The 117,833-nt window shown below is 36.8% G+C and overlaps 2 protein-coding genes across 11 annotated transcripts; one reads left to right on the top strand and one right to left on the bottom strand.

Moving 5' to 3' along the window:
* Positions 1–27,440: 27,440 nt before the first annotated feature.
* On the bottom strand, positions 27,441–89,514 carry LOC131162145 (vacuolar protein 8). Of its 10 annotated transcripts, none has more exons than XR_009138697.1 (6): positions 89,345–89,457; positions 71,516–72,981; positions 51,826–51,956; positions 45,508–45,643; positions 45,327–45,381; positions 27,441–27,956 (listed from the first exon to the last, which is right to left on the bottom strand). XR_009138697.1 is itself a non-coding variant. In XM_058118365.1 (3 exons), the coding sequence occupies exon 2, from the start codon at positions 72,916–72,918 to the stop codon at positions 71,533–71,535; it is 1,386 nt and encodes a 461-aa protein (XP_057974348.1). In that variant the 5' UTR covers positions 72,919–72,981; positions 89,345–89,457; the 3' UTR covers positions 45,317–45,643; positions 71,516–71,532. The 10 variants fall into 10 exon arrangements, 1 of the variants encoding a protein (XP_057974348.1); XR_009138690.1 differs by having other exon boundaries at positions 89,249–89,374; XR_009138695.1 differs by lacking the exon at positions 51,826–51,956 and having other exon boundaries at positions 89,345–89,514.
* On the top strand, positions 76,927–77,575 carry LOC131149898 (uncharacterized mitochondrial protein AtMg00860-like). The gene is made up of 3 exons (XM_058100692.1): positions 76,927–77,031; positions 77,152–77,205; positions 77,363–77,575. Exons 1-3 carry the CDS (start codon positions 76,927–76,929, stop codon positions 77,573–77,575), a joined length of 372 nt encoding a protein of 123 aa, XP_057956675.1.
* Positions 89,515–117,833: the final 28,319 nt, after the last annotated feature.

The raw sequence follows: 117,833 nt of genomic DNA, 5'->3' as shown, positions 1-117,833 counted from the left end.
ATAAAAAAATAAGAAAAACCCTTCAGCTTCAAAGTTCAAACTTCAAACATTCTCTTTTCTTTTATATTGGAATGCAGAGTGAGAGAGAGAAAGATAGAGGTGTACAGATAAGACACAGATTGCGGGGGAGTAGGAGAATAATTTTAGGAGTTGATGATTCTGCTCGCTCGCTCACTCATGGAGTGGAGAAAAAGGGAACCCACTAATAGGCACAATCCTCGTCCCTCTCTCTCTGTCTCTTTCCCTGTCTCTCTCTCTCTGCCTCTGCACTTTCTGTTTTGTCCTGAAGCTTTTGGAAGGAAATGGCATGGAGAAAGAGGTGTGGTGAAAAAAGACTGTAGAGATTGGATACCTGCATGGCTGGTTGTTGTTGGATGCTTCCCAACTTTGAACTTGGATGGACTGGTGTTAAGATCAAAAGAGGGGGGGGCGCATGCCCATAGGATCCTATACGTAGCCAAAGCTTTTTTCTTGGATGGTTCGCATAATGAAGCCCCAATTTCCCATTACCTAAAACCACCCCCATCGGAGCTGGCTCTACAGCCTACCATGGTGACAAGTCTCTTTTTCATTTGGTAGCCCTTTGGTTCATTTCTTTTGGTTGCTGCTCTTTATTGTTTTCCTGTATGGGAGAAAAGAAAAGAAAATAGACGAAAAGGAAATAAAAGAAAATTTTACCATCAGCTGTTCCAACAGGAATCAGTGTGTACCAAGAGTTGAACAGGAATTTGATGGTAAGAAGTACTTGTTCATGCTGTTTGAGCTCCCATCGCAGGCAACTGCACAGACGAACAAGTTAAAAGAGGCAGGGTAATAATTGAAAGGGAGAAAAGGGGGCATGGCCTTTTGTCCACGGATTCATGTGAAGATTTTGTTCTCTGACTATAGTTCCCGACGTTTTTAGCTTTGGCAAATGTGCTATAGGTGCTTGTCTGGATATTACCCTAGGTAAGGAGTTGTTGTACAAGGGCATGATACTTTGCTTTAAAGTCACTATTTCAACATGCAACAGCATAAAAATAAACACTCTCCCAGTAAAATTCGAGAAAAGTCATTCTTCATCTATTCTTTACTATGAATTAATAAAAATATCTACATTGTTATCAATTTTATAATGATTACACTTCTTATAACATAGAATATAGATCTTCAAATGCTTTTATTATCATTACTTTATTCTTAAAAATAGACATTACAAAAATCAGAGATAAATTTGTTTCACAAGTTAAGGTTTCATAGAATTGGCTGAATCAATTAGACTGGAATGGATAAACTAATTATTTAATCTGGTATTTAGTTTGTCATTTATAAGAAATAGGATAAGGAAATAAGTGGAATGCTTTTTTAATGCCTTTTGAGTTCCTTAGCTTGATTTGGCCGATAGGGGCGGGAAGGACTAGCCCGTTGCAGTGGGATGGTGACTAGGAAGCTCCTATCCTGTTCTACACTTGCATTGCACCAAATATATGTTGAGCAAAGCCTAGTCAAATCTAGATCATGAATCCATATGCCTCTAGTTTATTATTTGTTTCATGAAATGTTTATTCTTAAGAATAATGATTATAGCATAGGAATTTACAATTTATAAAGGATAAAGTATGTTTATAAACAAATAGTGATACAAAAAATTATATTAATTCACAAAAAAATAATGATCATTGTCAAAATTTTCACCATGAGAGTGTCTTAGCTTATTCCATATTTGATTAAATAACACAGTAAACTTTAAAAGTATCATTTGCTTTACCTAATAGTTTCTGAGGTATGAAATTTTTATGACCCGTCTATTCTTAAGAATAGTTAGGTATTCTACGAAGTAAACAAACCTTAATTCTTACTGAAAATAAAATAAAAATAAAAACTAATGTGCTTGGTTTTGTCTATTTTATCATGTAAAAATGTGCTAATACTTGATAGGAGATAAGAATACATGTGTGTCTTGTCAGTTATTTAAGTTTACAGGATTGAACTAGAGTAGCTGTAGTAATTATTTTATCTCATATTTGAATTATCATTTAATTACAGAGGACTTACTAATCATTTGAAAGATCAAAATAACTTAATAGAAAAGAATTATAGAACAAAAAATAAAAAAAATAAACGGAGGGCAATCTAATCTTTTTAATACCTAGCCACCATTGACCTGTGAGATGGAAATGGCTAGCCTTAAATCCTCTTATCTTAGCTAATCCTGCCTCACATCTTTGTTGCACCGAAAAAAAAGTGCACCAAGGATTTCTATCAAAGTGAAGTATATATATATATATAAGATGTTGGATAATTATTATTGTGCTTAATTAAGAGTAGGTGTGTAGGTGGGTGTAAGGGTGTGGAATGCATGGAGATGGGTGGTCCAGACAGAAGCCGCTGATGATGATGGTGACGGTGATGATGATGATGATGATGAATATATGATTATACTTTATAGCATAATACTTGCACCTCAGTCCTCACAAAACTAACTTAGGACGCAAATGCTTATCGGAGAATGATTATATAGGAGCTAGCAATAATAGAAGTAGAAGAATGTGAAGATGATGATGCAGGGGGGGAATGCACAAATAATTTTAAATTGAAAATCTGAGGAGGTGGTGGTCCAACCTGCAATGATGATGATGATGATAAAAGCAAAGGCAAAGCAATGGGAAGGAAGGCGTGGGTGATTGATCTGGACTCTGAGCTAGCCCGCTGGGGACCTGTCAAATCCCTTTGTGCCTTTTCTTTTAGAATACCCGCAGAGCTTCAATGGGTTCATGATGGAATTGAAGGAATGGGAGCCAGACCCATGATTGCGTACAACGCGACGCACCATCTCACGCACGCACAGAGAGAGAGAGAGAGAGAGAGAGCGCTGAGGTGGGGATGGGGATGGCGATGGCGATGGCGATGGCGATGGTTTCCTTCTTTTATCTTCTCGGTTAACAGGTAGCTAATGGCATTAAGCAGTTCAGCTGAGGGAAAAGGCTCAGAACCCCCACGTTAGGTTTATGACAATTTTCTGTAGCTAAGGAGTATTCACAGATACGTACGCACATATAGATATACATATGATATGAAGAGGGAGGTGAGTCAAAATCAAATGGGAGTGTGTAGATGGCCCTACAAGATTTTGGACGGGTACTCAGACCCCATCAATTTCACACGCGGCCCTTCAGCTTCCCTTACTTCCCCAATCCACCTTCTACTGTATATATATGATAAATTATATTGATAAAAAAGGATATGTACAGAAACTAGCATATCTATGAGAAAAGAGATCAAAGTTCGCAATCAAAGAAATATAAAAAACATTTACGATCAACTTAACCATACCCAGGGACACAAAGGCCAAAATGAAGTTAAATTAGCAAGACAAAACTCGGGCGACCGAACAAAAGTGTTCAGGCGACCGAAACAGTACTGCCAATCGACCAAGACAAAAACCAAGATCTCCAAAACCGCAGCCAGGGCTAAATTAAACACCAACCCAATGAAAAAGGTGAGGAAACCTATCATAAATAATTCTATATGTATGGGACTGAATTATTTTGACTACTATCTTCCTTCAAACAACTTTTTTGTTCCTGAAGTACCAAATATAGTAGACTGTAACAACCAAGCATATTCTTCGAGCCACAACCTGAACACCCTTTCCCTTGGCCTCCTTATGGAGTCATTTAACAGTAGCCTTGATTGTTGTCATACACCTTTTTAGGCCCAACCAAGACCTCAAGATGTTCCACACTGAAGCTGAAAAACAGCACTTGAAAAATACATGATCCAGGGTCTCCTTTTCAGAGCAGCAAAGAACACACTTCTAGTCCCCCCCATCCTCAATAAATCTATCACAACTTACCTTTAGCACTTAGTCAGAGCATAAAGGACTACTTAAGGGCGCACATGCTCTTCCACACCACTGAGTGCTAGGGGGCCTTTTTGTAACGACCTGTCTATTTTTGCTATTTTTTTTTTCCACATAACAACATTCATAATAACCCTAATAACTTGCTAAACTCTCATAGTCATGATCAATCTGGACCCATGGGCACTAGGGATATACCTATCATACATCTTTGATACCTAAGTAGCAGAAAATATAAATTACATACATGTCATACCACATCAAACACAATACCAAAGTTCTACTAAATCAACCTCCACTGTAGCGGGGCTTTATCCGCCCTTCTACCTGGATTTCCTGAAATATTGTAATGTTTGGGTGAGACATCTCTCAGTAAAGGAGATAAACTAATATCAGTGTGTGACAACATGAGTATTTTCGTGTTATACATATAAACAGTACATAATTCATATCTGGTAAAAACAGTTTGTATCATATCTGAATAAAACATGATTTTTCATAACAAAGTTTAACATACTAAATTTCTGTACAAGAAAATCATCTTATATAACTATATCATACTGAAATATTACCTAGGATAGATAGCTAATTGTTGTCATGTTTTGCCCCCCCCCCCCACATGACAGGGTTGTGCGGCCCGTAGGTGGGACCTAGCAATAATTGGTCGACCATACTAAGTCAAACATAGACGTGTAAGTATGATGGGCTTGTTCCACTTGTGCCAAACTAGCAGGAGAACTACAACACTCCCATGAAGTCACATCGACTGTCATCTCCCACACTTTATTTGAGATGGGTGGTAACACTAACATAAACATAATCATGAACATATAGCTATAGTATCGTGCTTCGTGAAACTAAACTAAGTCATCCTGGTTCTGATAATATATAATACATTTCATGATATTGAAACATAGCAGTTTCATATTTCAGAGTAAAACATGATATGATAATATTTTCTTGAATCTTGACATAATATGCATAATTACGGCATTTGCATCGTCATATCATAACATATAAATCATGGCATTGGCGCTGGCTTCTCATAACATACTTAAACATGAAATTCTTGCATTGTTTAACATAATATTCTTAAAACCATAGTTCCTGTACTGTTTTTATGGTTTTCCTGAAAACTGTTATAACATGCTTATCTTAGAAAAATCAGAATATTTTAGTATAACATAATTTTCATGGAAATATTATACTCATGTCACACAAATGTAAGTAGCCTTTTAAAATCATAATTTGTTCTGAAATCATATTTTCTTATAAAATATGTTAAAATCATTTTTCTGTTCAACTACAGTATTCTCAAACATAGTTTTATAACATAAGTATTTTTATGAAAATAAATGTTGTATGACAATAAACAATTTCTTGAAAAATGCTAACTTAATTTAACCCCTTACCCGCCTTCCTGAGAAGCCCACAAAATTAACCAAACTTACTCCTGTGTGTTCCCCAACTCAACACCCTGAAATTTATATTTTTCCCACAAAACTCCAATATTATCTCACCTAATACATTTTCTTCAGCCCAGAAATATCAAATACCTTATAAAACTTAAAATAATTAACTTACCCAAATTTTGGGATGGTGTCCAAGTTGGCCTAACCAACAATCTACTCCAGCAAACTTGTAGAGAATCTTCCCAGGAGTAGCGTGGCGACTTTCAATTGTCGAACTGGCAAAGAATGAAGCCGGAAATCTAAAGAGAAGGTAGAAGAGATGAATTTGAGAGAGAGAGAGAGAGAGAGAGAGAGAGAGTTCTAAATATGATTCTCTTGCAGAAAATGTGATTTTTGGCCTTATATAGAGTGTTGTCCACGTGTCCTCGTCGATGAGCCATGACGCCTCGTTGATGAGACCAAAAAGGGGTTCATTGACGAACACTTAATCCTCGTCAAAGAAATTCAGGCCCTGAGAATAACCCTCTCGATAAGTTCTCGTTGATGAGACATATGTTTATGTCAACGAGCCCAAGAAGGCTACTCGTCAACGAACACTCTACACTCGTCGACAAGACACTACTGAGTCCCCCTTGGAATTTTCCTTTTTTTTTCATTTCTTTTATTATTTAATTTTTATAATTCTTCGGGTCTCTACACTTTTGGCCTTCATTCCTCCAAAAGTGGTATGCCTTTCAGCAGACCACTTGATCCCCTAGCAGCCATTGATTCATTTGAGTAACAACATCATCTTGATCTTTACAACAGTTAAGAAGCATGTTTTTTTTGTCTCAATGATGTTCTTAAAAAGAGGGGAGTCCTTATGTTTTTAGTCATTGTTTGCAATATGTTACCCAATTCACTAACAATTTAATGGATTATTAAGTCTAAATACTATGTAGTAGATTTAGGTTGAAGAATATAAAAGGCATGGAGAAGATATTTGCGCGCTCATTCCACAAAAAGCATTAATACTCTTAAACTTGAATTATCATAAAAATTGACTAAAATAATCATGGTTTTTCCTATATATATATAAGATTCAAATTACCCTCTTCTTTTAGTATGGAGTCATTTTAAAATCCTTAAGGAGGATGGAATCAGAGTCGATTTGAATTTTGTATAGATTTGGATAAAATATAATATAAAAGGTTGGTCGTTACTCTTGAGGAGGCTTACGCCTCATAGAAACTATTTGCCTGAGACTGTCTGTTGGCCCGTAGGTCCTAACATTAGCGGTGATACTACTCATTATATCAAATGATCCATCATGCGCAGACTTGATATATATTGATAAACACCAATATCATCCAAAATGTTGTGCCGTTAAATCTTCTAAAATGAGGGGCAAAGTCAAGATTTCATCTAAAGAAGGACAAAAACATACTACTATTTTAACTTGTCAAGTGCCCAAAGGTTTGGTTCATTTCATAATATTAAAATCAAACTAAGACCCTAAAAAATTGAAAGAAAAAAGCAAAGAGCCCATATAATTTATGTTATGAAAAAAAAATACAATATTTAATAGAATCTTTGCTATACTTATCAAGCATTTCTCTTTAATCATGGACAAGTAAGTGATTAGAGGAAATATTATCCACCATTTCTCTTTCGCACTATGTTCTCTTTGTCTAAGAGAAAATTTAAATAAAATCATGTAAGATATAAATAAATTGCCTCAAATAAAATTATGATTATATTTATTTAAGTAATATGAAAGGTTTTAAATTATGATTATATTTATTTACATGATATGAAAGGTTTTTAGATATAATAATGTTATAATAATATTGGTTTCCCAAATATGAAGAGTCTATTTACAATAATGACTTCTAATGACTTCTCGGAATTTGAGAAGTCATAGTTATGATAAGTTATGAATGTTAATTAATCACTTGATGGAAGTGATTAGTATATAAAGGTGGTTGGGGCTGGTCCTATCTCATCGTAGGAAGCTTGTGCTACTTTTCCATCAAATTAAGAAAAACACAAGGAAACGTAAGGTTGTGAAATAGAAACACAACCCAAAGATATTCACTTGGAAGCATGGATCAAGGTATGAGTTTCTTGTTTGTTTAATAAAATTATGAGTTTCAAAGATCCAATGATTAAATCATGTTTATATTAAACTTACATGTGGTATCAGAGCTTAGGTTATAGAAACTCATAATTTTTTATTAAAGGTTCATGTTTCGTTAAATTTTAGTTTGTGAATCAAGGCATTGGTTAATAAAATTTCACGATACAACACATCTCCAAATTTATTTTATGTGCACGGTGTTTAATTATGTACTGCCATGATACTTCTTAAAAAAAAAAAAATTATGGTGGCGCAAAATGTCTGATGTGATAGTAAATATATATAATGTTAATGCATGCTAATATGAGTCTATATAAGTATTTTGACAACATGTTTACTCACAATATTTTAACATTTTGATGTTAGAAAATATTTTGATTTTAATCACCAAAGTGATTAAATCATTAAGTAAAGTACTAATATGTTTGATGCTAGAATGATATTAAATTATTATAAGATATCAAGAATTGTCCAAAGGTTGATTAATTGTTCTTATAATATAAGGATAATGTTTTGGTATTATTATTATTATTATTTAAAGATAATAGATACTTATAATGAGTGCATATAATGTTACCAAAGTAATGTTAAAATTAAAATTTTAATTAGTATCATTTCAGAGCTCTTTGCATTAGTGTTTTTCCCAAAGGAAAATATTAATATATTTATGTTTGTGATCTTATAAATGTTTCATTCAAAGCATTAAGTATGGTTAATTTTTGAAGTACCTGTGGTTGGATCGTTACACTTGCATGCTTCATTTGTTCCAATGTTTAATGGGTTGAATTTTGCTGATTGGAGTGAACAAGTTCAATTTCACCTCAGTGCATTGGATCTTGATTTGAAACTCTTAAATGTCAATCTACTGCTATTATTGATTCTAGCAGTGCCGAAGAAATAACCTATTACAATAATTGGGAAAGATCAAACATGTTAAGTTTGATGTTTATGCGAATGAGTGTCGCAAATAACATCAAGACAACTATTCATAAAACTGAAAGTGCTAAAGAGTTTTTAATGTTTGTGGGAGAGCGTTCCCAAACAGCAGATAAGTCTTTTGCTGAAACATTAATGGGTATGTTAACCACCATGAAGTTTGATGGTTCACGAACTATGCATGAGCATGTTGTTGAAATGACAAATATTACAGCAAAACTTAAGACTTTGGAAATGGATGTGAATGAAAATTTTCTTGTTCAGTTCATTTTAAACTCATTACCAATCGAGTATGGACCGTTTCAAATGAATTATAATACCATGAAAGATAAATGGAATGTACATGAGTTGCACAGTATGCTAGTTCAAGAGGAAATACGACTGAACGATAAAGGAATTCACTTTATTCATTATGTGAACAATCAAGAAGTTGAAAAGAAACCAAAGAAGCATGGAAAAGGGAAATGAGCTTTAAAGGATAATGAATCCTCTTCTCATATCCAGAAGAAGGTATCAAGTAAGGACAAATGTCGTTTCTGTGGAAAACCTGGACATTACCAGAAGTACTGCTTGAAACGGAAAGCTTGGTTCGAAAGGAAGGGTAAGCCTAGTGCTTATGTATGTTTCAAATCAAATTTAGCTGAAGTTCCTTATAATACTTGGTGGATTGATTCTAGATGTACAACTTATGTTTTTAATATGATGTAGGGATTTCTTACAATCTGGAATATAAACCCAAATGAGAAGTTTATTTTCATGGGGAACAAAATAAAAGAGTCAGTTGAAGCTGTCGGGACTTATTGTTTAATCCTAGACACTGGTTATTGTTTGGATTTATATGACACTTTTTATGTTCCTAGTATTTCTAGGAATTTAGTTTCATTCTCTAAATTGGATGTTTCTGGGTACACTTGTAATTTTAATGAAGGTTTTTTCAGTTTATTGAGGGATACCTGTACGGTTGGTTGTGTTATACTTTGTGATGGATTATATAAGTTAAAACTTGATAATCATTATGTTGAAACACTTTTAACCTTGCATCATAGTATTGGCACTAAACGAAGTTTAGTGAATGAACAATTTGCTTACTTGTGGCATAAACGGTTAGGTCATATTTCCAAAGAAAGACTGGAAAGATTAGTAAAGAGTGAAATACTTCCAGATTTGGATTTCATTGACTTTAACATTTGTGTAGATTGTATTAAAGGAAAGCAGACAAGACACACAAAGAAAGGAGCCACAAGGAGCACTCAGCTTCTAGAAATTATACACATTGATATATGTGGACCCTTTGATGTAAATACCTTCAGTAATAATAGATATTTCATCACCTTTATCGATGATTTTTCACGTTACGGATATGTCCACTTGCTACATGATAAATCTCAAGCGGTAAACGCTTTGAAGATTTATGTAAATGAAGTTGAAAGGCAATTAGACAGAAAGGTGAAGATTGTTAGATTTGATAAAGGAGGTGAATATTATGGAAGGTATAACGAAATTGGACAACTACCTGGTCCATTTGCTAAATTCCTTGAAAAACGTGGTATTTGTGCTCAACACACAATGCCACGTACACCAGAACAGAATGGTGTATCAAAAAGGCGTAATAGGACTTTGATGGATATGGTGAGGAGCATGATAAGTAGAAAGTCTTTACCCAATTCATTGTGGATGTATACTTTAAAAATTGCCATGTATGTATTAAAGACACCATTTGAGCTTTGGACTGGTAGGAAACCAAGTTTGCGACACCTGCATGTTTGGGGTTGTCAGGCAAAAATTAAAGTTTATAATTCATGAGAAAAGAAGCTGGATGCAAGAACAATCAGTGGTAATTTCATTGGTTATCTAGAAAAATCGAAAGGGTATATATTTTATTGTCTTAATCATGTCACAAGAATAGTTGAAACTAGAAATGCTAGGTTCATTGAGAATGATGAAACTAGTGGGAGTATGGTTCCATTAAATGTGGAAATTAAGGAAATTACAACTCTCTCTATTCGAAGTAAGGCTATTATATAAAAAAAGGCTATTATATAAAAACCACAAGAGGTTGCGTTAAGGCGATCTCAAAGAGAACAGAGATCTGCTATCTCGAATGATTATGTGGTTTATCTTCAAGAGTCAGATTTTGACGAATTGAAGATGATCTAATTTTGTTTTCATAGGCCATTAGTTGTGATAATTCTGATAAATGGGTGGATGCCATGAAAGAAGAGTTAAAGTCTATGGAACAAAATGAAGTCTGGGATCTTGTAGAATTGCCAGAAGGTTGCAAGAGAATTGGATGTAAATGGGTTTTTAAAACCAAACGAGACTCTCGCCAGACTTGTTGCTAAAGATTTTACTCAGAAAGATGGTATTGATTATAAAGAGACATTTTCACCGGTCTCTAAGAAAGATTCTTTCATAATCATTATGGCTTTAGTAGCTCATTACGATTTAGAGTTATATCAAATGGATGTAAAAACTGCCTTTCTAAATGGGAATTTAGATGAAGATGTTTATATGGATCAACCATTGGGTTTTACAGTTGAAGGGAAAGAAAATTTGGTGTGTAAACTTAAGAAGTCAATATAAGGACTTAAACAAACTTCCTGACAATGATATCTTAAGTTTAATAATACCATTGGTTCCTTTGGATTTAAAGATAACACTGTTGATCGGTATATATATCTGAAGATTAGTGGGAGTAAGTTTATATTCATGATTCTGTATGTTGATGACATTTTGCTTGCAACTAATGGTCTTGGTCTGTTACATGAGACTAAAAAATTTCTCTCTAAAAACTTTAAAATGAAAGATATGGGAGAGGCAAAGTATGTGATCGGAATAGAAATATTTTGAGATCGGTCCCAAGGACTAGTTGGTTTGTCTCAGAAAAGTTATATAAATAAAGTTTTAGAGAGATATAACATAGACAAATGCTCAGTATCACCCGTTCCAATTCAGAAAGGAGAAGTTCAGTCTTATGCAATGTTCTAAAAATGATTTGGAACAGAGGCAAATAAAGGATATACCTTATGCATCTGTTGTTGGGAGCTTGATGTATGCTCAAATGTGCACAAGGCCTGACATTAGCTTTGCAGTTGGAATGCTTGGAAGATATCAAAGTAATCCAGGAATGATTCACTGGAAGGCTGCAAAGAAAGTTCTAAGGTACTTGCAAGGAACGAAAGATTACAAGCTTATGTATCGAAGGTCTAATCATCTTGAGGTGGTTGGATATTCAAATTTTGATTTTGTTGGATGTGTAGATACAAGAAAGTCCACAGTTGGCTATGTATACTTACTAGCCAGAGGAGCAATTTCATGGAAGAGTGCGAAGCAATCAATAATTACTGCATCTACAATGAAAGCTGAATTTGTAGCTTGCTTTGAGGCTACAGTTCAGGCTAATTGGTTGCGGAATTTTATTTTAGGACTTGAAATAGTCGACAATATCGTCAAGCCACTGAAAATTTATTGTGATAATTCCGCAACTGTCTTCTTGTCTAAGAATGATAAGTATTCCAAGGGTGCTAAGCATATTGAATTGAAATACTTTACTGTTAAAGAATACGTATAGAAACAAAAAGTGTCAATTGAACATATTAGCACCGATTGTATAATAGCGGATCCTTTGAGGAAAGGATCGCTGCCCAAAACTTTTATTGGTCATGTCTCGCCCCGAACCCGAAAATGGGACCTGAGGGTGAAAATGTAATCTAACCTGTCCCTGTATCCAATAAAACGTCCAAAGATACAGTACAAAAGATGAGGTTCTGATCCCGTGGGGTTCCCAGGCACCCTAAATACATCCAAACACAACAGAATATACATAGCGGAAAAGGTCATTCTATATATATACAGTACCATACCAGAGTTTATACAAGAGCAGAAAAAGGCTCTATAAAAAATGTACAAATGGGTGCCTAAATACATCTCAAAATGGCAACCCACCAAAAACAGTCCTAACACTTACCCAAGCTCCAACTGCAGTACACCGACCACTACACTCCCTACACTAGGACGTTAGTTCCGGTTACTTGAAGGACCTATAAAAATGTGCGTACAGTAGGGGTGAGACACCTCTCAGTAAGGAAGAACACAAGTTATATCGGTGTGTAGCATTTGAGTGTTATCATGATGCAATATACACGCAGTTAAATGCAGTCCAGTAATAATTTTACACAGTGCATACACGCACACATACACATGATCAGCAATCCCGGTGTTGTCACACCCTTCGGCCCGAAGCCGGCTCGAGACATATGGCGTTGGCCCATAGCCAACCCGCGAACATGACGCCACCGACACATGGTTAGTCCCCGACTCCCATGGTATCGTACCAGCGCTAACTTGTAGATCCACACCCTTCGGCCTGATCTATCGGAATAGGCTCACGCCCTCGGATATAGAGTCGAACACTCTTGTCTACGTGGCAGGCGATAAACACACGCTGTAACGTCCCTCAATTTCTTAACATAAAATATCACATAATAAATAAAATGGTCAACCCGAACCCGTGAGTAGTGGAGACACTTGTCAAACACAACGGAAAACCTAGCAGCAGTAAACATAAAATCTCAAATATCCAATCATAAAACATAATACTATAGCTTTCTATAACATCAAAATACTGTTATGATATACAACCTCCAAAAGTCAAAATAACACTAGGATTAAATAACAAAAACTTCCGATCCTAGTTCAATGCTTACCCTTCTAGTAGGGAAGCTCCAATCACTCAAGGGCGGCTCTAGCCCGCCGATCTCACTGAATTTCCTGAAAATCATTTAATGTTTGAGGGTCAGACACTTCTCAGTAAGGGAAAATAAACTAAATACAGCTGTGTGATAACATGAATATTTAATACATTTATACGTATACAGTACATTTCATAATTCTATAAACATCATCATATCGTACTAGGTAAACATATATTTTCACATCTGTTAATAAATTATAACATACATAAAATCATCTGTTATAACTGTAGTACTGAAAACAAACCCAGGATGACTAGCTAGCTGGTGTCATGTATTACCCCCCATGACGGGTTATGCAGCCCGAAGGCTGGACCCGACAATGGTTGGCCGACCACTGCCGAATCAAATATGTCTGTAAGTACGATGAGCCCGCCACACCCTGGTCCGGACTGCCAGGTGGACGTCCACACTCTACTGAAAGCCACATCGACTATCCATCTCTCATCCCCTCGTGGGATGGTTAGCACTAATTTAATGTAAATATTTGATCTACACATATAGCTACGGTACCGAGCCCTAAACTGAACTAAACTAACATCCTGGTGGTGATAACATATAATACATGATCATATATATATAACATCATTACGGCCTCGTGCAGAAAACATAAATATATGGCCTCGCGCCAATAACATAAATACGGCCTCGTGCTGATAACATAAATACATGGCCTCGCGTCAATAACATAAATATATATGGCCTCACGCCAATAATATAAATACGGCCTCATGCCGAAATTGTTTCAGGTATATATATTCTGAAAATACATAATTTATCATATAATCGTCAAAACCATCACAACATAACTCATATTTTCATAATACCTGAAATCATGCTTTGTTTGTAAAATCTTTCACATCATAATACATTTCACACAAAATAATATTCACGCCACACATATGTTGTTAAAAGTCATACTTCATATTCTAAAATCATGAATTACTTACATCTCATACATACATATACATTTTAATCATCATAGCAGTATTTTCTCAATCGTACATTTTATTCGTAATATACAATATAACATATGCTTTTCTGAAAATAAATTTACTCATAATCAATAATAATTTGTATGGAAAATTACTGCTTTAGTTTATTCCCTTACCTGACTATTGAGAAATTCCTTAGGACCCAAAATTTCACGCCCTTGGTGCTCGAAATTCAACTCCTGAAATTTACATTTTCTCCAGATTAATTAATTTATTTCTCCAAAATAATACTCATCTAGCCTTCCCTAGGTTCCATATACCTCAAATTAATATTTAAACTATTATTTAACATCCCCACTTAATTTTCTAAATTTTGTCTACGGGTTCCAAAATTACACTCGTGGCGCTCACCCGAGTCCTAAATTTCAGAAATCGTACTTCAGTCCCAAATGCTTAATATTTTAGTATTTCTAAATTAATACTAATTAATTAAAAATAAGCCCCTTAATAATCGTCACACCTCAAATTTAGGGTTTTGGCCCGACACCCCCATAAGAATTCCGTCCTACTAGACTTGTAGAGAATCATCCCTAGATTCTCATGGTAGTGTCCGTTCATCAATTAGACTTATATTTTGCAAGAAATTAAAGAAAAAGGAAAAAATGGCTTACCCTAGGGAATACGCTTACGCCGCTCCTACCACCGATCCGTTTCGGTAGAAATGACAGCAGCGGCGAATGGAGTCTAGTGATATTTTCGGATTTTCGATCGGGCGAAAATCCGTCACGAAATGGAGGAGAGAGAGAGAGAGAGAGAGAGAGAACGTGAGGAGAGAGAAAGAGATTACAGAGAGTTGCAGGAAAGTAAAAATAAAAAAAAGAAAAGAAAGAAAGAAGAAGAAGAAGATAGGAAATTTTGGGGGGGGGGGGGCCTTCCTGCCAAATGAATTCTTAAAGCTTCTAGATTCAGGAATGATAATAATAATAATAATAATATATTTAATTAATATAATAATAATATATTTTATTAATAAAAATAAAAATAAATTTTAATTAATTTTTTTTCTTTTTCTTTTAAATCTGATTAATTAATTAGTTAATTAAAAATAAAAATTAATTATTTAATTATTTATTTTATTTTTTTATTTTTTTGGAAATCAATCCACTAATTTTTTTATATCTCTGTTTTTTAGGTTTTTACACACGTCCTCGGATATAGAGTCAGACACTCTCAATACCTAGAACAATTCGAAACCCCGTTCCTACTAGCATTTCAATAGTCACACACACATGCATGCTCATATAATCAAATAAACCACACCCATTTGGTAATCTAAATCATGGTTTTTCAAACAAATATAGTTTAAACAAGTCAAGGTACGGTCATCCCAATAATCCAGTATAAATCAACATATACGCTCGATTTTCAACAAAACCAAGGATGCAACTCGTCGCCCCCTTTTTCCCAAAATTGTAATAATGAAAAACCCATAGTTTTTCCCGTTAGATCCTCCCAAATGAGTAGCCAAAACACACACAGGACCGTGAACCATAGTTCCACTGAATCTGATTTCAAAAATAATCGATATAAACACAGTTCCCCTTACCTTTTCCCCGAATAACAAATCCCGATTTCCAAGGCCCCTAAACAGCGAATCGAGTTTCAAAACCTACAAATCACAGTACAGAATGTACTCACAAGACAGTTTCCTACAAAACTACCGAATCAGAATTGAAAATCAAGTCTTATCTCGATTTTTCGCCAAAACCCGAAAATCTCCGAATCAAGATTCCAATCCGTAGAATTTGTAGAGAATCCTTTCACGATCCTCGTGGTAACTTTTCAGATTCACGATTCTAGCGACAAACTGCGAAAACATCTAGAGAGAGGAAGTGTAGGGAGAGTTCTAGAGAGAGAGAGAGAGAGATAGGATTTGAGTTTTCTTAGTTGAGAAGTAAAGAGAATTCTATTTATAGCCCCTTTGACTCAGGCAAACTCGTCGACGAGATGGTGTACTCGTCGGCGAGGCTCTATAGTCCTCTCATCAATGAGACGGTGGATTCATTGATGAATCCTAATATCACCGATTCCCGAAACTCCTCGGCTTCCCCTCGTTGACGAGCCTCTGAACTTCGTTGACGAAAGATGCATGATCTTTGTCGACGAACTCTGGCTTCGTCGACGAAGCCTGTTCAAATACCAATTTTACCCCTCTCTTATTTATTTAAACTCACTTATCACGGTTCGGGTTCTTACAGGTCATGTTGAAAAAATGGGCATTATTGAATCTTAATGTATGTTGTCCAATTAATATTTGAGCTCGATAATGAAAATGTTTCTGTTATTTCTGTTTTACATTTTGTATACATAATTATTATGAAATAATGATAACAGGGTTAAAATTGGACCTAATGTATGTCTCTCAACTAAAAATCATTATATGTAGTGAAACTTGTATTGTAGTGCATGTAAGGAACTATGTTAATAAAAATGATATGGAACCGTCATGACTCCTACAAGTTTTCTACATATTAATGATGACTAATGTATGTGCATTATGATCAACTATGTTAAGTAATTTCACTTAATCCAAGTGGAAGAATGTACGACATAAATAAATTGCCTCAAATAAAATTATGATTATATTTATTTAAATAAATATGAAAGGTTTTAAATTATGATTATATTTATTTACATGATATGAAAGGTTTTTAGATATAATAATATTTGGTTTTCCAAATATGAAAAGTCTATTTATAATAATGACTTCTCGGAATTTGAGGAGTCATAGTTATGATAAGTTATGAATGTTAATTAATCACTTGATGGAAGTGATTAGTATATAAAGGTCGTTGGGGCTGGTCCTATCTTATCCTAGGAAGCTTGTGCTACTTTTCCATCAAATTAAGAAAAGCACAAGGAAACGTAAGGACTTGGAAGCATGGATCAAGTATGAGTTTCTTGTTTGTTTAATAAAATCATTAGTTTCAAAAATCCAATGATTAGATTATGTTTATATTAAACTTACAAATCAATCATCAAAGAAAACCAATTTCTTATACTAGCATGAATCAACTTCCCAATAAAACAATTCAAATTTCAAATTCTTGAAAAATTAATGAAAATACATTTATAAAATAATTTAAATATATTAAAAAGAGAAGCGCTCAATACAACTAACCAAAAATTTCAAATTATAATTGTACTTCCTAAGAATCGAGAAGGAGAGAACCTTGCAAAGAAAAAAAGCAAGACTGATATTATGAGATGACGCATGATGTTGGAAAAAATTAACATTGGTCAACTCCAAAGAACTAGCTAGAGTCGAAAAATGATATTTTTTTGGAACATAAATTTCAACTGCCGAATTTAAATTTGTGTGAATTTGAAAGATTTGTTTAAATCAACACAAATTCAAATTTTATACCCAAATTTGATGCTTCCAAATACAAAGTTCTTTAATTTAATATAATTTGCTCAATCAAAAATTGGAAATCGAATTACCAGTCACTCCTTGTTACAAGTAGAAACTACTATATATATATATTTGGTTCCATCAGTAATTTTCTCAGTTTAGGTTATGAAATGAGATAGGCTGGAAGTAGGTTTCAGAAGAGCATTCATTGCAAGCGAGCAATTGGGATGATTCACAATTCACATGCATATAGAATTTTTCCCTGTTCCGACGTCATTCCGTAGCGTCCAACCCCAACATCCTGATGTCAAATCCAAAACACCCACATGACCATCACAATTTGGGGCCTCAGAAATGGCGCAGGCACATCGCCAAAACCCCTAAAACGTTTTTGGAAAATGTTTTCTGAAAACGTTTCCAATAATACCAATGTCTTTCATTTCATTAGACCCACCCTACTAGACCAAAGAATGAATTGCTTGATTCTGCTCTCTAGGGTATATATATATTTCCTCTTCCTCTTCCTCTTTAGTTTCACCTTATGTTCATAGGCAAAAATAATTTTATTTTCAAAGTTTTTATATTTTTACAAAATATCATCTTACATTTTGGTTTTCTGATATTTATATTGGAGAGTTAGAAAATAGTAAAAAGACTTTTTTTTTTCTTTTTCTTTTTAATGAGCAAGTGCTTCAATTAACTTGTTTAAATGGATGATCGATGCAGCCTTAGTAGCATAGATAATATCAAATTATTAATACCAAATTTTTGTAAGAATGCTTTGCAAAAATTTACTTGAGTTTTGGTATAAAAGAAAATAATTTAGCTCTAAAATAGTATTGTTGTAATGGTCCAATAGTCTCCATAAGCAATCTATACTGTAGAGTGGAAAGCATCCTACACCCACGACGAAAATGCGCAGCACCATCAAGATATAAAGGAGCCTTTTAACCTCCATGCACCCTCTCATTACCATATCGAACAATTAAACATACATCGTCCAAAATTGTTCTCCTTTGATTTCTAGGCTTCCATGGCCACAAGATAGGTAGAATTTGTCAAGCTCAAAAAACTGCCTTTATGACATTAAAATGAGAGGCAAGAGCTAAATTAAGCCTTAAAAGAGTTCCTTGAGGACCATTCCACATAAATGAGAGGCAAGAGTGACAAGTGGTTGTTTATCGGGTGCATTGATAGCTCAAGGATTACTATTGAGCTCGTAACAATTCTTGTATAAACATGCTAATAATTTTTTTTTTTTTTAAAGACAAGAAAAAAAAATCCACCTTCTTTTATATCAAATAGTCAAATCTACTTGAAAGGGGCAAGCCTTTGGAAGGTTTCAGCAAATCATGACGACTCCCCTCTGTTTAAGAAAGTACAAAAAACCAAATACAGCAAAGGTGTGGAGATCAATTATCAGCACAAAATTTGATAAACCAGTGGGTGGTCGATGATCATGTTTGCTCCTCTTAAATCTATGGATTTTGGAGAAATAAAGGAAGTGAAGTTCCTTGGCACAAAGTGGTGTGGAAGTGTGGAAGCACCCCAAAACATGCCTTCATCTTGTGGATGGGAATTAAAGGAAAGCAGTTAACAAATGATAGACTACATGAAAAGGGAATCAACCTGGAATGTGGCTTTCGTAATGCAGGTGATGAAACTAATGAGCTCCTTTTCTTTAAATGTAGGTTCTCTAAAGAAGTGTGGGATCTGGTTCGAGCCTAGTTGGGCATAACTAGGATTATGACTACTCTGAAAGCAGCATTGAAATGCCTCCATAAGGAAGCTAAAGGCACCGGAATTCAGGCAATTGGTAGGAAGGTCTATTTGGCTATCACTGTGTACTTCATTTGCCGAAATAAAAGGAAATTTGAAGGGAAGGGTATCTCTCCTATGGAGCTCCTGAAAGTGATTCAAAGTCACCACAGAAGGAAAGAACAACAGGTCTCCATTTAATCATTGGAGAAGTAATGATGTTACTAAGTTAGGGAGGCCTTTTGGTCCTGCCTTTTGATTGTATTGCTTTACAATTGTGATGGGGGCTTGGCTTCCCCTTTGCTTCGGTATGCCCAAGAATTTTGTACATATGCATTTGATCAATATATTTCCCTTTTACTAATCCAAAAAAAAAAAAAAAAACACAAGCCCTAACAACCACCATGCAGGAATTAGATGAGGAAAATGTTGCAATACTGAAAATGCTTCAAAGCACGTTATAATGTCGTTTTCCTTAAAACGTTATTTGCTCCCACCAGATTGGTATGTATTGGGTTAGCAAATACGTTCCATGATGCAATGAAACCCAGAATATGATCTGATATCAGTTTGCGTTATACACAAACGAAAACTGATCAAAAACACTCTTAAAGTAATTTGAACAAACTTTCTAGAATTCTCTCTACATAAAATAGAATCCATATTTGAAAAAGATATAATTTGTGGAGGGATTTGAAAGAGAGAAAAGAAGAGAATGATAAATTTTCTTGTGCTTTTTGTGGAGTTAGCTTTGTCTTTATATAGACAAAATCATGCATTTTCATAAAGGTTGCATCCATTCCAAAAAGTTGCATCCTTTTCCGAAAGGTTGCATCCGTTCTGAAAGGTTGCATCTGTTTTGAAAGGTTGCACCTCTTAACTAATTTTAAGAGATTATTTCACCTTGTCATTTATTAATGACCTTTCCTTTTCCACTTTTTCCAATGTGGGATAAACCCACATAACTTTAAATATTTTAAAAAATTCATCAAAGTTAGACTTTGAAAACTCACTCATAAAATCGTATATTTTAGAAAATTTTCAACATTCCCCCACCATTTTCAAAATATAGATGAAAAATAATTTATTCAGATAAAAGATAATTTATGCATAAATGAAGGTGTCTTTAGGACTTGAACTTTCACTTAGTGAATACATATCAAAGTTAATCAGGATTACATAGTAGATGAACTTTGAACTAGCAATCCTCTTTTGATTAGTCAGATACATATCACACACAAATTATCAGATCTTTGGGTGTTACCAAAAGCCAACGCGTGGATTGGCCTTGCGTCTATATCCCGGTAAAACCATTTCTCATAGGAAGCGGCACAACTTTCGACATTCATATAGGTAGGTTTATCAAAGGTACCCCTGTGCTCACAGATGCTATTATAAACCTATTAAGAGCTTAAACTCAACCTTATCACATTACAGGTACAAAGCACTATTTTCCTTGGGATGGATTATGTGATACATATATACATTTTAGTGCTTTCAGTCACTACATATGATGTACTTCGCTCATTGAACTCAAGAGCTTAAAAATTTCAAGTCTTGAGTCGAGTTTCCATCATTGGTGACTATGGGTTATGGATTTAAGTCCCATCCTCTTTGATGTTTTCCAGACCATGTCTCTTGCAAATCCTTTTGTTAATGGGTCAGCCAAATTTTGGTTTGATCTCATAAAATTTATAGTAATTACCTTATCAGTAATTAACTGTCTCACATAACTATGTCTTAGGCCAATATGTCTGGATTTACCATTATATATATTCCTATATGCTTGTGACAAAGTTGCCTCACTATCACAATGTAAAGATATAGGTGGCATAGGCTTTGGCCAAATTGGAATTTCTAATAACAAATTCCTAAGTTATTCTGCATCTTTGCTACAAGAAGCTAAGCCACAAATTCTAATGCCATAGTGGAATCTGTTATAAGGCTTTGCTTCTTTGACCCCCAAGAGATAGCTCCTCCACCAAGGGTGAATATCCACCCACTGGTTGATGTATGATCATTACGATCAGTTACCCAACTGGCATTTGAGAATCCTTCTAAAATAGTAGGATATCCTTCATAATGTATGTCATAATCCATAGTATTTTTCAAATACTTTAATACTCTATATATAGCATGTCAATGTATATCACTAGGATTACTAGTATATCTACTAAGTTTACTTACAGCAAATGCTATATCAGGTCTAGTAGAAGTCATAGCATGCATCAAGCATCCAATAACTCTAGCATATTCTAACTGATTTAATGCTCTACCAGTGTTAGGATATAATTTCAAATTTGCATCAAAAGGTGTGCTAACAGGTTTGCAATCATAATGATTAAATTTCTTCATCCAATTCTCCATTCAAGAATGCAATTTTTACATCCATTTCATGGATTTCGAATTTGTAGATGAAAGCTAAGGCAAGCAAGACTCTTATAGCAACTGGAGCATAAGTATCAAAGTAGTCTATGCCTTCCTTTTGTGTAAAGCCTTTAGCTACTAACCTTACTTTGAATTTGTCAGTTGTTCCGTGTACCTTCATTTTCTTTTTAAGATCCATTTACAATATTGGTTTTGAACCAAGAGGTAAATCAGCCAATTTCTAGGTTTTATTACCCATTATAGAATCCATTTCATCATTTATAGCTTCTTTCCAAAATGCAGAATCTTGGGACTTCATTGCCTCTTCATAAGTGGTGAAATTATAGTTTGTCTAGAGTGTGATTCTCTAGTACCTCCTACTAGGTAGATTATGAAGTTTGGTCCAAAAGACTTTGTTGTTCTCCTCCTCTTACTCCTCCTAGGTTCACTAGGTTCAGAAGGTTCACCACTAGTACAAAGTGGTTTCAAAGTCTCCACTAATTTATTTTGATCACTAACCTTTTGTATGGAAGTGAACTTATTTTCATATAACTCTACATATCTGGATTCTATCACTGAATTAACTCCTATAGAATCATTTGGTTCAATTACCAAGAATCTATAAGCTTTTCTATGTTTAGCATAGCCAAGGAATACACATTCTATTCCTCGCTCACCTAATTTCCTTATCTTAGGTTCAAGAAGCCTTACAATTGCTCTACAACCCCAAATCTTAAGATATTTTAAATTAGGCTTTCTTTTCTTCCATAACTCATATGGAGAAGTTTTAGTCCTCTTAAAAGGAACTCTGTTTAATATATGACATGTAGTTAGCAAGGCTTCACCCCAATAACCACTACTTAGTCCTGAATTTGACATCATGACATTGACCATTTCAATTAATGTTTGGTTTTTCCTTTCTGTCACTCCATTTTGTTATGGAGTATATGCTGCAGAAATTTCATGTATCACACTTACTAATTCACAATGGGCGAGAAAGTGATATTCACCTCCTCTATCCAATCTAAGACACTTTATCTTAGTGTCACATTGGTTTTCTACTTGTGCCTTATAAATCTTAAACTTGTCAATTACTTTATCTTTAGTATGCATAAGATAAACATAATAGAATCTAGAAAAATCATCTATAAATGTTACAAAATATTTTTTGCCTCTTATAGTAGGTGTACCATGCAAATCACATACATCACTATGCACTAATTGAAGTGCAAATCACATACATCACTATGCACTAATTGAAGTAAAGAAGAAGTTCTAACAGTTTTGTTAGGAGAAGGTTTTCTGGTTATTTTTGGTTTTAATACATACATTGCACTTATCATCCATGTCATTCACATATCTAGGAATTAATTTCATATTAGTCATATCATGCAATTCTGTCAAACTCAAACACTAACTTAAAGCCAAACTTATTAAGTAGGCTTCCAGAAGCTAGATTCTTCCTAATTTCTGGTACATGGTATACATTGAGTCAAACTTTTTCCAGAAGTAAATTCTAAAGTGACATCTCCTTTGCCTTTGACTATAGCAATGGATGAATTTCCCATGTAGAGAATATTGCCATCTTCCACCAATTCATACTTTGAGAATGAAATCTTGTCTTTGCCAACATGTCTTGCTGCACTTGAGTCAATCCACCATGCATAGTCATCTTCAACAGCATTGATTTCAGAAATCATTGCCACAAACTTGTTATTGTTTGTTCCATCTTGCTTTTTCTTGAGAAGACGACATTCACTTTTGTACTGTCCAGGTTTTCCACAATGGAAGCATGAACCTTTCTTTTTCTTATTTTGATTCCTGATAGAATTGTACTTCTTTTTCTGATTTCCTTTCTTGGGATGTTGGGGTTGTTTAGAATTGCCTCCTTCTTCCATCATATGCACCTTGAAAGTATGCTCTTCTGCACCTTTTTGGTTCTGCCTAAACACTTCCTCAACTTGAAAATGTTGGCCCAATTGTTCAAGAGACATATTATCCTTCCTGTGCTTCAAAGATTTTCTAACATCTTTCCATGATGGAGGTAACTTATCAATAATAAATGAAACACAAATGCATTCATCCATTTTCATATTATGCTGATTAAATTGGTTAAGGATGTGCATAATTTCATGAAACTATTCTATTATAGACCTATAATCAATCATAGTATAATTGAAAATTTTACCATTCAGAAATTTCTTACTAGTCACATCATTTGTGAGATAATTAGCTTCAAGTGCATCCCACAACTCCTTTGCAGTAGTCATATTCTGATAGAGATCAAACAGATTGTCTGACATTGAATTGCTAATGTGGCCTTTGCAAATATAATCATCTTGCTCCCATCTAAGCCTTGCACGTCCCTCATCCAAGGTTTCATTCTCATTCACAGCAAGTTTGAGGGTGGTAAGAACATACACTACTTTGAGATCCGCAAGAAGGAAGTGCATTTTTTTCTACCAGCGCCTAAAATTGCTTCCATCAAATCGTTCAAGTTTGACAAAGCCAGCAACAAATTCCCTTAAGGTTAAAGAACCAGGCAAAATAATGTTTTAAGATTGTAGGAATTAGATGATGAAAATATTGCATACTGAAAATGCTTCAAGGCACGTTACAATATCGTACCTTAAAACATTATTTGCCCCCACCAGATTGGTGTATATTAGGTCAGCAAATACATTTTCAGGATACAATGAAGCCCAGAATATGATCTGATATTAGTTTGCGTTATACACAAACAAAAATTGATGACAAACACTTTTAAAGTAATCTGAACAAACTTTCTGAAATTCCATCTTTGTAGAAAATATAATCCAGATTTGAAAAAGATATAATTTGTGGATTTGTGGAGGGATTTGAGAGAGAGAGAGAGAGAGAGAGAGAGAGAGAGAGAGAGAGAGAGAGAGAGAGAAGTAGAGAATGATGAATTTTCTTGTGTTTTTCATGGAGTTAACTCTGTCTTTATATAGAAAAAATCATGTCTTTTCCAAAAGGTTGCATCTATGTCCAAAAGGTTGCATCCATTCCAAAAAGTTGTATCCTTTTCCGAAAGGTTGCATCTGTTCCAAAAGGTTGCATCCGTTCCAAAAGGTTGCATTTGTTCCAAAAGGTTGCATCCGCTTCGAAAGGTTGCATCTCTTAACTAATTTTAAGAGATTATTTCACATTGTCATTTATTAATGACATTTCCTTTTCCACTTTTTCCAATGTGGGATAAAGCCACATAACTTTAAATGTTTTAGAAAAATCATCAAAGGAAGACTTTGAAAACCCACCCATAAAATCGTATATTTTAGAAAATATTTCAACACACCATGTCCTTGTGAACACTGTCAACCATAAATGAGGTTGGGTAATTCTATGTATATGAGATCACATTAAAACAATGCAAAATGCCTTCGACTAGGGTAGACGTTGGGCCTCCCTCACCAACTCAAAGCCATTAACCATTCAAGGCCATAGGTGAGAAATCCTAAGCTCAGAATTCTTATCTAATCAAAGCATCTCTTGTTAGCTCTAAGCCCTTAGGTTATCAAGGTCTCAAGCACTAAGCCATTAGCTTGAAGCCTTTAGGTTGTTAAGGCCTTTGTCACCAGCAGTGAGCCCTTAACTTATCAAAGCCTCAAGAATAAATACCTAAGCTCAAAGCCCTTAAGCCATTAAATGCTATATTGCCAACTTCAAGTGCTAGGGTCATCAAGGGCTTAGTTATGAACCCTCATCTTTGGGCCCTTTAAGTTGTTGAGTTATTAGGCATAAGCCTTTGGCTCAAATCCCTCGTGTCATCAAGCCCTCAGCCGCTAGCTTTATGCTCTCAAGTATCAAGGCCTTATGCATAAAGCCTTTAACATTAAGCCCTCAAATCTTTTTGTCGTCAACTTTGAGCATTCACATTGTCATGACCTCAAGTTGAAGTTCTTAGCCTTGATCCCGAGATTGTTAATGCTTTTATGTGATGCGCAAGGCCCTCTACTCAAAGCTCTTTAAGTCATTCAAATCTCTATTACCAACTTTGAGCCCTTAGGTTGTCAAGGCTCCTTAAGTCATCAAGGCCTTATCTATGAAGCCCTTAACTTGGAGACCTTAGGTCTTCCAAACCTCCACCACTACCTTCTAGCTCTCAAGTTGTTAGGGTCACTTTGCCATCTCTGAACCCTCTCATTGAAGCCCTTATCTCAAGGACCTCGAGTCGCCTATTCTTTTGACACCAACTTTAAGCCCTCAAGGCCTTATGGTCAAACCTCTAAGCTCAAAGGCATCAAGTCCTCCAAGCCTGCTTTGCTAGCTCTATTCTCTAATGTCATTAATGTTTTCAATGTAAGGTCCTCAACTTGGATTCCTTAAAGTAATCTAGATATCCACCACTAACTCTAAATTGTTATGTTGGCAAGACCTATGACATCAAATCATCCAAATCTTCCTTGCTATATTTGGGCCCTCAAGTCATCAAGGCCTTGCATGAGGAGTCTTCATCTTGGAGGCGGCCTTTGCTTGAAGCCACTAGATGAGCTTGGCATTTGAAGCTTGACTACCTAAATGAACTTAACCTCTTAAAACAAGCAAGCGTATTTATTTGTTAAAATTGACATGCTCTATTAAGAGGTCGTGCCCAAAGACCCCCAAATAAAAAGACATAAAGCTTGATTGAGCCTAAAGAAACGGGGAAAAAGGCCCCTAATCTAGCCAAGGCCCATTAAGATAATAAGAAATTTATGCAAAACTCAACAAATAAAGGATGCAAAGCCCAATTAAGCCTACAATCATGATAAATCTTGGGGGTGGCCATCTTGGAAGGATAAAAGGCATAAAGTGTGGTCAATCCTAAATGTATATTTTTAAAAAAATATTCCTCAAAATAGCACAAAGGCCAGTCAAGCCTAGAGACATAAAATCGGTTCAAAAGGGCTGTAGGGCTAGAACCCAACCACGCCTAGAGACATAAGTTAAAGGTAATTTGCTTGAGGAATAAGCCCACAGTATAAAGACATAAAAGGCAGGAAAAAATAATAAATGAGTAAAAATCTACCAGGGCAAAAATTCACCTTGATCTCGAAAGTGGAGGATAATTGATGCGGGACAATTCATTTAGCCTCTGCGTGCTCCCTCATATAACATAATAATCTGAAATTTGTGTATTCCTTTTTAAAGACCTTAGTGGCCCTAAGGTAGATAGACTCTCTACAAACACCCATTCAAATGAGAGTCAACTTTAACCTTGGAAAAATTAGAACAAACCGCTACAAGCATCCTTTAATGTTGGAAAGATTATTATCACAATCCAGTATAAGCATCCAAACACTTTTCTCTTTTGAGATTATATTTGTAGCGGTGATTACCAACAAACTACTGATCCAAGGATTACCAATAAGCTCGAATCAACTTTTGTGCCAGCGAATTTGCTGGACCAAATTTAAAGGAGTGATTATAAACTTGATTTAGCATATGATTATGTTGGTGGTATTTAAAACCAAAATAATTTTAATGATCAATTCAAGAATAATATTTCATATATGTTTGCCACTTAATCCATATATTTTTGTATCACCAAACCTTTCTCATCAAAGGAAATATATATATTGTTTTTTATTGTAGAAAAAATATATATTAAGAAAGAATGTAATAAGTGGATGATACATCTCATCCTCCTTTTACATAGTGTTATCATGATTTAATTAAAATCAAGAACAATGAATATAACATCCATCCATTCCATTATGTATCTGTGGCTTAATCAAACCTCCCAATGAATCTAAAAATAAAATGCCCATTAACACCACAATTTGACATTTAAAAAACTTACAAAGGGAAAATGCAAAAGCATTTAGGGTTTCTATAATATTATTTGGCCAAAGCATGAAATTAGTTCCCGTTTAGAGAAGTCTTGAATTTGAAGTTGTATCGAATTTGGATAAGTTGATACATAAAATTGTATTGAAATTTGTCCAAATCCATCCAAATCCAAATTTAGGATCCAAAATCCATACTTCCAAACACTGATCTCATGTTTAGAGAGATCTTAGATTTGGATTTGTATTGGATTTATATAAGATGTAATATAAAATTGTACTAAAATTTTTCCAAATCCACCCAAATCTAAATCTAATGTCGAAATCCATACTCCCAAATGCAGTATTAGTTATGCAGGCTTGCTAACCATACGCATGGTATCATTTTTTTAATCAGATTACAAAATGATTTGAAGTCGTCACTAATAAGGCAAAATTGTCTGATGAAATGCTTTTATCTTTATAGAACATTTATTCTGGCAGCCCTTCCAAAATGAATGTGTCTTCTGCGAACCTGCACCTGGCTAATATAAAATCTAGTCTAATATGTTCTCCCTCTCTTGCAAGACACGAAATGTTGCATATTGAACAAGTTTTAGTGGCAGTTTGTTCACAAATATTCACGTCATTAGACTGCACACAAACAACAAATTGCAACAATTGTTAGTGAAGCATGCTAAAAGCCTCTTTGAACGTCAGAAGATATAAGAACATCAGTATCAAAATTCAAATTCATCATTGAAGAATTATTATTATTATTATTATTATTATTATTATTATCATTATTAAATGACAGATAAAATTATCCAGCTAGCATACTTGTCAAACTTTTCATAGGACAATGTTTGGTATGCTGGAATGGAATGGATTGAGAGTGGGATAGAATGTGAAAATATGTGTCAAATTTGTAAAATTTCGAGGACTAATTCCATTCTATTTCATTCCATTCTTGCATATCAAACAAATTATTAACAATCAGGGCATATCACAGTTGAAAGAATCATTTCAATTTAGTAAAAAAAAAAAAAAACAATGTCAGCAAGTGAGAATTTGTTTTTGGCTTTAATTTAGCATATGCAACCCGATAAACACACCAAGAAAAATATAAAGGCAGTAGCTAAATTGGTTAATTTTAAAAGAAATAAGAGAAAGGAGACAATTCAAAGATGAATACACTAGAGAAAAGAGTCATCCATTAGAATTTTAAACTCTAAAAATTACACCCTGAGTTGATAAATAGACATCAATAAAATAGTCCCAAGAAGTAAACGACATGGGAAAATAAAATTTTACCGAATAATATTTTTTAAAAAAACATTATATATGTTCCAGATTTAAAAAAAAAAAAAATGGGGAGCGAATCAAATCCACCAATTCACAGTAATTTGAAGTTGTCTAAGCCAGGTCAGAGTCCGTTTAGATTGACTGATCTTAATCACACATCACTTGAATTTTGAATTTTCTGTTCGCATCTTTTAAGCTGGTCCATAAATAGATTTAAATCATACTTCAGTATATTAAATTCTAATTTGGAAAAAATGAACATGGAATCTCGCTTAATCAATATCCAAAAGTTCAGCATTAATATCAAATTGTTATGAAGTACCACCTATCATATAATTTGGTCAGATATGAGTGTTATAGTAAAAAAAATATGCACAAGTAAACTATTTTTTTTGGATCCAAGTAACTAAGCACCTTAAAAGGATTCAGTCTTTTAGGCTTACTGTGACTAAATATATAATTGATTTATGTTTGTAGATTATTATAACAACACATTTGAATCTTTTCAAGCTGGTGAGTAGAAAACTCTGCCAGATTAGTTGACAAAATTTATCAACAGAGCTAACAGCGGGCCTTTTTATTAAACAATCTCAACAAATTGACAAATATGCCAATCGATAGCATGTTCTAATCAATAAAATAGCAATATGGCGCCATTGTGAGATTCCACTGAGGTTACACAATGCTACTGCTCATGCCATTGTTGGCTGGCAACAACATTATGGATGCCAACAAACTTAACAATGCCAACGCACAACCCACTGAAGTTTCTAAAGCATCACAGCCTATGTCAAACAATTCAAATCGGATTATCAATTATTCAACAGCATGATTCCTTTAAACCTACATGTTTGCACGCATAGAAAAGGCTTTCACTGGATATAACACAAGGTCAGTCCCTTTGAGACGTTATATGTTTGGACATTATTATTAGAGGACCTTATAGAAATTTCAAGAATGCCTGAAGTTGAACAACTATTTCCAATTTGAAATCTTGGAATCCTCAATCTCATCAAAGTATTATATAAATTCATCGCATTTCCCAATATGCTCAGTGTGAACAAACAGAAATTAAAGTAATACTATTAGAAGAAATAAAAATCTAAGAAAATGGAACAATAAAGACAAGGAATTTATCAATCCATCGAGTAATAAACTTTAAAAGATGAGAATCTAAGATCTTAAGATTTTCATTATTTTGGGGCATTAGAAAACCAAATCTTCAACCAAGCCTAATCCAACCATCTGACCAAGATAGCAAAGCTTCAATCAAAGTTTCATTTCCATTCTTTACCCTATGTTATCTCAACAACAAATTTTTTTTTTACAAGAATAAGAATAATCACAGGTTCGAGGTGCGGAAACAGCCTCTTGCGAAAATGCAAGTTAAGGTTGCATGCTATAGACCCATTGTGGTCCGCCCCTTCCCCAGACCTCACATATGCGGAAGCTTTGTGCACTAGGTTGCCCCCTTTTACAATCAATAAGCATGAACTTTCAACACCTAGAAAGTAAAAATATAAAATTTAAAGAAAGAAGAATATCTATCTTAAATGCACTACAAAATAAAAATTGCCTAATCATTTTCCTATAAATCAAAATCATAAACCTAAACCTAACAAAAAACTTCAACTAAGATTAGAAACAACAAAAATATGATAAAGAAGAATTCGATGACAATAATTCCATCTTTTTTCTATTTTTTAGATGTTGAACTTATTCTTCTTAGTCAACCTAGTTTAGAAAATGGTATCTAGATACTTTCCTCGTGTTTTATTTTCACAAGAAACAAACCTGAATGGGTAGATGGGGAAATTAATAAGATATTTAGCCAGGTAGAGTGAAGGATTGTGTTACTCTTTCTTCACAAAGGACAACAGGTGGTATTTTGATGGTGTGGGACCCTAAGGTGGTAACTAGAGTTGATTTGTCTTAGGGGCTCATTTTTCCCTTTATTGTGTTGGTTGAAGTTAGGAGGAGGGGGCAGTGGCGGCTTACCTCGTTCTAGAGTCCTAGTTGGTCTCAGTTTTGGGAGTTTGTTGTGTATGGATTTAGTTATCCCAGGTGGATGACTGGGGGAGACATCAATGTCAAAAGGTTTCTGACTGTGAAAAAAGGGGGCAGGAGATTTTCTTCGAGTACAGAGTTCTTATAGACTCATTATACAAATGTCGGCTATGAGATATTCATTTGCAGAACGCTTTGTTCACTTGGTCAATTGGGGAGAAAACGGGTGGTTCCAAGTCAGTCAGATTTCTGTGTAGTGAGGAGTAGAAAGATGAGTTTCCTAATCTTAGTCAGGAAATTCTAAATTTCCCTACTTGGTTGGAGTCTAGAAAGGTTAAGTGTAGCTATATTCCTTTTCTCTCTTTTTTTTTGATCCGTAAATTATAATTATATTGATCAAAAAGGATATGTACAGAAAGACTCTGGGCATACCCCAAGCGAGGAGGCCAAAGCTCCAATTCAAATAAAACAAGTAACGAAAGTTACACAAAACCTGGGCATACCCAGGGGCACCAAGGCCAATTCAAGCAAAAAGCATCAATACAAGGAAAAACCAGCCATAGCAAATACAAGGAAACCTTGTAAATTCCAAAAAGAGCAATCTGCCACAATTACTAAAGCTCATTCCTGAAACCCCATTGCAGCAAATTGAAACAGTCCAAATTTCAGCAGCTGCATGCAGCAGCTGAACATTCAGCAAACTCAAAATCTGAAAACAAGCATTATTGCATCAACTACAAGTAGCAGCTGCAAAAACCAAGAATCCTGTGCCACAGCAAACTGAAGACCCAGAATTCAGAATTCAACAAAAAACCAACAAAACACAGCAAAACATGGACCAAGCAGCACACTGTTTTTGTACATGTCACCGGTGCCCTTTGGATTTTTTCTTACACTCCCCAGGGTTAGAAACGTCTCCTTCATTCTTGCCTGCCTCTGTAACAGCATGGCCACAACCTGCAGTGCTCACTTCCTCTGCAGGAACAATTGCACCAAGCTGAGTAATCGTCCTAGAGCTTGACTTAGAGGAAATCAAGGGAGCTTTACCATTATTCTTAGTAGAAGCTGGCTGGCAACCCTTCTCTGCAACCGAAGTCTGTTGATTTTGGACACGACTGCAAGAAGACCCATTCAAGGTTGCATCTGCTTCATTGCCCAGGTACCCAGTCTTGCTAACTGGATCCTTTTAAGTGTCCACACTCACTACTACTCTCCCAGATTGATTATCTTCCTTGCAGAGCTGAGAGATAACCAGATCATTGTCCTTTTTCTCAACAGCTTACAGAAAGTACAAAACTTAGGGACATTCTCATATGCAACTTACCGAGTGATCATTTGGTTATTAGGAAGCCTTACCTCAATATTATCCATTAACTCCTTAGCAACATCAATCTCTACCAACACCCTAGCGTAGGAAAGCATTTCTCTGTTGGTGGTGAGCTTATCTAGAAATACTGGCCTACCCAAAACAGAACAAATCTTCCCTAAAGCATTCAATGTCCATAGCTCAATTGGGAGATTCAGCAGCTGAATCCAAACTGGTAAAGTGTCCAGTTGTTCATCATTAAACTGGAACATATCCGGTAGTCTTTTAAGAAGCAAAGGCCGGCCATATGCTAAATACAGCCCCCCATGCAGCACCCGCAACATGTCATCCTTCTTACTAAACTTGAAGATAATCCAACCACTTTTATGGTTGCACACCTCAACCTTAGCAAACCAAGCCTCAACAAGAGCATTTAGAGCTGCTTTTCCAGGGAATTTACCCGCAAAGTAGCCAACTAAGCAGTGCTTCCAATTCCCCTCTGGATCATCGATGTCCTCTTCTTCAACTTGAGCAACCTTACCATTAGGAACAAAGCACAGAACCGCACCACAGCTCTGTTGGTGCCTATTCTTGGCAAAGAGATCCACCCACGAAACCTTCTTATTACCTTTCATGAACAACTTTTTCTCCCCTTCTTCTGGGCATTTTGACAAACGCCTGGTATACTAGCATTTTTGGTGTCCTTTGCTACATTCAAACAAGCCCCTGCAGTGCCCTTTGAAGCGGTTGAGGCATAACCCTTTGTAGCATTTTGCCAAACACCTGAAGTGCACCAGTACCAGCTTCCTTTGCAGCACCGTCAGGTGCATGTCCTTCGGATTCACAATCAGCATCAACAGTATCTTTTGTTCCAAGAGTTTCTGAAGCATCGGAATCATCTTCCCCTTCGTACTCCCCATCAGTTCCATCTTCCCCAGAATCATTCGAATCTGGTTCACCATCTTCTTCATCATCAGATCCTTCCTACGATGACTCACATCCAACCTTCTGCATTTGAACCTGGGGTTCAAAGTTAAGTTGGGATTTTCCAGAACAACCTGCACATTCAGAGTTGTCTCCTGTAGAATGTGCAGCAGAAGACTCACATTCACCTTTCTCCTTCCCCGCAGCATTATGTAATTCCAGATCCGATATAATTTGGGGTTTTCGTTGAACATGTAGAAGCCTCGCCACCTGCTCGTGAATCTGTGGCAAACTCTTCTTCACCCAAACACGTCGATTGCCCCCTTGATTTACAATGAACTCCAGTCCATCTTCACATTCATCCTCAGATTCTCACAATGGTGAGAATCGATTTGCAGCGGCACTGAGTCTCGCGACCTCCGTTCAAATTTGCTGCCTGTTCTTCCTTGCCCATTGACCTCGAAATCCTCCATTTTTTTCAATGAAATCCAGGGCCTCTTCACGTTCTCTAGCTAATTGAAATGGTGAGGTAGAGTGTAGTTGATGCCCTTGTAGGCAGAATTACGCCCTATGGCCGAACAAATCAAGCATTCAATGTGAGGTTCAATCCATGGACGGGCTTCCCTCCTAGAGAGGGAAGAGAGCTTCTCTCTCTAACCCTTCCATTGCTATATTCATTTTTTCAATTTGAGGACACATGGATCTTCATTCTTTTCGTCCTTAGGGAGGCTTGATGTGGTTGTGTTCTAGTATGTTGAAAGGAATTTAGAATGAAGAAGCTTAATGGTGTATAAGAGGTCTTAAAGAAGTGGAATTTGGAGGTATTTGGGGATTTTAAAATGAAAACGTGAGTTCTGTAAGTCTGTTAAGTGTTTTGGATGGGAAAGAGGAAGATGATGGGCTTTTAGTAGAAGAGGGAGCTAAGTAAGTTTATTTGTAAAAAGAGTTTGGTGTCACTGTCAAAAATGATGAAAAAGAAAAAAGAAACTAGAAACAAAAACTAAAAACTAAAAATCAGCAACCAAGTTAATATTTCCAAAACTAAAATAAATTACAAACCTGATTGAACAAATGCTCATTTTTCTATTTGAGTCAAAAGGCAATTAAAAAAATATGAGTAAAATAATGAAAATAAAAGTGAATAGAAATTAAAATATTTATATTCCAATTAAAAACATAAATGATTTATAATTATTTCATTTAATTATCATATTTAAAAATTCAATTTTTAGTCCTCCAAGAACAATCTTATTGTACATGACAATTGAAAAATAGTAAAAATATTTTTTGAAAACATGTTTTTTAGAAAAAAGATATCAATTTTTAGTCCTCTATGAACAATTCTATTATACATGACAATTGAAAAATAGTAAAAATATTATTTGAATGACTTATGAAATTTCATTTTCAAATTTTTAGGATTTATGGATTTTTTTATTTTAATTTTGTCTTGACTTCATGGTCATTTTAATTCAATTTTTGTTAAAGCTTAATATACATTTTTGTCCCACGACTTAACACCTTAAGATTTTAGGTATAGTGGTAATTTAACATGGTATCAAAGGTGATTATCAAGAACTCTTAGGTTATAGTCTTGTCATTAGCATTTATTGTGTGATTTAAAATATATATATATATATTGTATTCACTATTCCCTAAAATGGGTGCTATTTATCATGTGTTTATCTCTCCACGTGCTATCGAGCTGCATGTGCAGGAAGTATTAAATCTTGATATACATTGTTGGCCCACAACCTAATAGCTTAAACTTTTATATAAAGTGGTAATCTAAGAATTTTAACCAAAAAATTATGCATAAAATGAATGATATAATCCAGACAGTAAATTCTAGACACTAGCATGAAAATAGGTCGCCAAAACAATTGAAAACCATCAAATTTTGATTTTCAACTTGTCGATGGTCATTTTCACTGAATGACCAAAACGGAGATTGATTGAAAAGTTCTTTTGCATTTCTACTAAACTTGACTTGTTATTTTCTACATTATTTTTGTCATCTTTTACTATTTGGAGTGATCTGAGACGATCTAAAGTGGTAAAGTGGGGTCTCATAGTGATTTTTGACCCCATAATGTAAATCGAGACAAAATCTATGTCATTTTTAGCCTTTCTCATCTCTTTTTGCAATTTTGATTGCACTAATGATTCGGGATAGTCCGTGTCGCGACATCCCGGACGGAACGAGGCAAATGAAAAATTTAATGTTTAATTTTCGGGAAAAATGGTATAATGGAGTCACCACTAACATTTTAGTGTGGTTAAAACACTTGACTACTACCGAATTAAGAATAGAATCGGTCTGCGTTACCAAGGCAGGAATCGGGAGTTCGGTTACGCGAGGGGAAGATATGAGCACCCCCTACACGCCCGTTCTTACGAACGGTACCTAATTAATTATAAAATTATCCCAAAGTAAATTCGAAAAGCCTTTTATGTTACTCCTTTTGTGAATTTATAAAGTGCAAATGTATATGAATGAATCACACAAATATTTACAAAATATACATACATACATACATACATATATATATATATATATATATATATATATATTCCCTCAAAACTAGGGTACACGAAGCTTATAAAGCTCGTACCCTTTTGTTGCAATCATTGGGATCGGAAAGTCAAGAAGATATGCTACAAAATACACTCCCAAAATTTTGAAATTTGTAGGATTTTTCTAAGTATGAAAATATTATTTTGAGAGGTTTCAGAATTCATTTAGGGTAGAAAAGAATGTTAAAAATGATTTTCAATTCTCAAAATATTTTTCTTGATTTTTGTGATTTTTTATTACTAGCCCGAATTTTCAAATAAATAACATAATAAAAAAATAAATAAGAAAATACTAGATAACCGGTTCAAACTGGTCCAGTGGGTCAAATAATTTGTAGAGGAATAAACTGGGTTTAGGTTCAGGGTTAAACCTAACTTTGGATTTGAGTTCCCGTATTCACAACTTCATACCCAGTCTATCACATTTTAGAATGTAACCCAGAAAGGGAGAGTCTATTAATTTTACCTCTCTTCTTCCTCTCCTCCGGTTTTCTTCTCCTGTTGATGAGTCTACAGGGGTCAGTCCATAGCGTCTTACCGAGGGTGGTCCTTGAACTATGAAATGAGGCACTACGGAGTGCTTTCTTCAGATGGGATGACCCAACACCAGTAGGAGACGGGATCAGTAGACCACTTGATCTCCCGAGAGAATGGAACGTAGCCTCACCACTCACTCACAAAGAAAGAGACAAGCTTCACAATCTCAACAATAGAAGACTTCAATATATTCCAAATTTTTTCTCCCCACTTTGTGCTTACAATGAGAAGGCAATTTATAGACTTAACTTGGGGCAAGCATGGGAAACAAGACATAGGGGAATAATTATGAGGGGAACAAAGCATGGGGTGAATGATAATGAAGGGGACAATGCATGGAGTGAACAATTATGAGGGGAATATAGCATGTGGTGAATGATAATGAGGGGAACAATGCATGGGGTGAACAATCATGAGGGGAACAAAGCACGGGGTGAATGATAATGAAGGGGACAATGCATGTGGTGAACAATTATGAGGGGAATATAGCATGAGGTGAATGATAATGAGGGGAACAATGGATGGGGTAAGCAATTATGAGGGGAACAAAGCATGCTTGCATTTTACAAATTAAATAAATAATAATAATAATAATAAAAACAAATATACGTCAAGTATGACCCAATCCGTGTGGAGCCATGAAGATTTGTGGGGCCCATAAGCCGCGTGGGGCCTACAAGCCGCATGAGGGTTGTAGGAATCCGAACAAGCATCAAAGAGGATAACGTGCACCGGATGTAGGAATCCGAGCTAGTGTACCAGGAGATGACGTGCATCGGATATGGGAATCAGAGCTAGCGTCAAAGGGGGTAACATACACCAGACGTAGGAATCCGAGCTAGCATACCAAAGAGGGTAACGTGCACCGGATGTAGGAATCCAAGCTAGCGTACCAGGAGATGACGTGCATCGAATGTGGGAATCCGAGCTAGCGTCAAACGGACTCAATTTTGAAATAAACCAGGACTCAATCAGATCCTTCTACTCCTGGTTTACAAAGTCGTCTTTCTTATCACACGGAGTCTCCTCGGAAAGGTCTGATTAGAATTGGGGCGTCTACAGTCCGAAATTGTAAGAATAGGTTTGATAGTGATTTTGATTTTGGACACGCAAATCAAAGCAAAACCCCTATCATTCTTGATTTTTTTCCCTCTCTTTTTAGCAATTTTGATTACACCAAGTGACTTGAAGCAATCTGAAATGGTAAGAAGAGATTTAACCATAATTTTTTACTTCAAACACAAAAATCAAGGCAAAAGCTTTGTCATTCTAAGCTTTTCTACTCTCCACCTGCCAATTCTGATTACACCGGCCGATTCAAAGTAATCTAAAATGGTAAATATAAGTCTAACGATGATTTTAACTTCAAACACAAAAAATTGGGGCAAAATCTATCATTTTGAGCTTTTTTTATCTTTTTCTACCAATTTTGACCATACCAATTCATCTGGAGCAATCCAAAATAGTAAGAAAGTGTTTAACAGTAATTTAACTCTTCTACATGAAAATCAAGGTGGAAGCTCCATCATTTATGACTTCATGGCTCTCTTTTTGTTAAATTTGACAGCCTCGAGTAATTCAGGGCAATCCAAAATGATGAGTAAAACTATAATTTTGACTTCTTGCACGAAAATCAAGACAAAATTCTAAACACTTTTGAAATTTTTTACTTTTTTTGGTGGACCTCATTTACCTTTTTCTTTATTTTAATAAAAAAAAATATTTTTTCAAATTTATTAATATAATATATTATTATATTATAATATTTAAAAATTAAAAATTAAAATAATTTCAAAAAAATGGAAAATCAAAAAATCCAAGTTTGCGCATGACTGCACGTGCTAGCGTGTGGCTCCTAAAACAGAGTCGTTTCAATTTTCAAAAAAAATTAATTAATTAATTAATTAAAATTTGAGATGTCATTTTAGAATCACACTCCTCCCACCTTTTTCTCATGCTCCAACCGACGGGGTAGCGTCAGACCTGCCATTTTCTATCGCACCCACCCTTTTTTATCTCCTCTCTTTCTCCCCTTACACCCCCCAAATTCACTAGAAAGTCACCTCCCTACCATCTCCGGTGGCCACACCGACCGTTCCTTTTTATTTATTTATTTTCCTTTATTCCAGTATCTTGGCTATTTGAAGCCAAGATCAGAATGGTGAAGGGAGCTCTCTCTCTCTCTCTCTTTCTTTCCTTCCTTTGCTCTCCATTTCTCTACATTTTACTATGTGCCAGTATGTGCAAGTGTGTGCTCTAGTGTGTGTGTTTGTGCATGTGTGTGATTTTCATCCATGGCAGTATGCATGTGTCTGCATCCATGCATGGGGTATGATGTGTTTGTATTCATGTGTACACATGTGTAAGTTGATGCATGTGTAAATGGATGCATGCATGCATGGTCTGTGTGTGAATACATGTGCATATGTATAAGGATGCATGAGTGCATGTAAATGGATGTGTGATTGATGCATATGCATGTGTGAGTGCGTTTGCATGGATGGATATGTATGTATAAGCATGTGCGCATGAATGCACGCATGCATTCAGAAATGGATAGGTGAATGGGCATGTGTACATATGCATGTATGCATGATGGGTATGAAGATATGGATGATGCGTGAATGCATGCACATGATGCATGAATAGGTATATGTATGAATGTGTATGCATAGATGTGAATGGACATGCATGTAGGATGTTGGGTGGTCGTGGAGGTGTGCTTTATGGGGAATTTGGTTGTAACAGAGTGCTTGAATATTTCTAGCAAGAGATTATCTCTAGATTTACTCTAGGACAGGGTGCCGCATTTGGCATCCCTTTGGGCTTTCAGTGCAAGTTGTTTCGAGGGCTGTTGCTTTGAGGATGTCAACCACAGTTGGGAGGCATTATTGAGCTGATTGTTTTCCTTATTTTCTTCTCTCTTTCTGTTTTGAGCACTTCTTGTCCTTTTCTTTGTAATTTTTTCTCCACAATGTTCTAATGAAGCTTTTTTTTTTTTTCCTCCATAAGAAACAGAAAGGGAAAGTAAAAACCATAGTATTGCTGTTGTTTTAAGTAGAAACTCAGACACTAACAAAATCCCAGAAGTTGCTCTTTGTTTGTGTGAATATCACAATTATCATATACGCAAAGAAAGCTAGGGAGCCCAAGGTGCAATTATTTTTCACATCTAACTCCTAGAAAGATTTTACTGTGGTTAAACATAGTAGTCCTATAGCTTTCACAAACATTCTTGATCAAACTTCTGTGAAATGGTGATAGCTTTAAAACACTTTTTTTTTTTTTAAAAAAAGAGGGCGGCACCTCCTATCTTTATTAGAAAATTCTTCATTTATGGCGGAGGAATACCGTGATTCTAACCTTGAGACTTGGGGAAAACTCAAACCCCAAGAATCTAAAACTGATTTAACCAACTTATTCAAAACCAATAAACCAATGATCAACAACCGAACAAATAAATAAGAACTAAACAACTATAAGTGGAAAACAAACAAAACTCCGAAAGATCTCGAGGAATCAACCAACCACTCCAACCATCACAAACACCAGCACAAAGCATCACGAGCACAAGTAAGGAAATTCCAACAAATCCAATCGAATCATTCCCCTGACTTGCTGTGGAAGCTCATCCTGGCAACTATATGATCGAGATATACCAAATTCACCTTACTTAGCAAAGAAATCCGCACTTTGATTCGCCTCCCTGTAAACATGTTCCACTTTGTAATGTATGTCTCTCAAAGCTAACACAAGCTCTTCCCACAATTCCCATAAGTTCCAAGCCGAACACTTCCCAGAATTAATCCACTAAACCAACAAAGCAGAATCACAGGCACTCTCCACTTGATCAAATCTAAGATCTTCACACAGATTAATCCCTATAATAATCACTTTCAATTCAGCCATATTATTGGTTCCATAACCCAGTAATGAGGAAAATACTGCTTTAAATAATCCTCTTTCATCTCTTATCATGCCTCCACCACCACAATTACCTGGGTTACCTCTACAGCTTCCATCCACATTCAACTTAACCCAACCTATCCCAGGTTTACACCATCTGACTACACGAGGAAGACGAACCCTCTCATTTTTTACTTGAATATCCAAAGCACAAAGGACTACAATATCCGTGCAAGAAGCAGGTGCACATTTAGTTAACTTGTCCGAAATGAATCTCAGTCAATATTTAATATCAAGTCACACAGTTCTCATCGAATCATGCATTGATTCCATCCTGGCACTACATCGACGAGTTCAAAGTCTCCAAATGATGAGACTAGGTATGAGACCTACCAAAATGCCTAACTGTGAGGCCTGTCTTGCACAACTAAACCAGAAATTAACTCTGGCTTTCCATGTATTCGTTGTCATACAACTAACACCCAACGCCACTGCTGCTTGTTTCCAAACCTCCTGAGCAAAAGATCCCATACAAAACACATGGTCTAGAGATTCAATCTTGGCATTTGAACAACAATCACACCGAGAGGTCATCTGAACACCTACTTCTTGAATACGAGTATCAACCGGAAGACAAGCGAACCAAGACTTCCACGTACAAATTGACACCCATTTTGGCAACATAGGATGCTAGATCCACTTTGAAACTAACCATTCCTGTTTACGCTCCCTTATAATTTCCTAAGCACTTGTCATGGTAAATTTCCCATCTGTTGAAGGTTCCCAAATTACTGTATTTGGACTCTCCTTGCAAGAAATAGCAGAGTTCATTACTTCCTCAGTCTGTTCTTCACCCAACAGATCCACTAATAAATCAACATTCCACCCATCTCTATCCCAACAATCTCATGTTCGTAGCTTATGGTTTCTGATTTCCTGAACCTTAGCACAAAGGGGATCGACGGCTAACCATCGATCCAACCAAAAAGAGGCTGACCCTTCTTTAATTTGAACACGAACATGCTCTAATACTTCAGGTATCACACAAGCAATCGATCTCCAAAATCTAGTTCCTTTATCTGGCTTTATTTCTCTCAAGTGGTGTCTATTATTCAAATACTTGGCTTTAAAGAATTGAGTCCACAGATTATCCATAGTTACAATCTCCACACAAACTTCATATGCAATGATTTTTTTTACTTCCTCAAAATCCCTAATACCCAAACCACCCTCACAAACAAGCTTACATATATTAGGCTAGGAACACCATTTCCTTTTTCTTTATCATTTACTCCACTCCAAAAAAAAATCGATAACATAGAATTTAACTTTGTGAAAACAATATTAGGAATGTCAATTACCACCAATTGATGAACCGTCATTGATGATAATACATGCTTAATTAAAACAAAGTGACTCCCTTGAGATAAAAGCTTAAATTTCCAACCCGCTATCTTTTTCCTCAATTTAGCAACTAGAGGCTCTAAACTACGGGTCGTAAGACAACCTGATACTAAAGGAACACCCAAGTATGTAGCAGGGAACCCTCCTTCCGCAAAGCTAGTCATCCTTAACAAGGATCGCTTCCGAGCATTAGCAATTCTCTTTGACAAAAAAATAATTGACTTGTCTTTATTTATCATTTGGCCAGACCAATCCTCATATTTCTTAAGAGTCTTGATAAGGTTCGAATGGAACTTCTCTTGCCATTGGTAAAAATAAGAATGTCATCTGCATAGAGTAGGTGAGATACCAAAGGTGCCCCACAAGGATGAAAGCAAGTCCCTATCTTATTTTCCATAAAATTTTTCTTTAGAAGCCGAGAAAGAACTTCCTGTAAAATAATAAACAGATAAAGAGATAGAGGGTCTCCTTGGCGAAGCCCTCGAGAAGGTTTAAAGAAACCTTTGTAAGTGTCATTCATCATAATGGGCAGGGGCAGCATCAAGGATCCACAGCCATGGGAGAGATTAGAAGAAATTGAGAGGAAGGGGAAGGAAGGAGAGAGGAGATACAAAGGGGAACTCACGTTCACTTTCTCAAATTCAAATTCAACAATAACTGCCAACATGGTTTTCACACACTATTTGTAAGAAAGCCTATTCACATGAAATTACTATCAGATTACGACTTTGTCTAGAAGCTTAAGCTGTTAGGTTGTGGGCCAATAATGTATATCAAGCTTTAACACATCCTTGCATGTGCAACCCAACAGAAAATGAAGAGATAAGCCCTTTACAAGGAATACAATTTTTTTTTTTTAAACACCACACGATAAATGCAAGCAACAAGGCTAGAACCCAAGACCTTCTAGTAACCAGCTATACTACCATGTTAGATTATCACTTTGCCTAAAAGATGCCATCAACTTATGTTTCATGTTCTTAATGGAGAGGGAATAAGAATTCTCATATCCATCATGTGTTAACTCCCTACCAAATAACCATGGACAGCCCAAAAGGACATGACAATTTTTTAGAGGAAGGATATCACATTGCTTTGCCTTCACAATGAAACCAATCTTGAAGGTAAGTAAACAACAATCATGGACCTTAAATTGGTTTTATTCACCCAAGCAATATTGTGTGGTTTGGGATGAGGCTCAACTTCCAAATTTAACTTCTTCAAAGCTTCTTCAAAAACTACATTTGTGCAATTACCAAGATCAATAACCAGAGTAGAAAGCTGCTTTAGGCATATCACCTGAGTTTGGAAGATGTTAGTCCGCCTCTAATCTTCTTTTTCTTCAACCTTGTAGGAAGATAGAATATGTCAAAGCACTAAACAGATTTTCACATTGCCATCATCTTCCAAGTCACTTGGGATTTCTGTGTCATCTTCAACTACTTGAATGCCATCATCATCATCATCATCTTATTTATACGCAACAGCCATGACTTGGTTAGGACATTGTGCAACTCACTAACAAAACCTTGACATTTAAAGCATTTAAGTGATGGTTGGCTCTTAAAAATTGTTCCAGAATGCACAAGAGTCTTCCAAAGGGGGTTAGTCTGAACTCCTTTACCCAATTGCTCAACTATCTTCTCTCATACAATTCCACAAGTATTCTTCTCAAATCAAAGGGCTGATGCAGCTCTAGGAGGATTATGCTTCATATCCTCCTCAATCTGAGTGGCAAACTGTCATGCATCCCCAACTATAATGAGATGACATGCAGCAAGTTTGGGGGCAATAGCTGGCTTCAACCCTTTTCTGTACAAAGCTATCATCAAATCCTCTTCCATTCTATGATGGCACGAGTAGCCAAATTATAGAATCTACTAGTGTTCTCCCATAACTTTCTTTTCTTCTTGCCTCAAATCAAAGAGTTGGAGATGAACATGCTGCTGATAATTGGGAGGCACAAATTGCACATATCTTGATTCATCTCATCCCGCATTGCAATATCAACAATCTCCTTCTTCTAAAGATCTCTCGTTGTTTAATCCACCAAATTCGAGCAGTTCCCATCAATTTTGATTCAGCCAATTAAAACTTTCTAGCCTCATTCATGTCATACCATCAGAAAAAGTAATCCAAAGAATACACCCAATCATCAAATTCATCAAGAGAAATATCACCATTAAAATTTGAGACTTCTGGTTTAATTCCATCATTCAAATGATTATTTCGGCCTTCACAAAACTCAAATGTATGAGGGACGGCAGCTATTCGACCATCTTGTTCGGTAGGAAATTCCATAGGCCTTTTACCTAAGGCTGCAACTTCGGTTTCTAGCCTACTCAAAGCATTGGTGATAGTCTCCAAGGTATTTTTCATGTTTTGCACCCTACCGGATGACAATTCATCCTTTGTGAGCAATTCAACATTGGCCACCATGAAGCAATTATGTATCACCGAAGACCCTTAAACAAATTGCTCAATCTATTCTTGTAAACCACATGTTAAACAAATTCACAGAGGAAGCTCACTAACACATCTATACAAACTGATTTTTTTTATTGCTGGCAGTGACAAACCCGTGCTCCAAAGTGCTGATGGTTCACAAATTCTTCACTTTCTAGCCTTTCATATCAAAATATCACACTTGTTGGCAATGCATCATGTCCACAATCAATATATCATGCAAAAAATAAAAATCTCAGGAGAAAACACCAAATTCTCGTGGCTGGAACCAATTTCTTGCGATTCTGGAAGCAGGAGAAAAGTCTGGCAGAATCTCACGCGTGTGCGCCGCCGGCAAGGGTTCTCTTCTCTGATTATGATTTTTCAGGCAAAGATAGATCAGGGGGTGGGGAATACAATGGTGGAGGCAGTGGATCAAACTAACTCCAGCAAGGCTGGACTTTGAAGGGGTCGGCGGCTGGGTAACCTAGAGGTGACATGTGAGGCCACACGCATGGTTGGATGGTGATGAAAATTTTGAATCAGGGTTTCAAGGGGTTTTGATTTCAATGGGATGAATGGTGCTGCACAATGATGTCTGGAAAGTGGTGTTCAAATAAATGGGAACACAACTGGAATTCCAGAAAAAGTTCAGAAATGTTATCTGGTCTCCTTTTTTTTTTTTTTTTACAAATTCAAGGCATAGAAAAATCAGAGGGAGAAAATAAGGAAGAAGAAGAGGGATTGATATTGAGCTCTGATACCAAATGATGCAGGGGCAGTATCAAGGATCTGCAGCCATGGGAGAGATTAGAAGAAATTGAGGAAAGGAAGGAAGGGGAAGGGAGGAGAGACGGCATACAAGTGGGAACTCAAGTTCACTTCTCAAATTCAAATTCAACAATAACTGCCTATGACATGGCTTTCACACACTATTTAGAAGAAAGCCTTTTCACATGAAATTAGATATAAACCCCTAAAACTACATTATGTTACAAACATACCCTTAGAATACACAAATACTACAAACAAGCACATAATCCTAATACTAGCAAACCAAACAAACATTAACTAAGCACATTTGGGTTTAGGACTCAACAAACCATTGACCCTATTCTAAGACACAGGCCTCCAAATTGGGTCAAATTGATCCATCCAGTTACCCACTTCTCATCCTGCATCACCTGTTTTGGTCACAATAGCGATTAGTAGCTAAAATACTTGTTCAGCCAGCAATTTGGAAGTATTTTCATTGCATAAAGTAGCTAAAATTAGGGAAGCCAGTTTTGATTTCCAAATCATAAATCCATATACCCATGAAAATTGATTGGTCTCATAATATTAGAAGCAAAAGATTTTTGTGAAATTGATTACACAACACCTTTTGCAACAAATCGCACAAAAGGAAATCAGCAATTAAGCAATCTATTGACAAACAAAATAAGCATTCCCAGCCCAGTTCATATGAAATCACAACAAAAATTAACTAAAATATATTTTTTTTAAATCCAAGGAAACAACTAACAATGGATGCAAGACTCATATAAATTACAATCAATACAAAAACTGAGCAGCAGATTAATGGCAGAAATAAGAGAGATGTCTAGGAATACCTGCAGATTTTTTTTGTTAATTTTTTTCATTCTTCTTTCCTGCAAGTCCTACCTCCTTCGGTCCACACCAATGAAACCCAAATTTACAGCAATTCAAAGAAAAAAAAAAGGGGGAAAAATAGAAGAATTAAAGATAGGAAGAATTAAGGGACAACCAAACAAAGCAGAGAGAGAGGATTACCATGTTTGCTCTTTGTTTCTCGACTTGGAACCAGAGTCAATTGCCATGGGAAAACCAAACCAGTATCCCTGTGGCTGCTTACAAAGCTAAAGCCCCAAAATTTAATGCCAACACCACCACATTTGCTGCACCAAACCTGCAAAAGCACCCCATAAACCTTACATTGTAGTCATGGTTCAGCTACACCAAAGGGAGATTAGAAGAAAGTTTAAAGACAGAAAGATTAAAGAAAGAGGAGGGAGTGATTATTTCCTGCGAGAAATCACATACCACTGAATTAATCTTTACCAAAATCCTAACCTTAGGTACTTAGCTCATTGTCCCTGGATCATTAGGGCAGACCCACATAAATTGGAATGGCAAATAAATCAAAGTTTGCCTCCACTGGAGAAAAGAATTACCACCCACTCCCTCCCCACCCGTGCTCCCCTACCCCCAAAAAAAAAAAATGATCACAATTTAGAAAATGAAGGGATTTATGTAAATTTCTATAAAATAAATTTCAACCTTTGACCTTATTCCAAGAGAGTCAAGGTTTATCTCCTCTTTCCAATATCAAGTTCTTCCAAACCCTTCCATAGTGTACTTTCATTTATTTATTGTTGCTAAAAGAAATAAGAAACAACCAGAGGGATAAAGAATCCATCAACAATAAAGGAAAAACTGAGATGAAAGCACAATCAAAATGAAAGCAGGTCCCCGTAAAATACCCCACTTGAAAAGCCCATAGAGATGCCATAGACTGTATATCGTCACAAAGCAAAGAAATATTCAGCCCCTTTTGGGTAAAAATCTACACAATCTGTTCAGACAGATCCCCTACAAAACAGCAAACAACTCACAATTCCTGAATCCTTACTCCCAAAACCTCTAAAAGAGATTCCCAACAGATCTTCCAGAGTCATAAGGCAAACCCATTTCTCCCCGCCTCCCCTAACCAACGCTCCACCAACAATCCCGTACAACCCCGCGCCCGCAGCAGAATATATGAGATGCAGTCTCAGAATTGTTAAAAAAAAGCATAAACACATCTAGAGACAATGCCTTTGGTTAGGAGTTGGTGAGAGGAGGGAAAATCTTGTGAGTTGGGAGGTTGTATCCAGGGTCTAAGGAGGGAGCTTGGGTCCTCATAAGTTGGTGCCTAAGAATACTGCTCTGGTGGATAAGTGATTATGGCATTTCCATTTGGAAACTGATTTTCTATGGCATAGGGTTATTGAAAGTAAATTTGATCTGCAGGGAAATGGGTAGGATGCTAATTTTGTAGCTAGATTTACTCATGAAAACCCATGGAAATTCATTTTGTAGGCATTTTCCAATTTTTTTTCCCTTGAATCAAGTATAAAGTGAGAGATGGTTGTATAGGTTTTGGAAGGATATCTGAATAAAAGAATTGTGCTTTTTGGCTGCCTCCTATTTTTTTTCTGTCTTTGTATCCTCATGCACTTGTTTCGTTTCTTGTTATACATGATATGGGGTTTCATGGGATTTAAAATTTTGTAGAAATCTGAATGATAGGGAGACTGAGGAGCTTTCTTCTCTCCTAGGTTTTGCTAGATTCTTTTAGATATTCTCATGTTGGGGATATTAGAGTCTGGTCTTTGGATAATGGTAGTAGTGTTATTTCATGAAAATCATTTTTGTCTCCTACCTAAAAATCAGTCCCCGATTTCTTTTCCTATTGTTAATCATCTGTGGAGAGCTAAAATTACTTCGAAAGGTTAATGTTTTTTGTGTGGATTGCCATTCTTCAAAAAGTTAACACCAGCAATTTGTTGCAGATTCATAGACCATACATGGCCCTTTCAACTGATGTGTTATGCATTATGCTAATAGAGAAGATAATGCGTATTTATTCACCAGTGCTCTGTTGCACGGTTATTGTGGAGTAAGCCTTTTTGTTTCTTGGCATTGGGAAAGAGGCGAAGGTTTTGAGGCAGTGTGCTGTCCTTGCAGCTATTTGGGTAATCTGATTGGGGAGTGTTGAAGCTTGACATACCTTGTTGGTCTATCGTGTGTTTACCTCTCCATGTGCTGTCAGGCTGCATGTGCAGGAGAGTGTTAAAGCTTGATATACATTTTTGGCCCATAACCTAACAGCTTACACTTTTTGGTAAAGCAGTAATTTAACAGAAAATAATAATTTAATTTTTCGTGATCATGCTTCATCTATAAATCATATATGGGGCAGGTTTATTTTTCTGGCATGATTGTGGGGATTCACTACTAGGTGTTTTGGCAGTATTTGTTAGCACCGGAGGAGTCCAAAGGTATGTTTGATACACATGGGTGAGCATCAACTTGACCCAAAAGTTTAAGCCTATTGGGTCTTGGGCCCAACCATGTATATAAGCTCCCATCATCCACTCAAAATTTCCAATGTGGAACAAACTCACAAATGGAATTCTCAACAATCTCCCCCTCACTTGTGAATTCCAACTGCTCCCCCTTGAACGGAAATTGTCTCCCTTTTGGGAGTAAGCCCAATTCCCCAACAGTTGTTCAAGTGGGTCTTACCACTGGCGCCTTACGTGCCTCAAATTGCATTCCACGTGCCTCCGAACATCCTACCTCCCTCATCTTGACCCTATTCAAATCCATCTCTAGGCTAGATGATCCTTATTGGCCTCGGCCACACACTTGGTCCTCCAATTGTTAGCACGTCAGGAGAATTAGCTTCACGTGTCAACTTTTCACGATGTCGCACACCCAGAGTTACAAATTGTCGGCTCTGATACCACTTGTTAGCACCGGAGGAGTCCAAAGGTATGCTTCATACACATGAATGAGCACCAACTTGACCCAAAAGTTTAAGCCTATTGGATCTTGGGCCCAACCTGTTAGGACCGGAGGAGCCTATGGGTGGGCTTGATACACATGGGTGAATACCAATTTGACCCAAAAGCTTAAGCCTATTGGGTCTTGGGCCTAACCATGTATATAAACACTCATCATCCAATCTAATTTTCCAATGTGGGATAAGCTCACAAGTGGAATTCTCAACAATCTCCTCCTCACTTATGAGTTCCAACCGTTCCCCCTTGAACGGAAATCATCTCCCTTATGGGAGTAAGTCCAATTCCCTAACAGTTGCTCAAGTGGGCCTTACCACTAGCACCTTACGTGCCTCAGATGCATTCCACGTGCCTCCGAACCAATCCTACTTCTCACGTCTTGATCCTATTTGGATCCATCCCAAGCCTAGATGATCCTTATTGGCCTCGATCACACACTTGGTCCTCCAACTGTTAGCACGTCGGGAGAATGAGTTTCACGTCTCGACTTTTACGATGTCGCTGACACAGAGTTACGAATCGTAGGCTCTGATACCACTTGTTAGGACCGGAGGAGCCTATGGGTAAGCTTAATACACATGGGTGAACACCAACTTGACCCAAAAGCTTAAACTTATTGGGTCTTGGGCCCAACCATGTATATAAGCACCCATCATCCACTCTAATTTTTCAATATGGGACAAGCTCACAAGTGGAATTCTCAACAAAACCATATGTATAAGTTCCCATCATCCACTCAAATTTTCCAATGTAGGACAAACTCACAAGTGGAATTCTCAACGGTATCGACTTCTCAGACATTCATTGTAATTGGCCAGCCCTTTTAAATACTTTTTTTTTTTCTTTTTGTAGTAGTGTTCGTTTCTGTATTTGCTTTTGTCTTTGTTTTGTTTAATCTTAGATGGAAAAATGGAACTTTGCCCTTCCAAATCGGACAATGGAGCAAAAAAGGTAAACTATATATAATCAAATGATCAGAGAAAGATCTGCAAAAGAAGAAACCTAAAGAATCCAAACTCCAAACCCAAACATCCCTCCTCTTAGAAGGATGACAATCCTCCAACAGATAAGCAAAGAAGAGAGCTCCTCTACCTCCCTCACGAAGATATTTTTCGAAAATGAAAATCCCAAGTATCAATATTACCACTAGAGATAAAAAAGGCAAAAACTATAGCATTAGGCAAAGGGATCCAATTTCCCCGTTCATATTTGTTTCTGTGGTGGATGTCTTGGGCAGACTGCTAGCAAGGGTTGTTGATAAGCAGGTGGTGAGGGGAGATAAGGCAAGTAGGAAGTGGTCTCATTTGCAGTTCGATGATGATGCCATTATTTATCTTGAGGTAGGATAGCAAGTGCGATTCATAAATAGAGAGTGGAATGGGAGAGAATTAGAAGGGATAAATAGAAAGAAGAAATAAGAAGAGAGAAGGAAAGAAGATGCTGCAGGACAGCACTAAGAATAGAAGAAGAAAGTAGAGGCAAAATAGAGAGTTAAAAGGGGGGGGGGGGAAGAGAGAGAGAGCAGAACAGAGATAGAGGAAAAAAAAGGAAGAAAGAGAGGAAAGGGAAGGCTACACGAGAAGAGAGAGAGAGAGAGGGAAAAAGATAATACAATCTGATTCAATTGATAACTGCCAAAATAACTTAAGAGCACAGTATTTATACCCATTACAAACAAAAACACATATTTACATAAAAATCCTAATAAAACAAGAAATTACACAATACAAATAAAAGTCTAATACAAACACAACTTCCTAAATCTGCATGTAACTTAAGTAGTTAAGTGTGCCAAATGGGCGGCTCAAAAGATGTAAATGGTCCTCCATAACTCATTTGTTAGCATCACCACCATTCTTCATATTTTTGAGAAAGTCTCCAAGCTTAAAATTAATTTTGAAAAGAGTGGTGTTGGGCTGGTTAATCTCAGCTTTGAGAGGATTTTGGAGAAGACATACCTTGCTAGATGTGGTATTTTAGAGGGGCCTTTGACTTGATTAAGGGGGTCTTCGGGGGAAACCACACTTTAGCTTTTTGGGATCCAGTGGTGACCAAGGCTGTGGAGCTAGATAGTCGAAAAGGAGGCATTGTTCTCTTTAAACAATAGAATGACTCTCATTCGGGCCAGCCTTCTCTATTCCTTTTTATTTTTTTATCTCATTGTAGGATTCCTGGAGGGGTAGCTAAAATGCTTGAAAAGGTAATGAGGGATTCCCTATGGTCAGGTGTAGGGGAGATGAGAGATCATTTGGTTAATTAGGAGGTAATGTGTAGGTCGAAGGAAGATGGGGATTAGGGTCTTGGTGATGTGGTGTCTAAAAACACTGCCCTTTTGGGTAAACGCTTAAGGCAGTTTCCCCTAGAGATGAATTCCCTTTGGCACAAAGTAATAAAGAGTAAATTTGGCCTTCAAGAAAATGGTTGGGATGCCATGTTGGTTTTTAGAAGTTCACCTAAGACTCCATGGAGGCTTATTTAGGTTTTGGGAAGATGTTTGGCTGGGGGCAATTTCATTATCCTGTTCCTTTGCTCAGTTATATCGTCTTTCTTCTCGCCACAATGATACGATTTCCTCATTTCTCATTTTTGAGATAGATTCCTTTTCTTAGGACTTTCACTTTAGAAGGGGTTTAAAGGAATGATAGGCGGATCAGTTGTCTTCTTTGCTTATTGTACTCGAGGGTTGCCATTTCTCTAGTAGAAATGATGGAAGGGTTTGGTCCTTAAATTTTTTTGGAGATTTTTTTTGGTAAATCCTTCTTTTCTCACCTCACTATCACTGATGTTGTTTTCCATCTCTATCGAGGTATATGGAGGCTAAAGTTGCTCCTAAGATTAGGCATTTTCTTGACTTGCCGCACTTAATAGACTTGCACAAACAATCTGTTGCAAAGTAGGAAGCCTTATAAAGCATTTGTTAAGCTAAAATGGAAACGGAGAAAATATGGAAACGGAGAAAATGGAAACGGAGGATGAGCTGCAGCTGCGTACCAAATTCATTCCATCAAAAACGCAATTATCATGTGCTAAAATAATCCATTAAATACCACATGCTCATTATCCCATTAGAATGCAATAACTTCTTTCCTTCTATATCTATCCTATGTATCTATAAATGAGAACATTTGTGTTGTGTGAAATGTGTAAGTGAAGTGAGTAAGCGAGGAGTGTGAGAAGAGTTGAGTTGAGTGTGTGTCTCCTCCTCTTGTTTTTCTCCCAGGTTATGGTATATTCGGTGTGCTCCGTGGACGTAGGTCAAATTAGACCGAACCACGTAAATCTGATGTCCTTATTTTGTGTGCTTATTTTACTTGTGTGTGTGATTATTGTTCCTAGATCCCTAACAAGTGGAATCAGAGACAAGTTGGAGCAAAGTCACCATATCAAAGCAAAATTTCCAAATATGAGCAGATCGGAGGTCTCAAGAGCTATATTGTGCTAATTACGTGTCTAAAGAAAATTCTGTCAAGGAAAATGGGACTTAAGCGGTCTATTGTGACCCCCCACTTCCTTGGGAATTTACCTGGTATAATTTAGCATAATCATCACTAGGCTCCACTGCCACGTTAGCACTAGGCCACACTGTCACATCAACGCCACGTCATCATTAGGCCCCACTTGTCACGTCAGTGCCATATCATCACCGGGTTCCACCTGTCACGTCAGCAGTTAGTTAACAGCGTTAATTAACGTCGTAAATAATAGCATCAAAATATTCTGTTAAGTGGGAGTATATTCCGTTAAGTTTAACGAAAAGTTGACCAATTTTGACCAGAAGGTTTGACCAATTTTTCAAAGTCATTTCAAGTCTGTTTTTGAACAACTTGAACAATTTATAAGGTTTGCAGTCGTTATGAATTCAACCGTGTTGTCCATTTGAGTTGATTCCATCTCTAGATCGACGAATCGAGATGTTTAACGGGACCAACTTCAATTTCTGGAAGATGCAGATCGAGAACTACTTATTTGATAAGGAGTTGCACTTACCATTGAAGGGAAAGCCAGATTCCATGAAGGAGGACGAGTGGTAGTTGCTTGATCGAAAAGCTCTCAGAGCTATCAGGATGACGCTAGCAAAGTCTGTTGCCTATAATATCAAGCACATGACAACAATCAAGTCTCTTATGGATGCGCTTTCCAACATGTATGAGCAGCCATCAACGGCCAATAAGGTACACTTAATGAAAAAGTTATTTACCATGAATATGTCTGCAGGTAAAAGTTTTAGTAGACATCTAAATAATTTCAACGAGTTGTCGGATCAACTCGCCTAAGTTGAAATTAAGTTTAATAGTGAGATTCGTGCCTTACTGATTCTTAGTCAGTTGCCTGAGAGTTGGAAAGATATTGTTACTGCGATCAGTAGTTCCGCAGGAAAATCAAAATTGAATTTGGATGATGTCTTCAGCATGATTTTGACGGAAGAGATCAGGATGTCAAACACTGCTTCCACTTCAAGTTCAGCATTGAATGTGGAAAGCCGAGGGAGAGATTCATGGAAAGGAAGCGGGCATGGCCGATCAAACAATCGCGGCAGATCTAGGTCCAAGCGATCCAAATCCAGAAATCCCAAAGGTTCCCAAGGCACAAAGAACATTAAGTGTTGGAACTGTGGAAAGTTCAATCATTTCAAACACCAGTGCAAAGGTCCAAGAAAGGAATATGAGACGAAGGCAGAAGCAAATGTTGCTTCAGAAGAAGGTGATATGTTGATATGCTCTTTAGAAAGCAAAAAGGAGTCTTGGGTCTTAGACTCTGGAGCCTCATTTAATGTAACTTGCAGTAAAGATTGCCTAGAGGAGTATATACCAGGTGACTTCGGTAAGGTATACCTTGGCAATGATCAACCTTACAACATAACTGGCAAGGGAATTGTAAAGATCAAGATGAACGGGTCAGTATGGAAGCTGAAGGATGTCAGATATATTCCAGACCTGAGAAAGAACTTGATCTCAGTTGATCAACAGGCAGATGAGGGATACATCCCAACATTCATTGGCGATGAATGGAAGATTTCAAAGGGTGCACTGTCAATTGCACGAGGTAAGAAAAGTGGAACGCTTTATGTGACTTCTAATGCATGTATGTCTATTTCAGTTGTTACAGGAAATGTCGATAGCAACATTTGGCATCAATGATTTGGTCACATCAGTGAGAAGGGACTCAGGGTGATGCACTCAAAGGGAAGGTTGAGTGATCTACGATCAGTAGAGATTGATATGTGCGAGGATTGTATACTTGGGAAATAGAAGAGAGTCAGTTTCCAGACATACATTGATAGCCCAAAGAAGGAGAGACTTGAACTAGTCCACTCAAATGTATGGGGACCGATGACCATCTTATCCCCAGGTGGAAGGAGTTACTTTGTGACCTTTATTGACGATCATTCTTAGAAGGTATGGGTTTACTTCCTGAAATACAAATCTGATGTCTTTGATGCTTTTAAGATTTGGAAAGCAATGGTTGAAAATGAAACTGGCTTGAAAATCAAGAAACTGAGAACCGATAACGGCAATGAGTATGATGACATCGGGTTCAAGAAATTTTACTATGAGCATGGTATCAGGATGGAAAGAACTGTGCCAAGTACGCCTTAGCACAACGGCGTAGCCGAGCGGATGAACCAATCATTGACTGAAAGAGCTAGAAGCATGCGTATGCAGTCAGGCTTAGCAAAGCAATTCTGGGCAGAAGCAGTCAATACAGCAGCATAATTGATTAACAAGAGTCCATCAGTACCATTGGGCAACAATCTACCTGAAGAGGTATGGAGCGGAAAAGAGGTGAGACATTCACATTTGAAAGTTTTTGGTTGTGGAGCATATGTGCATGTTAATGATCATGTCAAAAACAAGTTTGATCCAAAGTCTCGAAAATGCACCTTCATTGGTTACGGTGAAGATGAATATCGGTATCGCATTTGGAATGATGAAAACAAGAAGGTGATCAGAAGCAGAGATGTGATCTTTAATGAAAAGGTGATGTACAAAGACAGACACACAACAGAACCAACAGAACCAGTTCAAAATGAAACAACTTATGTAAACTTGGATGATGTCCTAGAAGGTGTCAGGACACAACAACGAAGCACCGAGAATCCTCAGACAAAGGAGACACAACAACAAAATGCCAAGATTCCTCAAGCAGAGGAACCTGTGGAGCAGATTGTCGCACCACCGTCTCCTACTCCAGCTCCGGAGCTTAGGAGATCTTCTCGGCGGCATGTACCAAATAAGAGGTATAAGAATTATTTACTTCTTATAGATAGAGGAGAACCCGAATGCTATGATGAAGCATGTCAGGCGGGAGATTCGAGCAAGTGGGAGCTTGCAATGAAGGATGAGATGAAGTCCCTCAACTCCAACAAAATGTGGGAACTAGCTAAGTTGCCCAAAGGTAAGAAGACTCTTTACAACAAGTGAGTGTACAGGATCAAAGAGGAGCATGACAGATCGAGGAGATACAAAGCCCGATTGGTAGTCAAAGGTTTCGAGCAGAAGGAAGGAATTGACTACACTGACATTTTTGCACCGGTTGTAAAGTTAACAACCATCAGATCAATCTTGAGCATTGTTGCCTCAGAGGGTCTACATCTCGAGCAATTGAATGTGAAGACAACATTTCTTCACGGTGATCTTGATGAGGATATTTACATGCACCAACCAGAAGGATTCTCAGTAAAAGGTAAAGAGGATCTTTTGTGCAGATTGAAGAAGAGTTTGTATGGTCTCAAACAAGCTCCCAGACAATAGTACAAAAAATTTAATAGCTTTATGCGCAGAAAAAATTTTCAGAAGAGCAATGTCGACCATTGTTGCTACTTCAAGAGGTATCATTCTAGCTATATCATACTATTACTATATGTCGATGACATGTTAGTTGCAGGATCAGATATAGGAAAAATCGGGAAATTGAAGCAGCAAATGTCGGAGGAGTTTGACATGAAGGACTTGGGTTCAGCCAAGCAATTACTCGGGATGCGGATCTCCATAGATAAACATTAGGGAACTTTGCGATTATCTCAATCGGAGTATATTAGCCGTGTTTTACAGAGATTCAGCATGAGCAGCGCCAAGGCAGTAAATATGCCATTGGCCGGTCACTTTCGTCTCTCCAAGGATCAGGCTCCCCAAACAGATGAAGAGGATTTCATGGCTAAGGTACCTTACGTCTCAGCCATTGGAAGTCTCATGTATGTCATGGTTGGTACTAGACCAGACATTAGTCAAGCAGTGGGAGCTATCAGCAGGTTTTTATCAAATCTAGGGGAAGACTCACTGGAAAGATGTGAAGTGGATTTTGAGATATCTACGTGACACTATTGATAAGTGTCTATGTTTCGGCAAAGGAGATTTGAAAATTCGAGGATATGTTGATGCCGATTTTACGGGTGAAATTTATCATCCCAGAAGCACCACCGGATATGTGTTCACTGTTGGCACAACAGCTATTAGTTGGATGTCACAGATACAGAAGATTGTTGTTTTATCCACTACAGAAGCTGAGTATGTAGTAGTGACAGAAACCAATAAAGAGATGATTGGGCTTGAAGGTTTGTTAACAAAGCTCGGAATAAAATAGGAAAGAAATCTTTTGCACAACGACAGTCAGAGTGTGATACATCTGACAAAGAACTCTGCATTTCATGCCAAAACCAAACACATTGGATTACTTTATCATTTCGTCAGATCTCTGTTAGAGGATGGAGTGTTGACACTGGAAAAAATTCAAGGTAGCAGGAATCTGGCAGATATGTTGACAAAGGCGGTGACTACAGAGAAGCTGAAGTTGTGCTCAACTTCAGTTGGTCTTCATGCTTGAAGACAAATTTGAGCGCATCATTATCTATATACTAGTTAAGATAGTATCTCCGTCTCCAAGTGGGAGATTGTTAAGCCAAAATAGAAACGGAGAAAGTATGGAAACGCCTTAAAGAGGATGAGCCATAGCTGCGTACCAAATTCATTCCATCAAAAATACAATTATCATGTGCTAAAATAATTCATTAAACACCTCGTGCTCATTATCCCATTAAAATGCAATAACTCCTTTCCTTCTATATCTATCTTATGTATCTATAAATAAGAACATTTGTGTTGTGTGAAATGTGTAAGTGAAGTGAGTGAGTGAGGAGTGTGAGAGTGTTGAAGGTGAGAGAGAGAAAAGTGTGAAAAGAGTTGAGTTGAGTGTGTGTCTCCTCCTCTTGTTTTTCTCCCAGGTTATAGTATATTCAGTGTGCTCCGTGGAAGTAGGTCAGATTAGACCAAACCACGTAAATCTGGTATTCTTATTTTGTGTGCTTATTTTGCTTGTGTGTGATTATTGTTCCTAGATCCCTAACAGCATTATCTGCTGATATGTGTTTTATGTGTGGGAAAACCTCTGAAGATGTCTCTCACTTGTTTCTTCACTGTTCTTTTGCTTGGGGCTTGTGGAATTCAAATTTTGGAATTTTTGGTGAAGAGCATGGTTTTGAACAATGGTTGTTACGTAGCACAACAGCCATTACCTAACAGATTTTGGGGCCCCCAATACCGATATGGACCATATTTGCAGTGGGAGTGAAATTCACATGCATAATAGCTATTACGCCACCCTAACAGCTGCTACAGTTCTGTTATGCGCTGTACGTTAAGCTTCGATGCATGCCGACACCTACTTTTCTGCCATTCTTTCCCATTTCTTACAGATTTCTCCCTCATTTTGTTTCATTCTCCGTCTCCCAGCAGTTGTCTACCGTAGATCTACTAGTCTGATGCCTCCAAAACAAGAAATTTTTCTTCGATTTGGTGTTTGAACTACAAGGGAAAGAACATCCTTCGGTTTGCTTCTTGTCTAAGAAAAAAATTTGAGGATTCCATTTTGAATTCAATTGATAGATTTGAAAATCATCAAGAAGAAAGAAATTTTGAAGATTCTTGGGCTTGAAACTTCCTCTCTTCCTGTTCGGTCAGTGAGCAGTGAGCATTCGGGTTTGGAACCTTCAGGCATGCTTTTTTTCCTTTTTTCTTTTATTTATTTTTAATTATTATTGAAGCAAGTTTGGAAATTTTGGGGGGCCTTGGGGCTAGTAGCGCTGCTTCCATATTTGGTATGTTTTTTTTTTCATCTTTCTATTTAAGCAAGCAAAACATTAATTAGTTAACTAATTGAAGATTATGTTTTTATTTAATTTTAAGCATTAAGCAATAAGAAATATCAGTACATCACAAGTAGATCTAATTATTTGAATATCTTGTTTTATTTACGGATTAGATCTACTTCTCTACACTATCTATTTTTTTTACTAAAATTAATTTCTAAATTGTAAAATTTATATTTTATTTTATGATTTGAAGATAACTAAATAATTAATATAAAACATCTAAAATTTATAATAATTGAAAAAAAAAAATCTTTCTTTTTTTACATAGTTACATTTTTATTTTAAAAATATCTGGTTAGTCCTAAATAGTAAACTAATAACTAAATACTAAGGTCTAAGGATCACAAATAATGTGTTAGTATTATTCAGTCAGTATTTACTATTTAAAACTAATTACTAAGGCCTAAGGAATACTGATGAATTTCACATGCATGTATAATGTACTTTTATTGACTCAACTCATCTCTCTAATTAATTGGTCGTCAATTCCAATTCATTTCTAAATTTTTTAGTCACTAAATAGTGAAATATATATATATATATATATATATGATTTTTCTGTAAACAGTGCCCAAAAATTAATATAAAGATCATGCTGCCTACTAAAAACTGTTTAAAGGTGGAATAAAGCAGTCAAAATTCCTTAAAAGTCATGTTTTAAAGGATCCATGCTTAAAAGGGTGTCCCCAGGCTACAAGGCCCCCTGCTTTGCGAGGGTAAGAGGAGGGTCATCACACTGTAGGCAGCCTTGCCCCTGCATGTATGAAAAAAATTCATAGCCACCGCAACCACTTCCCGTTACATAATGCCACTTATATCCCATGACACCTGCAATCATTACGCAACTTACACCGGACCACAATTTAAAACCATGGTGAAGAGTGGGTTTGTTCAAAGTCGGTGGAGGAGTTCTAGGTAGCTGTGGAGCTGTGTTATATGTGCTGTAATTTGAGGAATTTGACTGGAGAGGAACACCAGAATTTTTCTGAGGAAGTGGGAAGAGATTATAGTTTGGGCATATTTGGGACATGGTACACTATTTGGCTTCACTTTGGGCTTATAGTGCTGGCTGGCTTTAAGAGCTGTTGCTTTCAGAATGTCACCCGAGATCTGATATTGTATCTATTTCTAGCTTGGTTTAACAAAGATTCTTTTTCTATCAAAAATAAATAACCAAATAAAGACGGGGAAACATAATAGATAAGGAATAATCCCCCACCCAGATATCCTCCCAAGAACAAATATGAGACCTATCGCCCAATTTATATTTAACACAAGGAATGGACAAGTAGTATACTTTTCAGATCAATCTCCAAGGACTCCTAAGAGGAAAATCTAGTGCCCAAATTAGCATCCTAAGTTCCTAAGCATTCACCTGCATGCCAAATTTACTTCTAATAACTATGTTGTGACAGGGATTTCACCTGCCCGGGAAACCACCATAACCATTTACCCAAATGAGCAGGTGTTTTTAGTCACCAAATTAGCAAGACCCGAGCCCCCTCTCCTCCATACATCTACAAGCCACCTCCCAACTAACTAAATCCTTCATAATCTTCCCCATCTTGTTAGCACCCCTACTGGGATTCTTAAAAAAAAAAAAATAGAACAAAGGCATATTAGTCTACATGCCTGATTGCCTGAATGAGGGTGATGCATCACCTAAGAAAATAAAGTGCCTTCCAAACCATCTAAGCAACTAGGCAGCTAGTCACAACAGGATCCCAAAACCCAATAATTTAAAAGTACCACCAAAGGAACTCCTAAACAACTTAAAAGTTCATTCTAAAACCCCAACTAATGAAGACAAGTCCATAACCCTATCAGAACTAAGATTTATAGCCACAATCCCATTTTTCCCCAAATTTAACTCCTAACACAGAAACCAGCTAAAAAAATATTAATAGTAGTTAGGAAATCCACAAAAACTCTGTATGACCATCTGAAAATATAATCTTATCATTTGGAAACTGTTAATGAGGCAACCACCCCTCACCCCGCACCCCAATACCTTTCACAAACCCTATCCATAGCCCTCACTATTAATCTCCTCAAAGCATCTAACACAAGTACAAATAGGAATGGAGAAAGTTGATACCCTTGCATAACACCCCTTTAAGACCTAAAAACAACAAATCATGTTCCACACTGATTATCCCTAAAAATTATGCATTAGAAACACACCCCCTTATCCAAGAACACCTCTCACCAAAAACCCTTTTTAATAAAAACCTTTCTGGAAAGTTCCAACTAACCTAATCATGCATGTTCCCAAAAAACAACTTAAAAATAATCCACTCTCCTTTCCAACGAAGAACATCCTCCACCTCATTAGCCACTAAAAAAGCATCAAAGATCTGTTTACCCCCATCCCCACCACCACAAAAGCACTCATAAGACTAAGAAATAATATCACCTACCATAGAACTCAACCCATACACAAGAACCTTAACACCACGACTCCTCTTAGGGACTCGACTAATAAAGTAAAATTAATACTTATTCCCAATAACTTAATTACCAAAAAAACTCTTTCAAAATTTTCAACAAATCCACCTTTACTACATCCCTACAATCCTGAAAGAATGCCATGGTAAAACCACTCTGATCTGAAGCCTTATCTCTCTTTAACCCAAACACAACCTCTAACTTCTTCATCGTCCTCCTCAAAGGACCTTTACAACAAAGATTTAGAGATGGGGCTCCAATCTAAACCAAGTATAGTAGGCGTAAAGTAGTCTTCCTCCAAGTAAAGGTCAGAAAAAGACAAGTAATTTCTTTCTCGATCAACCCAGCATCTTTAATAATCTACCCTTCCCTAGATCATAATTTTCTAATAAGGTTATGTCTCCTATTACCATTGGCCAATATATTAAAGAATTTTGAGTTGCAATCGCCCTCCTTCACCCATTTAAATTTAGTTTTTGCCTCCAACTATGCACTTCTTCAAGCAACATGTTAGGACATGAATCCCGCCCAAGATCAAATAACATGCACACAAATAACACACAAGATTTACGTGGTTTGGCCAATTTAGCCTACGTCCACGAGAGAGGAGTAACTTCACTATATATATATATATGGGTAAAGAGTGAAGGAGGAGGAGGAGGATTGCAATACACTCAACTCACTCACCTTAATGCACACTCACAGTGCCTTCACAATTACTATATCTTCACTCTCACCCTCTCTGTGTTTTTGTGTACATCACAACAGAGGGGAAGTACCCCTTTTATAGGAGGAGATTCCCTCCAAAAATCAATATCTTTTACTTCTTTGTCAAAAGGTGGGTGGAGTTGTTGCACCAAACGGCAGCCACTTTTGACAAATTGCAACCATCTTCCCTTTAATCTTCATCATCAGGTTTTGGATACCCTTTCTCCACAAAGAAGCCATCTTCCATGTGAGGCCACCGAAGTGCAGCCAGCCAATTTTGACATCGGCATGCCTAGCTACAGCAAGTATTCTTGCCTCCTTTATTAATAAATGAGGTGGGCCCCAACAAATCTCCCTCGCCCGACTCATGCGGAGAATTCCACCAAACCTGTTGTGGTTCTACAAGTTTCGAGCTTTGACTTGGACGTTGTCTTAGTCATCACGTCTGATGCAAGGTCATCAGTATGGATCTTCTCTATACCTAGCTACTTTGACTCCAACGCTTCACGAATCCAGTGGTATCGAACATCAATATGCTATGACTTTGAATGAAAACTTGGATTCTTGCTGAGATGAATAGCGCTTTGATTGTCACAATAGAGAACAAACTTCTCTTGTTTGAGGCCAAGTTCCTCCAGAAACTTTTTCATCCAAACAACCTCTTTGCTTGCTTCAGTGATGGCAATGTACTCTACCTCAGTAGTGGACAATGCAACACATTTTTGTAGCCTTGATTGCCACGACACTGCTCCCCCTAAAAATGTCATCAGGTATCCCGAAGTAGACTTTCTAGAATCAACGTCACCGGCCATGTCTGCATCTGTATAACCTTCCAACATAGGTTTGCCATGACCAAAACATAAACATAAATGAGAAGTACCTCTAAGATTCCTAAGAATACACTTGACGGCTTCCTAATGTTCTTTGCCAAGATTAGAAAGGAATCGACTAACTACTCCAACTGCATGAGCGATATCCCATGGTGTACATCAAGCTACTCACGGCTAAAGAGTAAAGCACTATCTTCATTTCTTCTTTGTCATTTTCACTTATACGATATTGCTTGGAAGTAAGCTTGAAGTGTCCTGCAAGTAGGCAACTGACTGGTTTTGCTTTGCTCATGTTAAATCTTTCTAGCACCTTCTCAATATACCTTTCTTGAGATAAGCACAACCTTTTATTTTTCTTGTCTCAAAAGATCTTCATTGCGCGAATCTGTTTTGTTGGACCCAAATCCTTCATTGCAAAGGATTTGCTTAGTTCTTTCTTTAATTTGTCTATCTTCTTAGTATCACGACCAACAATCAGCATATCATCCACATAAAGCATGAGAATAATGAAATCAATGCTAGAAAATCTCTTGATAAAAATATAGTGATCAGTTGTGAACCTGCTATACCTGTGCACCATCATGAAGGAATCAAACTTCTTGTGCCACTGTCTCGGCGCCTGCTTGAGACTATACAACCTCTTTCTCAGTTTGCACACCAACTGTTCTTTTCCTTTAACCTCGAATCCTTCAGAATGTTTCACGTAGATTTCTTCCTCAAATCACCATAGAAAAATGCAGTTTTTACATCAAGCTGCTCAATCTCCAAGTTCAAGCTGGCAGCCAATCCAAGAACAACTCAAATGGATGACATCTTCACCACGGGCGAAAAAATCTCTTCATAGTCAATGCCTTTTCTTTGACCAAAACCTTTCACAACTAGTTGCGTCTTGCACCTTGGTTGTGAGTTTCCTTCTTCATTTTTCAATCTAGACACCCATTTGTTGTTGAGTGCTTTCATTCCTTTTGGTAGTTCTACCAAATCATAAGTGTGGTTCTCATGCAAGGATTTCATCTCTTCTTCATGGCTTTCAACCACTCAATCTTGTGCTCATGTGACATGACATTCTCATAACATTCTGGTTCTCCCCCGTCAGTTAGCAACACATACTCATTGCTAGAAGGTTGACGCTCCCTGATGGATCTTCTTATTTGGGGTTCTGCTGCTAAAGCTTCTTGATCACCTTCAGCTATCGGTTCATCAACTTCCCTGTTATCGTCATGCTCTTCTTGTGGCTGTGGCGGCAAATTTAGAATCAGCTCAATTGGATTCCTAAGGACATGCTTTGGATTATTGGCCTTCTCACAATTGTCAATAGTTTGATCTTCAAAAAACACCACATCTCTGCTTCGGATGACTTTCCTGTTCTTTGGATCCCATAATCTGTAGCCGAACTCATTAATACCATAACCGATGAAGATGCACTCTTTTGTCTTTGCATCAAGTTTGGTCCTTTCATCTCGAGGAATATGAACAAAAGCTTTACAACCAAATACCTTTAAATGTTTATAGGATACATCTTTCCCAGTCTAGATCCTTTCAGGAATGTCACCTCCTAAAGGAACTGAAGGAGAAAGGTTGATGAGGTTAACTGTTGTCATTAATGCCTCGCCCCAGAAGGATTTTGGTAGCCTTGAATGAGAGAGCATGCAGATAATTTTGTTGCAGATGGTTGTTCATTCTTTCTGCAACGCCATTGTGTTGAGGAGTATTGGGAACTAACTTCTCAAGCCTGCTACCATAGACTCTGCAATGCTCTTCAAATGGTCCAATGTATTCACCACCATTGTCTGAACGAACACATTTGAGCTATTTTCCACTTTGTCTTTCAGCATTGGCCTAGAACTTCTTGAACATATCGAATACCTGGTCTTTACTCTTCAAAGGATAAGCCCACACTTTTCCAGAGTGGTCATCAACGAATGTAACAAAATACAGTGATCCACCAATACTTTTATCATTCATAAAACACACATAAGTATGAACCAAATCTAGAATTTGCTTTCTCCTAAATGGGGGGTTCTTTCGAAATGCAACTCTACATTGTTTACTAGCTAAACAATGAGTACATTTTTTTAAAGAATTACCTAAGAAATTTGGAAAGAGCTTTTTCCTTGCAAGAATCTAGAGTCCCTTCTCGCTCATGTGGCCAAGTTTGTCATGCCCATGGTCTTAAATTTCCACGAAATTTTCGAAATTCCGGTCAAAATTTTCAATTTCTATCACCCTCGAAATCAAAATGGTAATCGATTTCCGTATTGCATAGTTTCCGTTGAAATCTCAACGAATCATCCGAAATTTATCAAAATCTCGAAATGTTAGCAAAACTTGTTGAAATTTTAACTATACAATGAAATTTTATCAGAATTCAAATGAGAACTTTAGGAGTGAAGTGAAATTTCTATCTTAATTTATTTTATTTATTTTATCGAAACAAAATATTATTATAAGTGCTTCTGAAATTATATGAAAAAATAAACTTACAGTAACATTTTATTTAACCATTCATGTCTAAATTATCATTATTTGTACAATAAATAATATTTAAATGATTTATGAATTTCATTTGTATTAACTAAATATATTTAATGTATATTAGCTTACAAATATGTTTGATACACATACTATTTTACAACTTTTCCACCTTATACAATACATAGATGTATTTAATTTGTAATATATTAGTCCTAAAACTTATATTATTATGTTTGTTAACCATTTCTAAAGTTTCACAAAGAATTTCATGCTTTACTACTAATTTTTGTTATTTTTTCAAATCAAAATCGAAATTGACATCAAAATTGAAATTTCTGTTGAAATTTCCGTACTTTTAGAGCTTCGAAATTTGAGTCGAAATCGAAATTTAGGACCTTGGTTATGCCATAACTCATTGGCGACTTCATGTTCTGTAGCATTCACATCTCTTACAAAGAGTTGCTTAGCTTGAGTGTAGTATAAGCTAGCATCCTTCTTTCCTTTATCCACCACCAAATTCCCTTTCTTGAGCTTCCAAACTCCATTACCGAAATAACTCTCATAACCCGTGTCATCAAGTTGACCTGTAGAGATCAGGTTAAGGCGAATGTCTGGTACATGCTAAAGATCCTTCGGTAGTAGCTTGCAGCCAGCATTTGTTTCTATTAACACGTCTCCTTTACCAGTAATTTTGCATTTGACTTCATTTCCCATCTCAACAAAGCCACAATCACCACATTTGTAAAATAAGAAGAAGTCTCTTCATGCTGTTACATGGAATGATGCTGCAAAGTCAATCATCCATGTGGTGTCTTGACAAGTGAGGTTAACGCGTCCTTCCTCGCACACCACGTAACTTTCACCTTCATCAGAAGTCACAGCTACACCCCTTTTGTCCTCCTCTTTCCTGTCTTCGCTAGTTTGTTTTGCCTTCCATTTCCAACACTCCTTAACCAAGCTTATTACAATAATAACAGGTGAAGTTACCCCTTGATTTTGATCTGCCTCTAGACTTGCTTTTGGACTTGCCTGTGTTCTTCTTGTCTCCTTGGGAATATCTGCTTCTTCACCTCTCAGTAACCATCGCTTGTCCTTGAGAGTGAGTGGGCAAGCCTTGCTCAGCTCTTCTCTTGCCTTCTCTTGTGATGCTATCCTTCACCATGCTCAAGGCTACCTTTCCGTTTGGTGCTGAATTACTGAGAGCTACACCAGTGTCTCCCAGCTATCTGGTAATGAACTTAGCATAATCAATGCTTGAATTTCATCTGCAATAGTTAGTTCCATGCTCACCAGATTATCAAGAATTTCATTAAATTTATCCAAGTGATCTGAAACATTTTGTCCATCATATAATTTTAAATTCACGAGTCTTCTTATCATGAAGGCTTTGTTCTAGGCATTCTTTGGCTCGTACATCTCTCCCAGATGTTGCCAAAGTTTGTAGGCATCCGTTTCTTTGGCTGTATCACGAATTGCCCTCGTCTCAACCCACTGTCTCATAACACAGACAACTTTTCTGTTGAGCATCTTCCAATCAGACTCGGTTTTTCCACCTGGCATGATCCCTTTGCATTCAATGGGATCGAACAGATCTTTACAGTACAACAAATCTTCCATCATTGTCTTCCAGATGGAATAATTTGTCTCTGTAAGGCTAATCATGGAACTGCTCCCAAGACTTGTACTTTCCTCCATTTAATATGCTCAGATACTGTACGTAGACAACTGCAGTGAACAATGTTGCTACAGTATAATCTCAAAGGTTATGACCAAATCCATCCATGAAGGCGGAATGAATACACATCAATAAAACCTGCCATTAAAGCAATATTGATGCACAGAAATAAAACCTACCGCCAAGGCGGTGATACCAATTATTGGGATATGAATCCCACCCAGGATCAAATAACATGCACACAAATAACACACAAGATTTACGTGGTTCAGCTAATTTAGTCTACGTCCACGGAAGAGGATTAACTTCACTATATATACATATATATTTGATTATACAGTGAAGGAGGAGGAAGATAACAATACACTCAATTCATTCACCTTAATGCACACTCACAGTGCACTCACAATTAATATATATTCACTCTCACCCTCTCTGTGTTTTTGTGTACATCACAACAGAGGGGAAGTACCCCTTTTTAGGAGGAGATTCCCTCCAAAAATCAGTATCTTTTTCTTCTTTGTCAAAAGGTGGGTGGAGTTGTTGCACCAAACGGCAGCCACTTTTGAGAAATTGCGGCCATCTTCCCTTTCATCTTCATCATCAGGTTTTGGTTACCCTTTCTCCACAAAGAAGCCATCTTCCATGTAAGGCCACCGAATTGCAGCTAGCCAACTTTGACATTAGGATGCCCAACTGCAGCGAGTATTCTTGCCTCCTTTATTAATAAATGAGGCGGGCCCCAACACAACACAACCTCAAGCTCATTTTGCAAGGAAACAAAATTCACAACCTCATCATCCAACAACATTCCTATTTCCTCCAACCCGATGCATCAACATCCCCCAAAATACTAGACTTCTGGACCCTAAAAAATCACCAAAGATTTCTCGATTCTGCTTTTTCAACTTCCCTTTTAAACTGACCTATAATCCTCCCAACCTCTAACTGAGCACTCCCTCCAAGTATCCTTAAACCAAAGAATGAAAATAGAAGTGATCTATCTACATGTTCTCAAAATGAAATAGGATTGGACCCTACTTCCTGTTGGGGCCCACCTCATTTATTAATAAAGGAGGCAAGAATACTTGCTGCAGCCGGGCATGCCAATGTCAAAATTGGTTGGCTGCAATTCGGTAGCCTCACATGGAAGATGGCTTCTTTGTGGAGAAAGGGTATCCAAAACCTGATGATGAAGATGAAAGGGAAGATGGCTGCAATTTGTCAAAAGTGGCTGTCGTTTGGTGCACAACTCCACCCACCTTTTGACAAAGAAGAAAAAGATGCTGATTTTTGGAGGGGATCTCCACCTATAAAAGGGGTTCTTCCCCTCTGTTGTGATGTACACAAAAAAAAACAGAGAGAGTGAGAGTGAAGATATATTAATTATGAGTGCACTGTGAGTGTGCATTAAGGTGAGTGAGTTGAGTGTATTAAAATCCTCCTCCTCCTTCACTGTATACCTATATATATAGTGAAGTTACTCATCTCCCGTGGACGTAGGCTAAATTGGCAGAACCACATAAATCTTGTGTGTTATTTGTGTGTATGTTATTTGATCTTGGGCGGGATTCATATCCCAACAATTGGTATCAGAACCAGGTTTACCGCCTTGTTAGCAAGTTTTATTTAATTTTTTATAAATATCGCCTTGACAGCAGGTTTTATTTCTGTGTATCAATACTGCCTCAATGGCGGGTTTTCTTGATGTGTATTGATAGTGCCTTCATGGCTGGATTTGTTCCTAACCTTTGAGATTATACTGTAGTAACATTATTCACTGCAGTTGTCCACGTACATACCCAAGCATATTAAATGGAGAAAGTACAAAAACTGGGAGCAGTTCCATGATCAGACTTACAGAGACAAATTATTCCATCTGGAAGACAATGATGGAAGATTTGTTGTACTGTAAAGATCTGTTCGATCCCATTGAATGCAAAGGGATCATGCCAGGTGGAAAAACCAAGTCTGATTGGAAGATGCTCAACAGAAAAGCTGTCAATATTATAACACAGTGGGTTGAAGATGTCATTCATTCGAGTTGTTCTTGGATTGACTGCCAGCTTGAACTTGGAGATTAAGCAGCTTGATGTAAAAACTGCATTTCTCCATGGTGATTTGAAAGAAGAAATCTACGTGAAACATTCTGAAGGATTCAAGGTCAAAGAAAAAGAACAGTTGGTGTGCAAACTGGGAAAGAGGTTGTATGGTCTCAAGCAGGCACCGAGACAGTGGTACAAAAAGTTCAATTCCTTCATGATGGAGCACGAATATAGCAGGTTCACAATTAATCACTATGTTTTTATTAAGAGATTTTCTAACAATGATTTCATTATTCTCATGTTTTATGTGGATGATATGCTGATTGTTGGTTGTAATACTAAGAAGATAGAAAAATTAAAGAAAGAACTAAGCAAATCCTTTGCAATGAAGGATTTGGGTCCAACAAAACAGATTCTTGGAATGAAAATCTTTCGAGACAGGAAAAATAAAAGGTTGTGGATATCTCAAAAAAGGTATATTGAGAAGGTGCTAGAAAGATTTAACATGAACAAAGTAAAACCAGTCAGTTGCCCACTTGCAGGACACTTCAAGCTTACTTCCAAGCAATATCCTACAAGTGAAAATGACAAAGAAGAAATGAAGAAAGTGTCTTACTCTTCAGTCGTGGGTAGCTTGATGTACACTATGGTATGCACAAGACCCGATATCGCTCATGCAATTGGAGTAGTAAGTCGATTCCTTTCTAATCCTCACAAAGAACATTGGGAAGCCGTCAAGTGGATTCTCAGGAATCTTATAGGTACTTCTCATTTATGTTTATGTTTTGGTCATGGCAAACCTATGTTGGAAGGTTATACAGATGCAGACATGGCTGGTGACGTTGATTCCAGAAAGTCTACTTCGAGACTCCTAATGACATTTTCAGGGGGAGCAATGTCGTGGCAATCAAGGCTACAAAAATGTGTTGCATTGTCCACTACTGAGGCAGAGTACATTGCCATCACTGAAGCAAGCAAAGAGCTTCTATGGATGAAAAAGTTTCTGGAAGACTTGGCCTCAAACAAGAGAAGTATGTTCTCTATTGTGACAATCAAAGCGCTATTCATCTCAGCAAGAATCCAAGTTTTCAAAGTCAAAGCTTGATGTTTGATACCACTGGATTCGTGAAGCGTTGGAGTCAAATAAGCCAAGTATAGAGAAGATCCATACTGATGACAATGCATCAGACATGATGACTAAGACAACATCCAAGTCAAAGCTTAAAACTTATAGAACCGCAACAGGTTTGGTGGAACTCTCCGCATGAGTCGAGCGGGGGAGATTTGTTGGGGCCCACCTCATTTATTAATAAAGGAGGCAAGAATACTTGCTGCAGCTGGACATGCCAATGTCAAAATTGGCTAGCTGCAATTCAGTGGCCTCACATGGAAGATGGCTTCTTTGTGGAGAAAGGGTGTCCAAAATCTGATGATGAAGATGAAAGGGAAGATGGCTGCAATTTGTCAAAAGTGGTTGCTGTTTGGTGCAGCAACTCCACCCACCTTTTGATAAAGAAGAAAAAGATGCTGATTTTTTGAGGGAATCTCCTCCTATAAAAGGGGTACTTCCCCTCTGTTGTGATATACACGAAAACACAGAGAGAGTGAGAGTGAAGATATATTAATTGTGAGTGCACTGTGAGTGTGCATTAAGGTGAGTGAGTTTAGTGTCTTGTAATCCTCCTCCTCCTCCTCCTTCACTGTATACCCATATATATATATATAGCGAAGTTACTCCTCTCCCGTGGACGTAGGCTAAATTGGCCGAACCTCGTAAATCTTGTGTGTTATTTGTGTGCATGTTATTTGATCTTGGGCTGGATTCATATCCCAACACTTCCTTCCTACACTCTAACAACATGGAAAATGATAGAGAGAACTAGTCTAGCCAACATTTTTTTGTTAGATCAGGAAATTCATCATCCCACTCAGCACGAAAATGAATAATAAAAACCTATCCAAACAACTAGCTACCACCCTCTCCCCTCCAAATGACCAAGAAAACAAAGCATTCTCCAAATCAAGGTATCTCAGTCCCCACTCCCTTATAAACCTACCAAAATTCTGCATCTCATTAGAACCTAAGACCCCTTTTCTTTTCCAATGGATATCTAACCACATTGAAATCAACCCCAACAATCAAACTAGGAGAACAAAAACCAAAAACAGCAAAAAGCTCATCCCAAAAAATAGATCTAAGAGTAGGCCTTGTAGGACTATAAACTGAAGTGAACCACCATCAACCACTCCTTCTAACATCAAAGGTCAAACAGAAAGGGAAAAGAAACCAACAGAAGAGTCCACCCTAGTAACATAAGAGTCCCACACAATCAAAATACCACCAGTAGTCCCCTGTGAAGGGATAAATTCCCAATCCTTAGGATAAGAGAGAATGGGGGAGGAGTACGTGAATGGAAATCCCAGCCCACTCCCTAATGCGGTTTTTGCAACAGCTAGCATAATTGAGAAGCTATAAGGGCACGGTAAAAGTCTAAAAACCAAGCCTAAGCATACTCTAACAAACAAGAGATAAAATTAGGGTACAGTGACTTCATAGATGATGCCTCAAGAGAAACATAAGGCAGTGTGCCTAAGAACTGCCAAAGCATGCAAAACTCAAAATATATATACGGAAAGAAAGAAAGAAGAAGCCTTGACTTCCTCCCATAAACAAAACTTTAAACTTTTACATAATGCAGCTTATGTGGATCTGGAGATGGCACTTCTCAGATATAGAGATATTCTTTCTTAAGGATGGGCTCTGAGGAGTCAGAACTAGGCAATTCAACCTTGGCACTGGGGTTAGGTCAAGCACTAGAATAAGATTCATCCACGGCTCAAAAAAGTTTCCAGCAGCCCTGCCGGTGAAAAATTTCTGGCAATGAAGCTAAAATAGACCAAAAGTCATAGAAGACAACAGACCAGGTAAAGTAGTAAAAAGAATGTGTGACAAACTCCACCATTTGGCGGCAATCATACTTATCAATGACTCCTATTTGTATAGGGAGATTTCATTAGAGGGGCTGTTGGCCTTAGCCTTGACTTCTGAATTGGAATTATACCCAGCTTGAAAAGCAACAGGCTTTTTTGCAATTATGCAAGGGTGAAAAGGAGATGCAGAAGAGTCGAAGACTCTCCACATAATCATACCAAGTTAAGGTTTGGTTTGCATAATGGAATAATAGCTTACAAAGGAAAAATGTGTCATTTTAAGGCAAATGACATGCAAAATTTACTGTTATTCCAAGTTTCAACTACTACGGAATGGTAAGAAATGGATATTTCCATAATAAAATTTGAGAATAGTCATTTTTCGCATAGGGTTTTGTCAAAGAAAAGACAACCAAATTCTGTCACTCTCTCCACTACTCTCCCGCTGTGTTATGCAAAAGACTCTCCAACCGGATCTGTGGGGTTTCTTGTTATAGAGAAGTGTTCTCTACACCCTATGCCGGCTTCTGATGAGGTATTTTCATCCTCATACACTCAGACCTTGCCCATATATTGTTCCACATACTATGTCAGATCCATCAGTAGCTGGTACAGAAAGGAAATCCATTGCATTCCAACAATTATAGATGACATTTTATCCCAGGTTCAAAAGGGGAAATTACAGTAACATGAGACATAGGAAGAATTCAATTAATATTCAGTGCAAAGCAGTTATAACCAAAGACCTAATAAGATATCCCAGTCAGTTTCACTACTAATAAGCAAAGAACAGCATTAACTCTCCTGCCAATTGTTTAGCATGATCTCCCAAAGCACACAAAAGATGATTGAACTGAAAGGATAAAAAAACAACTCAAATGGATGCTATACACATTTCAATAAAAACAGTAAATAAAAATTTTTAAAAAAGAAAAAGAAAAAAGAACAATGCTTACAAGGGTACACAGAGCAATCAATCTTGGTCCCTGCTGAGCTGCTCAATGCTAATGCTTCTCATAGATCTAATCATGTGTTCCTCAGATGCATGAATTTGAAGTAGTCTATTCTGCATACTTTGGAAAGAAGGGTTATCAAATGCTTCAGATATTCTACCATGCTGTAATGGGTCTTCAGAAAAATTGATCAGGGCTTCTGCAGCATTATCCCTCAACTCATCTGAATCATCTCGTAGCAAATCAATAAGCACTGGAATTGCCCCAGAATCAGCTAGCACTGTTCTGCCCACTGCATCATAACTCAGTTGGGCAATTGCCCCAGACACCTTCTCTCTGACTTCATTATTCCCATTCCTCAAAAGCTCAATTAAAATCAGTATGGCACCAGCATTTTGAACAACTGATACTGAATGCTTATAACCAGAAAGACCCCATAGAACATCAGCAGCTGCAGCCTTTGCTTCGTCGCCATCTCCTTGAAGAATCGTCACCAAGTGTTCAACAATCGCAACTGCATTCCCTTCAGCAATAGCTAAGATAGAAAACACATCCTCTGCAATCTCCCTGCCAATGGGATCGGGTCCTCGAAGAAGCTCAGCATACAAAGGAATAGCCCCAGCTTGAGCAACTAGACGAATGTGATCAACATGAGCTGATATCACACCAAGAGCATTACCAGCAACTAGTTTTGTCGGAATATCTCCAACCCGCAATAACTCGACAAGCACTGGAACTGCACCCACATCAACAAGCATACGTTTTACCCTTCTTGTTATTCCAAGTAATCCAATTGCCTGAGCAGCTCTTTCCCTAGAAATCATGCTGCCATGGCTAGCTGATTCAACAAGAACGGAAAGGCCTCCTGAGCTGAAAATAACCCTCCTAGCCTCTTTCGACAAAGCCATTGCACTTAAGATCTCTAACAAGTACCGTCGTGTACCATCCACACATGAAATAAACATTCTGATGATAGTTTCCAACCCACCATTCCTGGCTACTATTGCCCGATTTGTGTCACAACAAGTGACTAGACTCCAAATACATTTAATCAGAACTCTCTGAAAGCTGCCCTCAGAATGTGGTAACAACCTCAAGAATGAAGTGATGGCACCGGATTGACCAACAATCTCTGCCAATCTGTTTCCATCACCCTGACGAGCAATGCAATTTAAGCAGTAAGCAGCAACTTCTTGAATAGCGGGGCTTAAAGTCCTTGGAGGGTAAGCAAGAAGCCCAGCAAGTATTGGCACAGTCCGCACTAATATATCTTCTGGAACATGATAAGATTGTTGAGCAAGCCTGATAGTGGCTCTTACTTGCAAGTCCTCATTCTGGTAAGCAATTATGTTTTTATACTGATTGAATGCTTCCTCCCAATCCATGCTTATCTTTGATTGATCCATCAAACAGATTTCAAGCCTGACGCATGATCATCCCATTTAGTTAAATCTTCAGAGCTTCAACAACTGAAATCAAGAGCAGTAAAAAAAAAGTTAGAATTCACATATACAAATTCATATGCAAAGCAAAAGAGTTAACTTCACCTGTAGTAACCCGATTAAAATATATATATATATATGTATAATGAATAAATAAATAAATAAAGAGATATTTTGGAAGAGATATTTTGAAAGGAGATATTTTGAGATATTTATATATAAATATCTTCGAGGAGATATTTATTTTGATTACTTAAAAGGCCAAGTTAGGTTTTTCTTTATAAACTCTCATTCTCTCTCTCTCTCTCTCTAGACACGAACTCCACTCTCTCTCACTCTAAGATTTTCGGGTCGTGTGTTGCCAGAATTGACGATCCAACGTCGCTACGTGGATCAGAGAAGGAATCCCTACAGGTTCTATGGATCAGAATTTCATTTCGGAGATTTCCGAGTTTCTCCCAAAAATCAAGGTAAGGGTCGGTTTTTGCTTTTGGTTCGGTAGATCTGTAGTATACGAGATAATACTGAAGTGTTGTTCTTCAAGTATTAGGATTCGGGGTTTTCGTGCCATTGTTTTGAACCGTGTAGGTTTGGGGTTCGGAAAGCTAGTGCTTGAGTTCCAGGTCATTTTGGACTCCAATTCACACGCAGGTAAGGGGGTTATGTTATTACAATGATTTATACAATATGAATCGATTGAAATGTTGAAATAACTTTTAGATATCGAGTTACGACGGTTTTAGGGTTTTCGGGCCTCGGTTCGGTAAACCAACTTTACTTTCAAAACCAACCAATCAAATTCAAATGTTATATTTTTAGAATATTGTACTTGTCATTCCGGACCTTTTCACCGGACGGAAATGTTGTTTTCGTTGTTTAAAACCCATACTGTGATATTAACTGTTTATATTTACTTTCAGGTTGTTTTTGAATGTGGAAAACTGTGTGGCAGGTGTTGATGTTGTGAAATACTAGAACTGTTGTGAAAATGTAGGAAGTTTATTTGACGACTACGGGCCAGATTTCACGTAATGATGTGTTTTGTGAAATGATTTCAAAAGAGTGTTTAAATTGTTTTAATTGCACGATATGCTTTAGGAACCCTGGGGAATGATAGTGCAGGCACAGATCCGTTGCCAATGAGGACACCATACTTTTGATCTATATGAAGCCAGGCTGTATTGAGACAGTAGGGGCGGTCAACCCCGATTGTGGGGATTTATACATGGTATAGAGTTTGAGGGCGTGTCCTATCCTGCATATCTGTACATTTATGTAATTGTTGTTATATACTATAGGGGTGTTCATATGATGAAAATGGGCTGCGTATTTTACAATTACAAAAACAATGATTATATATGTTTATGTTTTTGTCAAACACTTAAAGCATGCTGACCACACATTGTTATTAGCTTAATCGTCCCTTACTGAGAGGTGTCTCACCCTATCATACAAACTATCTTTTCAGGTCCTTATCGAGGTTGAGATTAGCAAGGACTGGGGCAAGGTAGCGATCTGTTTTTGAGTGAGCGTCTCCACGAGCTCGATTTTGTAGGTTATGTTATAGGTTTTCAAAACTTGTAAAATGTTGTAAGACTCGAGGATGCGTCGAGTATCATACAGTATTGTATATGGATGTTGGAATAGTTGTATTTATCTATCAGACAGTTAGAACTATGGTAATAGTTTGATGGATGTTTATGTTTTCCGTTGCGTATATATCTATTGAGAAGTATATCAGGTACACAGACGTCACTACAGTAACACCCAGGCCGTAAGTTGGGACCGAGGCATTACAGGTGGTATCAGAGCCTAGGTTTGCTAGGTTCTGCAGACTTTGACGGTCAGTGAGTAAATTACCAGAGTATTGGCTGTAATGAGATAGAGTTAGAGAGTTAGTCGGGTTTTAGTATGGAGGCTCGGAGGTGGGATTTCCTTCGACGGTCTTCTGTGCTTTTCCAAGAATGACGATTTCAAAAAAATCATGGTAAATTCATCAATGGTTTCATTTCTAGGTTGAGAGACTTGACTCGGATGTCGAGATGAAAGGTTAAACGGTCTAGTGTGTATGGGTTGTTGGTGCCTCGAATACGTGTTGCTTAATCTTCTTGTCCCATATTTGCATTTATTGTGTTAAATGTGGAATAATTAAGTCGGCTTTTACCTGTGTACAGGATGGAACCTAAAGGGAAGAGGATTATGGCAGGAGGCGATAATTACCTGGATGCCTCCAGTGAGGATGAGACTGAGGCACCTGTGTTCCTCTGCGATATAGCAAGGCAGGCCAGGAAGGAACCCAGGAGGGGTTCCAAAGAGCAGGGTCAGATGGTTGCAAATAGAGGCTGCACGTACCAACAGTTCTCTAGAACGAATCCGCCGGCATTTTTGGGAAGGCCGAACCCGATTGCGGCGGAGGACTGGTTACAAGAGATGGAGGATCTACTGGAGGTGTCTGAGTGCACAGAGGAACAGAAGATTAAATACGCCGCCCTCAAGCTGGTGGGGGAGGCTAAGAGATGGTGGCGATCAACTAGGCTAGTCGAGGAGCAGCGCCCAGGGTACGTGTCGACTACCTGGAGTCACTTCAAGGAGGTGTTCTTCGCACGATACTTCCCCATCGCCACCCATAAGGCGAAGTCTGAGGAGTTCCTCCACTTGACTCAGGGATTGATGCTGGTGCAACAATAAGCAGCTAGGTTTGTGGAGTTATCTCGGTTTGCGCCTCACATGGTTTCAGATGAGCCGAAGAAAGCTAATATGTTTGAGAGGGGCTTGAAGCAAGCTATACGCACACAGGTGGTAGCGTTGATGATCCACGGGTTTTACGAGCTTGTGGATAGAGCCATAGCGACTAAAGCCAGCATCCAGGAGGGGGAGAGAGCGGCGAATCAGAAGAAGAGGCTTTTTTCCCAGAATTCACAGTCAGACTCCGGCAAGAGCTATTGGAAAAAGTTCGGTGGTCCTTCAAGCCAACAGCAACAGCAGTCGGGATCTCAAGCTTCCCAGGGGAGTTCAAAGAAGCCAATGTGTCCCAAGTGCTAGAAGCAGCATTGGGGCGAATGCAAGTCTCGATTATCCAAGTCTCGACTGTCGGGCGATAGTGACTCTCCCTTCAGCACCGACTCAGCACCGGGATGGTAACTAGGCACCTCGAGGTGGTCACTAGGGAGGCATCGCTCAGGCTAGGGTGTACTCAATGACGCCAGGCGATGCAGAGAACATCGGCAATGTGGTGACAGGTACCATTTACAGCTTATCATATAATGTTGTAATTCTTTTTGATTCGGGTGCAACCCACACCTTTATATCTCGAGAATTTGTTAAACGGTGTGGAGTGGAAGCTCAACCATTAGAGGTCGAGTTAGGTGTGGATACGCCATCAGGGTTAGTGATGGTATGCAGTAGAGTGGTCAAGGATTACCCAATAGAGATTCAGGGGAGGAGGCTGCCTACCAGTCTAATCACGTTTGATATGCATGGGTTTGATGTAATCCTAGGGATGGATTGGCTGGCATCCAGTTTTGTGAGCATTGACTGCCGTAAGAAGGAAGTAGTGTTCAGGCCTCCCGGAGAGCAGGAATTTCTATTTGTTGGGTCGTGTGTGCGTTCTGCACCATGGATCCTCTCGGCTATGCAGGCGAGACAGCTGCTTCTGGAGGGTTGTCAGGGATACCTGGCGAGTGTGAAAGAGTCATATAAGGAGGGATTAAAGTTGGAGGATATCCCGGTGATAAGGGAGTTCTCCGATGTCTTTCCTGAAGACTTGCCAGGGTTGCCTCCAGACAAGGAAGTGGAGCTTGCTAGTGAGTTAGCACCGAGGACAGCACCAATCTCCAATGCGCCTTACAAGATGGCTCCGGCTGAGTTGAAAGAGCTAAAGGAGTAGTTGTAGGAACTTTTGGACAGGGGTTCATCAGGTCGAGCGTGTCACCCTGGGATGCGCCTGTGTTGTTTGTGAAAAAGTACGGGTCGATGAGGATGTGCATCGATTACCGGGAGATCAATAAGGTGATCATGAAGAACAGATATCCGTTGCCTTGGATTGACGACTTGTTTTACCAGTTGCAAGGCACTCAGGTCTTTTCGAAGATCGATCTACAGTCTGGGTATCACCAGCTGAAAATAAAAGCAAAGGATGTTGAAGACTGCTTTCCGAACTCGGTATGGCCATTACGAGTTTTTGGTTATGCTGTTTAGTTTGACAAATGCACCTGCAACATTCATGGACTTGATGAACAGGGTGTTCCACGAGTACCTGGATAAATTCGTGGTGGTGTTCATCAATGACATCTTGGTGTATTCGAAGAGCCCAGTAGAGCATGATGCTCATCTTAGAGTAGTCCTTCAGGTACTTAGAGAGAAGGAACTATTCGCTAAATTCAAGAAATGCGAATTCTGGCTTGAGCAGGTTGCATTTCTAGGGCACGTGGTGTCCAAGGAGGGGATTTCAGTTGACCCAGGTAAAGTTGAAGTGGTTGTTGACTGGACAAGACCAAGGAACATGCAAAAGGTTCATAGTTTCTTGGGTCTGGCTGGGTATTATCGCCGGTTCGTTGAGGGCTTTTCTAAGCTGTCGGGCCCTTTGACGCAGCTTACCAGGAAAGGTAGCAGGTTTGCGTGAACTGAAGACTGCGAGCAGAGTTTCCAAGAGTTGAAGCGGCACTTGGTCACGGCTCCAGTGGATGGTTGTTTCGTGATCTACAATGACGCGTCCCTGAAGGGACTAGATTGTGTTTTGATGCAACAGGGTAAAGTAGTTGCTTACGCTTCTCATCAGCTCAAGGAGTACAAAAAGAATTACCCTACGCATGATTTGGAGCTAGCAAAGTTACATACAGGAGGTAGTACGGCTCCATGGCGTCCCGGTGTCTCTCGTTTCAAATCGAGACCCACGTTTCACTTCTCGGTTCTGGAAGGGGTTGTAGGATGCCTTGGGGTCATAGCTCACGTTCAACACGTCGTTTCACCAGCAAACGGATGGGCAGTCTAAAAGGACGATTCAGATTTTGGAGGATATGCTGTGGGCATGCGTGTTGGATTTCGGTAACAGTTGGATCCGGTATCTACCGGTCGTAAAATTTGCTTATAACAACAGCTACCAGGCCAGTATTGAGATGGCACCATATGAGCCTTATATAGTCGTCGGTGCCGAACTCCATTGTACTGGGATAAGGTAGGAGAGCAGCATATTTTGGGACCGGAGTTGGTTCAGCAGACCTCTGCGAAGGTCGAGCTTATCAAAGAAAGGATTAGATCAGCTTAGAGTCGGAAGAAGAGTTATGCCGATACTCGCCGACGGGAACTAAAATTTGATATCGGAGATATGGTATTTCTGAGAGTTGCTCCTATAAAAGGAGTGATGAGGTTCGGGAGGAAGGGCAAGTTGAGTCCCCAGTACATTGGGCCGTTCGAGATCCTAGAGATAATAGGTCCAATTGCTTATCGAGTAGCCTTACCCCCGACCTTATCTAGGGTGCATGATGTGTTTCACGTGTTGGTGCTGAGGAAGTATGTGCCAGATCCGTTGCACGTGATTAGTTATGAGTCCTTAGAGATCAGTGAAGCGCTAGCTTATGGAGAGGTACCGGTTCAGATTGTGGATCAGAAAGTACAGAAGTTGCGTACCAAGGAGATACCATCGGTAAAGATGCTATGGCGTAACCACGCGGTTGAGGAGGCTTCTTGGGAATTAAAGGCCGAGATACGTCAGAAGTATCCTCAACTATTCAGAGATGTTCAGAGTTAGATAGGTAATGTAAATATGTGAGTGTATCCCTTTTTGCTTATGGTAAGGGTATGTGGATTGTCTCTGGGAGAGTTTGTATTTGTAATGTGAGCTTCCGAGACTATTGTATGTAACCACAGTATTCTTTCGCCATAAGTGAGGGTAGGTAATAAATTTGGGACAGGTCTGCTATGTGGGTGGCCGCCGGCTCTTCCTAGAGATAGAGCAGTTAGAGTTCGTACGATGTGATGGGAACAGTTAGCAAATTTCGAGGACGAAATTATATAAGGAGGGGAGATTGTAGTAACCCGATTAAATATATATATATATATAATAAATAAATAAAGAGATATTTTGGAGAAGATATTTTGAAAGGAGATATTTTGAGATATTTATATATAAATATCTTGGAGGAGATATTTATTTTGATTACCTAAAGGCTAAGTTAGGTTTTTCTTTATAAACTCTCATTCTCTCTCTCTCTCTCTCTCTCTCTCTCTCTCTAGACACGAACTCCACTCTCTCTCTCTCTAAGATTTCCGTGTCGTGTGTTGCCAAAATCGACGATCCGACGTCGCAACGTGGATCAGGGAAGGAATCTCTACAGGTTCTATAAATCAAAATTTCATTTCGGAGATTTCTGAGTTTCTCCCGAAAATCGAGGTAAGGGTCGATTTTTGCTTTTGGTTCCGATAGATCTGTAGTATACGAGATTATATTGAAGTGATGTTCTTCAAGTATTAGGTTTCGGAGTTTTCGTGCCGTTGTCTTGAACCGTTTAGGTTCGGAGTTCGAAAAGCTAGGGCTTGAGTTCCGGGTTGTTTCAAACCCTAATTCACACGCAGGTAAGGGGTTATGTTAATACAGTGATTTATACAATATGAATCGATTGAAATGTGGAAATAATTTTTAGATATCGAGTTACGGTGGTTTTAGGGTTTTCGGGTCTCGATTCTGTATACCGGTTTTACTTTTAAAACCAACCGGTCAAATTTTAGAATATTGTACTTGTCATTTTGGACCTTTTCACCGGTTGGAAATGTTGTTTTCATTGTTTAAAACCCGTACTGTGATATTAACTGTTTATATTTACTTTTGGGTTGTTTGCAAATGTGGAAAACTGTGTGGCAAGTGTTGATGTTGTGAAATACTAGAACTGTTGTAAAAATGCAAGAAGTTTATTTGATGGCTACGGGCTGTATTTCACGTAATGATGTGTTTTGTGAAATGATTTCAAAAGAGTGTTTAAATTGCTTAAATTGCACAAATTGCTTTAGGAATCCTGAGGACTGATAGTTTAGGCACGGATTCGTTGCCAGAGATGGCACCATACTTTTGATCTATATGTACCCGGGCTGTATTAAGACAGTAGGGGCAGTCTTAGTGTGAGTTTGCCTCTTGATCGCGTACCCAAGCTATATTGAGACAGTAAGGGCGGTCAACCCCGATTGTGGGGATTTATACATGGTATAGAGTTTGAGGGCGTGTCCTACTCTGCATATCTGTACATTTATGTAATTGTTGTTATATACTATGTGGCTGTTCATATGATGAAAATGGGCTACGTATTTTACAATTACGGAAACGATGATTATATATGTTTATGTTTTTGTCAAACACTTAAGGCACGCTGGCCACATACTGTTATTAGCTTAACCGTCCCTTACTGAGAGGTCTCTCACCCTATCATACAAATTGTCTTTTCAAGTCCTTATTGAGGTTGAGATTAGCAAGGACTGGGGCAGGGTGGCCATCTGTTTTTGAGTGAGCGTCTCCACGAGCTTGATTTTGTAGGTTATGTTACAGGTTTTCAGAACTTGTAAAATGCGTCAAGTATCATACAATATTGTATATGAATGTTGGAATAGGTGCATGTATCTATCAGGCAGTTAGAACTCTGATAATAATTTGATGGATGTTTATGTTTTCCGCTGCGTATATCTGTTGAGAAATATATCAGGTACACAGACGTCACTACAGTAACACCAAGGCCGTAAGTTGGGACCAGGGCGTTACATCACCTGCTTTGAATAAATTACTTAGATGGATTGAAGAATCCATTAATCAGGTGTGTGATCTCCCTGAGGTGAAAACTCCACATCCACAGCAAAGATTGCACTCGCAATTATCTATTTTAATTTCTAATTGCATAACAACACGATAGAGTATAAAACAACTGATTGTGGCATGCTCCTACACCAATACAGGCAACTCACTAAGAATATCTTCACCACTTTACCTGAAAGCTTAAGCTGTTAGGTTGTGGGCCAACAATGCATATCAAGCTCTAACACTCCCCCACATTTGCAGCATGACGGGCAACGGCACATGAAGAGGTAAACATACGATAGATAACATGATATAGGACAGGATGGATCAACCTATGTCCTACGGTTCAACCCTCACAAGCATGTACATTCGAAACACTTTAAATTAAGAATTAGATTAACAAGCATAAACACAATAAATCAAAGGACATTTCACATGTTAGGAAATTTTGAAAGGGTGTATGATGCTGTCCAAAATTTAGTCCCAATTGGTTCTTTCACAAAGGTATTAAGTTAGATGCAGCAAGGATGTTACTTCAATATTTCAAGATACATTCGGAGTTTAGTCACAGCAATATGCCACAATTGATTTCAATCTATCACGCTGACATATTGAAGTCCTATGGATGCAAGGCCTTATCAAATATGAATTTCAGAAATTGGCAGATGGGGCTTAACAAGATTTAGTAAAGTGTCAAACGATACTGATTTACCAAGAGTTTCAATGGATGCTAGACGTGCCCAACACGCAGCTGGATCACACCGTAGGTCCTCGGATCAAGCTTCAAATTACCAAGACTAATGCAGCAATGGAGTGAAAGATAGATAGCCGAGGGGTGTATGCTGTGATGTGGCTGTGTGGGTGTTGTTTGGGTGGTGTTGATGCCTTTCAACACAAGTAGTCCACACCTTAGGTTTTTCGTACAAGCTTTGAAATACCAACGAACGCAGCAATGCAATGGAGGTGAAGTGGCCATGTGGGAGGGGTATTTTGGTGATGGATAGATAGTGGTCTCTCACCACTTGATCTCCGGAGAGAACGTCGTAGCCTCACACCACACAATCGTAAGATTGGACAAAGTTAAAAAAGCTTCAACAAAAGGAATTCTATTCAATATTCAAATTTTTTCTCTCTACATAGTTCTTACAATGAAGGGGTATATATATAGCTAGCAAGGGGAGACAAGATTACCTAGCATGGGGGACACTAACAATTCCCATACAAGCATAGGAGACACAAATAATAAAGACACCAACTTACTAGACATAATAAATAGTCACCCACTCAAGACATATTAAATGCGCACAACTTCTAACACATTAATTGCTCAACTTAACTAGACTTATTAAATACTTAGCACACTTGCAAGCTAAGTTGACTCAATAATTATTACAACTTAAAATCTGAAATTATGTCAAAGGGGAGGCCCAGCAGTGGGGCCCAATATGGAACCACGTGAGGCCCACAAAACCATGTGGGGCCACAAGGGGTCTTGATCCCGAACTTGCTTTCGCATCTTTGCTAGGGTCTTTCTCACACTGGAACATCTTCTAGATACTCCATAAGTTTCTACGAAGCAACGAACAAAAGGGGCATCCGGAGGTCTTCCATGTGTTAACATGTCGGCAAAGGAAATGTGAACTTGCGGAGGTCGTCCACGTGTCGTAACATCTGCAAAAGAAATGTGGACATCTGGAGGCCATCCACATGTCATAATGTCCAAAAATGACATGGGCAACGAATGTCGATCCCCATCACAACACTCGTTACAAGGAATATAATAATTTTTTAAACACCACACAATAAACACAGGCAACAAGCTTTGTAACCAACTCCAATACCATGTTAGATTACCAATTCACCTAAAAGCTTAAGCAATTAGGTTGTGGGCCAACAATGTACATCAAGCTTTAATAGACACATTTTGGTTGAATGGGTTTTGGAAACACTCAACTAGGATCAAACTTCGAGGTTTTCTTGTTCAGAAAACGAGATTATACAATCTTTGGCATAATGGGCATGAAATAGGAATCTCTCTAACATAGTCACAACATTGTGCTACAGTTATCTCAGCTGCAAAGGCCGGGCATGAGGAATGACTCTAAAAATACACTTCAAAATTTTTAAAGTAAAAAAAGGGGAATCCCCGGGCCACAAGCCTCCCTGCTTTGTGAAGGTAGGGGGAGCATCATCATATTGTGTGCAGCCTTACCGTACTTTTAAAATTTTTCACTTTAAAATTTTAAAAGTAAATAATTATTTTTATTAACCGTGATCGCTCTGCCAAGATGATAGCTTGTCATTGCCACAGAGAGAGGTTGAATTTCAAATTTCAATCCAATAGCTTGTCATTGCCACAGAGAGAGATTGAATTTCAAATTTCAATCCAATCTCCAACAATTTGAACAATAAACTGCTAATTTGTTAAGTCAATTGCCAGCAATACAAAGCCAACAATTAATCTTTTTTCCTCTGAAAGAAGAGAAGAAGCACTACAATATTTACAAACAATCTATCTGAACAGGTTGGGGATTTAGACATTCCTAAAACCAATAACCCGTCATCAACCAAAGCCCATTCTCTTCATAGTCGTTTAGGTAACTTCTGCATTTAGGCACAAATTTGCAGTTTTACATGTTAAAAAAATTATATTTTTAAAAAATGAAAAGTGAAATATGGTTAACACGCTTGAGTGCTCTATTGACATAACATTAGTCAAGCAATCAAAACCAAACATGTTAGATAGAACCAACTGAGATTATATAGGAAATTTTATTGGCTAAAATATATATAGAAAAATGGAGATCCCAATATTAAGTTTTCTGTAAATCCAAAACCAACTTTAGCCAGTACAACAACAGCAACAACAACAACAAGCCTTAAGTCCCACTAGGTGGGATCAGCTACATGAATCCGTTTTTTCCAATTCACATGATCCAAAGCATTATCCAACCAACTTTAGCCAGTGAACCCCATAAAACTAGAGTTGCTTAGTAGAGTTGGTTAGGACTTAAGCGAGGTTTGGTTGTTATCAAACTAAATTTAAAATAAAATAAAAAATCATTGAACACATATTTGAAGCCCAAACCTGCCAACCAACCAAACACATCAATTAATAATTATTTTTAAAAACATACCCACGCTCCTCTTTCCAGAATAATTGGGAGGAACAATGCAATTTGGGTCAAGTTGATTGGGTGGGCAAGTTATTGGTTATTTGAACAGCCCTACCTCCAAGTGCACAATAGCATGTGGGCGTCATAGGGTCAAGTTTCCAACAAATTTTTGTGATGACACCAAGTCCAACTTGGTTCAGCCAATCTCCCACAATCAAACTTGTCGGTGTCTAGCAAGTGTAGGAACAGTATAACATGCCCATAAGCCAAACAACTTACAAAGCAAACACTTCCAGACCCTAAATTTTTTATTAGACAAGGGATTCTCTTGTGTTCATGCACGCAACATGTCAAATTATACAGTTGACACCCCCCAAACAGTCAAGAGTCAGTAGTCAACAACCCAAACTGCATAGACCATTGCCCCAACCATGCCCATCTCTAATTATGTCGAGCATGAAATCAAACATAAACTATTATGTGCTCCCTCCATGGTAACATAGTATATAAACCATCTAAATCCTGCAAGACAGCCTATGGCGGGCCATCTTTAACCGTTGCCTTGGCATATAGCTTACTAAAACCACATGCCATGGTATTGCCACATGCCACGAGCCAAGTTTGTTCAAGGCATTATGCTTCCTTGTGACCATTTGTCTTGTGTACATGGCGTGAGTAACTATCATGTAAATAGTAGTCGAGGTTTTACTCTTTGAGTAAGGAAATGTTTTAGCGTAGAATGGGATGGGAGGCATGACTCCTCAATCAATTTGATATTTCCTAGTCTTAGAGTTAGAATAGTGTAGACAGATCTTTAAAGGAGGGTGAGTGTTCATCAATCATTGTAAAACTCACTAGCTTTTAGCTTGCTAGGAATATACATTGCCTATAATGGGGTTAATAATGAACTGCATTGCTTCACAGTTTACAACATGTCTCGTCTACTTTCAAGCTCATTAACAGCTTCCTCGTAACTTTGTATTAGATGGTTGAGAATTTGTTCATGCGGTGAAACCGCGGTATACTTTTCGTTGACTAGTTAAGCAAGAGTGCTAATAAAGACACTTTGTAAGAATGTCATGACACCATGTGCATAGACTACCAAGGATGGCACCGCACTTTGGCACTGTTGAAGCAAAGGTTACTAATGGCCACACATGTGTGATGAGGTGGTTGAGTATACCCAAAATTGTCTAACCTGCCAGTAAGATAAGGTCAAGCGGAAGAAGATTACAGGGCTATTGGAGCCTCTTTAATTACCCACAATCATAGGAGAGTATCTCACTTGGCTTCATCACCAACCTACCCAAAGTTGGGGATGCACAGTCTATGTTCGTGGTTATAGACAAATTTTTGAAGTACAGTGGTGAAATATTGGGGTGTTCCCCAAGATATCGTCATGGACTAAGACACAAGATTCACATAAAACTTATGGACAAAACTTTTCAAAATCCCCGATTCACAGCTTGTGACCTCTTTGATCTACCACCCAAAAATCAATGGATAAGACAAAGAGATTTAATGAGCTGCTAGAAGAGTACTTGCGCCATTTTGTCACCATGAATTAGAAAAACTGGGTGCAGCTACTCAATGTGACTCAGTTCTATTTCAGCACTCAAAAGAGTTAACAGCCAACAAGAGTCCTTTTGAGCTTATAACAAGTTAGCAGTCACCTTTACTCCACACGGTGGAGGATTTATGCAGAGGAAGAGTTTGGAGCATACATTTTCACCAAAAAATGGAGATAGAATAATGAGGTCACCTAAGCTACCCTAAGAAAGCTTATGAAGAAGTTGGTTGATCAAGGGAGAAGACCATTGCACTTCAATGTGGGTGACTTGATGCTTGTTAATCTCTATCCAAAACAAATCAAGTTACTACAAGGTCAGGATAGGAGACTGCTTCGCAAATATGAAAGACCAATCCCTATATTGGCTAAAGCTAGGAAGGTCTCTTACAAGGTTGATCCTCTAGCTTGGATGAAGTTGCATTTTGTGTTTCACTTCAACTACCTCCAGCCATTCATCCACGACACTAAAGATCCAAGAAAAAGTCGGTCAAGTAGAGCACCATTAGAGACATCGCCACCTAACAAAAGAGTTGAAGTCATCCTTGCATATAGAGAGTTCACATTATCAAAGAAGAAGCAACACAAGTTTTTAGTGAAGTATAAAGACTTGGAGATGAAGAAATCAGCTAGATGTTAGCAAAAGACATGGAACTGTTCGTGGACAAAGTGGAAGAGTAGAGAATGTTATGAGTTAAGCTTGTACGAGGCATTATGCTTGCTTGCGAACGCTTGTCTTGTGTACATAAGATGGGTAACTATCATGTAAATGGTAGTGCAAGTTTTATTCTTTAAGTAAGAAAATGCCTTAGTGTAAAATAGGAGTATGACTCCTCAGTCAATTTGATGTTTTCTAATGTCAGAGATAAAATAGCATAGAAAACTCTTTAGGGGAGGGATGAACTCATTGTAAAACTCACTAGCTTTTGAAAACTTGTTTAGCCCACTTGTTTCCCACACTAAACACACATTACCTTCATAGGTGTTAATAATGAATTGCATTGCCCACATGACTCTTGTCTACTTTCACTCTTATTGCTTCCGCTTGAATTTGTATATAATGGTTGAAATTTGTTCATGTGGTGAAATTGCAATATACTTTTGGCTAACTAGCTAAGTAAGAATGCTATAACTAGTGCCACAAGGCCCTTAACAAGATGTGAAGTGTTAGGCCCGTGACACCAAGTGATCAAGTAGGCTAGTAGCATAGTCCACAAATATAAGGTCTTAGCCTAAAAAATCTGCACCGCCCACCTCAACATCAATGTCTGCATGGCTATCAAAAATTAAAATACCTAAGCCTTAGAAGAATGTTTACAAGCATAACACATTTGAAATTAGACCCTTCTTTTAAAAAATTGAAAATCTATCTCATTTGGTACAACTACTCAATTATTTTTCCTTGTCGAAATGGACAACTTAAACTTTCCTACCCACAAGTTCCTTTAAAAGTTGGACTAGTAAACTTCACTGATTTTTAACCGTGTTTGGAAAGAAATGGTGGAGAATATTTTAGCAATGAAAAGGCCCCCATTCTAAAATTGAAAATCTATCAAATTTGGCAAATCATTCATTATTCCTATTTGCATGGAAATTTTAAATTTCCAATCTCTCATGACAAGTTTTTAGAAACTATATGCAAGGTTGGGCAAAATGGAGAAATGCTCCAGACATGTTGTATGATCACAGATTACCCCTAAAACTAAAAAGAAAATTTTATAAGACTGTAATAAGACTAGCTATGTTATATGGGTCAAAATGATGAGCAGCTAAATGTTGGGCAACTAACAAACAACATATCTAAAAAAGTAAAAGTTGCCGAAATGAGAGAATGTGGAGATATGTTTGTTAAAACATAAACTAAAAAATGAATATATTCAAAATAAGATAAGGGAGGGGCATCTTGGGTATCTACAACGTAGGCCACATAGCGCACTAATGAGAAGGAGTGAGCTAGTTACTAGTAATGGCAATAGGAAAAAATAGGGATAGACCTAAAACAACATGGAATGAGATAGTAAATAAATATTTAATAGCCCTTAATCAAAGGAAATTGCTCGCTATCGTGTAAATTGGAAGAAAAGGGTTCATGTAGCCAACTCCACCTACTCAGGCTTAAGGTTTGGTGGTTGTTTTTGTTGTTCTTAAAATATATATATTATATATTTAAAAAAAAAAAAAACTAAGGAGCAAACATAACTCTGGCAAAATGAACTTGAGTCAAATCAATCACAATCTAATGCCTAGTTGATTAGACAATTGATCCGAAATTTTTACTCGTTGAAGTTGCATCAAACCCAATCTTAGCCTAGGCTAGCACTTTAATTACCTTCTTCATAAACTTTTTGTACTACTGCACTGAAGTGTCTAGATTCGAGAGCCAAATGTCTTCAATCAAGGCCTACAAAGGATACAAGTTAGAATTCAAAACCAGCTAATTGGATTTAATAGAGTCAAATTTCATAAATCCCTTTATTCCTACGTAGCTCTTGACTATATCATATTCCCATGAGCTTCACCACCATGTTAGCAGAAACCCGAATTGAGCACAAAAAACCCACTTGCCAAAGTCCTCCATCATTCAAAATTAGCCCTCCAAAACCTGCTGTGCATGGATTTTGAAAGATCTACCATCCACATTGATTTTGCTCAATCCTTCTAGCACATAATTCCACGTTACCAGACTCTCCCTATGATGATGAAAGAAATGCTTCTCTCTCTCAACTATCTTCTCACAATCATCCATTGAACAACAAACTGAATTGGATATGAATGACATGATGTTGCCCTGAATAAGGACATGAATTTCTCATTCCTAAACTTCCACATCTACAAGTGAGTCGTTAAGAATCCAAGATTGTCCTCTTTCACAAAAGCAAAACCTTTGTCACCACAACATTATACTTCAATCAATCCTTTACAGTTACAGCCTTACTGGACAGGTAAACATACCGCCTTGATTGATCAAATAAACCCCCTTACACCAATCTCTTAAGGAAAGCTTGCTGCTTCCACATAACCTGCATGGCATCTTCTATTTCCTCCCTACAGCTAGCAAATATGCTTGAATTTCAAATCATTTTTTTGCACACATGTCATTTGAATGCATTCTCCCCAGATAAGCAAATCAGAAGAAAGTCTTAAACTTCCAAGGGACCTTAAGTTCTCAAATCAATCTCCAATCCTCCTTCCTGTCCCAACATATTTGGTATCCCTGAGCCAATCCCTGGCCGATTACACTGTATATGGATGGGCAGCATGCTCTGTTTATTGTATTTGCTACACTTTCCTATCTCATTCTCATTGCTTCTTAATAAAGCAATCATAAGTTCATAACAAGGATTCAATCAGCAACAATGTTTATGCATCGTATGAAATGTCCATTGAAATGTTAAATGCGCTCAGTGACAGCACAAATCAAAAGCATAAGATGACCATCTTGTTTTTTAAAGAAAAAAGATTATTGTAACACCAATATATTATTTATGTTATAATTTCTCCTTTTCCTTACTCAGAAACGACACAGAGATCAATTAAACTTAAAAACACAATAAATAAATGTACAGTTCGGGATGGAAGTATACAAAACTTGCAACTAATTTTGTAGTTTCAGTCAATGTGAGAAAGATCAAACATCCTCAAGGAACAATAGCTTGTACCTCTTAGAAATAAAGCACAAAAGAAAATAAAATACAGAGAGAGGAGAAAACAGTCACCGGCTGTGAGAATTTATTTGAACTACAGCAAATCAAATAATTTCTATAGAGGAAAACCAACAAACTCTGAGATAACAATAGAAATATAAAACATATAATCAAGCTAAAACATATACGGCACCTGTAAATTTCATTAGGTTACTTCAGAATCGCGATTACGAAGATTGATTGGAAAAATCTCAGGAAACAAATTTGCAGCGTGAGAATTTTTACTTACTTGGTGTGTCGCCTCGGAGACTCTGGACTCGCAAACTCGAACACGGGGCAGGAAACGGCGCCTATTTTACTTCCGCCGAAAACAATGGAATGATGTATTTTTCGTAATTAGATTTTCAATATTACGACAAGTTTTAAATTTGAAATATGAATGATGATAATGGATTATTTGAACATTTGAAAATAATTTAGTAACATTTGAAAATAATTTATCTCCATGATTTTTTAATATTTCAATTAAAAATAATTTGTAAAATCTGAATATTTTAAGTATTTTAAAAATTAGGTTAAAAAATTTACCTTTCTAATAATAAAATAAATAACCAACAAAATAACATCATTTTGTTCCATGATAAATCTATAAATCCATGACTGAAAGGGGTGATGGAATATTTAACTATTAAATTTATTAAACATTATATAATATATATTTAGTTATTATTATTAGAAAATATATGGTTAAAACATAAATAAATTATAAATATTTCTAATTTTTTTTCTATTTTTATTTAATTTACTCATTAAATTTGATTAATCAAGTATATAAATAAATAACTAAAAAAAAAATGTTACCCTTCCTAAAAATTTTATAAACATTGTATCAAGAATCTCAATAAGTGTACATCAAGTTCTAGTTTTAGTTTTCATCTTTTTACTTTAATAATTGATGAAATTATTAGGGATATCCAATATGAGATCCCTTGGTATATGTTGTTTGCAAATGATATTATGTTAATTGATGATAGTAGAGTGAAATTTAAGTTAGAACTTTGGAGAGTCACATTAAAGTTTAAAGGATTTAGGATAAATAGGAATAAAACTAAATACATGAAATGTAATTTTAGTAATGTAAGAAGTAATAATAGCGAGAAAATTAAACTGAATAATCAAAAGATTAATAGCACTAATAGATTTAGAATTCTTAGATATTTTATGTAATAAGGTGAAGTGAAAATGAAAGAAAATGTAGTACATAAAATTAAGACAAGTTGGGTAAAATTAAGGAGTGTGTTGTGTGATCGTAAAATACCCTTAGAATTTAAAAAGAAATTTTATAAAACAGTTATAAGGTCAGCTATGCTTTTATGGTTCAGAATGCTAGGCAACTAATAAACAACATATATAAATAATAAAAGTTGTTGAGATGCATGTGTTTGGGCGAATGAGTGATTTAACATTAAAAGACAGAGTAAGAAATGAATATATATCCAAAAATTTAGACATAACACTGATTGAAAATAAGGTAAGGGAGTGTGATTTAGATGGTTTAGGCATTTAAAGCACACACCTAGTAGAACATTTGTGAGAATGAGTGAGTTAATTATGGTTTTTGACATGAAAATGGGTAAGGATATACCTAAAACTACTTGGAATGAGGCAGTGAAGAAGGATTTAATAACCATTAATCTAATAGTGAAAAATGTTATGGATTAAGTGAATTGACGAAAAATGATTCATGTAGTCAACCCCACCTATTGGGACTTAGGGCTTGTTATTGTGTTGTATCACAAATCTAATGTAATACTCTTTTGATTTCATGCAATAATTGCTCAAGCCTCTGCCACATTAAATTTGGGATGCATGTTTGTAAAGTTATTGGAATTGCTAATATGCTAATTAATATTACTATAACCAAAATATGTTAAGGCGAAAAATACTAGCCATTCATAAGATTTGACAAAAAGACAATAACTTTGTATGAGATTTTAAAGATTTAGAGACTTCTCCTGAAGTTTAAAAATTTCAAAGACCTCCCCTTAGGTTTGTTAAAAAGATACAAACATCCCTTGCATTTTACATTTTGCATTATAGTGTCATCACTTTAGGATCAAATTTTCTTTTTAAAAAAAAATATCACAAGATAGAAATGCAACAAACAAATTTTTCTTTCCTTGCTTCCCACCTACAAAATTATCTTTAAAAACTGGGCAAATATAGCACCTGAAGGCACTAGCCAACCTAAGAAAGACGATAATCAAGGAAAAATGAAAAGAATACTACATGAAATGTATACACATGCACTTGCCAAGTTGAAAAACTAGCTCAATTTTTTTTAAATAGTTAGATCATAGAATAACATTGATCAACAAATTATTGTGTAGAATAATTACGGTCTATAAATATTAAAAAGAAAAAGAATGTGTGTTTAATAAATTGAGATATGATATTGTTGGCAAAAAAAATACCAACCAAACAAACAAAACCAATCTATCCAAGAATCTGAAATCCATAAATCTAGTTTACTAATTCTTTTCCTCTCAACATCAATAGGTTCAATTTATCCTAAGAAAAGGGAGCTAGTTCACGAAAAAAACTTTTGAAGATGCATTATGTAATTGTCCTAGGTCCAACTCCAGTGAGGTATTATCCGCTTTGGCGTATTAGTTTCACAAGTTTGTCCTATAAAAGATGTTTCACTTAGTTGATGCTCAAACCCTCCTCATAAGCCCAAGATCTCTCTAGTACACATTTGATGTGGGATCATGATAGACTCTCTCGTCTAAGGTTTGTACTATAAATGGTGTTTCACTTAGTTGATGCTCAAACCCTCGTCATAAGCCCAGGATCTTTCTAGTATACATTTGATGTGGGATCGTGATAGACTCTCTTGTCCAAGGTTTGTACTATAAAAGATGTTTCACTTAGTTGATGTCCAAACCCTCATTGTAAGCCCAAGATTTCCCTAGTACATATTCGATGTGGGGTCGTGACAGACTCTCCCGTCCAATCTCTGACATCGATCCTCATCAGCGTGATTTCTCTAACACACATCCGATGTGAGATCATGATAAACCCTCTTGTCCGATCCTTGACATCCTCATCAAAGTAATTTATGTAGGAATTAGATAGGGGAAAATGCTATAGAACATAAAATTGCTTCAAGGCACGTTATAATGTCATTTTCCTTAAAACATTATTGGCCCTAAGCAGACCGTGTATATTAAGTTAGCAAATAAGTTTCCAAAATACAATGAAGTCCATAATATAATATGATATCAGTTTGTGTTATGCACAAACGAAAACTGATCACAAACACCATTAGAATAATTTGAACAAATTATCTAGAATTCTATCTCTGTAGAAAATATAATCCAGATTAAAAAGATATAATTTGTGGAATCTTTATGTAAGAAAGAAAATGAGAGAATGATGAATTTTCTGTATTCATCGACGAATTTTCTTATGCACTCGTCGACGAACCCCTGTATTCGCCAACAAATCCAGACAATTCCTTAAAATTACTATTATCCCCTAAACGCTCCGCATTCGTCAACGAAGTTTACGACCTCCTTCTGTTTCTATTTCCATTTTTCTCCCTCTTATTATTATTTAAATGCTATTATTCTTCAGGTCACTACATTATCTTTGTAGAAAATATAATTAAGATTTGAGAAAAATATAATTTGTGGAAGCTTTATGTAAAAAAGAGAATAAGAGAATGATGAATTTTTTGTATATTTTGTGGAGTTAATTCTATATTTAAATAGACAAAATTATATCTTTTCTGAAAAGTTGCATCTGTTCAAATTGCGAAGTAGATTCGACTTGGTCGCGCCCCTGGTCAAGACTCTCATTAATTCATATTTAGTTGATGGTATCATCGACCACGTCACACCTGGTCTCCTGGTCACGCCACTTTATCTTAAAAAATATAAGATTATTTTAAATCATCCAATCATGATCAACGGTCACGATCTCGCAACGATACAAACGTGCAAAGTGCAAAGTGCTTGTGCGCCAATTAAATGTGCCACTAGCACCCTACAGCTCACGCCACGCACGCGCGCATGTGTGTGGATGATGCTTACGATGCACTAGAGTACACACAAGTACTATCTCTTAACCAACTTTAAAAGATTATTCCACCTTATCATTCATTAATGACTTTTAATTTTTCACCTTTTCTAATGTAAGACAAATTCACATAATTTTAAATGCTTATTTTAGAAAATATTTCAATAATTTATACCTCTGTGTAGGATTCACTTATATGATAGTACCTCCAGAGCATATTTACTCACATGATAGTACTCCGAGGAAGGCTCTGATACCAAATGTAACAGTTTTGAACCCAACCCCGATGAGGTATTGTCCGCTTTGGTCCACTGGTCTCACGAATTTATCCTATAAAAGATGTCTCACTTAGTTAGAGCCCAAACCCTTCTTATAAACCTAATACATATCTAATGTGAGACTGTCACACATCGAATCTTGACCCTATGCATAAAAAATACTATATCTAAAAAATGTTAATTTATGAATTGGATTATTGTAAAACATGGTAATAATGTTAATGATCAAAACAAATGAATAATTCATTGAACCCAACCACATGCCTGAAATAGAGCACATCAAAAAGAAGTTTATAATACTAAAATATAGATATTTGCAAATATAGAATGATGTTTTTAATATTACAAAAGCAAGTAAACTTAAACTTCACTATCTTATTTATTGTGAATTTCATCAAATCGTTGAGTTTTGAAAAAAAAAATTCTAAAAAGTTATAATGATGATATTTATAAATTCACTAATGACTAATTTGCAATGCTTGCCCTAAATACTGAGTTTGACATTTGAATCCATAACTATTATCACTAGTTATTGAAAAAAAAAAAAAACACTTATAAACATAATTCATTTTATATCATGCACATCTAACATCTGTATTCTCCAAAAAATACTAAGGTTGTGTGTGATGAGATGAATTTTCACGTCATGAATTTTGATTTGCATGTATTTAGATCAAACTTAATATAATTTTACACTTTATTTAAATTAACACAAATCTAAATCCTTGAGACTCAAATCGAAACTCTCACATTACTCCAAATTAGCACACTAAAGTGACAACTAGGATTTATATATAGCTCATCAACGTAGCTGAAAATTAATTGATGTTGTTCACATATAATTAATTAGTTTGTGCATGTGAGGTGTGTGTAGTGATATATAAATTAATAAGGGAGAGATTGGTGTTAGGGCTATTAAAAAATATTTGAAAACTGATATGATTTGAAAATTCAATCCTAATCAAACTACAAATATATCAAGATTATAAAATTGAGGAAGAACGTGACTGTCTCTTTAGTTCTCTTTCAATAAGCTAAGAATTGGTTATATTTTATCAATAATAAATATTTTTTGAACACTGACATATTTCATAAGAATCTTAAAAAATTGTGGGATGATATCAAAGTCAATTCATAGTCATTTTATATGCGGTCCAAGTCCCATCCTATATATAATTAAGGATAGAGACAATATTTTCAATAAAAAACCAAAAAACTTTCTTGAATTATTTAGAACCTCATAAAAAAAATCATGAGATTTGTGGTGGTGACTCTGTCCATCTCATGAACGGGACAGGAGAAAATTAAATTACGGTGACGGATTCGACGAGCCACATTCACAAACACAGGGGACCACCTCGACGCCGCCCGGCCGACCCTCGTATGTACAACATCATTAATTCAACTTGTTTTCCGATGAGAGTAAATGGACATGGAGTCCAGCGGTTGGTTAATCTGAATTGGCACCCACTTTCAAGTTCGTGCCCTAAAATATCTCCACAACGTACGAATCGGAGCGACCGAGAGAGAGAGGGTAGAGACTTCTTATCTGACACCGGCCGCCGGCCGCCGGCCACCTCAAGGTCACCTCAATTTTATTTGTTTATTTTTTTTGTTTTGATGGAAATTCTCATCAATGTATTTTATTTTTTTGTGTATTTAATTATTAATAAATATTTTTAAAACCGCTATTTTTGGCAGAGAAAATGCAACTAGAGGAAAAAAATTCTCGAATTTTACTGAAAAATCTCTCTCTATATTTTTTTTTTTTGTTTTTAACGAAAAAGGCAAAGAAATAATAATGAAACTCAAGACTTAGATAGTTTATTTATGATTCTAAAGAAAAAAAAAAAGATATTGAGTTTAGAGCAGTGTTGAATATTTAATTATTGTATTTTATAATTATAATTTTGACATTTTTTTTCATTTTTATTTTTTTATTTAAATTTTTTTTCTTGTGCTTTTTGACTAGATGTCACAATAATAGTAAAAGAGAGAGACCATTTCATGACCAGGACCTGCTTTTCACAATATAAGACCCTAAATGAATGATTTAATTAGGGACTATTAATATTTTGTTTAATTTTTATTTTTATTTAAAATTAAATTTTTTAACTTTTTGATATGCAAAATCACTAATTAAGTTTTTTATTCAAGATTACATTAAAACTTGAAAAAGAAATAATTAAATCATATTTACTTTACTTTTCAAAATACAATTTCATTTACTTTTGAGATAGTGAGAAAGTTAATGTATAGGAAGAGATGACATCATAAATAATGTTAACATTAAAAAAAAAAAATTATGGCCCCAACTTTTGAGATAATGGGAAAATTAGTATATGGGAAGAGGATATCATAAATAATGTTAACATTAAAAAAAAAAATTTGGGGGCCCCAAACTGTTCAATGGTCTTATGGTCAGACCGGCACCGTTCATGATAACCCTCTCGTCATGCATGAAGCTTCACTTGCTAGAAATTAGTGTCAATATAAATCATTTTGAAGGAAATCAAAATAGATAATAAATAAATAAATAAATAAAGAGAAAAATAAAAGTGCTAAGACGGGACTTTTCTTATGCTTGGGAAGTTTGCATCTTATAGGCATTTTCTTATGCTTGTTGCACGAGCCATTTGTAGTCCCTCATGACAATTTAGATATTATTAAAATAGTCTTTTTTTTACAAGAAACAAAGTATTTTATAGTCGAAGCCTTTAGAATAATTTCATAACTTCAAATGCATTTGAAAATGAATCAAATGTGCATGTGTAAAAAAAATGAGAAAGGCTAGCTATTTGTTTGGTTTATAATTTATTTTCATTTGTAACGAATCACAACTCTTGATATTCTTGAAAAAATAATAAAAATATCTTATTATTTTATTGAAGAATATCCTGCTTAATATTCTTGTAAAATAAATTTCCAAATGTTTGTATTAAGGGAAAAAATAAATTGACTCCCTAAAAGACCTAGTTACCATCATTTTTCAAGAACAAATTTTCTACTAATTTTTTTTTTTACATTCATAAAGCTTAAAAGTGCAAAAAAAAAAATGTAATGTCCCCAAACAATGATATACTATTTACAAAAAATAAATAAAAAAAATCATATGTTTAGATGATATACTATTTAGAAAAAATAAATAAATAAAACCATATGTTTAATTTAACACCCTCACACACACACATACACACAAATATATATATATATATATATATATAGTCGATTTTTTTTCTTTTTCGAGCCCGACTAATCTACGAGGCAGAGAGGGGCCTTCTTTAATTCATTTAAACCTCCTCCAAGTAAATAATATGAGATTTAAATGGGCTTGCTTTGGCCCCATCTGCATGCATGTATAGGGTAGTTTCCATTTCTTTGGGCTTTGGCCCTAATTGAACACCTAAAAAGAACAATCACAAATAAAGTGACAGCTAACTACGCAAACTCTCTCACCTCTTCTTTCTCCCATCCTCTATTTATTATTTTTTTCTATGGCACAACTTTTTTCTCCTGTCATGTGCAAACTCTTATGAGTCAAGAGCCCAACTTATAAGTAGCATGGATGGCTCCGCCATACCCTTGGGGTACCCCTCCCCCCACCTGCCCCCACATGCAAAGTACCCTTAAAGCCATGCCACAGAGAGAGAGAGAGAGAGATGCCCTTAGACATATGTTAGAGAGAGAGAGATGCCCTTAAACATATGGAGGGGGGGGGGGGGTGTGTCAACATCTCGTGGGGTTCAATATTAATGATGGAATCCATGATGGGGTATGTGAGGTATTCCCGATACAGCTAAACAAGCTTAGCTTAGCATGGATAGCTTTCTTCCAATCCTGCGGCTGTCCTAATATTTTTCTTCGCCCTTTCGAAAAGTTTGTCAAGCTCCACCACATGTTGCCTGGAAAGGTAGCAGTCTTGCTTTGGTGAGAACATGTCATGCACCTAGCAAATTCAGCAAAGCAAACCCCTGCTTTAGACTTAATTCCCATTTCTCCCTAAAAAATTAGCCACACCCCAACCCTAACTAGCTACCTACGCATAGCTTATTATGGGGTTTTAGTTGACTCTCTCTCTCTCTCACATCCCATGTCTGGTTCCGGGAAAATGTTAAATACAATCATGATTTACGCAAATACATAATTTCCTTTCGAGAAGATGCTAAACATAATCGTGATTTATGTGAATACATAATCTTTATTGTTTGTATATTACATGTAAGAACGAATTTACGGGTAAAAAATTATGAATTTTGTACATACACACGTGGAAGATAGAAATGTTATAGATTGGATACGTTGTGCCTATGAAAAGGATTACTAATTAATTTTACCACTTAGTTTTTTTTTTTTAACTAGACTTATTTATATTGGCACGTCTGCGCGTGGCTATTATATTGCATGTGGATAGCAAGGTAGCCATGATGGTTCTACTAATGACTAATGATGATTGCAACAAATTAATTGTGCTAATTACATATTGTATTTGATCAATTAGATGATTTAAGAATAATATCATGTCTGCTACCAACAAAGGAAAGAAAGGAAACATTAAAAAAAAAAAAGTGAAAAGGAAAAATGGGAAAAGTAAGAAAAATGAAGGTTTATATATTTCTACCCCTTTTAGATCATTTGGCTAAGAAAAATATATGTAGGAAAAAAGAACTATTGCTTAATTAAATTAGCGAACAACTATGAGCCTATTTAGTTTCATAGTTGTTTTTTATTTTTTGTTTTTGTTTCTATACAATGAAAAATAGATTATAGAAATGCATTTTGTAGGGACCTGAACCTAGAAAAGAAAAGAAAATAAATAAAAGAAAAGAGAAATAAGGAAAAAGAAAAGAAAAAGAGGCAATCGACTTGGCAGGACCCCGAACCGTCGACGGTTTCACTGAGTTTAGGAAAAACTATCAACGACTACAAACAACCGAGAGCATTGAACTGCCAGACCATTGACGGTTTCATAAACCCCAAGAAAATCGTCGACGGTTTTCCTTTGGGCAAGCATACTTAAGTTGTAACAACCTGATCTTACATGCCATTTTTTTTTTAAACTGTAAAATTTCACCGCTCTAATACCTTCTAATATAAACCAAACCATCACCACGAACCAGATAGGGACCATGGAATCAGAACATAATAAAGTACCTAAACAGAGAGAAGCATAATACATACAACCATAACAATATATACAATACCAGAGTGTCAGCATATCTCCCCAATATACACATATACATACATAACCATTCTCAAAATACCCTCATCTGGACCTAAGGACTACTAAAAAATGACTACCCAAAATACTCACCCTACAGACAAGGTAGTATTGTAGTCCCCTCTACCTGCGAGTCTGATCTGCTCGCCTAATTGGATCACCTGAAAAAAATGTTAAATCACTGGGATGAGACAACGCTCACTAAGACGAAATATGTTATTACTAGTGTGTAGCAAATGAATTTACATATTTGTAAAATCTGATTTAGAAATACCATAAATAACTTAACCTGAGAAAACATGTATAGATAATGTACAGTATAACTTATACATATGTTATTTAACATAAACTGTTTTTCTAAATTTTCTATTCATAATACTTCTAATATTCATAGGTACGACTACAGTTTCTGTAAATCTGAATATAAATATATAACTGAGAAATTTTTCCTTGATGGATAACTGAAAGTCATGATTTAACCCCTTATGATAGAGTTGTGCGGCCTGAAGGCGGAACCTATCTTGGCTGGCCGATCAAGATAAGTCAACCGAACTCTTAAAGTCAGATCGGCCTCCTCAACCCTAACTGACAAGGAGCCTATTCATAACATAGGCACAATCGACTGCTGATATCCACATACTATCTGAGTTATGTGATTGCACTATGAACTGAAAAATAGCTACGATACCGTGCTCTATCCATCAGAGTCTGATACTATATATGTAACTCTTGTTTCTATATTACTTTTTTACCATGATTTTGAAATAACTATAACCATGTAAAATTGATTTGAAAATCTGAATAACTGACTGAACATTTAATTTCTGTATAACTGAATAATTGTCTAAATATCTGAGTATCTAGGTGTTATGATTCTGAAATTCATGGTATTTTGAAAATGCTGAAAATATATGTTTCTGTACGTATACTATAAATCATGGTATCTTGGAAATACTATTAATCATATTTCTAAATATTTTGTAAAATTTATATCTGTATGTATATTGAAAATTTATCATTTATAGAACATGTATATTCCATGATATTTCCTGCTAATGTACCGTGAAACGTGGTATTTGTAAACTGTATAAATACTTTACTAATCTGTTATGAGCTTATGCCACACAATTAAATACTTAGATTCACACGCTCTAAAATTTGTATTTTCTATTATATTAATATTTTATGATCTGAATAATAATATGGTAAAATATATAATTTTTACTGATAACCATACTAAAAATTTCTAACATAATATATTTCCCTTACCTGACTATCTGAGTACTAGCTACTATTTACAATCTCACGCGTGCGGCATTTATAATTTCAAAATTCTCAGATAATACACATATAATTTCCCAATCAAACAACTGAATTTACCTAAATAATTATCACATACATATTCTCCCTAAATCTATATGTGCATAATTTCTAGACTATAAACCATGTATCATTTTACTTGGGTTCCTGAAATATCGCCCACTGGGGTCCCCAAAACACCCTATTCCTAAAAATATAATACTCTAATTTTATTTCACAAAACCTTGGTATATTCGCATATAATACAGAATCTGACCTCAAATGAACTGGGTAATACTGAAAATACTCAAATAATCCACTCACCATAGTTTTGGGATGGTTTCCAAACTTTTCAAATCAACATTTCGTTCCAGCTATGTTGTAAGAATCTCCCTAAGATCACCGTAGTAGCTTCTGATCGTCAAATCGAGGAGAGACGGAGCCGAATTCTTAGAGAGAAGTGAGAGAATACGTTTAGAGAGAGAAAGAAAACTGTTTAAATGAATTTTCTTCACAGAAAATCTGTTTTAGGGTTATATATAAAATGTTGTCCACGTGGCCTCGTCGATGAGCCACGTCACCTCGTCGATGAGACTGACCCAAGAACGATGCTCGTCGATGAGCCCCTGTAAATTTCCTTTAAAATTTTCCTATTTCTCTCTTCATTACGCGCTTAAACTGCGTAATTAGGTGTTTTAATCCAAGCATTAGGGCTTATATTTTAAATTAAATGCATAATTACTCTCAATATTTTAACAAAGTACCCTATTTATAATTTCTGAGTTTCATTGACCAATTTATGAATTTTTGGCAATTTTTTATCGCAAAAAATTTCTCGAGAGCCAAAACCGGCATTAATGTAATTCGCACATAAATTTTCCGTTTGAGCTCCTATTAAGACGATTCAAAATTCAGGAGAAAGCAGAGAAAGAGATCTACAACTTTCGTTTTTCAATTTCTGAGAGATACGAGCTTTAGTATGGTCGAAATAAGATTTGTTCGTTGGAGGATAGAAACTTAAAATGAAAGAAACAAATAAAAAAAATAAAATAGACTTGAAGTGACCCGGGTCTCTTTTGTTTTATTTTGGAGCTGAAGACTAGCATGGCTGAAGGGCTAAAAGGCTGAAGGGCTAAAAGGCTGAAGGGCTGGAAGGATGGAAAGATAAAATAAAAAATAAAAGAACCAAAGAGTGGAGCAGGCCATGCAAAGGCTAAGTGTAGCCAAGTATGTGTGTGGGTTTTTTTTGGCTGGCACACTAGAAAGGAGGGACTGGAAGTGGGCACGTGAAGGCTGGCTGTGTGGCTAAAAAGAAAAAGGGAAAAGCCAAAAGAAAGGGGGAATAAGGAAAAAAGGAGGAGTATAGAAGCTAGGTTTTTTGTAGAGGGCTCTCTTGCCTGTGCGCTGCAGCAAAGAAGAAACATGGCAGCATAGTTGCTGTGCTGAAGCTCCTCACGGCCTTCCATCTCCATTCCAACTCTCTTCTCTCTCCCTCTCTCATTCTCTCTCTTGTCCTTATATTTATTTACTTGTATTATGTTATTTTGATGTTATTTTAAATTTCTTATTGTCATCTAGTTGTAGTATTTTGGTTTAATGTCATTTTAAATTACTTTGTTGGAACTTCTTGTTTATTAATTTACTTCAATTTTATCTTGAGTTAACTTATTGTTAAATTTAGTTTAAAAATTCATCCGAGTTTATTTTTATTGTCAAATCCAGAATTTTTTTTTTATCTTGGTTTCATTGTTAGGTTGAGTTATTTTATTGTTTCACTCCATCTTTAGTTCTCTTGTTATGTTAATTAATTAGTTGCTTAGACTTCAATGTCATTTTAGTATTTAATGAAACTTAATATTGTTGGGTTAATTTCATTTTGTTTAAGATTAGTTAATGTGGATTTAATATGTTTAAGTACTTGAGTGAGTGTTAGATTTTGTTTAAGTGTGGTTTATTTTTGCTTAAGATTTTATTTAGGTTGAATTCATTTTCATTTTTTTTTTAGGTCTAGTTTATCCTTGTTAGGCCTTTGTTTAAGTTTAATTCACTTTTGTTTAGGCCTTTGTTTAGGTTCATTTAATTGTTGAATGCCTTTATGAGATTAATGTTTGAGGAGTTGGTCATTTTGCTTATTTGATTTGGTTATCGTTTATTTGGATAGTTGAATGGATTGCATTAGGTTCGCTTAGTAGTTTACGTTATGTTCTTATTTTAGGTTTTAATATGTTTTAATTTTGCGACAAACTTTTAAAAAATCCTAAGATTTCGAATCTGAACCATGTTCAGTGAGATTTGTTTTCTTATTTTTTTCTCCTTTTTCGCGGTAGTTTAGAACTAATATGCATTCCCCATGGAGACGATCTGGCCTATTTGGGCTAACTATTACACGACGTAACTCCTATACTTGGCATAGCCCTAGTGCTAATCATTTTTAGAAGTGAGTCAAGTTTTTGGCGTCGTTGCCGAGGAGTGCCAGAATTAGTTTTAATCTAGTTTCTCCATTTATTTTGATTTTTCTCATAATTTTAAAATACAAAAAAAATATAATATTTTCAAAAAAAAAACAAATAAATTTTTATTTTTTTTATTTTTATCGTGCTTGGCTGCTGCTATGTTGGTGACTGTCTGCTGTTTGGGTTGATGTTTGATGCCTTGGGTTAGAGACGTTTCATATAGACTATACAAACTGTCACCTAACATAGGTAGTAGGTTTCTTGTTTCTGTTGTAAGTGAGGACACTGAAATTGATTTGAGTGATCTTTTTAAAGAGAATTTTAAGGAAACCATGGCTGAATATCCACCTGCACCACGCACTTTGAAAGACTTTTTGCAACCTACACGCACCACTACACCATCTTGTATTGCTTTGCCAAATAATGCACCGAATTTCACCATTAAGCATGGTATGTTGTCAGTAATACTTCAGTTCCACGGGATGGATTCTGAGAGTCCTTATCAACATCTGACCGATTTTGAGTTGCCATGTACTACCTTCATTACTAGAGTAGGAACTGATGAATACATTAAACTTCTTTTATTTCCTTTTTCCTTGAAGGATAAAGCAAAGATCTGGTTTAATTCATTAAGACCTAACTCTATTTTTGATTGGACTAACATGCAACAAGAGTTCTTACATAATTTTTTCCTTTTCAGAAAACCCAGTTCCTATAGGAGCAAATCAGTCAGTTTATGCAGAGAGGCGATGAGACTTTCCAGGCTTATTGGGAAAGGTTCAAAGAGCTGATTACTATTTGTACGCATCATGGGTTTGAGTCTTAGACGCTAGTAAATTATTTCTATACTGCCCTCACTCCTGATTGTAAGCAGTTTGTTCAGACTATGTGTAATGGGGAGTTCTTCAGCAAGGAACCAGATGAGGCACTAGCATTCTTTGACTACTTAGCTAAAAGTGCACAACAGTGGAATACACGATCTGATCAAGCACCAATGGCAGTGCAACCTCTCAAGGCAATTGGTGTGGAGGTAGAAATGAGGTAAAGGAGGAAACTGATATCCAGGCTCGTATTGGTGCATTAGCTAGAAGGGTAGAGGTTATGGAGTTAGAGAAGGTGAAAGCAGCGAAATCAGTTAAGGTGTACTTTTTATGCGCTGACTCTAGCCATAAGGCCCAGGATTGTCCGATCATGACGATAGTGCAGAAGAGTAGGTCTGATCAGATTCAGTCAGCAAATTGGATTAATAGAACTCCCAATCAGCCCTTCTCAAACACTTACAATTCGGGATGAAGGAATCACCCAAATTTTTCATGGAGGAATAATCAAGCTGGTCAATCTTCTTCATAGTTTCAGTAGCCTCCCTAGTATTTTGCACCACAGTCTCAGCATCCATATCAGCAACATCCGATTTCTCAGCATTACTCACCTCCAGGGTTTCCATCTAATGTTGCACTCGTTCTACTGAAAAGGTCTCTTGAGTATAATCTTCATCAATTCACGCAAATTCAAGCCACAATTAACAATGAACTGCGAGGCACCATTAATAAGATCAGTACACAGTTGAGTACCTTAGAGAAGGGGAAATTTTGAGCGCAACCTCAGCCTAATCCTTAGGTATACCAGTAGCAACAGGAGCCAGTGCATAATGTTTCAAGGGATTCCATTGAGACGGCAAAGGTCGTCATTACTTTGAGAAGTGGGAAGGAAATCCCCCGAACCGAGATATCTATTGAGAGGCAAACAATTTCCCCAACACCGGAAGTTGCAGTTGAGGCAAATGAGGCCAAAGAAAAATCAGAGGAAGTAAGTTCAGAATTGAATAAGTCAGTTGACATGGAGGCCGAGACTAGTAAGGAGTACTGACCTGTGGTACCCTATCCTCAGAGGTTGATAGTTGGTCAGAAGAACAAATACTATACTGAGATTCAGGAGATCTTCAAGCAGGCGAAGATTAATATTCCGCTTCTAGATGCCATTTAGTAGGTTCCTTCGTATTCAAAATTTTTGAAGGACTTGTGCACAGTGAAGAGGAAATTGAATGTAAAGAAGAAGGCTTTCTTGACAGAGCAGGTTAGTGCATTGATATTGAGTGAAACTCCTCAGAAACTCAGAGATCCTGGTTCTCCCATCATCTCCATTATGATCGGTGGATCTCGCATTGGGAGAGATCTACTTGATTTGGGGAGTAGTGTCAACTTGCTACCATTCTCAACATATGAGCAGCTAGGGTTAGGTGAGCTGAAGAAGACCTCTATTGTGCTATAGTTGGCTGACAGATTAGTGAAGGTACCACGGGGTGTTATTGAGGATGTATTGGTTCAAGTCGAAAAATTCTACTACTCAGTGGACTTTGTGGTTTTGGATATGCAGTAGCCTATCTCTACCATTTCCCAAGCACCTGTCATACTTGGACGCCCATTCCTTGCTACCTTTAATGCTTTGATCAATTGTCGAAGTGGAGTGCTGAAGCTCACATTCGGAAATATGACATTGGAGATGAACGTGTTTAATGCTTGCAAGATGCCTAGTGGTTGTGATGACTCTGAGCTACGTGCAGTTGATGTGATAGATGATTTTGATATTTCAGAGTTGTTATCAGTGTTTGATTCTAACAGTGCATTTGAGAACGACTCTCCTGAGCCGTTTGATGTTTTTGATGAGACAGTTCCTTTGTCTAGAGAGTTAACAAAATCTGAGGAGCAGTGCATAGAGATAGATGGTTCCCCTCAGTTGTTAGATGCAGGTTATATGAGTAGTTGGCGTAAGCCAACTTTTGAAGCTCTTGACTTACTAGAAGTCATGAAGTCATCAGAAGAAGAAGTCCCTACACTTGAGTTAAAGTCACTACCTGAGGACTTGTAATATGTTTTTCTGGGCCCAGATGAGGGTACATTCCCCGTGGTAATTTTTTCTCATCTTACTTTGAAGCAAGAAACTGAGTTATTGCAGATATTGAGGCAACATCGAGAAGCAATAGGCTAGACTATTGCAGACATCAAGGGGATTGATCTTGCAACTTGTACTCACAACATCTTTCTAGAAGGAGATGCAAGGCCAATTCGTGATGTGCAACGGAGATTGAATCCAACTATGAAAGAAGTGGTAAAGAAAGAAGTGCTAAAACTATTAGCTACTGACATCATCTATCCCATCTCCAACAGCAAGTGGATAAGCCCGACACAGGTAGTACCAAAAAAATCTGGTTTAACTGTTATTGAGAATGCTAGTGGAGAGTTGATCCCATCTAGGAAAGTAACGATTTGGAGAATGTGCATTGATTATAGTAAATTAGATTCGGTACAGAGCACGGTACCGTTGCTATATACAAATAGAGTGCAACCACATATTTCAGATAATGTGTGGGTACCGTCTAACCGTGCTCGGAGTGGATGCAGCTCCCCAGTACGCTGGGTAGAGGGGGCCGGTTAGACGAGGTAGCAGCCAGTTCCGTGCTTAAGAGTGGATGCAGTTTGGAGGGGATGAGGTAGTGTAGAGTATGATAACTTACCTGGAGGGCCGACCAGTTTAAGTCCCGCCTACGGGCCGCACAACCTTATCATGAGGGGTCAAATCATGACGTACAAAGTCCCAGGGATAAAGCACAGTTATGTATATGTATACATGAAATTAGGAATAGCTTCCCAAGAGAGGGGGGGTGAATTGGGTTTTAAAACTTTCTTTTAACTTCTTTTAAGAATCCTTAACTTCTTTAAACACTTAACCAATTCTTTAAGTTATTTGTTTAATTTCACCAATCACACAACAACTTAATTAAACAACCAATCAATTAAACACAATCTTCAAACCAAACAATCAATTTACTTTCCAAGTACAAGTCAAACAACAAACAACCAAACTAAGATATAAAGTATTCAGCACTTTGGTAATATAACAACTCAAGATGGTTGTTTGTTTACATTTGCCAAATTTGAACCAAGCCCTGTAATGAATGAAAATTTATGTTTGCTGATGTAAAGCCCTGTATGAATGAATGAAATCACTCTTTCCAAATATTTAGAACTCAAATAAACTCTTGGTAAATTTATCTTTGGGATGTTAACCAAGTAACGTACTCCCGTAAGGTTTCCGTAAGATATGGTGTAACCAACGTACTCCCTTTCGGTTTCCGCAACCCAAATCAAAATTAAACCTTAAGTTTGTTTGATTTCCAAATATACGTAGTTTATATGATTTTCAAATTTAAACCATCCACACAATTTAAATATACTGAAAATAAAGAGTAAGGGAAAGAGAGAATGAGACGAAGATTTTTACGAGGTTCGGCTTATACCCAGCCTACGTCCTCGCCTTTGGCAAACCACCAAAGGATTCACTAGGTCAGTTTCGTTGACAGATGAAATAACACCGATTACAACACTCCTTGGTTAAGGCTAGAGCCCGCCTTCTTCAAACGATATTCCCTCGTTCGGTCACTCCTTACATAGGTTAGAGTCCGCCTCTCTAAGCAATGTCCCCTTGCTTAGCCAACGATCCAAACGACCCTTGGAACGTCAAAGAACTATAAGAAACACAAGATAAGATTTGCATACAAGTATACTCTCTCAAAGAGCAAGTTAGTACAATTTCAGCACTATATACTTTGAATGTAAAATACCAATATGAAATATAATGAAGCTCAAGTGTAGAATTCACCAATATCCTTCTTAGAAGAGGATTAGAAGTAGGAATTCAAAGGAGGAATAATTAGCACTTCAGAATTTCTCAGCAAAAATAGATTTGCAATGAGTGAGCAAGAGAGCTTTTGGAAGAACAAGAGTGCTTTCAGCTTTATAAGCAGATTTTTCAATTCTTGGATGAGTTTTGATTTGCAAAACCATGTATTTATAGGCTTTAAAATTTGTTTTCATGTTGCAAAAGTTTCCTTAGAGAGTTTCCCAAAATTTTAGAAAGTTTAGAGCTCAAACGGCTATATTTTAAAACATGAGAAAAAAAAATTTTTGCCCATTGAACAGTGTTCAGTTGACTGAATTTACAAGTTCAGTCATCTGAACTGCTACTGGCTGCTGTATATTCTGTCTAGAAAATCTTCAATCGACTGAACTTAATCTTCAGTTGTCTGAAGTCATCTGTTTAGTCATCTGAAGTCCCTCCGTGAACAGTGTTCAACTGACTGATAACAGTGACCCACTTTAGTTTTTTAGCTATAACTTTTTATGTATAACTCTAAATTAGGTGTTATTGGTCTCAAAAGAAAGCTAAGAGAAAATCCTAAAACTTTCATGTTCATCACTATTTAAAATAATGAAGTTTTGATAGTGAACAATACACCTGAATACGGCTGTATAAAAACTGACAGCAAACTGAAAAACCCTTTTTGGTGCTTTTTATTCCAAAAATGATTCTAACCCTTTTAAATAATTTTTGACTTTATAAAATTATTTTACAAATATTTTAAAAGGTATTTAGGTCCAAGAAGTTAACCTAAGAGCTTCAAAATATTGCAAACGATATTTTAAACATTTAAAGTACTTACATGAAAACTTCTAAAACTTTTCTCATTTTAGGTTCTTGAGTCTACATGTTTTGTTTCTTCAAGTTTCAAGCTTTCATATTCTTTGAGCTTTATCACTTTGCTTTTCTTTGGCTCTTTGGATTTTAATATGCCTTCGCTTTCAACAACTCATTCATGTCTTCATATTCTTCAAGGTTTAATATATCATCTTTAAATCCATGCTTGAACTCTTTTAAGCTTCATTTGATCCTCTTGAGCACTTTGACCTTTGCTTTCTCATATATGAGCCCTGAAACATCATTACTCACACAAATACATTAAATTTCACTTGTTTGTTAGCATCAAAACAAGATAACAAGGTTTTAAGCCTTGTAAGGCCAACAATACAATTTAACAGTATATGATAAGTATAGTATGATATTATCAGTATGAAAAGTAGAAAATAGAGACGATACAGTATATTTTAAATTATGAAAGAAGATATGCTTTACAGATTATTTATTTCATTACAGTTCAGTTGCTATTTAAAATTACTCTTAACTTAGTTGTCACACACTAGTAATAAGATATTTCCACTTATTAAGCGTCGACTCACCCCATTACTTTAACATTTTTCAGGTGAGCCAGTTAGACGAGCAAATCAGGCTTGCAAATAGAGAGTATTCTGATCACCCTGGTTATAGGGTGAGTTTTTGATACATTTGTGTATATTTGTGGGTAGACAATACTGGAGGGGTATTTTTGTATGGCTATGGTCTGTATATACTGGATTCCGGTATTATATAGTATATATATGTGAATGGTTGTATGATTTGTGTTTCCGCTGCTTAGATATGGATATGAATACACAGATATATAAATATAAAAAAAAATGGTAAGAAATTTGAGGACGTTATAACGTGATTTCGGTCGGCTGATGAATGGTTCATTCTGCCGAATTTTAAAGTTTGGTCGACCATTGGTCATTTTGACCTATCAATTCGGTCGACTGAGTCAGGTGAAGAAATTTGAAATTAATGTTCAGTCAACTGTGGAAGATATGTTCAAGGACATTCGGTCGCCCGAGGCATAGTTGACATTTTGACTTCAACCCTATTCGGCCGATCGAGACATTTGTAATGCCAAGGGGTCAATCGACCGAGCCCCTTGAAAGATCATGGTTATGCCTCTCTTTTACCCTAAAGATATTTCAAAAATATTTGTTTAATTTTAATCTTTTAGAAAAAAAAAATTGGTGTTATTGTTGGGTCCCCTATGGTCATTCTAAAGTCGACTTGAGCTCATCATCCGCATCATGCATGTTATGCATTATTAAAAATTAAATTATAAACTAAATGCAATACAATAAAATTAAATGTTTTCTTCTTGATCTTTTACTCTTCACTTCATGGAGTACGCTAGGTGTATGTGCATTAAGATCCGTCTTAGCCTCCATTTCTCTTAATCCTTATGTGTGTGCTGAAATATTAACCTATTCACAAACTAAATACACACATAAGATACAGATGCATTGTCAACATCAAAACAGGGATGAGACTAAAAAAGTCAACACATGTGGTGGGTCAGGGTGTTACACATTTGTTTAAGCGTCATTTGGAATAAAAAAATTATGAAAAAGAAAACTAAAAATAAAAAATAGAAAAAAATTAAAAATTAGCTACATGTTTGGTTAATATTTATAAAATTAAAATAAATTAAATTTTAATTAAAAAATGCTCATTTTCATCTTTAAATCAAATAATATTGTAGAAAAATGATTAATTAATAAAATTGAAAAATGATACAAATTAAAAAATAGTATAATAAAAATAAAAATTATGATAATTATTTTAATTAATTGTTATATTTTTAAAATTGACTTTACAATAACAATCTTATTTTACTTGACAATTGAAAAATAGTAAAAATATTTTTTTAATTTAATTATATATATATTTTGAAATTTATTTATATTTATATTTTAATTAAATTTAAATTCATATGATAATTTTATTTTAATTTTAATTAAAAAGTGTGTATAAAATGAATGATTTAATAGAAAAAAACTTTTATGAACATTAAAATTTCTTACAACAATTTGTCAAAACGACTTAAAGTTATAAAATATGATTTTTAGTTTTTTCCACAAACAACTAAAAATTAACAACACAAATAGAAAGGCAACAATATAAACAAACATGTTTTTATAATCCATTTATTAACTGTACAAAAATATAGAGAAACAAAAAATAGAAAACAATGATGATATCAAACAAACTAGTTTTATATTTTTGATGTCCATTTTCAACTGTTTATGAAAAAATTGAAAATTAGATTTTATGATTTTCTGTTGTTTTGACAACCTGATGCCAAAAATATTTTAATATTCATAATTAGTTTTTTAGATTAAATCATTCATTTTATATACTTTAAATTAAAATATAAATAAAGTAATCGAATAAATTTAAATATAATAAAATAAAAATATAAATAAATTTTATAAATAATAATAACGTCAATTATAAAATATTCTAACTATTTTTCAATTATCACGTTCAATTTCTTTTTATTGTAAAGTACAATTTAAAAGTATAAAAATTAAGTAAAATATCTTAATAAGTTTTATTTTTTATTATTGCACTTTTTAATGTGTATTATTTTGTAATTTTATTATTTTAATCATATTTCTATAATATGATTTGATTTAAAGACGAAAATGAGTATTTTTAATTAAGTTTTAAATTTATTTTAATTTTATAAATATTAACCAAATAGGTTGTTGGATTTTGATTTTTGGTTTTGTTTCTGATTTTTTATTTTCTTTTCAATATTTTTTATACTTATACCAAACAACCCTATATTTTATGGAATTTCCCTTATGTTTGAAAATTTTGATTTTCAAATTGTGATAAAATTGAAAGCTAGATTTTATGATTTTCTATATTTTTACAACTAGATGCCAAATTTTTTTCAATATCCATAAATAGTTATTTTTATTAAATCATCCATTTTATACATTTTAATTTAAAATAAAAATAAAGTAATCATATAAATTTCAATATAATTTAAAAATATTCATAAAATTTTAATAATAATAATAATGCCAATTAAAAAAATATTTTAACTATTTTTTAATTATCATGTTCAATAAAATTTTTATTGTAAAGTAAAATTTAACATTATAAAAATTATTATTGCACTTTTTAATGTGTATTATTTTGTAATTTTATTATTTTTATAATATGATTTGATTTAAAGATGAAAATGAGTATTTTTAATTTATTTTAATATTATAAATATATGCCAAATAGGTTGTTGGTTTTTAATTTATAATTCTGTTTCAAATTTTTATTTTTTTAATTATTTTTTACAGGGATACCAAACGATCCCTATATTTTATTAAATTTTCCTTACGTTTGAAAAAATTGATACTAAAAGAGGTGAACATGCCCATTTTGACCTATCTTTTAAATTTCTCAATTTTCATTTTATTGAACAAGTAGTGAAATGTTCACCATTGAGTAATATATGTGTTTGATGGATGAACATAGCATTTAATTGTTATCCTAGAAAAAAAGATTACGCTAAGAGAATTATTTTAAAAATTAAACACGAGTTTTGCAATCCAAATAATGACTATTAACAAAATTTTCATTGTTTTAAATTTGATAAAATGGAATGATCTAACCCTAACTTTTATGTTCCATTGAATATTTACATAGATTAATACAATGGTAGACAAAGAGAAAATGAATTCTGCTATATTTTCTTATTACTACGTAAACACTGTGCAAAGAGTATATATATACAGAGAAGGAGGAGAGCAGAATCTTTCTTGTAACAAACTCAACAACAAATAACAACATAGAGAATAGAATATTATAAAGAGACAAGAATTAGTTGGGCTGAAAATATTCTTCTGCTGAGGGTGGTTGAGTATCGTTGATATGCCCCTGCGAGCCAAACATGTGTGGAAGAACAGTGAGGCTCGACCGGAGAGAGGCAAATCGAGAAGCAGATAAGGGTTTTGTGAAGATATCAGCCAATTGATCCTTACTTAAGAGGAAGGACACTTGAAGAGCTCCTGCTTGAATTCGATCATGAACAAAATGATAGTCAACATCAACGTGTTTGGTTCGAGAATGCATAACTGGATTCATAGACAAGTAGGTTGCTCCCAAGTTATCACAGAAAAGTGTTGGAGATGTGGACAGAAAAACACGCAATTCAGAGAGTAAAGATTGTAACCATAGTAGTTCACAAGTGGCATGAGCTAGGGCCTTGTACTCAGCCTCTGTGTTGGATCTGGCAATATTGGATTGCTTCATTGAGCTCTAGGAAACCAAGTTGCCCCCAAAGAAAGCACAGTAGCCTTCGGTTGATTTTCTGTCATCGGGACACCCTACCTAGTCTGCATCGGTATAGGCAGCTAGGGATAAGGTGTTGCAGGGTTGCAGCAATAAACCATAATGCAGAGTGTGTTTTAAATAGCATAAGATGCGCTTAACACCCTGCCAGTGAGATAAGCTTGGAGCATGCATGAACTGGAAAACACGATTAACATAGAACGCTAGGTCCGATCTAGTGAAGAGAAGGTACTGCAAGCTACCCACTACACTGCGATATAGAGTAGGATCTGGAACATGAGTAGAGTCAGTCGTAGACAATTTTGTGGAGGAGGACATAGGGCTGGTGATTGGTTTGTAGTTCATCATATTTGTCTTGTGAAGTAGATCTAGGATATATTTCCTTTGACAAAGCATGAGACCAGCAGAGGTATGTAGACATTCGACCCCCAGGAAGTAGTGTAAGGATCCCAAATCCTTGATAGGAAAATTAGAAGTCAGAGCAGAGATAAAGTGAGAAATAACTTTCGAACTGGAGCCTGTAATAATAATGTCATCGACATATACAAGAAAGTAATCTGTTACTGATTGCTGTTGATAAATGAATAGAGAGGTATCTGACTTTGAAACAGTAAATCCAAGTTTCAGCAGCCGAGAGCTGAGCCTAGTATACCAGGCTCGAGGAGCTTGTTTAAGACCATAGATCGCACGGTTGAGTTTGCAGACATAATGAGAAAATTGTGGATGAATGAATCCAGGTGGTTGAGTCATGAACACTTGCTCATCTAAGTTGCCATGTAAAAAGGCATTCTGAACATCTAATTGATGAATCGGCCAGCCAGATGAGACTGCAATGGCGAGAACTAACCTGATTGTAGTAGGTTTGATCACAGGGCTAAAAGTTTCAGTGTAGTCCAAACCTTTGAGTTGGTTGTAACCTTTGGCTACCGGACGGGCCTTTCGTTTCTCAATGGAGCCATTGGACAAATGCTTAGTCTTAAAAATCCAGCGACAGCCAACAACATGTTGATTGGGGGTAGGAGGAACAAGGGACCAAGTGTTTGTGGACATCAGGGCATCAAACTCAATTTGCATCGCTTGCCACCATTCAGGAAATTTAGAAGCTTGAGTAACAGAGGTGGGTTCCTGTAGGATAGCAACAGTAATGGCATAGGCACGAGGCGAGGGTCAGGGAATCGTGCCATCAGTTCAAATTTTAGGGCAAACTTTGTTTGCTCGGGCTCTTGTGTAAGGGACGTGGTAGGAATCAGAGAGGGAGAAGGAGAAGAGGGCGAACGAGACTGTGGTGATGGTGAGGAGTCGAGGGAAGCCCTAGGTAAATGCTGAGATGAAGACGTGGTAGCAGGTGAGACATGTGGGAGCTGAACTTGGGAGTGAGGGATGAAAGAGTGTTGTGGAGGCCCAGTTTTTCTGGGAGGAGATGATGGGTTGGGCCTAGTTCGGGATATAGAAGTGGGGGAATATTTAGTGGGCTGACTGAAAGAGGGTAGTGAAGTGTGAGATGGAGTGGGTTGGGCTGGACTATGTTGAAGAGAGTGGAAGCTGGAATCTATAAAGGGAAAGATAGATTCATCAAATAAAACATCCCTGGAGATGTACATACGGCCAGTAGGAACATGAAAGCACAAATAGCCATGATGAGAAGAACTGTAGCCGAGAAAAACACAAGGAAGGGATCGGAAATCCATTTTGTGTCAATTATATGGCCTAAGATTAGGCCAACATTGACAGCCGAAAGTTTTTAAAAAAAGATAATCAGGTTTGTAATGAAATAAAACCTTGAATGGGGATTTGTGATTTAAAATGAGGGAGGGTAGACGATTAATTAAAAAAACAGCAGTAACAAAAGCATCAGACCAAGAGGATTGGGGTAAGGAGGAATGAGCAAGAAGGGCAAGACTGGTTTCCACAATGTGCCTATGTTTGCGTTCATTGAGCCATTTTGGGAATGAGCATGGGGACAAGAGATGCGATGACAAATGCCAAAAGATTTTAACTGTGACAACCCGAATAAAATGGAATTTAGATAATAAAGAGAGAGGAAAAATGGAAACAAGAACAGAAGGGAAGCTGCCAAGCTTCGTCGATGAAAATCGTTGACGAACACAGGGTTTCATCGACGAAGGCTTCAAAGATTTCGTCAACGAACACCGGGCTTCGTCGACAAGGAAATACCGAGAGGGGGGTTTTGAATCGACTGAATTTCATCGAAAAAATTTGTGAAGGACTCGTCGACGAATGACGTGGCTCGTCGACGAATCCTCTGTCTATAAATATGAAAATCCAATTTTTATTTCATTTCCAAGCTTCCTATCCACTCTCTTTATCTCTCTCTCTCTCTTCTTCGGCCCTCTCACTCTCTCTCTTCGATTTTGGCCCCACCAGTTGCCGGATCAAAGATTTGAGGCTACCACGACGTTCCTGGCGAAGTTTTCTACGAGTTTGCCAGAGCAGATCATTGGGAAAATAAAGTTGGAAATCATCCCTAAGTTGAGGTAAGACTTTTTAAAGCCAATTAGACTTTATGGTAGTTAAAGAAATTGATGTACGCATGAAAATACTGATGTTTAATACTAGGAGTTTTGAGTTTCAGGGTATTGATCAGGAAATCAAACCGGGATTGGCCCAGGATATTTTGGGGGCTTTCTCAGTAGTCAGGTAAGAGAATAAACTAAAACAGTTATTTTTCATGCAAGTTATTATTAATTATGAACATATTTATTTTCAGAAAAACATATGCTATATTTGTTTATCATATATGAAATGTATGTTTGGAAAATACTGCTGTGATGATTAAAATGTATATGTATGTATAAGATGCTAGAAATGATGATTTTAAAATATGAGGTATGACTTTAAACGGCACTTGTGTGGCATGGACATTATTTTATGTGAAGTGAATCATGAAATGAATGATTTTACGAGCAAAGCATATTTTCAGGTATATTGAAAAGATGAGTTATGCTATACTGAGTTTGACGAATATATGATAAATTAGTTATTTTCAGAACGTAAATACTTGAAACATATCTGGCGCGAGGCCATGTATTTATGTTATCGGCACAAGGCCGTATTTATATTATCGACACGAGGTCGTATTTACGATTTTGGCGCGAGGCCATGTATTTACGATTTCGGCATGAGGCCGCATCTATGTTTTCGGCACGAGGCCGTGATGATGTTATGTATGTTCATGTATTATATGTTATTACAATCAGGATGTTAGTTTAGGTCAGTTCAGGGCTCGGTACCGTAGCTATATTGTAAACCAGATATCTAAGTCAAATCAGTGCTAACCATCCCACGAGGGGATGAGAGATGGATAGTCGATGTGGCTTTCAGTAGAGTGTGGACGTCCACCTAACAGTCCGGACCAGGGTGTGATGGGCCCATCGTACTTACAGACATATTTGATTTGGCAATAGTCGGCCAGCCATTGTCAGGTAGCTATTCATCCTGGGTTTATTTTCAGTATTACAGTTATAATGAATGTTTTATGTACGTTATGAGTTATTAGAAAATATGAAAATGTATGATTATTCAGTAAGATATGATGAATGTTTTCCCGAATTATGAAAAGTATTGTAAATGTATAATTGCATTAAATGTTCATGTTGCCACACAGCTATATTTAGTTTATTTTCCATTACTGAGAAGTGTCTCACCCCCAACATTAACACATTTTTCAGGAAACCCAGAGAAACCGACGGGTCAAGGCCGCCGTTGAGTGAGTGGAACTTCCCTACTAGAAGGGTAAGCGTTGAACTAGAACTAGGAGATTTTTGTTGTAAGGTCCTAGTGCCATTTTTGACTTTTTGAAAGATTGTAAATAAATACAATATTTTGGGAATGTAAATAACTCTGGTATTATGTTTTATGATTGGATATTCGAGATTATATGTTTACTGCTGCTAGGTTTTCCGCTGTGCTTGACAGGTGTCCTCGCTACCCACGGGTTCGGGTTGACCATTTGATTTATTATGTTATATTTTATTGACGGTCGCTACATTTGGTATCAGAGCCTAGGATACTAGGTTCTGTAGACTTTAGAGTGCCGCAGTAATATTACCAGAGTATAGGATAAGTGAATTTGAGGTCTAGTTTTGTAGGCTAGATGCAGGACTTCCATGGTGGTTTGTATGGTTTTCTTGGGATGATGATTTCAGGAAAGTCATTGTAAACTATCGTCAGGTCGGGTATCTAGGTTGCAGGATTGAGCCTTGAGTAAAGATCAGGAATGACGAGTTAATTAGGAGAAAAATATTATATGAGTTGAGTGATAAGTATATAGAAGGAGGTTTTGAGTTAAGTTACTTGTTTTCAGGATGGACCTTGGTGGCAATAGTGCCCACGCCAGTGCGAGTGAGGGTGCTGGACCCTCAGGCGCTGCGAGTAGTAATTTAGATGCCGTTTTACGTAACGTAGCACAGAAAGTGATGGCAGAGATTGCCAGGAGTTCAAAGGAACAGGGTGGTCTGTAGGCCACGATAGTATGATCGAAAACTTCCTAAAGATGAGTCCTCCAGCTTTCTAAGGGGGAACGGATCCTGCAGTCGCGGAGAATTGGGTGCAGGAGATAGAGAAAATATTTACAGTGCTACAGTGTTTAGAGGAACAGAGAAAACTGTTTGCCACTTATAGACTGACTGGGGAGGGCGAGAGATGGTGGTCAGTAATGAGATTATTAGAGCAGCAGAGGACTATACTTGTGGAGATAACATGGGAGTGGTTTAAGGAAATATTCTTCGACAAGTATTTTCCGGCCTCGTCCAGGGAAGCTAAGACTGCGGAGTTCCTGAATCTAAAGCAAGGACAGCTGTTAGTACAGCAGTATGCGGCGAGGTTCATCGAGCTATCTTGCTTCGCCTCGTACATCATTCTAGATGAGGTAAAGAATGTACGACAGTTTGAGAGAGGTTTGAGGAGGGAAATTTACAGGCAGGTATCGATATTAAAGTTGCAGGATTTTGCTGAGCTAGTGGACCGAGCCACTATAGCGGAGATTGGTGATCGGTTGGAAGCTGAGGAACAGAGGCAAAAGAAGAGGTCTACACCTTCTAGTTCCCAATAGGGAGTCGATCATGCTGCATGAAAGAGAGGTGGCTATTATAGGGACCGGAGATAGGATACCGGGAATTGCGGTTTCTAGGGTGTGCAGCCATCTCCAGCTTGTCCATCTTATGGGAAGAGGCACCTAGGAGAGTGTCGTGCCAGGCAAGGTGTTTGCTACAAGTGCGGGGAGTCAAGACATATGATGAGGGAATGTCCGACATGGACTGGTACTGCTCCTACTCCTAGACCTGCACGAGGAGGTGACCAGGCACCACGAGGAGGCCAGCAAAGGAATACGGCCCCAACTAGAGTTTTTGCTTTGACGCCGGGCGACGCTGAGGCGGCCGGCGACGTGGTGAAAGGTACCGTTAGTATATTTTCATTTAAAGTTATTGCACTTTTTGATTCTGGTGCCACACATTCGTTTGTGTCCTTAGAGTGTGTTAAATTATGTGGGGCAGAAATGCAATCATTAGATGTCGAGTTATTAGTGGCTACACCAACCGGGTCAGCGGTGAGATGTAGTAGGGTACTTTGTGGTTGTCCAGTTGATGTCCAGGGGAAGATTTTGTA

Source organism: Malania oleifera, chromosome 1, assembly GCF_029873635.1.
Source record: "Malania oleifera isolate guangnan ecotype guangnan chromosome 1, ASM2987363v1, whole genome shotgun sequence".
In the NCBI taxonomy this organism is placed as follows: domain Eukaryota; kingdom Viridiplantae; phylum Streptophyta; class Magnoliopsida; order Santalales; family Ximeniaceae; genus Malania; species Malania oleifera.
The sequence above is the reverse complement of the archived record's forward strand: the minus strand, read 5'-3'. Positions and strand labels throughout refer to the sequence as shown.

Coding starts and splice junctions, on each gene's coding strand:
- LOC131162145 (XM_058118365.1), bottom strand. CDS start 72,918: ATGGATCAATCAAAGATAAGCATGGATTGGGAGGAAGCATTCAATCAG.
- LOC131149898 (XM_058100692.1), top strand. CDS start 76,927: ATGAGGATGTGCATCGATTACCGGGAGATCAATAAGGTGATCATGAAG. Junction 77,032..77,151: donor ACCAGTTGCAAGGCACTCAG/GTCTTTTCGAAG, acceptor TATGCTGTTTAG/TTTGACAAATGCACCTGCAA. Junction 77,206..77,362: donor ATGAACAGGGTGTTCCACGA/GTACCTGGATAA, acceptor TGGCTTGAGCAG/GTTGCATTTCTAGGGCACGT.